Here is a 144,179-nt window from a genome sequence, read left to right as displayed (position 1 = left end):
TTGAAGATCATTATATGGGTTGAGGGGTCAGGTCTTCTTGTGGACATTGTTTCTTCATCTTTTTCTTCCTCCAAGTTCAAGTATGCAGGAAGTTCTTTCGTCTGAATGCCTTCTGGACACGAGAGCACGTCTTGCAAATAAAACTGACCGGTCTGAGTTCACAGTACAACCTTGCAACGCCAGGAAATGTAATAAATCAAGTACCAGGCTGAAATTACAACATGCAAAAGTTCAGGTTAAAGGACCTGTATCATACTAATGAGAAATACCCAGTTTGAGAGGATTTGTAAACCCCTCTGCTGAAAAATCCAGCTAAGACCAGCATAAAATTGTGACCTAGCTTGGTTTTAGCTGGTTTTGTAGGTGTAGCAAGCTGGTCTAGCTGTGTTTTGGTCACTTTTTAAGCCAGCTGACCCACCACCTTGACCAGCTTTGCCAGGTTGGGAGGACCAGCTTAAACCAGCTATTGCCACCTTAAACCAGCTAAAACCAGCTATCAGCTAATGCTGGTCTTAGCTGGACTTTTCAGAAGGGCCCAAGCAATTTTTAAATTTGAAGTATTTTTTGTCTTTAAACATGAAACTTTCAGCATTAGGGATTTGAATATTCAATGTAATCCTTACAGGATTAAAAACAAAACATAAATTGTTGTATTTTAATGAATTTTCTTCCATTTAAGGCTATGTGTATGACAAAAATGTAAAACGAAAATACAAAAATCTTTTGCAATTTTAAAAAATGTCACATATACACGACTACGCTGTAAAAATATCCACATGTACATAAATATGCTGTATTACACGTGCCAGGCCAGTAGATGGCGATGTTACTTTGTAAAGAAACAGATCGATAAATAAAAAAAACCTTGAAAGCATCAAGCAGATTTGTTTAGATAAACGACGATGTAGGTTTATTAGGGCCAAAATATTAAGGTGTAGTTTTTCAAAATCTTGCACTTTGTATCTCAAAAGTTTGCATTTGCAACCCTAAAACATTCTTGTCGTGTAAACGAACAGCCAAACCGCAAAAACTTTGACATGTATACGGCCCTTTAATTTATATCAAACAAGTTTTGTATTGGTCATTGCATCGTACCCGGCCAGTGACCACCAGGAGACATGAAACCAGCCCATAGGCATTTCGCAAATACTCATGTTGTTCCTTTAACAGATGGTTTGTCTACTTGGATATTAAATGTAGCTACAAAACAATCTCATGACAATATGTAGGTGGATAATTCCTGACTAAATTTGTACTTGAATCTGCTTTTGCACTATTGACGTTGGTGCCTGAATCACATGAAATCATATGTAAAATAGGCACATATTAGCTCACGTTGGTATGGACTAAAAAAACAATTAAATAATACATTGAACAAATAAATAGTAAAAAATTAATAAATAGTAAATTGTACAAATAAATAGTAAAAAAAATGTACATTGTACAAATAGATAATAAAAAATAAATAAATAGAAAAAATTGTACAATAGTACAATAAATACATAAATAATTAAATTGTAAATTGTACAAATAAATAATAAATTGTGCAAATAAATAGTAAAAAATAAATAAATACTAAATTGTACAAATAAAGAGTAAAAACTAAATAAATAGTACATTTTACAAATAAATAGTAAAAAATAATACATAGGAAAACAAAGAAATAGTGAAAAATAAATAAATAGGGAAACAAACAAATAGTACAGTGTGCAAATAAATAGTAAAATAAATAAATAAATAAATAAATAAATTACTATTTTATTAGCCACAATTACATAAATATGGTACAGTACATGTTTGTTTGAAATGCTTAACATTGATCTGGTTTAAACTGGTTAAATTAAAAAGTCTCCCATATCCTATAAGCACATTGTGTGCGTGACAAGCAGAAAAGCACAAGTTCAGCACCGATCTGTCCTGTGAGTCATGCTGTGTTTGTATTTTGATATGAAATCATCGTCTGTACTGTTGATTGTTGATAATAAAGCTGTTTTTCTGACCCACTGTTCAATTCTTCACATTCCAGAAGTGTTGAGGAAAAACTGACTTCTCTTAAACGGATCACATTACAGTAATTTCCTTTTGTTCCTAACATTTCCAGGTCAAACACATTCACAATAAAGACAGACTGGCGTTTCTGCCAGGTAGAGCAGAATTTATCTATGAACTCAAGGAAAAAACAGGATATAGATGCCAAACCACTTTACTGAGACACAGAAAAAAACACACACGTGACAAATGAACTCAGAGTTAACTTCATTTGACCAGCACACACACACACACACACATAGGAAGTGTCCTTATGTCATTCTACACATTGCTCATACAACACAGTCTCACTTCCATTTAATTATCATTTGAGATTAGGTTTAATAATCAAATAAAACATAACTATCATTGTTCCCTGGACATATGAAACATTCCTCTACACCACCTTTTTTAATGTCCAGGCATAGAAATGCTCAAACATCTTTATTGTACCCCTGCAGCCAATCCTGGACGAGCTAAAAAAAGTGCATTATACAGAAGCCAATTGGACCGCAGCAGTGTTTGACAGCACAATGTACAACGGTATCCTGGAATAAAATAACAAAATAGCACAATAACAAAACAGAGCGATAACCAGCAGGGAACTTTGACTCCCAGACGAACTGATTAAATTCCTCATGTGTGACTCTATTGTATCATCTCGCTCCGCTTCCGCAGCTCTGCTGTTAAAGTAATGAGCATTGTGCTCGCTTAAAAGGTCCTCAGAGGTCCAAGCATCCAAATGGGCTTGAAGCTTCAACACAGGATACTTTATTGTGGGCCGTTTGTTGTTGAGGTTCATTCTGAGGGCTTTGATGTGCCCATAGGCGAATGAGGGCCGGGCAGTGACTAGGCTGATTTAAACAAAATGACTCAATTGTTGGTGCTTTTGCTGAACTTTTTCTCTGTGTTAAAGGAATGTGTCTGGGAATGACTCCAATTGTTAAGCTTCATCAGTTAGCCTTAAAAACTCCTCATTGGTCAGTTGCACTGTTCCCAGTACATTATAAGTTCATAAGGGCTGTACCAGAGAGACCGCAAAATTTTGCCTTCTACAAAGAGACCTAGTTTTGCCTGATATATAATTGCAGGTACATTTGGTGTCAAAAGTCATTGTGAATCACGTTACCAAGGTAGATTAACAGTGTTGACAGTCATGTGTATGTGTGAGTGTACCTGGTAATTATCATGTTTTGGGAACCAAATGTCCCCACAAAGATAGGAATACCAGGAAATTTTTGACCGTGTGGGACATTTTGAGGTTTGAAGTCCCCTAGAGGAAACAAGTATATAAATCAAACTGAATGATGTTTCTTGAAAATCTAAGGTGGTAGTAAATTCTTCCTCTATGTATGACTGCCAGTGCCAGTAACTGAGCGGACACTGACTATTTGGATAACAGGAAAACATGATTTTCAGTTACTGTATATAAGACACTTTTTACAAAATTGACATTATTGTTATTTTAATTAGTGAAATTTAAGTAGTTTTTACAATCAAATCTTACAAAAACAAATCTAGGGTGCATCTTGAGACAAAAGATTGTCATTAATATATGTTAAGAAATGACCGTACAATGCGTTTTTAAATTAAGGCATTTAATCATGCTTTATTTTGGGACTAAGCCCTGTCCGGAAAACCGCCCAATTAAGTACCAAATTTACAATGATTTGGAAAAAATAATGACTTTGGACACCAAACATACCTGCAATTATATCTGTAATCACACCCATGTTTGTGGAAAAGCAATCCCAGAATGCATTGAGAATACTGATGCTGAATAAATGAATAATAAACAATGTATTAATAAATGTTAAAGGGGACATTTCACAGGACTTTTTTAAGATGTAAAATAAATCTTTGGTGTCCCCAGAGTACGTATGTGAAATTTTAGCTCAAAATACTATATAGATAATTTATTATAACATGTTAAAATTGCCACTTTGTAAGTGTGAGCAAAAATGTGTTTTGGGTGTGTACTTTAAAATGCAAATGAGCTGATCTTTGCACTAAATGGCAGTGCCGTGGTTGGATAGTGCAGATTAAGGGGCGGTATTATCCCCTTCTGACATCACAAGGGGAGACACATTTCAATGAGCTATTTTTTCACATGCTTGCAGAGAATGGTTTACCAAAACTAAGATACTGGGTTGAACGTTTTTCACATTTTCTAGGTTGATAGAAACACTAGGGACCCAATTATAGCACTTAAACATGGAAAAAGTCAAATTTTCATGATGTGTCCCCTTTAATGTTAATAATATATAATAATGAATACATTTGCACTAATGTTAGAAACACTTAAAGATATGTTTCTCATGATCTTATAAATCTTTTAATTTGAATGCGTATGCTAAATGTTTGGTAAATTACTTGTTTAGACAAAAATAAAATTGTGCCAAAATTATTTAAAAACTAAAATTCTAGTTTAAAAATATTTTGAAGTGGATGAGAAAGCAGTCAAGAATAGATGTGAACTCATTCAATACTGTTTACAAAGCCTTTATATAAAAAGCATTTATATTTAAAAAAAAGTTTATGGCTTTGTGTACTGTGTTACGTAACTAGGACTAGTTTTTGGAGCACGTATGCATTGCTGTTCTATTTTTTTAGAATTGAAGCAAGATTTAACTTGCTTTCTTTCATTGTTACCTCAATCACCTTGGATTAAAGCATCTAATGATTAAATGTAAATGTAATCCAGGGTAAAACCTCAAGAAGCTTCTTGATAAAAAACAAGAGGACATCTCTATAAACTCTACACAAAAAAGTAAATACACCGCAGCTGACTAAATACATAGATTTGATTTATTTTGGATGCTATAATATTTATAGTTAAATTTGTGATATCCCACAGTTTTTTATTAAATGTAATGGGAATAAAAATGTGTGTGTTTGTGGAGGGGCACAAAACAATTGCATACTAGGAACTAAACTAGTACATGCTTCAACGTTTAATCTTTTAATTTAAATCCTAAAATACTTACTGTATCCAACATTTGTGCTGTGTGCTTAAATGCTAGTTAAAAAATCATATTATAGCAAACCTTCGCTATTTCCTTTGCAAAAAATTGGGCTGTATTTTACAACCAAACGTCCCATTTTAAATTATTTTTACCATATTTAGTGCTAAGAACAGTGGCTCCAAAAATAATCCCCTGTCCCCCTCTGAGTGGCTCCAGGAGGGTGGCACCCTGTTTGCAGGTAGTACGAATGCTTTGGTTCTGCACGTCCACTCTTGTGTGGAGTGGGGAGGGAACACGTACCGGAAATGAGATGGTAGTCTCTGTCGAGACTAAATGAGCCATACAGCAATGAGTCTGCTTCTAGTAACTTATAAAAAGAAACAAGTCTGACCTTAATTGTGATTTCAATGTGGCTATACAATTCAAGACATTGTACCATTTGACATGAACTGGGTAGACAAAACCGTCAGTTAAGATCATATTAAAATTAGACGCCCTTACAAAGTCAAAATTGAAAGAAAGACATTATTTTGGGGGGATGCCAATTGTCTTTAAATAGTTAATGTTTTAACATTTATGCTTAAGGGAGTAAACGGCCTACAGTTTATTGTAGATACTAAGCAATATTACTTTTGTACAAAGTAAAAAGTTTTATAAGAGATGATAAAGTATAGCCTTTTGGAGCTGGATTGTCAAAATGAATTAGTATAATATAATTATATAAGTATGGAATAATAACGTATCATTTTTGTATCCATTATCTATCATGTTGCTGTTACTTGGCGGTGTGCTGGTCTTGCATTTAAAATACAGTATGCATTTGCCAGATCATTTAATCCAAAGTGACTTACTGTACATGCACATCATTGTAATATCTTAACAAAGATTACACTGAAAGCTTTTTATGTATTTATTCATCAAGAACAACATTTTAATATAAATGACAAAAGACCACAAGGCAACTTTAATTGTAAAACATTTTTATTTCAACTCACTGCAGGTGTTTGTCTTTACAAATGAAAATTTGTACAGAACTAGACACTTGGCAATATTTTTATAAAATAACATATTATACAATATTTACACACAAGTAGCGGTTAAGAAGGATTGTCAGAAATCCGTTCACAAAAACATTAAAGTCCAAGAGGAGTTGCATTATTGCATGCAAGCGCTGGGGTACAGACGCGCAGGTGTAATGCTCCGATGACGAAAGAGTATGCTTTATAAAATCATTTTATGTTAACAGAGAAAATATCAGATATCATGTCTCGCTCTGTATTGCAATATTTTCCATCTTGAGTTTTGCCAGCATCTCTAAAGATCTGAAACCATATCACCATATAATGATGTTGTCATATAGTATAGTAATATACAAATCACACCAGTTGCTAAACTCTATTTATGGCCTTTAAAAACTGTGCAAACCAACAAAAAGCAACATAAGAAAAACAAATGTTAAAAAAGACAAAGACAATCCACAAGTATTACAAGAGCTTAAAAACTTTCTTTTAAAGTTTCGAAATTAAAGGGGTTTTAAACTGAGTCCAACTTATCAAAAAATACAAATGTGATTAAATCAAATCATTTCTTTGAAAGGTGAAAACTTGCTGAGATTCAAAGCAGTAAAAGTGTTAATGCACTCAAACACAACACTGACAGCATGCTTAAACACCATTCAAACACAAACAGTATACATACAACTTCATTCATGTACACAAATACTATATTTATGACAAACTTAAACCTAAACAATCCACTTCTGCATCATTCAAACACAAAAATGTATATACCATAGGTATAAGGGCTATTTTAATAAATTAATTTAAAGTTTGTGCATTTGATTAGGAACTCATGTTCTTGGTGAAGGTCAAGGTTAAGTAAAAAGTCTACAGAAAACTTCATTAATAAATAAAGTGCTAAGAGAAAGCAAAAAAAATGCAAACAAACAACAACTGTTAAAGAGAGAAACTCTACATAAATAAAAGCACCATTCATTTTCTCTCTTTAACAGTGTTCATATTTTGTTTGTACCTTGGCAATAGTAACATATTAAAAGAAACATATTAAAGAAAAAAATCTTTAAACATTCAACCAAAGTTCAAATACTTAGATACCAGGAGGTTTTGCTGAAAGAGGGTTGAAAGTGTGTGACTATGTTGAGAATTGAATATCATCGTATTATGTACTGCACGTGATTCAATATATATTGTCAATAATCTTTTTAAGTGATATATGAAACAAGAAGCAGTATTAAAAGATAAATATTTCATACATGACAACACTATATAGTGGTGATCAGTCATTATCTTGAAAATAAATGTGATTATTTTGTACTGTTTATACAAATGTGTTTAAAAATGCATTCATTTTTTTACCATTATGCTGATTTTATTAAATATGAATCTTTCCTTCAAGAAAGATCACGTTATGACTGTAGGATGCAAGTGCACACTAGACTGTATACTGCACATTTGAAATCTAGATCATTTGGGTTTAAAATACATACACAAAACTCACATGCTGTCCACAATACATACTAGTGTAAATACTGCAAAATAATACGAGTAGCATTGTTTGAATGTAAGTTGGAAAAATGAAAAAGAGCTAAAAATGATTTTTAAAAATAAAAAAATTAAAGTGACTTTTTTAAAAGTGAGTATTGTAAGTCTTCATAAATAACACAACATATCTGCAGAAGTGTGCAGAGCAAAGCTACAATCATTTCTACATGAAAGACTCATTCACAGTACACTGGCGCCCTCTGCTGGGCTCCTCTTATACTGCCAGAAAACCTATTAGTTAGTTGCATAAGAATGAAATGATCATCCAGTGTTCTCATAAATATCGTAACATCATTACCTAATATCAGAAAATCTTTCACAGTATCAACAAAATGATAAAAAAACCTATTTTATACAGTAGGTTTTAAACAGAATCAGTGCTAAGAGAAGTGTGACAAACAAAAACACATAATATAAAAAGCTAAGTGTTAAAAAATTATATTTAATTTAAAAAGTACTGAACACGAAGAGATAAGGTTTACTTTGGCTTAAAGAAACAGAGAAATCTGATTCCTTTGTGCGTATCAGAGACTGAAATCCCTTACTAATGTGTTAAAATGACCTGCAGATGTTACTGGCATTTACACAACAGTCACACATGGAGCATCTGTAAACAGACATACTGTATGCATATAAAAGAAGCTGTTTTGTAATACTTAACAAGGAAAAAAATTACCTTGGGGTAAGATTGAAGACATTTAAAACATGGTTCAGACGGCACACATGCAATTAAATTGCAAGTAATACTTGCGTAAAATAAAGCATCTGAATTTGAAACAAAGTTTGTTTTAAACATGATTGTTTATCGGTTTCACATGAATGCCTAAAAGTAGATACTTTTTGCCTTTTACTTGTAAAGTATTTTATGCCGAGCGTACGAACTGTATTTTTATCAAGTTTGTGTTTTTATCTTCCCCTTTTAAATGCCAGGTATCTGGCTTCATCATTAGCTGTTTTTAAACAATTCACAGATGTCTGATAGTGGCAAAAATGCTTGAATCTGCCAATACTGATAATAGGCCAAAATATTGGTGCATCCTCCATGTACAGTTTATGTATATAAACTTTATAGATATTAAAAAAATAAATACTGTAAATAAAAACTTTAAAAGCTGAAGTTTGAAAAAAAATCTAATGGTCTTTAACTATCAGCCCATTGAAAGTGATGGTAGTTCAAAACAAGGAAAATAAGCAAACTAAAGCATCATTTGTTGCAAATATTGGCAGCCGTATAAGTAAAACACACTGTTTATGCTGTCATATTTCACACTGTTTAACCAATAAAACATCTCTATAACAGCACAACACTCACAGATCTGATGCTGATACTGTTTTTGGTAAAGTCTATAAGGATCATGGATTGGGAATCTTATGAAAGGCAAATTATTGCGAGTGCAATCTTCAGTTTTCACACATTTAAACTGTTGGCAAAGACACATTATTTTCTTATGGCCTCAGTGTAAACTTCTGCATTAGAAAGTTCAAGTACAATGCATTTTTTTTCCGGATATCCTAACATGTGTTTATGAGGCGTGACGCAACACCACTGCGGCTTTGAGGCCCATAGAGACGCAGAGAAGTGTGCAGCAGAATCAGTTCAGGATGTATTGACAAATACTTGACTCACGAGAGTTGCGTGTCTCGTCTTTTAAGGCCTGTGGTTTAAAGTCCCCATATATGAGCAGTAATAGTATTGCCACAGTAATGTGGATTATACATAAAGACTTGAATACCTGTGTAGAGCGATCATTTACATGGACAACAGATTTATGCCATGATATAATGATATAAAACTACATTAACTAGGTTTAAAGAGACCAGATTAGTCTTTGAATAAAGGTCTGTGTTGTTAAGCAGTGCCCCAGCACTCAGATCCATTAAAGCATATTAAACATCTTCCTCCATGTAAAAAAATGTGCAAAGTAGAAAAAAATCACGATGTGATAACACTGTTAGACCAAAGTCAAAATCCATCCATACAAACAGGAATGTTTTAGGCCGCCCAGCTTGTATCGTAAATGGTTAGGATAGATAGATAGATGCATCCATGTGATTATGGTTGCAGTATTTTTCCACTGTACTGCATTGCTACGACTCCAACATCAAGTGATGGACATAAAGCTGCAGCGTTTCATGTGCAAAAACAAAACAAAAACGTCTAAAGAGTCATTGTAATTCTCCATCAAGGCAATTGGCACGTTGATTGAGTTTCTGACAAAGGCTTATAAACAGCTTCATGCTGTTTTTGCATCTGATTTGAACCGATGTCATTCCAAAGGGTTTACCAGGTACTCCTAAAGCTAATCTGTTTGCACCACAGGACACACCCTTAATGCCACTCACCTCGACCCAACCCACTTTATCCTCATCCCGCCTCTTCTGTGAGCCGGTTGGCTGCGTCAGTGAGTGACTCTGTCCATTCAGAGCGTGGCTAGTATCCGTGAAAATGAAATTATGACGGTAAAAGTGGTCTGGCCGACCCCGAAAACCAGAGCTTCTAATGGTGTCATGTCCTTCCCCGCCACACGATACACACCTGCTACTGCCGCACCTGAGAAATGACATCACAAACAATGACATCACACACCTGCGACTGCCGCACCTGAGAAATGACATCTTCAATTGCTGGAGTAAAACAGCGTGACTGCTGAAAAAGAAAACCTCATATAATCTCCTTAATATCTTATTTGACTTCAAATCAATCAGATTTTGTCCTCAGTTAAATGAAATGGGAATCTCTGCACACTTAAAGGATTACTCCTCTTTCATAAAAAAAAAATCCTGATTATTTACTCACCCCTATGTCATCCAAGATGTTTATGTCTTTTGTATATATTAAATATTATAAAAACTACATACTTTGTATACAATGTAATGTAAATGTAAATAAAAATGAGAAACTGACTGGTGATAACTCCTCCTGTGAGTGATGCCAGAAAGCCCACACTGATCAGGACCACCGTGATCAATCGTCCTCTCTTATGACGCTGAAGCGTAACGCACATGAGCAGACCCACGGCGCTGTGGACGAACAGAGATGAGAAGAGACACCAGAGAAACACCCAGTACCACATCTCTGCAAAGAAACAAAGAAATCAAAACCGTCAGAGAGTTAGATTAAATCAAAAGACTGTGATACAACCTGAGATATGTTTCATCTTTTTGTCAGTATATGAACACAAGAATGAGATTGTAGTACTTTTTGGTAAGTAAATGCTGTCCTAAGTCTGTCCTGACTAATAATGAAATCGATGTTTCTGTGTTCTTCTTAAGGAGTTCTGCTTTCTTTATCAAAGAGGAACTGCTTTGTGAGGAATGTTTGTTCAACATCTTCACACTTTATTTCACAGCACACACTGAATAAAGGATTTTGCATTTGGCAGATGCTTTAAATACAAGGTATACATTTTCTTATCAATATGTGTGTTCCCTGTTTGAAACCATGGCCTTTTTGCGCTGCTAATGCAATGCTCTACCACTGACCTACTGTATATGGGGTGTTATATTAACTATATGCATATTTTTACATTGATTATGTCAAAATTAAGTGTACCTAGTTACCAAGTACTAGTAAAGAACTGGATATGATATGTGACCAAATCAGTGTTGTAGTCCTTGAGACCGGTCTTGGTCTTAAGACACATCTCAAGACAATTTTTTGCAGGTCTTGGTCTTGTCACAGTCTCGACTGTCTTAAGTCTCTGTCTCGTCTCGGACTTAGTGGTCTCGTGATTTTATTTTAAGATTTTTATTTAAATTGCTGGTGCATGGTCTGAAACAATAACACAAATAAAAAATAATAATACAATTTGAAAGATGAGAAAAGAAACATAACTTTTGTAATGCATGTCCACTTCCGACAGCGTTAGCAAACATTGAAAATGACTTTAAAATGTTAAATGACTGACAGTGTAAATGTATTAGAAGAAGTTTATTTTCTAAAAGTGCTAAAACCCACAAGCTCTTTAAAACAGCTGAACACGGCAACAGTCAATATTTAAAACAATGAACTTCCCTCACTGTTTGCTGTCTCAATAACATACAAACTGTCTATTTACTTCCATTTATCTTTCACGATCTGTATAACGCAGTCATTTTGGACATGACTGAAGTGTCACATACTTCTGAGAGAAGAAAATGAAGAGTTTGGGTCTGCCGATCCACCCTGTTAGGAATCAGTCTGCTCTTGAAGATTCCTAAACATTGCAAATCCCTTTAGCTAACAGTTATTTAACCGCTGATGTCATGAGCTTTGTGAAATGCATTTACACGCAAATGAAAAAAGATTAAGAAATCATGAGCTCAGGCAGGCAAATCTGCTGACAACAGCAATTCAGCAAGGTAAAAATGCATGGATCAAATAACCAACTGCATACGTGCACATTCTGCATAGGGCTGATTAAAGCACTTCCCCTTAAAATGTGTGAAAAGACATATATATTGTAAACATGCAAGCGTGTGATACTGTTGCATGTACCAAACAGAACATTCAAGTGTAATACATGTAATGCAAGGTCCGGTCAATTAATTTATGTCGCTTATTTTAGTGTAAACCAGTCTAAGGAAGTAGACACATACACACAATGTATTGATTAAGCCATAAGCTCACATTCTAACTAAGACATAATGTCCAGACACAAAAGCTTTTGTGCTTGAAGTTTGTAAACAACACACACTAACACACACACACAGACATGCGCGCGCGCGCACACACACGCACAAGTATGTACGGGCAAACAGCAAAGAAAGAGAGGTCCATCAAACCATGTTATCAGTACACTGAGCCTGACAGCACAAAAGCATCTGACAGCAGAGCCATGCTGTGCCAGGAACACTGCTGCAGTTCTTGAGATGGCACGGCCTACTGCATCAGCCAAAGCAGGCAACACTTAACACAAAGATACTGTAGCACAGAATACCGTAGCATAGTGATGCTGAACCACATAAATACTGTACCACAGAGATACTGTACCGCATAGATAACGTAGAGACACTTCGCCACAGAGACACTCTGCCACAGAGACAATTCAGAACAGAGAATATTGTAACACAATGTAACACAGATATACGGTAGCACAGAGACACATCAGAACAGAGATACTGTAGCACCACAGGGACACATGAGCACAGAGATACTGCATCACAGGGACACGTCAGCACATAGATACTGTAGCACAGAGATACTGTATCACAGGGACACATCGGCACAGTGATACTGTATCACAGGGACACATCAGCACAGAGATACTGTATCACAAATATACTGTATCACAGGGACACATCAGCACAAAAATACTGTAGCACAGAGATACTGCATCACAGGGACACATCAGCAGAAAGTGGGATTTTCGTCCCCGTAAGCGCCTGTAGGCTCCCGAAAATCTCCCGAATTTTCGGCAGCTTTCCTCAATTTACCAGCAGCGAGCTTCGCGTTTGTCTGTGTCACAAATCGTCATAAACGAACCATGACGTAGGTGGAGAGCCCCGCGCGGGTGCGATGCCTCTAATTAGCATATGAATAGCAGCGAAATCTCTGCCGGCCAGTTAGAGCGTCTCTGGCCTAATTAGCATGTGAATAGCAGCAAAACTAGAGTAACGGCCCACTTGAATGTAATCACTCAGTATTGGCTGAAGCCACAACTTTTAAACAAGTAAAATCCCCCGTGAATGGTTGGCAGATGACTTCAAGCCAATCACAAGGGATTTTTCTTGTTTAAAAGTAGTGGCTTCAGCCAATACCGAGTGAGTAAATTCAAGTCGGGCCGTTACTCTAAAGAGGGGGGTTATTGGGCACCCTGGCTCATTATAAATGTAAACCCCAATAAATAATAATAATAATAAATAATTTATGTTATCATTTTTTATATATTAATGTCATTGTGCTATGTACTACATTATTCACAACATCAAGGAATATAAGAGAAAACAAAGAGGTTTATTTATAAACACACAGCTGTTTATTCAAAGAAAGAGCTTTATTTATAAACACACAACTATGTACAAAGCAGCATAATGTCTCTTATATTGTACTCCAAACACGTCAAAAAGTGCCTAAGATGTTCGGGAAAGATCCCTAAAAATCTTTTTCAAAGTGTTGAAAAAAAACCTCAAAAACGTTGTAAAAAAGTCACTTTTTCACGCGTATATGGTGAGTTGCCCGGTACTTTGGTATCGCCTCTAATCTGGATTGCAGCGTGGCACAGAGCTCGGAGAGTTCCAGGCTGCGAGAGGGCGGTGGCCGCACAATCCATCCAGACACCCCGCCAACAATGCCGTATTCCTCATCAGATATGAGATCTATGGTGGCGCACTTCCAAATGTCCATCTCATCCTCAGCCAACACACTTCGTCTCGCTTCCAGCAACTGTAATACAATCAATAAGGACAATAAGTGACCTGAAAAATACTCACATTGACAAAAAACTGATCTAATATAATAAATCTTACCATTTTTCTTCTGGATCGACTCCGAGCTAAACTTTTCGCATTTTCCGCCTGCGATGCGAGTTCAGGTTGTTTGTATCTGAAACTCCGGCGTACCGACTCATAACACGTCTTACGGGCAGCTGGAAAACAATTAAATGAGACTGGTATTAATAAAAAGAGTCACGGTACAATTAAACAAGAAATGAGAAAAAACATTAGAAGTTATACTTACAAACAATGTCGTCATTCTCAGCAGTAAATCTGGACTTGCTGAAATAGCCCCAAGCAAATCGGAGGTCACGGCTTTGTTATGAGGCGACGTTAGTCTGTGAAAACAAAATGTGTGGGTTTAAGCTCGGATCTATTAACGTATCTATTTCCTTATACAAGAATAAAAACATATTCTTTAAATCGTAACGTTACCTTTGCTCTGGTTCATAGCGCCTGCAGTGTGCCTCAGAGACGCCGTACTGCCTCCTGTAAATTACAAGACAAAAAACACCTCTTAGTTATAAAACACACAGCTTGGGCTACTTCAAAAAATATGCTTATACATAAAATTATTCTTACCGCAATCTTGGGATTGTGCACCCGTCTGCTCTTCTTGGAGAGTTACAAACACCAAACCAAACGTCTGTTACGCTTGTCGACACTGCTGTGTGAGCCGTGACCATGACCTCGCACATGATTGGACGAAGGCGAGAAGCCTGTCGGGCTCCTCCAATCACATGCGAGGTTATTGATATAAGGAAAATCTTGTGAGACGTGTGCGCATGCGTATGATATAAACAACAAACGCGATGTGCCGGAAGCTCTGTGTGAAATCAACACAGTGTGCTGTCAGTTGAAAGATGTAAGTCCCAAGACTGAAGAAACGACCTCGGCGCTTCTGTAAACATTGCAACACTGAAGTGTGTCATACACAGTATTTTGACCACAGAAAGCGCTATTTAAAAAATGGAGTTTGGGAGAAAAAAATCCAAAAGGGCTACGTCAGATAACGTACAGAGCCTGCTGCTACCCAGTCATGAATCCGCTGTGAGTGATGTCCCGTCAGGTGTAAAGACCCGGAAGATAACTTTACTGGAGTTAGAGAGATTGGTGAAAGTGAAATGCACTCCGAGGACCCAGAAAAAGAAGTGATTGAAGAATTTGAAGAAACGCACCCAGCGAATTTCAGTTCAGACAACGGTGAGCATAAATACATATTTTTTATATAAGCTTGGCTTGCTTTACGTATGTTATCATTTTAAACAATACTAAAACATATCAACAAGTAAAGTAAAATAAAATCAACAAGTTAAACAAAAACGTTGGAGTTAAATGTGGTTGATTATCACTGTTGTTGTTATTTTAATAGTAAATTATAATTGAATAGGAATATCGCGTTATAATGCATAACGTTATCTTCTGTTTGTTGTTTTTCAGACGAAACAGCAGATGACCAAAGCATTCGTCTTTTCCTGGACATCTCCTGTTGTGTGGTAAGCATGAAATTACATTTGGATATACTAGTATAAAGTTCAATACATGCTAATCCAGAGCTGAAATGGGAAAACCTAACAATTTTCACCCACATGATTGTTTTCCACTCTTAAATTTCTGTTAGTTAACTAATGAAAGCAACTAAAGTATAAACACACTTTATAAAGTATTAAAAAATCCTAAAATGAAGTTGAAGTGGATGAAGTTCCCACAAAGTACTTAACTGGTTCATTGCACTAAAGCTAGCTGTTTGAGATGCACATGATCTTTTTCAACTACAGTTTTCAAATCTTTTCATACTCAAATGGCCCTATTGATGAGAAATGAACATATTAATTATGTTCTTTTTAAATCTCAAATGACCATATTAACAATGGGCTTTTCAATCTCAAATGGCCACATTTATGATGGACTTTTCAATCTCAAATGGCCACATTCATGATGGACTTTTCAATCTCAAATGGCCATATTAACGATGGGCTTTTCCATCTCTAATGGTCTAATGGTGGTGCTGAGTATGTGCATTGCATGTGTTTTAAATATGTCCTTTAAAATTTCATAGGATGACTATGTGGATGAAGAGGGGGAAATCCTTGCTGAGGAGCAGAGTGAACCCTATCCTCACATACAAGATGGGGAGGAGCATGGAAGTGATCAGGCCAGAAGTGAAAAACCAGAACACTTGTTAATGAAACTTTTGGGCATGATGAAATTGACTGGTATCCTCCGTGACGACTTCTTACAGTATGTGGGTTGTCCAAAATGTATGACAGTGTACATGCTTACTGAAACCTATGAGCTCAGACGGGATGGTACAAAGGTTTGCAGGACTTGTGGTCACATCCCATTTTATAATCACCCACAGCAGAGGTCTGCATTAAGGAAGAAATGTGGCTCTGCCTTGCTAAGCAAGACTACATATTTGAGCAGTGAAGAGTATGTCCATCCAATACGTTCTTACTGATACAAGAGTGTTGTGCAGTCTCTGGGAGGACTTGTTAAAAGACTTGGATTTGAAGAGAAATTAGATGAAAGGCGAAAGCGGGAAATGCCAAAGGGTGTGTTAGGAGATGTATATGATGGACAAGTATGGCAGGATTACCAGTATGTGAATTCAATAACTGTAGTCATGCCACTATGCACAGTATTTGAGCTGTGATGTAATTGCACAAGTTTCCTTGCTTCATTCCCTTCCAGACAGACATTTTGTTGTTTGACATGTTGTTTGCATAGAATGCACAAATTGAGCCTGATTAAAACTCTGTTAAAACAATTAAAATTGTTGAAATAAATTGTTTTGTGTATCTTTTTTTTTACCTAACATTGGTTATTGCTAATGACATACAGAGATATTCATATATACTGTTGGCCTGGACAAACTGAATCTACTTAAAGGGATAGTTTAAAAAAAAATTAGGGAAAAATATTTTGATAGTATTGTGATAAATGATGAAGAAAATATTTTGATAAATGATTGTCATTAAACTTAAAGATGATTTTGAATTACTCTGTCCAACATCTCCGCTTAGTTAACTGAGTTGAAAGATTTTCTATTTTTAATTCATTTATAATTATAATTCTCTTAGTGTTATAAATGGTATTATAACACAAAACTCATGAATAAGTCAGTCATTGAATAAACTTGATTCTCCACTGAAACACACACAAAACTGCGAAAAATACAGTACAATGTGCTGTTTATGTCAATAAACACTGATCACCTGAACGGTGACTTTCATTAACAAAAATGGTAATTTATCATTTAAAACTAAACAACATGAATAATATTAGAGCAAAAAACCTCTATGACATTTTAACAAATATTTAAGTAGTTAAAGTTCTTATTAGTTCTTAATTCTGTAAAAAAGCTTAAATAATCATAATATTCAGGGACAAAGGATTATGGGTATAATATATTTTTAAGTATATGTCCAAAACTCAAAATATTAAGTAATGTTTATATCATTAAGACAATATCCGGGTTAACAGTGTAGCATACTTTGAAAATAAATCAATTCAAGCTACAATTTAAGAGTTTGTAATTTGGCTATACTGATACCAGAGATTTTATTAAAATCAAAGTTTAAAACCTCTCAGAATGTCACCTGAGTAACACTCCCCCAGCTGCTACCCTCATTTGCATTTGTATAGCTCACAGCATGTTCATTTACATGTTAAAGCCTCCCCTAGAATTAGGGGAAGGGGGGACAACTTCAGAGCAAGACCCACGTCAACTTCTGACAACTTATGGCAGTTTTCGGTGTTGGCTGCAAATTGTCATGCGCAGTCGTATACTTGGAGTTTCACAACAATCTACAGTGCCACATTCTGGCGAAAATTCCACTTTTCATGCAGTGAGAGATACTGTATCACAAATATACTGTATCACAGGGAAACATCAGCACAGAGATACTGTATCACAGGGACACATCAGCACAGAGATACTGTATCACAAATATACTGTATCACAGGGAAACATCAGCACAGAGATACTGTATCACAGGGACACATCAGCACAGAGATACTGTAGCACAGATATACTGTATCACAGGGACACATCAGCGCAGAGATACTGTATCACATGGACACATCAGCAGAGAGATACTGTAGCACAGAGATACTGTAGCACAGGGAAACATCAGCACAGAGATACTGTAGCACAGAGATACTGTATCACAGGGACACATCAGCCCAGAGATACTGTATAACAGGGACACATCAGCACAGAGATACTGTAGCACAGAGATACTGTATCACAGGGACACATATTATTCACACAAAAATCACATATTTTATCTACCAAAAGATGATAAAGATGACCACATATAGTATGAAATACACATAAACTTACTAAACCATTTACCATTGAGAAGCGATAAGATAGGTAGATATCTACCAAAAGATGATAAAGATGATCACATACTGTATAGTATGAAATACACATAAAATGAACCATTTACTAAGGAGAAGTGATCAGATAGGTAGATATCCAGGTCTCGCAAAATGCTGTGTATTCATATAACCTTATGGAAAAATAAATTTTGTGTAAAATAAAACGGGAGGGGGTCAAAATAAAAAGTGAAAGGCCTGCATGTGCACGTGAAAGGCCTCTTCAAACATCATATGTCAACAATAACACAGACAAGAGAGGTTACAAAAAGCCCTTTTGTTTGCCTGTTAACACAATGTAGCATTCACAAAGACAAATGCTGTTCTTTAACATGAGCATGAGATGACACACAGAGCATTCATGAACCAAACTTATCTCGTTCTAATTAAACCAACGTACAAATTACTAAGTGCTTTATGACCTTGTGATAACCACAAAATGATAAAAAAGAGAAGCAAAAGAGATAGCGATCAGCAAACAAACATAGAAGTTTTGTTTATGTGGTCTAGAGAGCCATCATAGTTAAACGCTGTCACAGCGTGGTTTTCTTTCCCCACACAGGAAACATATAAAGATAACTGCAACTTCATCCATCAGAGCTGTAATGGGCGTTTCCCAAACACTAATATTTTGTTTGTATAGCACTTTTCATACAAAGAAAGCAGCTCAAAGTTCTTCACAAGTATTGCTTTCAAACAAATCAAAAACAACATGGCAAAACAATTCACATAAATTCAATAAAACAATTACTCAAAAACAACTACAACAATGTAAAAGCATAAATCAAACATTCATACAATAGTTTCACACAATATCAACTGTGCATAAGCAACTTTGAATGATATCAAGCCACCTTATAATCGTTAAAATCATACCTATGATTTTCACCTGGTCAAATAGGTTATTACATGCATTTGAATTTGTTTAGACCCTACAGTACATAGATGTCAAAGTATTTCAGTAACATTGAAGTTTCTTACACAATGCAGCATCAAACTACTAAGCTGGCAGAAGTCGGTCTTTGACAACAGAAGGAAAGGAAATGACTAGATGAGTTCATTTCACTGACCAAAACCGGAAACAACATTACAAACTCTCATGTGAGAGTTTGTCATCATCTCATGTGTGTTCTCTGTGCACCTATTCAGCTTTATTTCAGCACAGATGAAGAGATGCCTGCTCTCTGAACACAGGTTTATTACAGGCTAAGGCTTTTAAAGCGGATGTAGGGAGCGGCTATTTCCTTCGACTGCGAGGAAGTGACACCTTACACCATCTTCTACTTCAGTTGTTAAAAGAAAATGAGCATTTTGTCATTTAAAGCCTCTACGCTGTTATTTTATTTGTAATAAATGGTCCAAGTCTTGTAAAGCCATACAACAGCTTAGTGTGCAAACATGTACACATTGTAAAAAGTTGGATCAACTTAAAAAACTACTTCAATTGGAAAAGTTTTAACACTTCAGTTTAATTTAACTTAAGATTGAAGTAACTTTTTAAGTTGAACTAGTATCAGAATATTGTCATGCCAGGATTGTCACAACAAAATGGGCGTAACGTGGCAATACTTCCTTTTCAGTAAACAATGTCTGAAATTTCATTCTGTACAGTTTTTCTACTGTGACACAATTTGTATAAAAACTAGTTCTCACATGCTATCATGATTCTCGAAAATGCTTTCCATGCTGCTTTTTGTGTGCATTATGCCAGATGTCCATGAGAATAGATAAGTTATAATCTCTGAAGGGAAAGATGAATGTGACACGTTTTAAAACCTGTCTGTTCCCTTGAAACATAACATTTTATTCAGTCTACTACTTACATCCGTTAACTTACTGTGGCTGAGCCAGTAGTTAATCAAATCAACCATGATTTAAATCCATGAACTAGCAGTGGCCACCGGTGACTTCTATTCCGAAAGGTGCAATTTGTGTTCATGTTATGTGTGTTGCTCATCGTGTCAAAATATGTGTTTGTTGCATCATGTGCATCATGCCACATGCGTCAGAAAGGGTTTATTATAAAAGAAACGCTTGCGCTCATAACTAGACTTTTGAAGACATTGGACACCGTTTCCAAAGTTGTTAATAACCTTGACACTGAACAGATGCTTTACACCAATAATGTTGACACCGAGCTTGTGTTAAGGTTTTAACTCGAGCATGACAATACTGTATGTCACTTAAATTGTGTTGTTATAAGAGCAGTCCAAGTGTAAAATGCTCTAGATATCAGGCCCACAAGTACAGCATCATGTGGTGAGCAATATGCTGCTGAAATTTACTACGGTTTACTACGCTGCATGAGTCGGATGCAGAGACTCAAGATTAACCAAAGATAAATAATTACACGCTGCTTATGAAGGGTTCACACCAGGTGTAAACGCATTAGTGCACTGGAGCCAACAGTAAGCGAAGCTTTCATTTTTTAGTATGTTATTTAAACACTGAGACTTCTGTACATAATGTCAGGTAGCATTTGTACAACCACATCCAGAAACACCTGACACCGTAGATCAGCTTTTGAATATATTGTTTACATTATAATCAAGGTGCACACTGTCTGCTACTATTGTCCCATATTTACCATGGTTTTAAATAATTACTATAATAAAATGTAAACATTAACATGCCGACTCCTTATCGGAATACCATAATTTTAATTTAATCATGTCAATATCTCATAGTTTCTGGACATGATAATGCATTTTTACACAATCATGATAGTAATATCATTGCAGTTAAATACAATAATGATATACTATCACAGTACATGTTAAAGCATCATAGGATTACTGATTCCAGCAAAACTAGTAGTTCTGCTTTATTATAAGCAATGCATGCACTACTGTACATCATGCATTAATATGATGGTCTGTACTGTATAAGGTAAAAACGCTGTACAGTGTAATGTGACCTCCGGATACGCACAGCTCCGCGCGCGTCAGTGCGCGGACGCATCCATTCGGACCCCGGATTTGTCCTGGCGTGTGCACGTACCTGTGAAGTGCTGTAGGGTCGGTACCGTGCCCTGGACCCAGAGACTGAGCACTTGCTGCACCGACAGATTAATGGAGTAATCCTTATTCATGCTGCCGCCACGAGTCATCCTGCTCGGAGATCTCACTGAGGATGAGGAGGATGATGGAGGCATGAAGCCTCCTCACCGGTACCGGTGTCTGAAGGGCTGGGTCCGTCTCATCAGCTGCTGCTGCTCAGTGGCCATGATGGGTACGGCTGACACACACACACAGGAACACACACCGGCCACACCGGCGCTTCTGCATGGCTCTTAAAGGCGCAGTGCTCTCTTAAAGGGAGGTGAACGGGTGCGTTTTTATTTCGACCGATATGCACTTTATGAATGGAAATGAAGAAAATGAACGAGGATGTCGATGATGACAGGCTTATATTATTAATTTGCGTGAGTTACTTAATTACTTGAATATATATTTTATTTTAAATTCGTTTATTGTTTTATTTTTGTTATTTATGAATTAAAAGTATAAATTGATGATGGTAGGCTAATTACTGGCATAAGTTCACAGATATTCACTGTATTTATGTAACTTATACATTATAAATACTTTTTTCTATTTATATTATATTACTTAATTTATTTATTCTTTATTTGTACGTTTTTATTTTATTTATTTATTTATTTGTATTATTTTTTGTACTAATACTACTATCACTACTATTACGTAAATATTTTTCGAGTATGTACGAGTATCATACGACGTGAATCGTACAAAAGCGTTCGGTTATTAAAGTTCCAATGAAATCAAAAGTAACTATCTTTTTTATGTAATATTGCGGTAAACAATTTATCTGCATAAGTCGTTATTTTCTTATTTATTTGCCCTTATAAACTTAAAATCAAAATCTGAAAATTACTTCCGCCCTCTTGTGGCAAACATCCTCTGATGATGTCAGTTAAATGTCTTGGGCGGAGCATCTGTAAACTCCGCCCCCTCCAAGTGTCATGCCCTGTCCCAAATGACACACTCCGGACTTGTGGACTTCCTCAGAGTCCACACTTTGATGACATCATATAGTTCAGACCTAAAAGGGACCCTTGACATGAGTCCACAAAGGCGCACCAGAGTCGTATTTTGGGACAGACTCGAGCGTCACTCACGCCAAAAATAGGAAGAGAAGGAATGTTGTTGTTGTTTCAGACTCCTCCCATCTGTCGTCTGATTGCTCTTTCGCAAGGACTTATGGGTTGGTAAAATGTGTGGAGCCTGCAGCAGGGTGCAAAGGGGGCGCTGATGAGCACACTTCAGAGCGTAAAAATCACGAGACCGAAAGTCCACATGAAGTGAGCCATTTGGAACAGGACCTTTGTCCGCTGCCAGTTCCATTTCTATATGAAATGCCTACTTTTTCTTATCCAATCAAAGCACAGTGCAAAACAAAAACAAACGCCCACAATTTTCCTTGCATGATATTCTGTTTCACTCAGAAATACGTCACAACCCGAAAGTAAAGTCGTTGCGACATTCGGATCACAGGGACTTTAAAAGAACCACAATAAAACCCCGCCTCTAACCCCGCCTCTCAACCCCAACATTAGAGGGGTGAATGCAAATCCTACAGAAACATATGAATGTGGTTGTTCGATTTAATACAAATTAATCCAATCATAAAATACATACGAAATGAATTGCAATGAGATTGTGCTGACTATTACTTCTACTGCTACTACTAATCATCATCATTGGTTTCAAAGGACTAAAGTATTATTGAAATGTTTCACTGCAGAAATTCCAATAAAAGTTTTACTACTGTATCTGCTTTTATTGCCCAGCTGAGACTGGACATTGCTGTTCTGGAAATTTTCTGTAAAGTATTGTACTGGCAGATCAATTTTAGGAGACATCTGTTAATGTATTAAATGGATTATCCAGGAATTGATATGATGCATTTATGAACTAATATCAATATCTAAACATTTCCTGGCAGTCTACAAGGTTTATATGTTTTCCTATTCAAATTAAAGTGAATGTGCCAAAACATTAACATATAAGATACCCAATCAGAAAAGATCCAGCATCATATCAGGTTTATATATTATACCAAACATAGCCATGAATATCTCACTGTTAGTGCAGCCTTTTGATTGTGAAGTTCCTGAATCCCAGAACAGGTCTACTGGATGTAAACTCATGGGAATTTCAATAGATCAGTGACACACACCCTTATCATTTTACACTATTTACCCGTCTGATATTTGAGCCTACGCTTGTTGTATTCGCTTTCAAACCCAGGTTCCAAGCTTTTCATTGTTAACAGTCTATTGTTCAGATATATCAAATAATCCCCAAATCACAGGTCACGTGAGGAGGACGTCACACTAAAGAAATAAAGGATGAAATGGTTTAAAGAAAACCCTAATCGGAGATAGCAAAGGTCCTTTTGAGTGACATTTAACTCTTTTGTGAAGAAATCCCCAGCTCATCTAAAAGGGCAAAGGGTTTGTTTCCTAAAAACAGAAGGGTAACATTTAGTTCCCATGGCATTGGAGACCTTAAACATGACAAATAGGGCGATGCTACTTTAAACAATAACTTAAAAGAGCAAAAAGTAAAAGATGGAGATAGCAAATATAGTTTTTATGAAGATTTGGAATAAATTTAGACAATTTGAACATCAAAATAAAGTGCAGAGCAGAAAGAAAGTAATAGTTACTGACATAATGTGTTCATTAATAACACAGACTGTAATTTGGTTTAGGCATTGTTCGAATTATGTTAAAGATCATGGGGGTCCCCTAAGCCCCCGTAGTATTTTAATTTAATAAAAACCAAGAGACCCCCTCCCCAAATTATATTTTCATGCTTTATGGGGGTCCCTCAATGCTTATAGGAGGTCCTGGGCCCCCCCAGCCCCCCTCAATTCGAACACTAGGTTTAGGTTAAGTTAGGGCTCAAATTATGAAAACAAACAACCGTATGATTTGCATATCACAAACACATCTCCTTGTGATTGCTTTTGCCTTGAATTTAATGAGGTTTGTTGAAAAACAGAATAATAATTTTTGGTAAATTACAAGGTCTGAAAATAAATTTTCAGACCTTAGGACAACAAATAATTTGCACATTGACCACAAGGTGGTGCTGTAAGCATGCTGTACTAAATGAGCTAGTATTTCCCACTTCTTTTTTTTCTTTCTGAGATGTAGTTAGGTTGCATTTACTGTATTTGCATAGATTTCCCATAAGAAATCTGAGAACTGTTCTGTAAAAGGAAGGTAGTTTTTGTGCAACGTGAGAGCTCATAGTCTATCTGATAAGCGTATCAGATCCTGTCATCAGAATCGCTCCAGGTGTGTGAATATGAATCTGAAAGACTTCTTGCAGGCCTTCTTGAATCGGTATGCGTGCGTCACTTGTTTATGTGTAACCGAATCTGAAGGGAGTTCTCGTTCTATTCTTGTTTCTGGATTCATTGTCCTTTTCTCTCATTCATCCCTTCAGGTGACTCATCCGAATATCCCAGTTGTCAATGTGACCCGACTCTATGGCCTGATCGTGCCCCAGCCTGAGTCAGAACCACAAAACGCAACACTACACCACGGCCCTATTCATCACTCCAAACCTCCCCTTTCATTTTTCTGTGGGTCGATGGTTTGTTGTCACACAGCCGAGTTAAACCTAATGAAGTGAAGACCAGTAGCCATGCACGTGAGACTTCAAAGTCAATGCTTTTTATACACAGCGGTGGTCTGACAAAGACAACGATAGAAAAGATTGACTGTGGATAAAGTTCAAAGGGAAAAGCTGATTTCACCTAAGGTTGTTTTTAACAAATAACAGGTAGTTCAAGCTACTGATGTGGGACTTAACCTTGTTTCACCCAAGTGCTAATCGGTTGCCTCAAAATAAAATAGGTCTTAGTTCATACAGCTGCAGGGAGTTACTTGTCTGTACCTGCATGGACCAAAACATATCCTAGGGCGATGGAAAGCACACCCTGGGATTTCTAGCCTCATTTTTCATGGATTAGTCCTGTGCATACAAACCTTAATACAAGAACTTAAATACAACTCATACAATTACATGCTAAATACACACAGTTTACAGCATTAACCAAACACAACCCTGTGTTAAATATACTTCACTGTTATAGACACTTGCAATTATGCACCTCATAATGACAACTGACTAATGAGTGAAATTATAGTCTAGCAATGATCTTATTGTTTAAGAGAGGGTCTATGACATCAAACAGATCCTCATGTCAATCAGCAGTCAGACTTCACAGGAACCAGGAATCTACAGACTTCCTAGATTAAAAAAAAAAAAGGTGGGATGGCGAGATTTTTTGTGAAGTTCTGGGAATGCCTCATTCATTACTATGACACATATGTGTTAGTTTAAGTAATGCCTATCATGTTCGTGTTTTGACATGAATGTGTAGGACCTCTTAACGTTGACCCAAATGTCCAGAGGGTATGGATTTTTTAAACGCAGAAATCCCCTCGATGACTAAGGCGTGCACGCTGTACACGTTTTACATTGGAAGATGTGATACAGACATCCTCTTTTCCTTTAAATCACAATGTTTGATCTTACGTTATCTCAACCTTTATGTAGTTGACGTAATTGCTGAGGGTAAGAAACATCACATATCTAAGTTAAACATCAAAGCTTTCTTTATGTTAATCTATGTGTTGGTTTTAAATGCTCAACTCAGAGTATTTATCACAATTAAAACTTTCAACAAACATACAATTAAAACACAACTTTTATTCTAAAAATGAATGGCACTGCTATGATGTACACTTTTAAAAATAAAGGTCCCTTGGTGGGCTGTATGGTTTCTGATCTTCAACATCCACAGAGCCTTTCTGTTCTTCAAACTATAAAAAAATGTGAAAAAGAAATTATTCAACCAAAAGGTTCTTCAGGGAACCATTTTTTTCCATGGCATTGTTGCATATTTGTTTTTAAAAGCGTAGAGGAACCTGACCACACAGGTCACGCCTGACTGAAATATCGTCAGCTTTGGTTCCTCTCATCTCTGCTGGGATTAAAGGCAGGTTTCAAAGACATTTGTGCAAACAAAAGTGCATCTTATTCTGCCGACCGGAGGGTGAAATTGGGCCGTATCATTTCAAATAACCTGTTATTTATCTGATGAAACGCTTTCATTCAGAATAAGGAAGGATGTCGTGATAGTGGCCACATGTATTGGGTTCACACGATCACGCCATGTGAATATCCCACAGAAAGTATACCATCAGTTATCATATACTAGCTAAATAGTTAAAACATAACGCAGAAGGGGTTTTACATGCTGTGTCCGTGGTAACTCATCTAGAAGATGTCTTGCCTTGTTAGGGTCATGAGGCTTAGCGGTCGTCTGGTGGTTCATTGGGACGCTGTCATGAATGTTGTGGCTGTGATCCCAGATCACACATCCCACTTCCTACATGTGCCTGCAGGCTAAATAGCATAACCACAGACATTGACTGTTATCTTAAGATCACGTAAAGTCTCATGACAGAATCATCTGCTTATTTTGAGTCATGAATTATTTTATACCATCACACTTTCATTGTTTTGTTGAACTATGGCTGTCTGATGAGACTGATGTAACGTCTCCAGAGAAATAATATAAAGAAACAAATTGGCATTTGAAATGTATTTTGCTAATGTTAAGCCCACTGGTCGGGGCCATGACTGGTTCTTGTAAGGGATTTAATGTGCTGGCCAGAGACTTATCCTCGTTCTCCCTAAACCAAACTGTGAAGAGTCTCATCATTAGATTATGAGACTTTCACCTGAATTTCACATTCCTATTAAAAAATATCCAGTGTACATTATTTTTTACAATATTTTTATAGTTGTATTGCTAATGCATTTTGCAATAATATTTATTTATAATAATATTGCTTCTTCATATATGTCTAAACTGCTTGTACTAATATCTATTTATACTGTAAAGCTGCTTTGCAACAATGCAAAACTGTAAAGGGCACTACAGTAATACATTTGCATATGCATTTTATGTAAATAAAAAGGATTAAATATCATTCCCTTAAACAATGCAGCAAAGATGCATAAGATGTCTTCCGTTTTTACATGAAATGCGATCATTTGTCTGTAAAAAACTATTTCAGACAGTGTGATGCATCTCTTATCAGTCTCTGTCTTTCAGCCCCGCTGTTCTTATGGTTTGATGGCTTCCTCGCAGTCACAACTCTTTCCTAGACGAGTAAATGAGCACTCAAGTGTTTATATCTGATAGATTCTTATCACGGCTGGTCACTTCCCCTAACAGTCCAACTGCTGAGAAAATCCCTCCGTCTGCAGTCCATCTGTGTACTTCAGTATTTGTAGCACCGTGACAGTGTTTTCTGACTCATTATCTTGTTTTAGTCATATGTTTGTCTTACTAAATGCATGATGTCACAAACAGTAAACATTACAGATGTGTGGCTGTTTCTCAACAAATAAGCAAATAAACAAACACAATAACAGACGACCAGAGGGATGACAGCACTCAATGAACTCTCTCACATCATTTATTTTTAGACCACACAACAAATTAACTATGATAACTCAATTAAGGGTCACTTATTATTTTTTCCCACATTTTAGATTTTTAATAGTTTTGTTATTTTAATAGTAAATTCACCGGTCAGAAAAAAAATGGACCCAAGCTGTCACCGGGGTAGTACCCTATAAAAAGACCCCATAGTACATATAGGTACCTATGGATACATTTGGTGCCTCCGAGGAACTAATATGCACATGATATATTTTTTCAAGCTGCTTTTTGGTGTCTCATCCTGACATTTTTAAACAAGATTGAATGAGTTCACATCTTAATGTATAAATATAAATATTTGAAAAGTATATAAGCCTGTACAGTTATACCCACAGTAACCTTGCATGTTTATTGAATCGGTAAATGATAGATAACAGGTAATCTGCTTCAAGCTATAATTTTCCAGATCTGTTTGTGTATTAAACAAAGAAAACAAATAGCACATAACAACCGGGATACACAATACAGATCTTCATGTTTGATGAATAAAGATCTGCCTGTAATAATTCACGTGTTTTAGTAATGAAATGCAATCATGTTGTGTGTGTGTGTGCGCGCGCGTGTGTGTGTGTATGGCGGCCTCCCTTTTGTAAACATCTTTGAAGAAAAAACGTAGGCCATTTGGTTATTCAACATCTCGGCTAATGTAACAATCCATCTGTGCCACAAGGTTAATGTTCTGGTAAACATAATTATTCCACGTCAGTGAAAACAAAGCTCGGTCGAGGCTCACCATGACGTCACCAGTTAAAAAAAAACGAGTTTCAATATCTGCATGTCTGAAAATTACAGACCACTGCAAGCAGCAGACAGAACTGGAAGCTTCAAGAGTTTTCTAAATGAAGCTGTTTTGTGGCAGTGGTTGGCATGATGGATGCGAGTTAGATTTCACTTTCCATTGTGCTCCAAATGTGTAGCCAGCAATAAAAAAAATTGCAAATCTTTCAACATGAACGTGTACAAAAGTCTTGATTTATCTGTCTTGGAAGGTAGCTCAAAAAACCAGATGTGTTCCTGTAACTCTTTGCATTAGCAGTGCAAAGGTTGTGGGTTCGATTCCCAGGGAACACACTGATAAAATGTATAGTTTGAATGCACTTTAAGACACTTTGGATAATGTGAAGGTATGTTGACAAGTCCTTATTAAACATAACACGCTGTCAGAAAAAAGGTACAAAACTGTACCTTTGCTGTCGCTGGGGTGGTACCCTGTTTTGTACCTTTACATGTATACAAAACATAATACAATGTTGTAGCTTTTTGGGTACATTACTGTACCTTAAGGATCTATTATTGTACAGTTAACTGCTTTGTACCCCTAACATTAAACTGGTTCAAAATCGTTCCTTAAGGTACACAATAGGTCTACTATTGTACCCCAAAAAGTGTCTGTCTGTTTACAGAGCTCTGTGTCCAAGCACATTAATAGAGAGGTGAAGGGAAGGAAAAGATGTGGTAGAAAAAAAACCTGGAGAGGATTGTAAAACAAAACCCATTCAAAAATGTGGGGAGATTAAAAATTCCAATTCGTCAATATTTGACGACACTTGACCATTCGTCATATGTTGACGTGAAGGGTATACCTTTCGTGTCATTTTTTGACGAACTGGGGACTTCAATACTATTACGTCCGTTGCATTCTCTTTCCTATTTTATTACCATTTGCGCGTCGGTTTAGGGTTAGATTTACATAATGACATCCCTACCCAAACCTAACTCTAACCCCAACGCCAGGTGACAACTGTTTCTAACCCCAACGCCAGGTGACAACTGTTTAATTTCGCGTACACTGTTTAATTTCGCGTACACTGTTTAATTTTGCGTAATCTAACCCTAAACCGACGCGCAAATGGTAATAAAATAGGAAAGAGAATGCAACGGACGTAATAGTATTGAAGTCCCCAGTTCGTCAAAAAATGACGCAAAAGGTATACCCTTCACGTCAACATATGACGAATGGTCAAGTGTCGTCAAATATTGACGAAATGGGGTGAGACTGTGTTAACCTATAAAGGTACAAAAATGAACATTTGAAGGGGTACCACCCCATGTGACAGAAAATGTAGTTTTGTACCTTTTTGTCTGCAGGGCACAATAGCAAAAATGCCATGTTTTGTGTTAAAGGTTAGATATAGAGGGTGAAATATTTTCGGTCAGTGGATCTCTAGCAGTTACATGAACTGCACTGCAAAAAAATGTCTTTTAGTATTTTTGTCTTGTTTTCAGTACAAATATCTAAAAATTCTTAATTTAATATTTATTTTCTTGATGAGAAAAATGACCTATGAAAATAAAGTAACACTTTATAATAAGGGTCAATAAATCATGATTAACTACCTTAATTAATTCTTACTTAAATATGAACTAATGATGAGTCAAAGCATGCACTAAAAATAAACACATGAAGAGTCATCATTAACTACAACATGACATACTTGATGATGACTCATTAGTTTATGCTTAGTACATGCCTTAACTCAGCATTATTTCATGTTGAAGTAAAAATACATTTATGTCTTCATTATGATTCATGGACCCTTATTATTAAGTGTTACTGAATAGGAGTAGTTTTTAGACAAAAAAATATACAATTTAATTGAATTTGTGCTGCAAGCAAAAAAATCTGCTATTGGAGTAAAAAAAAATCTTGAATTTTTCTTGAATTAAGTGTTAAAGTTCAAAATTCAGGTCTCCATTTCTGTGTTTTTAAATGAAACTCCCCTCACCTGAAAATCTCAGTTGACCTTGTCTCTGTACTTCGGAGAAGCTCTTTGTGTCCAACCTGCGGCTAAAAATAACCATGGACTCTCACATCATCAGCAGGAAGCATCCCAGGGGTCCAGAGTCATGGTTCTGTCGAATCAATCTTCTCTCTCTCACTCCCTCCATCTCTTTTTGTTTCTTTGTCCTTTTGCATTTCTTTGTTTAATTTTGTTACACCCTAAAGAGCATGATACACAAAACATGGGCCGGTTGACACAAAATGATTATCATATTATCTTCATTATTAGATCAACATATACTTAAACTACATTTATTTATTTACACATGTTCATTTGGGAGAGCAGGGCACAAAGTGATACTTTTTGGCTTTATCATTCAAAAAATATTTACATGACATTAATCTTTTTTTAACACAATCTAAACACATCTTTGCTACAAATGAGCACTTAAAGTTTGTTTGTAGGATACCGTTATTGTACAATTACACCGAAAGTGACAGGAGTGCAAACGTTACAACTTACCCCATAGGTGGGATTCATTGTAACAAACAGAGGGTTTGTTGTTACATCTGCTAGAATTAGTTTAAACACAAATCATTCAATAAAATTCTGTCTATATATTAAATGTGCTTTTATGTTACAAGACAGTGATTAAAATAATGTTTGGATTTGGTGACTTACACACCCAACTCAGAAGAAATTTACTTCCATGCCTCCAAAAAAACTCTTTGTTCAATATTTTAATGAAAACACATCAAAACTTTTCACAAATTTACAGGAGATCATCTTCTGACAGTAAGAGAAAAAAAAAACAAATTGCTCGGCCCTGTATAAATACTGTATATAAAGTAGTCGTGTTACTGCGTTAGTTTGTACTTGTTTGCCTACAAAAAGACAAGTGCTGTGTATGTGTGCTTTGAAACAGTAGCTAAACCCAGTATTAAAGTTCCCCTCCTTTTCTCTCATTCAGTGCTGATTGATTTAACAGCGGTCCTCTGTTCCAAACTGCTGTGTATGGTGTGTGTGTGTATATATATAAAACGAAGACTACAGAGACAGATTAAAAGTAGAACAGCTGACCCAAAAACTGAAATGTTGGCACAGTTGTTGTCTTTATACATGCAAACACAAATGAGACTATTAAAAATATTGGCAATTCAGCAGACCTGAAATAAAACAGATGATTCATATTTTAATGAAACTTTTACAGCATCACTGGAGCCTGACAACATCCATAGCACTCATATTCATCGGATGGAAAAAAGCAGAATTTTGGGGTCAACTAATCATTTCAGATGTGTTGGCATTAACCTGGAGATATTTTATAAATCTGTCAGTGAACGAACATGTGGCTTCTGCTTACTGGCAGCCGTGTGACACAATTGGTGAAATATGAAAAACTTTTTAGAGTCACCACAGAAGGATCCATTTACGCTGAACCATGTCACAATTTTCTTGTTAAAAGTGGGTTTTTGTTGTATATTTAGTTAAAGTTGGAAAGTAGTGAAATGTCATAGGATGGATTTTTCTCCAAATTCTCATTGGTTGAATGGTTAGTTATTTTCCATTCTTTCAATTCCAAGACTTTGAAATGTCCAAATGAGCTATATTTCGTAAAGTAACTGTGTATTTATACAGTTCAACATTTTTGAAAGAAAACATAATTGTGCTCGACCGTGCAAAACTCGACCCTACAATGCCAAATTGTTTGCCAAAGCTTTGCGTGGTTTCTGAGTGATTTTTAACCTCCATCGTATTCTGTTTTTTAGGTCTCTGTGTTGTACGGCCATGGGATTTTTTTCCACGAAAAAGAACATAAATACTTATTTGTGGCCTTTTACAAGCCATCTTCGGATTTAGTTGTTCCGGAACAATCCGTGTGGTGAGGAATAGGCGAGCCGTGAATCGTGCTCAAAGCAGAATCTGGATGTTGGGATCAAACCGAACCTTTTCAAGTGGAGTTACTCTGTATCCAGAGGTTGGCCAGAGGGCCAAATGTGCGTCTTTCAAGCGGCTGGGGAAAATAAACGCTCGAATCCCCGCCCACTGCCGACAACCACAGACAGGTTAAGATTTAATTCTGATACTAAATCTAAATCTATCTGTGGCTGTCGGCGCTGATTTGAGCTCAGCTGCAGATGTTCAGAAGAATCTAATCTGATGATCTGTTTTATGTTTTGAAGACTTGATAGATGATCTGAGGAGGCTGAATTGTGTAGAGAGGAGAATGAGGAAACAAAGGAACAGTAAAAAAAACTCCAGCTGATCACACAGATGCTCAATAAATTCATGTAATTTATATAAATATAGATGCTCAAAGGGCAAACACACCGCCTTTCACATTTTAATAAAACAAACCACATGCACACACAAACAAATTTCGGCCACAGCAGATGTTCATTTGAAGTAAACTTTAAAAAAGAAAAATATTCTTGTAAAGTTTAAATCACACACTTGTGATTGTTTGCCTTATGACTGAACCACTGACACAAAGTGAAACGCACATAAACAACAAACAAAAACACATGTCTGTAAAATCCAGACTAAAGTCTTATAATTGATGGAATTTGGAGCATCAAAGGTTTCACATTATTTTTTTAATCTTTACAATGACCTTACTCAAAGTTAAATTTTACAGAATGTTGTTTACATCATGTAGGATGAGTTTCTGGTTCATGTAATCAGACCCCCCCAGAGAGAGAGGGAGAGAGAGAGAGAGAGAGAGAGAGAGAGAGAGAGAGAGAGAGAGAGAGAGAGAGAGAGAGAGAGAGAGAGAGAGAGAGACCGAGAGAGAGAATCTTCAATAGATTAGTCATCAGGTGGTCTTTGTAATTTGCATAATGTTAATTAGATGCATTTGTTCATAGGCTTTAGTTGTTGGTAATTCTTCTAGTTAAAGCTTTACATTGTCTTCAAGTACAATTCAACTAAAGTAAATAATTTACAACTACGTTAAGACAGCTTAAACACTAGAGGAAACACACACAGAGCATCAGATGGATTGAATTGTGGGAGATCTATTGTTAGGACGTGAAAGGCTTTCTATCAGTTTGGATGTCTTCTGGTCTTTTGGTCACATGATGGAGTATAACTTCTGCAAACCCTTGTGTTTGTGTGGGACAACCTTGAGCGATCATGTGTTTAAAGCGTCTAACATATCACGCTGTACAGCATAGCAAAAATTCCCGTCCAATATAAGGATTTATCCAGGATATATTTGCAGGTTGTTTGGCTGTCTTTCGTCTGATCTATACCAGATGCATGTCATCAAATTCATATTATTATAGTATTACTGTCTTACACACTCGTGAAAAACAATGGTTGTATTTCACATTACATTTTGGAAGCAGCGGGATAAGATAAACCACAGTGTAATGGTGTAATGGAAAACTGAAAATTGTAGAACATCTGCAGGAGTTATTATCTTTTCTCTATTTTTACAGATGAATGAAAATCACAACCTGACACTTGCATTTATCACAGTTGTATCGCACCTGCACCTGCAGCGACAGAACTTCAGAGGCGGACAGTATGAAGCATTTTTACTTTCAACATTTTAATCAGTGATTTTCTTTGGAAAACATACTTCACAAACATAACATTATACTTTTTACTCCACTACATTTCATAAATACAAGTTGTTATACTTATATAATTTTAGTACTTTTCTTTACTTAAAGGCAGGTTATAGCTGATTTCAGAATTTTTTTTGTTATGCTGGTTAAAAATCTCCTCACATCCTGGTAGCAATCATTATGTTAAGTTGTCTATATGTATTTGTATGAATATATGTCATCTGTGAAAGGCGTAGGACCAAAACCTGTTCTGTGAAAGTGTTTTGCATGCCCTGTTCACTCAGACATCATACGTCATCAGCGCGATTACAAACGCCCTGTACAAACTTTCCTGCTAAATTGACAACTTGCACATGAGCCACAAATGAAAGACATTTTTTGAAACAACAACGACAAAAAACATCTGGTTCAGCAAAGTGCAAAACCAGAATTTATATCGATAACTTTACTGCTTTCCACCAGATGGAAACAGCTGCGGGAGGCAAAGAGTCTAAAAGCGTTGTTGCAGTGTTTCTTTTGTAAAGTTTCTTAGTACACGATGTAACTACAGAAGAGTCACATTTTTAAATAGTAAAAATACAGAAACTCTGGTTATTTTTTAGCGCAATGCTAATGGTCTAATCAGATTCAATGGATTGTGCTAAGCTATGCTAAAAGTGGAACCGCCAGACCCGGAGATCAGCTGAATGGATTCCAAAACAGTAAAAATCAAATGTTTAACTCTGGAAAAGCTGGAAATTTTTTTTTTTAAAAGTGGAGTGTCCCTTTAACTTAGTTTAACACAAAACATGTTGTGTAATTAGGTATTAAATAAAATGTAATGAAATGTAGTGGAATAACAAGTATAATTTTATGCTTAAGTAAAGATTTCCAAAGAAAAACACTCTGGCCAAGTATAGATCCTTGAAAAATATACCTCCGCAGAACGTCATAGCATCATAAATCATCCACAGCCACCTTTCACGCCTGGCACAACATAAACACATATAGATTACACAAACATTTCCTTCATGTCACTCTGGAGAGAAGCTTCGTTCAGGCTGATGTAGAAGAAGATTGAAGCAGAAGAAAGATGTCTTGTGTGTGTGTTTGCACAGCGGGGCACGACGGAGGATGGCATTCGGCAATGCGGTGTGAATTTCACAGAGTAGCATCGCAAAAGTGTCTAGACTGAGTTTACAAACACAAAACCTGCTCTTCACATACTCACATGCACATATTCACCCAACCAACCATATGTTAACTTTAGAGGTTAAAAACTCTTTCTAAAGCATAAATCATTTATGCAAAAAAGTGTCCTAACCAACCACAGACCCAAAGACAAATAAAAACACCAAGTAGAAACATTATCACCTGCTAAAGACAAGCTGCCTCAAACAAATATTCCCAATTAATTGAACAAACATGCAAATATATTGTTTTTTTTAATGCAATGCAACTTAACCTAAATGCACTGAATAAGCACAAGTCTAGATACTTTATTCAGTCAAAGCACTGATATGTAAAGATCCAGTATTTAGAAGTGACCTGCAAGATCGGGTTTCCGAAATTCAGCATTACAGAAGCAAAACTAGACATGACAAGACAAGATGAAGGCCTATCATGACCAGTAAAGAGTGACAACATTCAACAGGTTGTGTAGCATCATCACCATTATGTTCTCAACATGTTGGCTTACTTCAGGCTCAAATGCATCATCACGTCAGCCAGACATCTTTGTGTAACACATGCATGGCAACGATGACCACATCATCACCCCATGTTTAAACAGAGCCCTGTTTTAATAGTGCCCTTATTTACACTTTCAGGGAAATCGACATGACTTTCTCATATTTATATTCATTTAAAGCTGGGTAGTAGAAATATTTTAACACAACAATATATGTAAATTACCATCGGTTGGGTGGCAACTTTCTGATCCCCAGATTTTTTATAATGGTTATGTTTATAGTGCCTTATGCATACTGTACTGTTTAAAAGATAATGAGAAAACATTCTGCATTATAAAATGGCAAAATAGCTGTGTCTGTGTGTGTGAAAGAAAAAGAGTTTTTAAGATGATTTAATGGGAGAAGCAGAAATCTTGAATGGGTTATGATATTACAGCACATTGTGACTCTCACCTCAGATACAGCGCCAATAAATCATCTCTGTGTTATTTATGAGATCTGAAAAAGTTTCTGAATTACTGTGGATAAATTACATGTGGTGCTCCACTGCACATCCCACATGTTAGTCATAATATATCACAATAATAAATCATTTCATAGGAAATATTCATGAACATTTAAATTGTTATTTATTATTATAACAGATTAAGAAATGATAAATTAGTAAAGCTGTTTTTTATTCAACCAAATACATCAGTCAACGTCCGGGTGCCAGGAAAGAGTTGCTTTTATAAAGAAAATAACTTAAACATCTTATTGCATGGTTCTTCAATGGCATTGCTGTGAAAAACCTTTTGAGGCACCTTTGTGTGTATGGTATCTGTAGGCAAAACTTATAATGGTTTGTATAAAACAGACAAACAGCTGGCATGAGCCCACTTGATTATCAGCAGGAAGTCTTGTAAAGCACAATAGGTTTTGTTATTCTGTTTAGAATGTAAAGAGGAAAAGGAGGAAGAAGAGTTAACAAAACAAAATTTGAATCTGGCTGTTTTTGGGTATTCAGTGATTCACCACCTGTGTTTGTGCATAGATGCAGGTCACTATTTAAAAGCTTAAACATACATTTGGGCAGCTATACGTCAGCATCTATACGTTTCACAGAGTGGTTCAACATGCTGTTGGGGTGAGTTAAACACACATGAATGTGAAATTTCACCTGTCCATCGGTTTGGGGTCAAATGAACATCCTGCTGAGCTCAGTGTCTGCTTTTAAGATATAAAAATGAATTAATTTTCCAAGAGGTCTGTGGACTTGTCTGTAAAAGAGCTAAGGTGGAAGTCTATATTAATTCAATGCAAAGATTATAAATGTTGTAGTGTGTACAGGGCTTTAGAGCCTTAAAAATAATCTCATCTCAACATAGAAGTTTTATACCAAGAAGTGTTGCCTTACAGATCCTCAAATACAATGACATCAGATGACACCCTTAACCTCAGCCTGTTTTAGCTTTTCTCAAACACAATATCACAGAATATTCAACACCAAATGAAAATAAATTTACTTCCTCTTCTAAAAAAAGATACAACAGGACTATTAAAAGCTATTAAATGCATGTGGGCGGCATAGCTCAGATCAACTGGGTTTGAAAGAATTTGATGAGAAATATTTGCTAGCAAGATCTCTGATGCATGCAGAAACATTAAAGGGGACATTTCACCAAATTTTTTATAGACACGTCAAATAAATCTTTGGTGTCCCAGAGTACACATGTGAAGATTTAGCTCAAAATATCATATATATAATTTATTATAGCAAGTTAAAATTGTCACTTTGTAGGTGTGAGCAAAAATGTGCCGTTTTTGGGTGTGTCCTTTAACATGCAAATGAGCTGATCTCTAAACTAAATGGCAGTGGCGTGGTTGGATAGTGCAGATTAAGGAACGGTATTATCCCCTTCTGACATCACAAGGGGAGCCAAATTTCAATGACCTATATTTTCACATGCTTGTCGAGAATGGTTTACCAAAACTAAGTTACTGGGTTGATCTTATTCACATTTTCTAGGTTGATAAAAGCACTGGGGACTAGGGTTGGGAATCGTTAAAAATTTTCCGGTTCCGATTCCGGTTCCAGTTCTGCCTAACGATTCCGGTTCTGATTCCGGTTCCATATAATAAAAAATAATGCACAATACTTAAACAATTCAATTTGTGTTTATTAATTACTGATAAAATATTTTAATTGTAAAATGATTAATATTTTCACTTTTTCAGTCACTAGGCCTATATCATTTATTCCTGTTGTAGTCCTCGTAAGATCCTACCTGTTGAAGTGAACATGATAGCAGCAGCAGTAGTTCTCAAACATATGATTTGAGATTTATATGCTGGAGCAAGTGTTTTGTCATATATCCTGAAAAGGCTGCTGTACAAGTAATAATTTTTGTATGTGCATGCGTATAGGCTTATATATAATGCATACATATATTTTGAAATATAAAAATCAGCAATCAGATATACGTTTCTTAACAAACATGCGTGTTCATATGCGCGGACTTCTTTTCGCCGGAGGCTGCTCGTCACAACATCAAGCAATGCTTAGGTTACTTAGCAACGGCTTTGGAGCGTCCACGCGCTTTGGAGAAAAGTGGAGCGATCACGTTTTCCGCGTGGGTTTAGATGCGAAATGTGAAGCAATTGAGCATAATGTGCATGGCCATTTCGGTCGGTGATGCTCGAGCCCCGGAGCGACCACGGGATCTGCGCGGCTATGTGCGTGTTTATTTTATCACTTTCATCCGTGAAACAACACACGGTTTAGGTACGTGACAAAATGACGTAACGCGCACGATTGCTTTGTTCCCACGGATGTGTTCCCAGCAGGTATTCAGCGCAAGATGCGTCGGTGACTTAAAATATCTGTTGTATCTTTGCTTTGATAATACCCCTAAAGCACATATACTAGTGACATAAATTACTTCCTCACGTTGATTCTCACGTTCGAATTTCCAAGATTGCTGTCGTAAGAAGAAAGTTATAAGCGAAGCAAAATTTGTCTCGTGTTTGGCATTTAAATCCTTTATGAAGGCGAGTATTTTTTTGTTTCAAACCAAATACTTTTTATAGAATATACATTTAACTTGAATTAGGTGAAGTTTGGGATTGATTGTAACATTCGCATGTGCTTTTTTAAGATCCGCAAGTGACGTTGTTCAAAAGCAGAATCGCCCATTCAATCATATTGGCTTCCAAAACTTCTCCGTTTTCATCAATCCGTGCAGTATTTTTCAAAGTAATCATACAGAACGAAGGATTAGAATCTATACATTACATTATTGGCATGATTTTGTCAAACATATAAATAAATACATGCATGCAACATGCATGCATTTATTGATTTATTAATGATAAATAACATAATCATCAATTAATGTATTAATAACATCTGACCATTTAAATTGCTCGCCAGCATTATTAGTCAATTAAGAAATGTTAAAGAAACAATGAAATGTTTCTTTAATATATAAAAATATAGCTTTTATTTGAGAGGGCTTTGATTTCATATGGAAAGATATGCGTGGATTGATGCTCTCGGTTTCATTAATTAGTGGTTAATCATAAATAATACAATTCTTATATATACCTTTTAAAAAGATGTCATCTTAACTTTGTTGGGCTGTTAATTACCTACAATTTGGTGTTTGAATTATGCAAATAGGCCAAGATATGAGGAAGTTATGATATTTTGAAGTGTTTGGTCAAGCGGAAGAGGTCACAGTTTTTCATAGTTTTCCTGTGTTAATTGGGTACAAAAATGACCCCCAATTTTCGAGTTTAAACATGCCATAACTTTCTTAATAATTATCAGATTTTAATCATTTAAAAAAAAAATTAAAGTTTGTTTCATTATCTATCATATGGTTATAATTATATATGAATTTTCTAGAATTTTTTTTTTTTGTCACATACCTACACGGTTCAAGTGAGGAACCTTTTTGGGGTTATAATGTCTGCACAGTGCTGAAAACGCATGTTGCTATACTGGTAGTGCAGATTGATACTTTTTCGCAACCTTGACCAAGAATATCTTACCTCATTGTTCCGCCCCCAAGCCAGCGGGTCATCACTGATATCGGTTTATAGCGCATTAACTCTTGAGTCTTATGTCCGTTTGCGTTCACGCAAACTTGAAGACATCTCGCTGGGTGAGACTGTACTTTATATTTTTCGTAGTTTTTGAAGTGCACGGCATCGCGGGTCGCACTGTACCGTCAACAGCCCTAGAATCCACACTTTTGACTTTTAGACATGTTTAACACGAAGTATACAAAGCTTACCTCAGCAGCCCGAGTGTTTTCTGTGGTAAGCTGCGTTAATTTGGTTGCGCGAGTGACTATAAACAGTGGCTCAACGTAATTAATATTCATGAGGTAAGAGACATAAGCGCTTTGCACGTGCCTCGCATCAGAACCGCTTTTAGAACCAAAACTTAAGAATTACGTGCGGTTCCGGTTCCTTTTAAAAAACGAATAAGAACCGGTTATCAGTTCCCAACCCTACTGGGGACCCAATTATAGCACTTTAACTGGAAAAAGTCAGAATTTTCATGGTATTTCCCCTTTAAAGGGACACTTCACCCATTTGCATTATGCTTTGTGTAGTTAGAACCCCAGTCATGTTTTTGAATGGTCATGCATAATTTCCTCAGTTGCCGCTGAGACAGGAGAAATACAGATTTCAGTGTTGCACTTCCTTCTTTCAATGATGTAAAAATCATCATTTTGCATCATTGAAAGAAGGAAGTCCAATATCTTTGTTGAGGTGGTGAGACTACAAACACCCATTTTCTCGGTCAAATAGGCACCAAATTCGAAATGTATGTTACATTTCGACTACAAATATGATGCACTTTCAATAAAGATTAATGTTTCTACGGGTGAAATGCTCCTTTAAGTCTTCTGGTGTCTCAGATGTTTCTCTCAAGAAAAAGACCCAAAGATCTTACAAAAGTCTCCAGTGTTTCAGAAGAAATCTTAAAATAATGTCACAAACTGAACTCAGATTGGCCAAGATACTAAAGCCTGCAATCAGAGAGACATCATTAAAAATATTCAATATGAACTTTCCATAGACTGTAAAAAACATGGACGTATGGTCAGTGATGTCACTTGTAGGTTTCTGAAGAGCATTTTTAAAGCCCGGCACTATCTTGGCAGCATTTCATTCCATATAACCAAAAATGCGGAATGTGGGAGGAGCTACAGTGCCTAATTGAAACCACGCCCATCTAGCTCAACTGTAGGAACAGCAATTCACCTGTCACTTAAGTGGCCACGCCCCTTAATTATGCAGAACTTAACAAAATTAACAAAAATTAACCCCCCTTACAGTTGTCGTGAAGTGCTAAATTAGCTATATTGACCCAAAACAGGCTGTAAACATTTTTTTTTCTACTGTAAAGTTGGGCATTTTAACATGGGGGGTCTATGGGATTGACTGTGTCTCATTTCTGTGTTGAATTCACGAGAGACCTTAAGGTTGACCCTTGGATACTTCCCTTTGGCTTCCTACACAGCTCTTATAAAAACAAACTATAAAATTTATACGACCCCCATACCAGTTACCCCATCTTCTCTTCTGTTCGGCCACATTTGAAACCATTGAAAGTGAAAACACAGTTGTGAAATTCCTAAGCAGTTTGGTCTTTTCTCCTCAACACAAAATATGTTTGACCAACAGCAATCCATATATGATTCACATGGTTTGTGGAGGGTAAAATATTCCTAAACTCAAGGTCCCGGGGTTTGGCGAGGCATATATCCTGCTGAGATGAACTAAGAGGCCAAACATCACAAGACAGCGGTCATGAAATAGGAAATCGGTGACATGTGATACATTAAGTGGCGAGTGGTCTTTACCAAAGATCGCCTGCGTTTGTAGCAGGAAAGGGATTCGATTTAAAGAGTTTTTCCGAAGAGACCCACGCCAGACGGAACAGACTCAAAGACCGATGAGTGTCGGTCACCAGGGAGACGGCAGATCCGATCGAACTCATGCTGAGGGTTGAAGGCAGTCTGACCCAGTTTTAACCGTCCTTACAGACAGTCAGTCAGTTTTTGCTTTGATACATTCAATGAGCGGAGCAGAACCAGACGCATGACAGCTTGACACACATGTTTTATCCATGTTGAAACCTCTGCGGGCTTACAGAAATATCTCAACAGCCATCTATGGGGTTATAAACCACACATACACAATTCTGTCAAGATCTCTCAGTAGATCTCTCAGTTTCCTGTGTAATATAGGAAGTTAAGAAGCAGCCTTTGTTCCTGTTGTGTGCTCATTTCGGGGTGTTTTTGTGTGTTCATTCAGGTCAAGGGTCAGACTAATAATGCAAAGCTACTTTATGATGTTGCATGTCAGAGGAATGAACAGCGATGCAAAAAGGACACCAAAAATTACTTAAAGGCTCAGGATCAGGTTCATTCAGGATTATGAGCACTAAATATGTGACCCTGTCTGTGATATATAAAACTGCATATATAAGCACTATCCTTTACAGCAGTAGATGGGAGAAGCATATTACCGGTGAGAATGTGATAGTGTCTGCGGTCTTGTTGATGCATTGCTGGTTTTATTTGCATAATAATCTGCACATTCTGCATAACAATGGAATTAGTTCTGCTCTGTCTCTTTAAATCTGCATGAATGTTAATAGAAATTGAGTTATTCAGACACTTTTCCTCTTGATACATTTTAAGTGGCAAACTTGCTTGCTTTGACAAATCCAGGTGCTGGTGTGCGTGCGTGCGTGCGTGTGTGCGTGTGTTTGTGCGTGCGTGTGACCTGATTTTGTGAACTCAAGAGAGGTAACATTCATTACAATTTCATCACAAAGAAAAATAGAGTACATCATTTATCATCTCAGTAACTTTATATCTGTAGCACTGAGTCAATTTAATATAAATAGTTTACATCATGTTTCACACAACAAATGTTTTAATTATTATAATAGTAAATTATTATAAAATAGAAATAAAATTAGAGAAGACAGACAGAAAGATAGATAGATAGACAGACAGACAGACAGAAAGATAGATAAATAAATAGACAGACAGAAAGATAGACAGCCAGATAGATATTCAGACAGATAAATGACAAGACAGGCAGAAAGATAGCCAGACAGGCAGTAAGATAGACAGACGACAGATAAATAGCCAGAAATACAGACAGAAAGATGGACAACCAGCCAGAAAGTGACAGAAAGAAAGACAGACAGACAGACAGACAGACAGAAATACAGACAGAAAGCCAGACAGATAAACAGACAGACAGAAATACAGACAACCCAATAGACAAAAAGACAGACAGAAAGATAGACAGCCCGATAGATATACAGACAGATAAACGACGAGACAGACAGAGAGACAGGCAGGCAGACAGATAGATAAACAGACAGAAACACAGACAGAGAGACAGACAGACAGATATACAGACAGACAGTTAAACAGACAGACAAATAAATAGACATCCAGATATACAGATAACCTATTAGACAAAAAGACAGACAGAAAGATAGACAGACAGATAGATATACAAACAGATAAACGACGAGACAGATAGATACATAGACAGACAGACAGACAGACAGGCAGGGAGACAGGCAGAAAGACAAGTAGAAAGATAGGCAGCCAGCCAGACGGAAAGACAGACAGACAGAAAGATAGACAGCCAGCCAGACAGAGAGAGAAAGAGACAGACAGACAGACAGACAGAAAGACAAACAGACAGACAGACAGACAGAGAGACAGGCAGTAAGATAGACAGACAGACAGACAGGTATAGAGAGAGAGACAGAAAGATAGACAGCCAGATAGATATACAGACAGACATACAGACAGAGAGACGGACATGGAGACAGGCAGATAGATAGACAGCCAGATAAACAAAGACAGATAAACAACGAGACAGACAGACAGGGAGAAAAAAAGACAGACAGATAAATAGACAGAAAGACCGACAGAGACAGACAGAAAGATAGACTGCCAGCCAGCCAGATAGACAGACAGGTAGAGAGACAGACAGACAGATAAACAGACATAGACAGACAGACAGACAGACAGACACCAACTGACCGTTAGATGACCCCTCAGTCTGAAGCGTTATATAATGATTTAACCCCTCAAAACTCTTTTGTTTTGCTCTTCCCTGCAAATAATGTCCAAACTGAAACACGGAGGAAAACACTATAAACAAACAGGCCTGAAATTGTTTATCAGCAAACACTACACAAGGTCCCTCTAGAATGAATATAGATGAGCGTCGAGTTCTCGCCCTCGGCAGACATAAACAATGAAAAACGGTTTAGAAGTCTGCAGTGTTCCTCAGAGAGCCTCCATCTGCTGCAGGCGAGCAACCACAGCATCACCACTGGTTTGAGAGTTACAGTGTAATACACAAATGACTTAATGCATCAACATACCGAATGGCAAAGCGGGCATCCTCGAAGGCAGGTGAAAAGGGCACCGGAGCACAGAAGAGGTGAACAAAGAGGATTCTGGGAGTTTGCATTTGTGGGACCTCTGGAGCAAATACGGGTCAGATCAGCTACGGTGCGTATGAAAAACAAAATATTTTAAATCTTAATTAATTATATTAAATGTTGTTGAACACCAGGTGCTGTTTCAGTTCAGGCTTGCTACCTAAACATATTTGGTGTAATACGGCAAGATTACGCATCAATGAGGGTGGGGCTACACATGATAAACCATCTCATTACAGGTCGCTTTATCAAGTTACACCAGATTATTTATCTGGTCAGGATGTGGTTAAAGTGGGTATACCCAAATCATAAACACACAGTATACATATTAATGTGATTGAAGCTGTATTGTTAAAACAGGCATGGAAATCACTGCGGAATATCAGAATTTGGCACAATACTCTAATGTGGTGACAATGGCACAAATGTTACTAAAAAACAAACAGATGGGAAACATACTGCTGCCAAACCAAAAACCTCATATTCATACTTCATGTTTTCTTATGATCCAGATACATTCTCAATAAAATGCTGGATTTGGATGAAAAAGCACAGATCTGAATTCCAGAGATGATGATTTTTTCATCTGCGGAAACTTGTCTGCTCTCCTTTCGGAAATGCTCAGTTATGTTTTAGACAGGATCCTGTCTGGGAATGTGTTATTGTACTTATTTTTAATGTGGATCTCTATAAATGAAGTGATGAATGCAGGGGTGGAAAGGGGAACAAGGTTTGGGTTTTATGGGCTTGTGAGAAGGTTGGATAAGATCTGTTTGTTCAGATGGTTTGAGACGTCGCTCTGAGGAGGAAAAGAATTGATCAGCAGGTGTGATTTGTCAGGTGGACAGACTCAACTATTCGTGTACCCATATTGTGCTTAACTTTAATGTCATTCCAAACCAATGTGACATTTACATTTGGCAGACACTTTCATCCAGTGACTTACAATGCATTAAAGTATACATTTATCAGCATGTGTGTTCCCTGGGTTCAAACCCATGACCTTTTGAAAATCATCCAAGCCACTGTAGCCCACAAATACTGGTTCATTTGCATCCTTATATTGTATCCCACATTCAATTATGGCACATTAGGTTTGATAAATGATAACAAAATTACATTTTTAATAAACATTTTGAAGCAGTGCTGCTTTCAATCATTTGAATTGACAGACATAATACTTTTGAAAAAAAAATATGCAAATATTTTAATTTATGTCTTAACTTCTAGATGTATGAAGTAAAGGTTATTATATTAAAAATGCATTGCCAAATTTTGTTTTGGGAAACGGTTTCATTAGGACAAGATGTTCTTTGCAAAGAAGACAAAATAGATTGAGTGCTATCATCTGTCCTTCAGACTTACAAAACACACAAGGGCAGATAACACGTTCGACGTCTTTTCCTCCAGAGTTTGTGTAACCCTGATCTATCTGTGCGTGTTTTCTAGGAGTTCAACAGTGAGTGGAAATGCTGAAGTCACCTGTTTGTTTCCCAAATGTTGATCAAGCATTGTGTAAGTGTTTCCAGGCAGCAGGGAGGGTCATCATTGTGTCCCACCCGGCACTAATTTCTAATGAAAAAAAGGTTTGAACTTTTACCTGAGTACTAATCTCTACATTAATGCTCAACTTATGTCTCCCACCATCAAACCAATAGGAAACCAATTATCTTATTAGGTTTCCTTTTCGGTGTTAATGTTTTTCTTACTCAAACAGGAACAATACAAAAGTTAAAGATATTTTGACCAATAAGCACTCTTCTAGAGAACATTTAAAGGGACAGTTCGTCCAAAACAAAAACTTTGTCATTATTTACTCATCCTCATGTTGTTTGAACCCCCAATGTCTTTGTTTTTCAGAACCCAAATGCATTTTTCATGTGTTTTAATGGTTTTTGGGTACTATAGGTGTGTGAGGCAATCACCCAAGTGTTAAAAATATAATGCACTAGACTCGTTTCATATATTTGTCTCGTGTCAGGAAAACATACACCGCTTTACCTTCTTCTTGTGGATAGAGCTTGTTTTAGTTGTTACACATTAATTTAAAAATAAACATCTTAAAACTGCCTAAACAACAGTTCAGACACAGAAAATGTGCACTGAAAGAGAGGCACACGTCAGGACTCTCAGCAAATAATGGATAATGTTTTAGTTTGTTTTTCACCAAACCTTGTGCACACATTCAGGACACTTAAAATACGTATATATGGCACGAGTCAAGTGGAGTTATTTGTTTAACACTTTTGAGTCCCTTTGAAGCTTGAAGAGGTGGTCACCATCTCCTAGTAACCAGAAAACCCAAAACAACACTTTAAAAAAATCTATGTTTGGGTTGTGAAAAACATAAAGCAAACATTGGGGATCAAACAACATGAGGATGAGGAAATAATGACAGCGTTTGTGATTTTGGGTGAAATATGAATTTAAGACAATTAACTAAAAAAAAAAAAAAAATTATATATATATATATATATATATATATAGCAGCCACTATTAGCACCAACCTGGCAACCACACACAAGACTATGCATTTATGATTATGCATAAATGTAATTGTTTACTAAACATTGAAGATATTATGCCATTGCAACTATTGTTATAAGAAACCAGCCAATAGGCTTTATGCCCAGCTGCACTTCTTCCTGAACTTCAGCCAGCTCCTTGTTTCCTGTCTGCCATTATTGGACAAACTGATTAATCCAGGTGTGTCTGATTATTGTTGTTGTGACTACTGAGGTCAGGCACGCCTGGATTAATCAGTTTGTCCAATAATGGCCGACAGGAAACAAGGAGCTGGCTGAAGTTCAGGAAGTAGTGCAGCTGGGCATAAAGCCTACTAGGCCACGACTGCTGTGAACAAAGACAGCTAACAGTATGAAGGATTTTTATTTCCACGTCTTGTAAAGTCTGCTCAGCCCTGCAGGACATTTTTTAAGAGACACCGTGCTTCTGTTTTCTATGGGGGATTGGTAGTTTTGTTGAGTACACACCGTATTGAATATCTAGTACCCCTCAAAAATGGGGTAATAACCATGTACACAGCTCGTGCCAAAGAGCCAAAAGTAGGTCAATGAACAAGCCACGGCACAACACGGTAATTATTGTGTGTTTGTCTTCAAAAAAATGTAGGAGAAAAGAGATTTTTACGGCACAAATCCACCTTTTCCCTACTATACACGTATGGAACGAGGATTGGTTTATGACCTCTAGCGTCAAACCATCCAGCGTCAATGCGGTCTATCTTTACATAGCCTGAATGCCCTGCGATCATGATGTGTACCACCGCCAGACGACTCAAGAGCTGGATGGATCATTTCCATAAATAACTAGCAGGAGACCAGACCAAAACCACACATTCACTTCCCCAGACTCGACCTCAGGATCTAGCCCATTCTAAACATCTCCCAGCAGAGGTTCTCCGCACGGACGGATCAAATGAGGAAAGCAGAAAGGAATGGGAAATCTATGTGTTTGATTTCTATTAAAGGGATCAAATCAAAAAGAACAAAATTTGTCTTTGATCTTTTAAGATGAAACAGCTTGAAGATAAATCTATAACTGTCAGAAATCAAAACGTTCCCTCTAGTTCAAAAAGACACCATGTTGATTTAGTGAAAAAAATGTGTACTGTAAAATGTATAAAACACGGTTTATAAGTGTAAATTATATTACAACATTTCAGGATCTTTTGCAATGGGGCAAAGGAACAAAAAAGCAGAAACGAAATAACCAGGAACAAATAAAAACAGGAAGAACTACCAGTAAAGCCGTTAAAAAAAGAATGAAATAGAAAGTGAAGAAAATTGTCATATTGTATGAGAGAAAAGAGATGAAAGACCAAAAGGAAGAAAAAGATGGGGAAGATGTATGTGTACTTCCAGACATAGAGGTGTCTCACACTGGAAATTGAACTGTCAACACCCCACCGGGCATCATCACTCACATCACACAAACTTACACACACAAACACAACTCTCTCAGTGCAATGCAATTAAACTTCTAAAGAGGAAACCAGTGAGATGAAGAGAGAGAGAGAGCTTTATGGTGCAATGGTGTCTAAACTAAGTAATTATTTAATTATACTCTTCAATCATCTATTGTTTTATTTTGTTTGAGGACTCGGAGAACATTTACTCTAATCTCAAAATGATATGGTTATCTCAGTCACCACAAAAAGCCCTCACAATCCTTTATAATTTGAGCTGTGACGTAACAAATTATATTAAAAAAAATAATGTTACATACACCATGAATCTGATGAATTTGAGTTCCTGTAGCTCCACTGGTAGCATCACAACCACTTTGGGTTTGATTCCCAGGGAATACACGTAAAAAAATCCATAAATCTGTTTGGATAAAAGCTGCATAAACATAAATAAATTGTAAGCAATGCTTCCTGAGAAAGTAAACAGGGTCTCTGGTAAACAAATATTACAGCATTTCACAAGTCTTCAATTCAAGAACTGCTTCTTGTTATGATGATACCATCTTTCAACTTTCTCATGTACTCGCAGAAAAAAAAGCACAAAAGCGGTCACTGTGGTATATTATGCACATTTCTGTGTACTATTTGAATACTTTTGTAAAGATATACAAGATGAATTTCAATTTCTCATGTTTTGCACGTATCCTTTATATATACAGTATGTCAATCTGACATATCTTCACGATTCCTCTTTCACATCTACAACATCCAAAACCCTGTGGTCAGCAAATGAAAGACGCTTTGTTGTACCTTTGCAAAATCGTAAAAAGATAATCTCCCAAACTTTGTCTGGCCAGCCACATCTCTCACAACATTCAAAACACAACATTCGTGAACACATAAGAGGAACATGTTGAAAGCATTGCATATTAAAAAATAAAAAAATATAATCTTCTGTCCCTCCCTAAACTCTAATGATCAGTGAAAAGGGAGTGTGTATGGCACTTCTCATGTTATTGCATTACTGTATGACAAATTGCTTATAAAAATCATAAAAATGCTAAATGCCTAAATATAGAGTAAATCAAATGTCCACATACAGTATAAACTAGAAATTTACATGCATGCATGTTTAAATATGCATGGTTTCATAATATTTTGTATGAATGGTCTTAAATCATATATTGTATGGAGATCTTCAAACAAGCATCCTGATCTGAGGTGATGTAACTCACCAAATAAAACCCCTCCATCACCAGACAGACACAGTTGACGCAGTTCTTTCTTTCTTCGCCTTGGCTTTCAAACGCACGGGATTCCAGCGCATTTCTACGTAGCTACAGGGTCAGAAGAGGTCAGTGTGATTATAAAGGAGCCGGAGAGACACACAGAGATGAATGAGAGAGGCTGTCAGGAGTTGCTGATTCCACAGGAAACTCTTCTGATTAGATCTGTTGATGGATTGGATGGGCGGTTCACTCACTCACTCACAGTATCTGAAGGACCTGAGCTGCTAACACAATGGTCTCAGGTTCAATCTCAAGAAGAAGAGATCCCCTTCCAATCAACACTGTGCCCTTGACCAAGCAGTTTGTCTTGGATGTTTCTCCTGATATGTCTTGAGAAATAAAGAAACGTTTCAAGTTACTTTGAGTTAATTGTTTTGGTGAGACATGTTAAAGGGACACTCCACGTTTTTTGAAAATATTCTCATTTTCCAGCTCGCCTAAACATTTGATTCTTATAGTTTTGGAATCCATTCAGCGGATCTCCGGGTCTGGTGCTACCACTTTTAGCATAGCTTAGCACAATCCATTGAATCTGATTAGACCATTAAGCATTGCGCTGAAAAATAACCAAAGAGTTTTGATATTTTGTGCATTGATATTACGCAGCAGCTGAAAATAGTCCCCATAGTATCTTTCAATGGCAGGGGACTATTTTCGGGCACTGCGTAATATCATTGCGCCTGCTGCAGCCATGTTACGGCAGTAAAGTGCTTGATTATTACGCCAGAATGAGAGTATAGTTTCTAGCCATATCGGCCTAGAAAATACCAACTTTTAATTTTCTGTAGGTCTTAGTACACAATGTAACTACAGAAGAGTCAAGTTTAAAAAAAGAAAAATATTGAAACTCTTTGGTCATTTTTAAGCACAATGCTAATGGTCTAATCAGATTCAATGGATTGTGCTAAGCTATGCTAAAAGTGGTAGCGCCAAATCCGGAGATTAGCTGAATGGATTCCTAAATGGTAAAAATTAAATGTTTAACTCTAGGGGAGCTGAAAATTGAGAATATTTCTCCCTTCAGATATCTCAGACTTTTGAATTCTCTGGGTTCAAACCCATACTCTTTTGTGGTACTAATGTGATGCACTGAGCTATAGTGTTTAGTTTTTAGTAATTTTTCAGTAGTATGTGTGTTTATCCTGGGGATCAAACTCATGGCATGTGTGTTAGCACAGCTAGCACAATGCAGCACCAATTACCAACAGGAACTCAAGTTCTCTTTTGAAACTCAGGAAACGCATGTAAAATTATTTGGATCTATTTTTCACTCCGAAATGCTCCAATTGTTCTTCATTTCCATCTCATTGGTGTCTTGGAAAAATCAATGAGATATTGAAAAGCTCTTTTTGATTTTTCTTTCCTTTGGGTTCCTTAGAGTTTCTGCACCAAGACATTTTAAACTAGGCATCGTAAACCCGACTGCATTTCATCCTAACTTCCTGCATGGAATGGTGCATTTCTATGCACACAACCTGTCACAGAGGAGCACGCTTTTACGCTGTGCTGCACACACTGCAGCTCTTTTCTGATTGTTTCCTCAGATTTTTCCACGACTGTCCAAAATCTCCCAAAACACAAATTCGATTCAACATAAAACCACACGCACTCTCGTTGAGCATTGAACTGAGCACTAGTGGTGCTCACAGAGTCAAAACAGCATGCGTTCATTGTGCTGAAGCCCGCGCATCGAGTTTCTATTGGCTAGCTCAGCTCTAAAACAAAAACAGTTCAAGCGTCACACACTAACAACCTTAAACCTCCAGTACTACCACAAATCTCCTGCCATTGGAAACCATCGTTATGGCAACGGCTGGGAACAGAAAATAGTGCGGCGAACTAAAACTAAAAACACTCTTCCCTCATTATTTCATGTTCCGACATCGCAAACAAAATGTTTTCGGTTATACAATCCTATATTGAAATAGCTCTCAGAGAAAATTTATTCAGTCTCTTAAATTTTATTAACAGATAAAGAGGTTTTAACAGCAATGTCATTACTCAACAATAGTATTAAAACTGCAATTTGTCAAACTGACATTTCCATTGAAATTGGTTCAAATGAAAAAAAAAAATCCTAATAATAAGATTAACCCAAATAAAGTAAGGAGACTTGTAATGCTTGCAAGCTTTACTAATTAACCATTTTATCCTAAAGAGACAAACAATTAAAAACTTGTAAAGAAACATTCATGTTTAACCTTGTCACTGTGAGAGAAATGAGGAAGCCATTTGTAGGATGTTTGTGAAGGAAACAGGTGCACAAAAACACAATATCATACCGCACTCTCCATCGTACAAGTTCCAGTTGTCTCTAACGCACAACAAATGCTTGTTTTGAGATGCATGATTGGAGATACGATTGTAGGCCTGAAACAAAGAGTCTACAGGAACTAAGAGACGAATGAGACCTGAGAAAGCTAAAAAAGCACAAGGACTATATTAGAGCTCACTGTGCACTGTAACCCACAATCTAATGCACTCGACTTGACCTTGCAGTATGATGATGAATGAACTGAAAGCATCAGCCGCAATTTTAACAATGTTTTTCTTGATTCTTTTCTTGACTTTTTATTTTTGTTTGACAGAGCTAGCTTAGAAGAATTACAGCAACATTTATATTTATAACATAATTGTATTAAAAACATTGACGATTTTTTTTCTAGAGCACTTTCAAAACCACCATGACACATGCGCTTTTTAAAAATAACTACTGTAAAGTATTTAGTAAGCAGTACTTTATTTTTGGTATTTAGCTACAGTGTATCTGTATTTCTTATTAGCATAATAAAAATGGACACTTCATATTAATACATGACTGGTTTTGTGGTCCAGGGTCACACGAGTCGCACGGGTATATTTGTAACAATAGCCAGCAATGCATTCTATGGGTTAAAATAATCTTAAAGGGGACAGAGAATGAAAAAACATTTTTACCTTGTCTTTGTTGAATAATGGTAGTCTACCCGCATTCACTAATATACAAAAAGTTCTAGACATGCTAAACATCCCAGTCTCATAGAAATTCCTCTTTTAGAAATGTCAGCCAGAAAACGGCCCAATCTGAAAAACTGATGCTTATGACATCACACGCATCTTACTGCCCCTCCACTTTAAAATAATTGGCTACATTTTTTGAGTGGCAGCAAAGTCAGCCAATCAGTAATGAGATTGCAAGTTAAGCCAGTAGGGGGAGCTAAATAGGTGCAAAACCACTTGTTTAAAATCCCCCACCCTAATAGAGCTATCTGAGAGAGGTTTTTAGGAAGCTTTTAAAGCATTACATACCCAAACTAATTTTTTTTGTCTACATGTCACATCACAGAACAAGAATAAATACCCCGTTCAATCATTCTATGTCACCTTTAATATTAAGATATTAAGTAAAAATCATGTTCGATGAAGATATTTTGTAAATTTCCCACTATAAATATCAAAAATGTATTTATGACTAGCAATATTGTTAAGGACCTCATTTGGACAACTTAAAGGGCGATTTTATCCATATTTAGATTTTTTTGCACTCCAAGATTCCAGATTTTCAAATAAATGTATATCGTCCAAATTTCATACTATCATAACAAACCATACATCAACGGAAAGCTTATTTATTCAGCTAAATCTCAATTTACCCTTATGACTAATTATACAATAAAAAATCATTGCTAAAATGAATTTGCATGAAGACAAAAGCTTATTTCTAAAGCTGTAAACAAAAAAGTAATTTACAAAGTGAATGAGTTGAACTAATTTTACATTAAATTAAAATCTAAACAACTTTTAAAACTGAAACTGAAACCAAATGACAAAATTGAAGTTAAAATCTATTTTATTTGTAGTTTAGTAATTCATTTGTAGTCTGAACCTGATGATAGCATGCTGTACAGTGTCTTGTGGTCTGCATGTTTTTAAGTCAGCTGCATTGCCTATATGTGTGAATGCAGACATCAACAGGCAGTCACACCTCAGTCTTCTGTTGATATGAGCATCGCAGGGCGTTTCCTCTCACCTCTTTAACTTCAGTGTAAAAACATTTTTCTACATTCTGATACTGCACTACTGGTGAGTACAACTCCACTAAATTATTGCTTTTATATAGAGATTACTCGTATGAGAAAGGTTGACTAACATTAAGATCTTTTGTTCAGATGTGCATTTATCAAAAAGCAGCATATTTCTTTAGGACTAAAACAGAATTTGAATTCAGGAATAAAGACTCGCTTTCATAAAGCTTTCTGGGTGTATAACATAAAAAAATTATTTTTTTAAACGCAAGGGTTCTCTTGTTCAAAACAAGAACCATAATTACATAAAAACAACCTTAAACAAACACAGTGTACCATTTCTGCATTTAGGGTATACGGGTTGATATGATTCTGAATTGAGCTACAGTAATAATTATTATATTAGGCCCAATAATTTTTCACTTTCTTTCATAGACGTTTGCAATAACGCAATGTTTGACTCGGTCTAAAAGACAAAGCATGCGGACCTAAATGTTAAGAAATAAGTTAATATAAGTTGTCATATGTCAATAAAATATATTGATGGCATGACAGTGGCAGATGAGCAAGCAAACAAGCAGCAATGTTCATAGATCAACCTCAAGTGCATTTCATGACAGGAAACCACATCCAATGATAAACATGTTAATAGTCCAATGCTTAACCCGAGTGGTAAATTGGTTACAAGAAAACAAAATGTTCATCCAGTGTGAATTTAAACAGAAAATAAACAAAAAAGCAGATACAATCTACCGTGACCATAATTTAAACTACCAAACTGAAGCTCATGTAAAACTAGTCTCATTATTATAGTGCCTGTGGTCATAACAAGCAAACAGGTTCAAGCTGTTTGTCATCACGGAATGTAAGATCTTGTTCAAAATCCAACTTTAAGTAACCTCAGGCAAGCAGTTTTCATCCACAGTGCTGGACAATTGTGCTGTTTCTGTTGTCATTGCAACAGACTTTTATAAGTCAAGTGTCGTAATTTGTATACAGTTTAGCCAATACGTTTACAGAATGCACAAAATGTTAATAATAAAGAAAAAAAAAATAAGAGGAAACTTACAAATTGCTGTTTGTTTTTTATTCAGTAGTGCCCTGATCAATCTTTTTCACATATCAGACTTTACATCCCCCTGATTCTTAATACTGTATAATGTTGTACAATCAACGTCTGTTTTAGTTGTTCATTCATTATGTTTCATCTTGATCTAAGATGTTAAACTGCACACTGATCTTCATAAAGATCCTCCAGGTCCTGAACATTCTTTTCTTTTCTGGTAGCGTTTGCATATTTGACTCCTTTTAACAGTGATGATGTTGAGATTAACACTGAAAACATCAGAAAAACTCATTTTAAATTATACAAACATCACTGAAGCAACACAATACAAGAGCCCAGGGGCGTGTAAACTTTTGAACAGGATAATGTCAGATATTATTGTGTTTGCTGGGAAACATGTAAACATCTTAAAGCAGGGACTTTTTGTGAACAAGGGCTACCACAATGGAGTGTGTCTGCTGCATTTTGTTAATGACACAGGTGTAAATAAAGTTTTTTGACATTAAGGTACACGGTTAACGTTGTTTCTCTACTAACTTGTAAAGTAAAGAAAACTTATATTCTATTGCTTTTTATAAGCACAGCGGCATCGAAGTTAGGTGTTGTTTTTATATTGCTGAATCAAAAGTAAGTTTAACCACAATTTAAAATGTTATCGTAACCATTTCAAAATACATGCTATTAACATTGTTAATGCATTTTACTGTACGAACAATACTGTATAAACATAACATAATTACAAAACCAGCAAACTATTGCATGCACATACGGCACAAAACATGATTATTTATTTAGATTTCAGAATGAGCACGTTTGTCATAAATAATAAATATGCTGCGGTCTGTCCGCTGATCTGATACTGTAATGAAGATGAATATATAATAACTGTTCAAAAAGCAAAATGTATAACTTTCAATAAATATATACATGCTTAGGACGTTTGCGTTGTACTAATGTACAAGGAGACTTCAGATATAAAAGTGGAGACTGGTAAAGTAGTGTTTTATTAAAATCTGATAATGTCCAATTCATGTTATAGAATGTTTGGGTACACCAACATGGCGGCGCAGTGGCTTCACAATTGTAACATCATCATGTGCAATCCAGTCATTTATATAGATTAGCGCTACTGCGACAATGCACGTGCTTCCAATGAAACACAGTTTCTGAAGGGCAGTACTAAATAAAAAATAAGATCTTTAAGCAAAAAATATAATAATCAAATCTCAACATCAAATGTACAATAGTCATTGTAACTTAGAGAGGAAAGGGGGACGTTTAGGCTGGTTATCGAATGGTACTCAAAAGACTGCAGATGAGGTTAAAGGGATAGTTCACTCAAAACCAAACCGTTCATGGACCTCATTCACTTCTACAGAAGGAAAAATAAAACTATGAAAGAAACATGTGGTCTATGAACATGTTGGTAACAAACATTTCTCAAAATATCTTCCTTTGTGGTCATCCAAACAAAGACATTTATGTAGGTTTGTAACAACGTGAGACTGAGTAAATGATGACAGAATTTTTATTTTTGGGTGAACTATCCCTTTAAGTCCTCTATGCTTAAGTACTGTGATTTTATGAGTATTAAATAGAGCCTTTAAAATGATGTTTGAGAAGGCTTATCACAGTCATGGAGTACCTGGATGCATGCTAATAGGCTATGAAGAAGTGAGCTCATACTACAATTTTAAAGTTACTATCATTGACATGATGACTAACTGAGAGCAGCGCTGCGTAATTTCCTAGAAATGCCGCCGTCGCCATGTACGTCTTCACTAAAACTTCTACCCCCTGGCGCTCCTCTGCTGTAACGTCACAGCAGGATTTGGCCCCCAGAGCGCTACCCAATGAGCGCTCGGTATGTAAATGAGATCTTGCAGGTTCGTCAGCGTCGCGCGTGGAACTCCTCCCATTAGCGCTCAGTGTAACCACGGATTCTCGAACCCGTCGCACGCATACCGTTATCCCTCCGATCCCGCGACGCGAAGTAACTGCGGTCAAAATGCCCGTTTAGTGTCTACGAAAGTTTCTTCTGACTTTATTACGGATTCTCTTTCCTTACTGGAGTTACTGGACTGCTGAGGACGATCATCATGAAGTACAAAGTAAGTGACGCTTCATTCACGAGCGCGTTATTTCCGTAAACTCCATCAGTGCGCGTTCAGTTTATGAGAGTAAAAAACGTAAAGTAGAAAATAACATGTTTATCATAACTTTCTTTGTTATTGTACGTGAACGTGGTTTATCGGTGCAGAAAATATTACAAAATATAATGGTTTTCATTACAAACACCATTATGAACCATACGCTGTTTACCATCAAAACCATTACAAAAGTCTTAATACTTTATGATTTGGGTATGTTTAATGGTGCCTTATTGGTTTCTATCCACCAGACAGCATCCCAACAATATATTACCAGTAAAGGTTCATTTGTGTGATGGTTTCTGTTGTTTTTCAGCAGTGATATCATAGATAAATGGATAGATAGATGTTACTGATAATGTTATATTATATAATATAAATAGCAAACTATTTCCATAAAAAATGCGTAAAATGAGTGTCTTTTACAAACAGTATGCATCACTTCATCATTAGCATGATTAAAGTGTTTGTGTAGCTCTATATGATTTAAACTATACAAACAGAAGAGAAATAATATACCTGGAGAGATTTGGAGAACTTGGTGTTGTTTCTCTGGTTAAATACTCTTTAACTTAACAACCAACTGGCTCCAGTCTGGCACAACAACATTTGTATGTGAAACCAACCATGCATTTATTGGATGACTGGTATGATCCAACAGTAAAGCGTAAATCACATCATTTATTGAAACCTCCATACAAAAGCGCTCCTTAAGAGCTTTTGTGGCGAGTCTTGTAATAAATGATGTGATTTACACTCTGCATTTTTAACTCGAGTTACTTAAAGCCACTTGAGGATATACGAGGCCATTCATTACCCGAGTGTCCAACCCCTTTTCCAATTTGAGTCTGGCTGTGATTGTGTAACTTGATGTTTTAAAGCAAACAGCATGGATTTTGTTGAGAGTAACAGAGTTTGTGTTATACTCAGCGTTTCTAGTGGAGAAGGAAAATAAAAACACTCCAGGACTGGATGTGCATGACAGCGTTTGATTTGTGCATGGATCGCCCTTTAAACGGCAAGGTTTTCTGAGGGGCTTTTCTAAAGACGTCACATAGAAAATGATGAATAGACTTAATAATGACTTGTGTATCTTTGATCCAGTCTGACTTGGTCGCAGTGATTTTCAGCCAGGGGTCTGTATAAGAGACGAGTTACGAATGATCCAAGACTGAGTTTGGTTGGTAAATAGAAAAGTAAGAGATTTAAATGGCTCATATTCGAGTTAATCTTTATCAGTTTTTAAGGAAATGCATTGCAAAATGTATGTTGATCAGTCTTTTTTTATATTATAGCGCAAGAGGTCACGGGTTCGAACCCTATGAACACATAAAAATGTATACCTTGTAATGATGTACTATAAATCGCTTTGGATATAAAGTGTGCCCCAAATGCATAAATGTAAATTCTTATTTGTTGTAGAAGGGGTAATTGAGCCATCCTGAAGGGGCTGCGATTTGGGGAAACGCCAGTTTATTCTGTATAGGTTACCATTTAATATTATTTGTAACATTAACCAAAAAGCAAATCCTCTAAAGAAACAAACTTTAGATGTGAGTGATGTGAGATGCTTAAAATGTCTGAACTTTAGCCAAGTCTGTACATCCAATCCAAGTACACACAGCGTGGGGGCAGCTTTTTCATTTAGGGGAAACTTGGCTCTTGTGTGAGATTCCTCCTCATTTGCATAGTCTTTGAGGCTCTCGGCCCTTTGGGAAGATTTGCTTCCTACTTTGGTAGGAGATTGGATCTGTTCTTCCTGAATGGAATGCTTTTGTCCGTTTCACACTATCTGGGGAATGTGGAGCACTTGGCAAGACACGGACTGTTGGTGTGTATCAGACTGTTTGGATTCCTCTTCTGTATGGCAATGATTGTTTGGGATCAGTGAATGAAATGTGTTACAAATCAAAGATACTTCCTTTCGTTCCCTTCATTTCTATTTTTATCTGGATGCATTCAGCATCCATGAGATCATCTCCACAACATAACTGTTAAATCTGACTTCACATTTTAAGACTTGAGTAATAAACAAAACCACTCAAAACAGTAAAACCAGTATTTAAAGCAAATAGAGACCGTATACAGTCTGTCACTGGGGGTGGTACTTTTTCAATCAGTACACCTTTTCTCTAAAGTAGTTCACACTGGTACCTAAGAGGTACATAATGGTACCAAATGTATACATTCTGTACCTAAATGGTACATATTAGGAACCATTTAAAGGGTACTGTCCTAGTGATGGCTAGGGACCTTTTGACCAATGTTTATTCTGATTGGATGAGCCACATTTGTATTTACTCGTGTAAATAAAGTGTAAAGCAGCCAACTTATGGCCACACAAACTGACTTACTGTGGCAAAGCAAGTCTAATGGTATTTAGTTATCTGCCACCCAACCTTAACTTCAGCTTTATTTTTAGAAATACAGGCATCTCATTGTTTAGCTGGCTTTTATAAAGCTTGGCTTTTTGTCTCATTGTTAACTGTACAACAGGGATCTTATGTCAGTGTTTTTCGGGTCAAGGCCACGTTGTTTCTGATTCAGGATAACTGATGTACAAGCTGTTCTGAGCTCATGATGATAACTGCTAAACCTTTTTAGCCATTTGATCTAGCAGACAAATATTATGGCTAAAACAGCATACTTCCATACTATATAGTAGGCGAAAAGTAGTAGGCGAGGGCGAGTAGTATGTCCGAATTCATAGTATTCCAAAAACAGTAGGCGAAAAGTACCTGGATGATCTACTACTACCGGCAAGATCCCGAAGTGTTCATTCGATAGACCCTTTACTATCCCGTGAGCCTCCGGAATAGGAGTTATCCAACCAAGAAGAAGAAGAGACACCTTTTTAAAAAATGTGGCTCTTTTCAAATGCAAATACATGTATTAAACAGCTGTCCGTTGTGGTTAAATTGCGCTAGTTTAACGCCATTCCAGTTTACGACTAACTTGTTATGCTGCGTTCAGACCAGCTGCGGTAGAGACGTCAAGCACGAATTTTTTCAATGTTAAGTCTATGTAAAGACGCGTTTCATCGGACGCACGTGCGCTGACGTGATTACGCGTCTGGACAGAACTTTACTTCCGGTTTCTATTTGTATAATGGTCTGACTAGTTAAACTGAACTCTTAAACAAATACCTCTCAATAATAACAAATGTGTGTTGTTTTCCTAGGTAATCTAGGTGTTGTTTATTTTGCTTGTTATATAAATTAAATACTTTAAAAAGTTATTTATTCTTAGCGGAGGTTACCGGAAGTTATACGTTTTCCATGAAAGCCGTTTGTTTATGTTGTTACTGCCGAAACCGGCTCTAAGAGGCTGTTTACACTTGGCATTAACATGCTTTTTCATCGATCGGATCACAAGTGGACGACGTTAATGCCAGGTGTAAACGGTGTTCAAAACGTTTTGAACGCGTCCACTTTCGACCACTTTCAACCACATTCAGAGGTAGTCGAAACCACTTTCGATCGGATCGCTTTGGAGCTGCGGAACGCAATGTGGTTGAATGTGTTCGAACAGCCACACGCGACCGCCTTCTCTCCGCCCATTTATCTAATCTGAGGTATTAAACACAAGTTTAACATCTTTTTCTGACTTCTGGCATGAACATACGGTGAACAGCGCTATTTTTAGCCTTTCATTGATAAAACTACTGCGGGTGTTCTCAGTAGTTTCGTTTTGAAAGCGTGAAAGTTATTCGATCCTATTTCATCAATTGCGCTGAAAATTCAGAGAAAGCTCCAACAAATAAACGTACAAAACACTGTGCAGCATGTATACTTGCTAAACAAGCAGCGGGCTCCGACATAATATAAGTTTGCGTCCATATAAACTCATAATTACTCCCGCTCGTGTTTGAATGACAGCAGAGAGACTCGCCCACCGTCTCACAGACCACCCCCTCACAGTATTCAGGACAGAAGCAGTCGAAAGTGGACAAAAGAGACGGATTTAAATACCAGGTGTAAACGTAATGTGTCTCTCTCGTCCACTTGTGATCCGATCGATGAAAACACATCTTAAAACCAAGTGTAAACAGCCCCTAGGTCTGATCATTTAGAAAAGTATTAGCGCACATGTCTTGATCTATTTTCATGATTGAAATGTCTTGCATTAGCTGTATATTAAATGGTCAAAACTAGAAAGACCAAAGCATGATCCTCCTCTTAATGACCTTTTGGCTTTTTATTGAAAACAACATTTGGCAATGGACACAAAACTGCTGATATGTGCGTTTTTCCATGATAATCCCACTAGTGTGAGACTCAGGAACGTCACTCGCAGGGTCACAAGGTGAAGCAGTTTTGCTAGTTAAATATTAAATTCTTGCCAGAGCTGTTTTCCACCTTTGGAGCAATGAAGACACAAACAGACGTCAGCTCTCATTTTGAAAGGTGACATGGGCTTAGTCTTGACGTCACGTCATAAAGGTCAGTCAGAACATCTGTCAACATCACGTATGTTTTACAACCGGTAAGCAGGTGTGAGAAGATACACAGGACACCAATTATTCTGTAACACGCAAGAGGGTTCAGTTTCAGAGTTTCTTTTGTCTGTGTTTAACACTGAGAGTAGTTTGAAGCTTTTTCAAATCGAGACAAAACCCACTTTCCACACACTGAATGGTTCGAACTTTTACCAGACACTTTTTCAGACTTGTGTAACACACATAAGTCGCAAATATTGGCACAAATATTTTGACAGACTTATGAGATGTGATTACAAGAAGTAAACGTTTTTGATTTTTTTAGCATCTCTCTCTCCAGGCTCCAATCCAAGATTTGGGTTTGTACTCTGTGTGTATTTGAGAGAGAGACGCTGTTTACACGACAATGGGAAAACGGGAAAGTTTTTACGCGGTTTGGCTGTTCGTTTACTTGCAAAGATTTAAAGACGGGTTTCAAAGTGCAAGTTTGAAAACGATGCTTGCTATCGCCATGGAAACTATAAAATTGTGTATCTATGATTCCGGTGACATCATGCGCAAACGTTCAGTCTACAAGCATGCAAACAACAATGGCAGCCTAAAGAACTGTGTTTGTGCTACTCAAGATACGGAGTTTATTAACGCTTCTCCACAAACAAGTTTACAAAATTTTGTTGCTTTATAGTCCATGGTCACTTGTAGTAATAAACATACTTCATCATTGGTGTAAACAAAACTGCTCGATGCATTCTTTGTTGCATTTATCACTTTGTAAAAGAATGTGTATGTGTTTCTTTACAAAGCATCAACGCCATCTACTGGCCTGACAGGCATAATACAGCATTTTAGTCATTTTCCGCCGATCCGTCTAAACGCGTAGCGTAAATGTAGGCTGAGATAAGATTTATTTTAACACTTAAAGTGCTTAGGTGTTTCAACCTCCATAAAAAATATACAAATTACAAACTCATCGATTGCTTTATATTAACTAAGAAAATGTCCATATTTGACCCAACTATAGGTTGAAACAGCATAGTTTAATCCAACCATAGATGCCTTAACCATCAATAAGGATGCCAGTAAGAAAAAAAACAATTCAGCAATAAATAAGCATTTTCTCTATGGGTGGGAAATTAATAAATGTCTAAGCATGGACGCGCTCTTGGAGTTCCTTCTATTATTGGAAAACTGGAGTATGAATACATGTGTACGATTGAATGTGTGCGTCTATACGTGTTGTTTTGTATGTGTGTGTATGTGTGTGTGTGTGTGTATAGTAGTGGTATTTGTGAATAAAGACCAGTTCCCAGCAGGCATTCCACATTCTCCAGGGTAGGAACAAGGGCTATTCAAAGAGCAGGTCTCAACCAGAGCTTCACAACACACTTCGACCCTGTTTAAAAGAGATAGACAAAGAAAGAAGACGATTCTGAAGGAGCCCGGAGCTCTCCTGCATATTTGAACATATAGGGGGTTGCAAAGATGCATCAAATAGGAAACTGTGAACCTTTCACAAAAACGATCACCCCCAATATTCACATTAGTGCCTGTGTTTTTCAATACTTGATTCTTTGAGGGAATAGTTGCCCTCACATATTTTCAAATGTAATGCAATGAATGTAGGTAGCTTTAGTTTGGCTTCAGAAGACATGCAATACTACTATTATGATACTTTCATTTGTGGGTAGCCAAAATTGTCAATTTCATTCGCTCTTCTTAATTGTGATTATTGAGTTACCAGAATGCTTTATCATACGGTCTTCAAATATTAGATCTGTCTCAATGACTCAAAGACAAAATCTATACACCGTTTCCTTTTGGTTTAAGGCAGAAATGAACTTTACACAACACATTTCCAGCAAAGTCACACGTTGGAATCATGCTTATTGACCGCAAAATTGAAGAGATGACAAGTGTTTGATTGCACCCATTGAACAGTAAAGAGTAGATTGAGACGTCTCAATAAAGACGGAGAAAGGAGAAAGAAGTAAGAAAAGTAAGAAGGAGAAAGTTTGATCAAAGTTATCTGGAGTTTGGGATGGTACACTGTCATATAAGAGGAACTTTGACAGATGTGAATGAGCGAAGGAAATAAAGACAGATTGATAGCGTGTGACTCTTTCCCTTGAACTTTGTGACTCACTTCTCGTGTAGTCATCACTATTTAAAGCTTGACCTCATCTATTTGTCATCCATATAAATTTTTTGATGGTCCCTTTCAGTTTTTGTTTCATTTTGTCAACTACCAACATTCATGCAAATTTCTATATAAAAATTAACACGCGCACACACACGCGCACGTTCCAAAATGCAATAAATCCATTTTAACTAATTTGGGTAAAAATGTGTTTTCTATATCAAGAAAGTGACAAAATGAAAACCACTATTTTCTGTTACAAACTTTCACAAAGCATCTTCAGGTTATAATAACATTAAAATTCAAATCCATAATTTCATTTTCAAAGATTTATGATAAAAACTTTTTCTGCAAAATGCAATAAATAGATGACATTTTTTTTCAAAATGCTATAAATCTATTGAATCAATATTTAAATGTGCATTAATCTTTGTCATGTTATGTTCATTTCGTTGTCTAGTGGTATACACTGATTAAAAAATAAACATTAATGGCATTAATCAAAAGAGAACAAGCAACAGCCGGCATTTTTCTGTCTCCCGAGTGCCTTTCATGTAAATTATTCGATTTTGATGGTTTACGTTTCTTCCCCGCCACAGGAAACCACCACATGTTTATCAATTCCATAAAAAGTATTAATTTTGTTTTTGTTTGTTTGTTGATCACGAAGCACAAAATAGATGAGGAAAACTAGGATTCCGTGTGTATTCCACACCGCCATCGTTGTTTACAATGCGTGGAATGGTGCGCTGTGATTGGTTCAGCAGATTTATTGCATTCTGCAAAGAAAGAGGACTGGCGTTTATGGGTGGATATCGGATTTTGCGTAAAATGAAGAATTTACTTTTTAATACTGAACAGTTACAATACTGATTTTATTTGACTGTGCGAGTGTTTTTGAAGACATGTTTTTCTCCTCCATTTAGACTTGTCAGAGAGAAACATGGTTGCCCTATTGACCCAGAATCCTTTAGAAAGCACTTTAAAGCAAGCTCATGTAGTGCTTATCAGCAGTGTTGCACTACAGACTTTCTGAAGCGGTGTGAAATTGAGATGACATTAGGGGATGATTTTCTCGCTCTTGAAGGCCCACCCCTGCTGTGACATCATAAATCTATCACACATCCAAGCCGCTCGCTGGTTTTGGGGGGATTAGGTCTGAAACTATCTCCCACAGGAAGAGTGAACCCAGTTACCCCTCACTCCATATAAACCATCCACAAAAACCTCCCTTAGTATGTGCAGGCCCGAGTGAAAAACAAACATGACTTATAAATACACCATTATGTGATTCTTAGTGCCGACAGCAACGGTTAGGTAACATTTCGACAAGATACCTGATCGAGGCACAGTCAAGTCAACATTCATCAAATCTGTCTTATGTTTCCTCATTTAGTATTGTTGAGAGGTGAAGATGTAAGATGAAGATTAGCTTCAGGGTAAAGGGTGGTACGGCTTTCAAAACATGTTTACGACAAAACTTAAAAAATAAAGAGAAGTAATGACAAAAAAGTCTGTGGTTGTATAAGTGAGCAGTTAAACTGATTTGTTATGAGAGTGAAATGACATCCAAACACCTACAAGTTAAACAATCTGGGCGTTAGTTTAAGTAATGATGTTGCCGTTTTTGGGCATCATAAGTACTGTTTTCTACAGTATGTCTACCGTGAACTCACAACCAAACTAACTGTAGGCTATTACAAAATGTGCAGTGGTTTAAAGAAATGCTCTTGTGGTTTAAAGGTGTTGAAAGAAACCTCTGCCTGGTAAAAGTCTTTGAGGTCGTCATGTTGGCTGGGCTCTGTTTAGGGTGTTTGTTATTCGGTTGATGGGTGGGGGTTTTTCCCTGATGGTGTCTGAAATGTGGGCGATCACAGAGGAAACGGGAGGGATAGCAAATCTGACATCATACAGGCACCGAAATGAGACAACTCCTTTAGTCATTTTCTTGTCAGGATGCAAGATAGTACCAGAGAAATGCAATAAAACATGCGTGTGAGTGAGTTTGGACCCTTTAATTTGGTTGGGAGTTTCCAAAAAGTCAGATTTTATCCTCATGCGCGTGTTATTTCTGTCAGGCAGCTGTCTGCCTGTCATCCTTTCTTTGAATGATAATCCTGTGATGACACAAAGAATGAATTTGTTGTGGTTGTTTTACACTGCAGAAGTTCCTCTATGATTCTTCTTTACTTTATAAGGTAATGTTGTGTTTAATTTTTTGTCTATGGTTGAGTAAACCATTGATGAGATTGGGAGAATGGTTGAATTGAAAGCGTTTAACTCTCCTACAGATTTTTTATGAACCCTGTTTACTCCAGAGAGCCCTGAACTGACTTTCACTCCACACAACAGGCCGGTTGAGTCATCAGGTCTTCATTAGACTCATTATTGTAATTATCTTCTATATTTACTCGAGTGAAATGAGGGTAAGAGAAGGTGCTGGTTCACCGGTCTTACCCACGTCAGCTTTCCCCCTGGGGACGTTAAAGTGAGCTGGCCTTAATTTCCACACCGCTACAGGAACAGACCACTTTTTGCAAGGCAGGGGTTTTGCCAGTTAATGAGGTTTGCTTGAGCTTTTTTGTGCCCTCAGGGTTTAAATTTCTGCAGTGCGTTGGTGACTGGCAGCGGCGTTGGGGGAATTCTTCACTATACTTTGTTTGGGTCTACTCGGGCATTGACTAACTCAATCTTTCACTTTGCTTTTACTGGGGCAAAGCCAAAACCACCCAATGAGATTGCACTTGAAAGGTGGGGTCGATTCGGTTGAGCAAGGTCACGTATTTGACTTACAAACTGAAGGATTGAATAAACGAAAACAAACTGAATACAGCCACAAATAACTGCTTTATTTATAAGTGCTTGAGTCATGAGTTTCCCAAAAGTGTCTGAGCAAATAGGTGATGTAAAGACATTCCTGCAGGTGTTGATATGGAAAGCAAAACTAAAGCCAAGCTCTTAAAACAGAAGCAATTCAGCTCACATTGTAAATCTGTAGACGTTTTGTATCGCATCCAGCTGGCACCATCTAGACGACTAAATCGAGCTCCATTTGTTGAGCAATCGTAGTCACATCTGGTTTTGTCCACGTGCGCCGATGCTGGGGTTTTGAAAGCGAAAACGTGGATGCATTTTAAATAATGGCCAAGATGTTCGTGAGAGCCGAAGGAATTTTGTACACCGGCAATCTTAACAGCTCATTAAAAGATCAGGAAGTCATTCCCATTAATGTCTCAGAAGTGTTGGGGCTTCAAAGGTCATCGGCTAATGTTAAGCACTTGTGCTTACTGAGGCAGGAATACATTGCCGATTAAATAATTTTATAAGGATTAACATCTGTACGTAACATTATCATCGGTATTATCATTGAGATAATGATGCACCTGATCTGTGTGTACTGAACTATTCCTCAATGTCTTTTAAGGACTTGACTTGTAGTTTAAACTACCTGTACTGTGATAGTTTATCTCTTTGTTTATGTCTGTTGCGATACTGCAAGATTAGACATTGCGTTATGACAGTCATCATAAGTGACTGGAGTGTCATTTCTCTGCAGGCAAAAACATGTTGATCTGTGGTTTGTTGTGTTATTTTTTCAAAGCTAAATTTTAGCATTGTAGTGCATTTCTTCTTTTTGAATGGAAACATTTGCACAAAACGGAAATGCAGTGTGAGAATTGCAATGCAGATAAGCTGTCAGTTCTGAATATAGATGTCGAAAGTATGCTTTTAATAAAATAGGTGATAAAACGCGTGTACTGCATGAAAATATCATGCATACTTGCATGTGTGGTAGCTTAGTGGTATTGTATTAGCAGCACAAAAGGTCATGGGTTCGAACCCAGGGAATAATGATAATAATAATGTATAGCATGCATGTAATGCACTTTTATTTCCAAAAATGTAAAATACGTTTTTACTGGGCCAATAGGTAACTGCCTAGCACCCAATTTACTTAGCAATGCCCTAGCAACCACACAGAAATATGCTAACAACCTAGCATAACTCTTTAGCAAAAGAAATACAAGGACTTTATTGTGTACGCACATATTTGGTAACGTTTCTCATTTGAATTTCTTCTTTAATGAGATTTGGGTGGGTTTTTGAGCAAATAAGCCTGGCTGAATGAAGAAAATGGGTACAAGCGTTTCTATCAGACAATAGTGACCCTAGAGGTCAAGGTTTAAAGCAAACTGTATTAGCGTAGTGTGGTTCTCTCGGCGGGGGTTGTTGTCATGCACTAATGCGGGTGACAGAGGCCATGAATGTGAGACAATAGCCATGCGACCAGACGCCCAATCAGAGATAATAATGCCGCTAGAACAGGAAGGTTCACGTGGGAACCGGACTACTTAGCATTGTGGGAAAGCAAATGAAGGCACACACACTAAGCAAAGACAGAACCTGAGGAAAAGCCAATAGACGCCCTGTTTAGAGTAAAGGAGGTGGGTTTGGCCAAGAGGAGAGATAGTATATATTTATGTTTGTCATGGAGTTATGTTTATGTTTCTGTGTAGCTCAATGGTAGAGCATTGCATTAGCAGTAGGGCTGGGACGGTAAATCATGCAATATTGTTGCAATGTTTCTCAACGAGTTACGGTAAAATGCCACTACATCCAAAAGCCAGATGGCGCTCTCGTGCAGTATGCACAGCAGAATATGCGCCAGAGAAGAAGTAACATTTACACATCGGGTGTGCCTCATACATCTTGAAGTGAAGTCGCTGGCTCTTTGATCGCCCCCTGGTGGCTGGCTGCAGTACAAGTCATTACCCCGCCCTCGCCATGCAAACAAACGGGACTTTGCGGGGAAAATATTTATACTTCCAATTAAATTTTCCGAAGATGGTTTTGGTCCTTTAAGTTGTTATCATGCCGATATATTTTCAATTGTTAATTTTTGTGATATGTTTCGTGTCGATAGTAAAAGAAAACTAATTATGGTTTCTTTTTCTATACAGAACTTGATGGCCAAAGCGTTGTACGACAACGTCCCCGAATCCCCAGAAGAGCTGGCTTTTCGGAAGGGTGACATTCTGACGGTCATCGAGCAGAACACAGGCGGCCTTGAGGGATGGTGGTTGTGTTCTCTCCACGGTCGGCAGGGCATCGCTCCCGGCAACCGTCTCAAGCTGCTTATTGGGCCGATGTTTGATGGACAGTCACCGGCCTCGCCCTCTCCTCCTCAGGGTCACGCCCTACAGCAGAGACCCCTCACCCCTCAGGGTGTGTACCAGGTGCCACCCTCTCACCAGAGCCCACAGGGACAGGGTATCTATCAGATCCCACCGTCAAAAGATGTGTACCAGGTCCCACAAAGGAGTGCGATGGCTGTGGATGGAACGCCACGCAAGGTAGAAAACTTCAACTTCAGGAAAACTATAATCCATTTCTCTCTTGATTTAATTCTTGGTAACGCTATAGCAAATATTGATATTCAAGCATAAATATTTGGATCAAAATATTTTTGAAATCATAAAAACAAATTTAGTTAAGTGTGTCTACATTTTCAACTGGTATTGTTTATTTATAGGAAGAAATAACTGCAATAAGCTGCAATGACTAATCGATTAATCCGATGATTATCATAAAAATCATTATCAAGTTATGATTATCAGTTGGTTTTGTTGGTCTATGCATGTCATATGGAGCATTTATCTTATTACATACATGTTTTGTCCCAATTTCATAAAGTGAAGTTTATATATACACACACAAACACACACAATTAAATACTTCTTGTGTTTATTTATATTTTGCGTATTTAAAGGAGTTTTAAAAGTTTAAAAACTGGACAAACGTTTGCGTTTTGTTTAAAGATGTCAAAAAAAGTCTAAATTACCGATTATATTAGTAAAACTCAGTATGTGGCTTTTGCACTTTTTGAAGTACACTTTTACACCAAATATTTTAGGGTTTTATTTAGTTATAAGCAAAAATATGTTATAAGTTATAAGCAATATAGTTTTAAAATGGTTTAGCTTTTTATCCTATTATCGATTAATCAAGAAATAATCACCCGATTAATCGGTTATTAAAATGATTTAGTTGAAGCCCTACTTGGCATTTTTATGCTCTGTATAGTAACGCAATTTCACCCAGGATATACTCCATTTACACTGGTTTGTTGACTCATAAATCTGATACGATCCCAGCAGCCTATTGGTTTATAGTCCAGATTAAAAGAGTCCCTATGTTCAGCCAAGAGTCGTTCTGGATGCGAGTACGCCCTGCCCTGCCCTCCACCACAGCGATGAGGCTTTGTTTAGCTGTTTTAAATGCCCTGTCCATGTGCTGGACTTTATTGGTGCTCTCTGAACAGAAAGCCACAGCAGGGATGGAAAAATAAATAGAAGTGATTGGGCCACCGAACACGCTGAGATAGTTTGCATTGCGGCGTAGAGTACGTGTGTGAGAGATGGGGGATTTTTTCGTGTCATTCTTAAAAACGGTGTCACCTAAATTTCCTGAAACAGTCGTAGGTGCTAAATAGAGGTTTTTACCAATGTTCTCTCACCCACATATGCAAACATGTACCAACCACATACATAGTAGCTCTTGAACCACTTATAAATACAATGTTATAATGCATGTATATGATGTCTTGCATAATGTTGCCAAAGCACCTACTGTCCACATAAAAAAACCTGTAAAATATTCACTACAGAATGTTAGGACTGGGTATTGTGACCAATTTGTCCATCCGGTTCTTTATTTTCCTATTTAGTCCAATATAGATTATTTATACATATTTCACTTTTTTTTAGTTTTGCATACATTACATTTATTGGGTGCTGTCACTTTAAAACCTACATAATGCACAGATCCAATATACTACTACACATGCGATTTCTTTCAGAATTATTCACAATCACCCAACTACATTTACAAAGATAATCGCGACATTTAGAAAAAAATTGTGTAATTCAAGTGCAAGGAAATGTAAACCCAGTATTTGCATGCTTGCCGGGCCCAAGCTTCGAATACGCATTACACAAAACTTCTCAAACAACGCTTGAGCAGCCCAATGAAATCTGTTTTGCGTCGTCTTTGCTTAAATATTTAAAATGGCAAGGCCTAAAACACATTCAAATGATAAACTTTTTCTGACAATGTAGCACTGGCCAATGCGGAGAAGGGACCCGCATCCCAAGCATCATTCATGTTTGCCCCGGGCCATCGGGCTATCCTTACAAGCCCTGCCTGAAGTAAAGCACATACAATAAGAATCAATTAAGGGATTTTTTAATCAATATTGTTTTGTATAATTAAAGATGGTTTAAAAATCGGTGAATCAATATATTTTTACCCAGCCATACTATATGTCATGCTGTATATACTTATAAAACTGTTTTCGGAAGTCATGTCTGTGATCAGTCATACGTTTGATCCAAGAAGTTTTTAGCCCCAGAAACTGATGGTCAAGATTACGGCCTCATGTTGGACAGGAAGCAGTTTACAATGCATTGCAACAGGTTGTTGTTGGCTTAAGTGAGGACTGTCTGGTGGTGTTATTGGTTGGTTTCAGAGTAATGGCAACCCTTGTTTGTTGTTTTCACATCAGTTGGCACAACAGTCGGACATCTCGAAGCATGAGGTCAGTGGGTGTGTTCACATCTATAAACGTAATGTTCACCTCACGGCCCTCAAACACGAGTGAATCTACAGTGCTTACTAAAGGTGTGGCACAGCGAATGTGTAACAAAAACAATTTCCTTCCTGATCTCACTTCCTGTACTGAAAAATCACAACAATCTATATTTTGCCATACACTGTAGTCAATAACCTGGCATGGTTTCTTTCTTTCTTTAGTATTTTTCAAGCGAATACAGAAGTGCAGAAAGTATCTAGTAGTGTTGTACTGTTAATCTGGGCCATGTAGATGATGTGTTTGATGCTGGCACAGTGCAGGATTTGGTCACATAATAACACACTAAGGTTTTGGTTGGGCAGGGCGGTCCTGTCCCTGCCTGACCTGAAGAGTACAGTGATCTAACACTGTCCAGCTGTCCTATTCATGCCACCCGGAGACTAACCCGAGACTTACACAACCACACAGTGTCCCTCACAGAACCGGGCCTTATGGGTAGAGATGAGATCTTTTTCTCCTCATTAGTGGTTAACACAAGAGGTGCTGTATGTAAAAAGTAAAGTTAAGCAGTACTATTTTGATGACCTGTGTGCGGTTTCATCTTTAAATCATAAAAATTGCTAGTTGGTGGTCATTTACTCACTTTGCATAGCAAATAATATTGCCAATGACGTGATCCAATTTTTAGATCTCAACAGCCCCAGTCCCCATTTATGACAAAAAATATCTTGTGTGGTCCATAGGACAAAGTAAACCATGCATGTAAGAAATTATTTTTTGGTGAAAAATATTCTTAAATGGGACATTTCTCAAGTAGTCATAAGTCATATTTTCATGATATGTCCCATTTAAGTCACATGTTGGTCCACTTTTGGTTTTGAGTGTTTGTTTGGATCAAGTAAGATCAAAAATCATAACTTTCTGCTCACTCCATGGGTTGTGGTTGTAAGTTATAAAACTGACCAGCTTTTGTTCTCCTTGCATCCAGTCTTACACAACTAAGCCAGATTTTTATGTTTATACACTTACGTCTCCAGGAGATAAAGATTTGTTTGAGGCGTAGGCAGGTCACTCCTTTCTGAAGAAAAAGGTTGCCCCAGAAGTTAAATATTAGTTCAATGACTAATATTATGACTACCAATATTATAACTTACTAATGAATTTAGTAAGTTTCCTTTACCTTATTTGTCAATGAAAATCTTTTGTTTGTGCGTTTTCTAAACAGAACTGTTTTTAAACATGTTCCCTAAAATCCTCTAATCATATAAGCACTGGTTGCATATATGAATATATATGTGCAAAACATCTTCTTGACATTTACCAGTTCTGTTAATATTGTTCCCAGCATAAATGTGTTATAAGCTCACACTAGCCCTTAAACAGATTCACGGCTATGTTTACCTACAAATATATCTGGAAATGACCGGTAGACAAAACACACATCATTGGAGTCCCAAAATCTTTATCTCATCTTTCTAAATTCTTTGCTTTTTGTAGGTCAGATACTGGTTAATATTAATCAAAGGCGAATCGTTCATATCAGGGTCAATGCATTATTGATGTGTCTTGTAATGAATCGACTTCTCTCGCATCATCTCGATACAGATGTATAAATTACACGCTGAGCTTTAATGCTTTCATTTGATGTTAAATTGCGGTTTCATGCATTAGGGTTAATGGTCTCGTATAAGCAGTGATTCTCGTATTAGCAGGCTCTTCCGTTTCATGTTTCGTACGTGGAAGATCCCCAAGGGTTTGACATTTAATTGCCTTCGTTGATGAGTTTGACTTATTAATAGGACAAAGCTTTTTCGGTCGTTGGTAGAACAGAACAGATTTAAAGAGACAACAGATCGAGACAGAATGTTCCTGAAGCTTCAACATCTACGCATTTGTTTTATTGGTAAAGCTGCAATCCGTAACACTTTTGGTACTAAATAAACAAAAATCATTTGTTGAGCAAGTACAAATCAGTGTTCCCTTACCACGATTCACAACAATATGCATTTAATAATAATTCATAAGTTGAGCTGTCAGGTCAGATTTCATGGGAACTGTACACAACAAATGTAAAAATAAGTACGTAAAGGACCCTGCAATTTTATGCTGCGTTCACACCAGCTGCGAAAAAAGCATCAAGCGCAATTTTTCACCTCATTTGTGCGTTTAGTTGCCGCGGGAAACATGCGAGTTGAAAAATGTGAACTTTGGCGGAAAAAATGTTGCAGAAGCCCCTCACATGACGCGAATATCCCGGTGAATGTCTCGATGACTAGAATTTCATGTGCGGCTTTCACGCGTGAATGAAGCGAGTAAACTCAAAATGGTTAAGCGGCAAACTAAGCGCGGTAGACGTGAATTTGACGCCTTAAACGCGGCTGGTGTGAAACTACAGTTATGTTTCAAACAAAGATGGAGATAGAAAACAAATGTTACAGATTTCAGCTCTAATGTTTTTTGTTAATAAATATAGACTTGAATAGGTTGTGTCTTGTTAGTTACTGCCGTCCGAAACCTTTCACATTAACCGGTTGCAAATTGGTCAATTTGATTTTTAGTGCGTTACTAGTTTAAAGGTTTTTATGTTATAGAACTGGGCAATATTGACCAAAATATCTTGGTAATTTTGGAATAAATGTTGATGTACGATAAATATCTGAGTGTTTTCTAAAAAGTGGAATAAATGTTTACATGTATGTCTAAGCCTAAAGCCTGGTATACACTGCACGATTTTTGGCTGTCCCAGACGAATGATTGCCATCATGAAACAATTTTCGCAATTTCTGTGATTGTGGCTTTTTATCGTTAGTCCTATGTCGGACAGTGAGGAAGGTTCAAAGATGGCAGTTTTTCCGGTCTTGCGACCAAAGTTACCCTACAATAGTTTTCAGACAGGGTCAGAAATTCAGCATGATCACCGCACAGCGTGTTTGCTGCTACGACCTGCATACTGGTATTTTTTTACCAGTAGCGCATGCTAATAACGTTGCGCTAATGTGAGTCGCAGCCTACGATTCAATAGGTGTCATCATCATTCAGTCTTCATGCTTGTCGTACCCAAGTTTAAACGCTCCATGTCGCACAGTGTGATAGTGTAATAAACTTATACAATGGCAAAAATCGTGCAATGTATTCCGAGCTTTAGTCAGATGTCACAATCATTTTAACCAAAACGGCGTATTAAATTCAAAAACAGGGTTTTCCTCCCTGTTTAAAAATGTACAGCTGTACAACATGTGAGCTGGTTACGTCTGACCTCATACATTTCTGACAGAGCTTCTGTTGCAAAGAAAGAGGGTGATATCAAACCATACCAATATAGACAGTATTATCTCATCCCATATCCCGCTGGGAAAAAATACAGATATATTACCAAAACCCGATATACCGCCCAACCCTAATTGGTTACATACAAACCCACACACAGTATGACGTTTAGTGAAATGTTTGATATAAATATGTGGTTGTTATGGTGCTCAGAAAAGTCGATTAGGCATCACATCACTCGTTTAAAGTAACAGCCTCACAATTTGAGGTTCATCTATAGCATGTGTCACTGTTTCAATAGGAGTCAACAGGTCGAGCACAAAGATTATTCTGACAGACACCGACTGCTGTGAGGAACTGCTGGATCGATCAACATCACTGTCATCAGCTCATTTATAAAGGAGATGAATGAGTTTGTAATGGACACACGTCCAGTCGAGTTTTAGGTTCAGACGGTTAACTATTAAAAGGTGTGAAATGATCATTTCCTCTGCTGCAAACCTCCTGCTGACTGCTTTTATATCACCTCAACCAAACTAGTGTAGACTGATTGAGATCTTTAAAGTGTGCTAGATAAACAAAGTAACTATATTTAGTGAGTTTATAAGTTTACCTTAAAATATTAGAGTCACTATTTACATTATATGCTCTCAGAGTTAGTCAACTGATGTTTGTGTTACTCTATTATTGAGATGTTTTGTCACACAGTCGGTTTACTTCAGGGCTCTTTTGTGAAGTCATTGTTCGTTCAGATAGCTTTAGTCTAAACATTGTTCACTGAAAACTGAAGCGGGTGAGAGGATCGCTCGTGTGTCATGTTGCTTTTTCAATACAGTTATTCTTCACAGACAAAAAATTAGGTTTCAGATCTGATCCGGCCATAGTCACGCACACCCATTATGTAAGCGAATCCATAAGTGTTTGCCTAAAGGTTAAACTTTACACCTGTACTATAACACACCTGTATTTACTTGCATCAGTAGTGAAGGGAAACGTGGATAAGAAGTCACTTCATTTTTTTAATTGGTCAGGCAAATTAAATGGATGATATTCAGTCAGTTCAGATAATCTGTATCAATAACCATGTCAACTTTTACTAACAATACATTTTATAAAAATATTTGCTAACACTTTACAATACGGCTTTGTTTGTTAACATAATCCATTAGCTAACATACTAAAAATGAACAATACTTCTACATAATTTATTAATAAATTATTAAAAATGTATTCATGCATTTTTATTTTTTACAATGTACCATTAATCATATGTCGTTATTTTTAGCATTTACTAATGCATTTTTTAAATAAAAACTTTTTACTGTTAATGCACGGCGAACTAACCTGAGCAATAGACCCCTTCACGGTTCACGTCACAGGCGGTTCCCACTGCGCATGTCGGGGTCAGAAAAGTAATTACAGCAGATTGGGTTGCGTGTTATTCGGTATCGTATAAATGCCTACTTACGTCGTGGGCTCTGAAAATCGCGCCAAGTCTTCCGTTAAGTTTTCGCGATTCATGCAGAATCTCAAAAACAAAAAAAATACAACATCTGCGGCTGCAAGCTATTAAGATGCAGACTGGAACAATACAAATATCAAAGAGGCTTGTGATTGTAGTGCTCACTTCATTTGAGGTAAGTCATCATTTTTCAGCCCTGTTAGATTAAATTTTAAAGCCTCGCTTGTATGAACAGTTTGACCCCATGCTGCGCGCGCACCCGATAGTCATTCAATGTTTACAAACCTTGAAGGGGTCTATTGTATTGACATTAACAAAGTTAATAAATGCTGAAAAACTACATTGCTAATTGTTAGTTAATATTAGCTTTTTCATCTATCAATGTTAGCAAATAAAACCTTATTGTAAAGTGTTATAAAAAGTTTATGTAGGAATTTTATAATATGTAAGACGCAGATAAACACAGATTAGACCACGTGTCTCGTTCATATATTCCTCATATCCTTTTCCCAGGATTTCTGGGAATCAAAGGTGATTTAGGACTGATGGGAAGAAACTGGGAGCTCTGGGTGATTGGTGTAGACTCAGTTAACCCTGGAGCTCCAGATTGCTGATTTATGAACGGGAATGTCACTGATGTGCACCTAAACTCACGGAGTAAAAATATAAGTGTGACGGTCGTGCTTATGAAAACCATCTGGGCATTTCCATCTCCAGAGCTCGAGGGGATGAAATGTGCGTGAGTCTGAGAAATAAGTTTTTCCAGTTGAACACAGTTGTTAAATTACTCAAATCCAGAGTGGATTTAAGAGTCTTATAGTTTGAGTCATCAAGATACGATAATGTACAGCACAGTTATTGTGGGATATGAGGAAGAGAGACAGGCATTGTTCGGGTGACATTAGCAGCATTTTAAGGTTTCCCAACCCAATCGACTGTTTTAAAAAGGTAAAAAAATTATCTTGATTATTATAAGAGTAATGCATTAACTGGGTAAAACTAATAAATCACTGAAGTCATGTCTAAAGTGTGATTCACCTGAGAGTCTTTATTTAGAGTTTTAATTCGCTCACTATTGAGTTTTCTTCCACTTAGAATGTCGCCTTAAAAGGCAGCTGTCTACATAGTCACCTCACTAGGTTTAAACAGAGTTTGTCTATTTTAGACAGGATGTCGTGCGTATGGTTTCAATTTTCAAGAACTGTCAGTGAACCATGAATGTTCCCGTGTGGTGACAGCAGTGTTAGCCAGGAATTTGGGATGGGGCTGATTTTTGGGAAGGGGGAATGAGCACCAAAAACATTCCTGAGATTCTTTTGTCTATCTGACACAGAAAGAAAAAGAAAGAGAACCGATGATTGAGCTTACACGAGGCCTAAAAGATTATTATCTACAGCAAAGATCACTCCATCATTCTCTCTCTCTTTCTACATGAACGTTGCAACACATACAACACAATGCAACACGACACAACATCTGTTCTGCATGTTGCTGGAGTATGTTGCGACTTTCCAGCAAACATTGAAGAACTAAATATAGAGTGTTGAGAGAAAAGAACATTATTTTATTAAAGAAATTACTATTAATTATGAATGAAGCTTGTCAAGACAAGGGTTTCCATAACCCGGATTTTATGTGCATTTTGAAGTATTGCATCAGTAACGATTGATGGAAACGCCAAATTTGAAGTTTTTATGCTCACTTGAGTTGGTTTTTGACTTATGGAAAAAGAGTAAATGCAAATAATAGGAGATGGAAATGCATTTGCCATCCTGGGATTGGTGATGTAGTAAAGACCGACATTATCATTATTCCTCTGCTTGGACTCACAGCCTGTAAGTTAACTCCTGTTAGCAACCGAATCTTTCAAACATGGTAAGGAGCGTCACATTTCTGGCTGATGTCAGAGGTATTCAGGCCAATCACAACGTACAGATTAGCTGGCCAATCAGGGACACAGAGCCCTCAAATCCGTGCGTTTCAGGAAGAAATCACATGGCCCCAGACCAAAGCCACAAACCGGTCCAGAAAGCTCATGTTTGACTGAACTGCTGGTATTGAGTCACATGAAGACTGGACATCAGTCACAAAGTGATAAATGAAGTTCAAATCATACTGAAACCATCAAATTTTTGGGCCTGTTTTTATTATTTCAAAAGGTTTGATGTGTAAAGGCCGAAGTATAGTTCAGAAGATTTTCGAAACCCCACTTACATTGTATGTAATATGGAGTTCAAGAGATGCATTGCATTTTGTCACAATGTGCATGCGTTGAATGTCTGTGTTACAAATATTAGTTTAATCGACTATACTTTCCAAAGCTGTGCGTGCGACAGTGCACATACATTCACGTAAAATAAAACCGACTACTCCGGGTTTAATGGTTTGTTGTTCACATATAAAACAGTCTATGATGTTGCATTATGAATTCCTGACATGTTTAGAAACGCACCTTAACATGGACCACAATTGGTTTCTAATAGTAATGTCTTCTAATTCTACTCTTCTCACTTTATAGGTGGTGACCCCAGTACGTGTTGGACAAACGTATGCTTACAGTCCTGTTTCAGACTCATCTCATGATCTCTATGATGTTCCTCCTGTTCGTCAAGAGGGGGTGAGTGCGTCTCCTTCAGACCGGATATAAACTGTACAAACAGTCATTGATGTGCATAGATTTACAAATCATTATGATATTTTTACAGCTCTACGATATTCCACCGAGCAAACAGACAGGACAGCACAACACTTCCAGATCCCAGTGTCTTTACGACACACCACCTTCCCAAGATTTTCGATCAAGAGATCTGTATGATATACCGCCAACATCACAAGGGGTACTTAGATTTTTACATTTTTTATAATTATTATTAGGTATTTATTTTGTAGTGCACTAACACTTTACAGTGAGTAAATACACCCTGTATTTTTAAAGGAATATTCCACTTTCATAAAGAAAAAAAATGTCGATGTCATCCAAGATGTCTTTCTTTGTTTAGTCGAGAAGAAATTAAGTTTAATGAAATTAAGGACTTTAGTCTCAATTAAGCTTCAAAGGGCTGTAAACGATTCTAACCGAGGCATAAAGGTCTTGTCTAAGGAAACGATCGTCATTTCGCCAAAAAAGTACTTTTAAACCACAACTTCTCATCTTGCACTAGCCTTGTGATGCACCATCGTGACCTTACGTATTTAGTAATCATGTCAAAAGGTCACGCATGACGTATGTGAAACTACCGCTCCAGTATGTATGAAATGACACTAATGAATTTCCTTGTGTCAGTTTATTGTTTAAAATGCTCTGCAAGTGTCCATTTAACATATTTAACGTGTGACCTTTCGACGCGATTGGGTAATACGTAAGGTCGCGCTGGGGCCTCACACGGCTAGTGCAAGACGAGAAGTTATTGATCTATCAATCAACAATACTTCTGCAGCATTTATTAATCTTAGTTCATGTTAATTTCAGCAATTACAAGTACATTGTAAAATCAGAAGGTGTAACTATTAACATAAATAATTATATTGGAATTAACTAACATTAATAAAAAGGTGAATAAATGCTGAAAAACACCAATGTTTTCTTACTGGTAACAGAATGCTACTATTTTTCAAAAATCTTTGGGTTACACGTATAAAGAAATAAATGCTCCGATTTTTATTACGCTCCCTTGGTTTGTAAATGAAAGCTTAGCTTGCCAGCAGTGTTGGAGTCAAACTAAGAGCACTGCTCCTAACTTCGCAAGGAGGTCAGAAATGAAATAAATGCCCTGAAGCCCCTCTTATATTTCACCACGGTTCTTGACGCAATACGAGGTTTGTTTAAAATAAACCGTATGCACTTGGAAACCTGTTATTAGTGTCATATTTAATTAAAGCTTGTGGACGACCAGGCTTACTCTAAAAGTTAAATTTTAACCTCGAGTGAAATCACTTACAGGCCACTGTGTTTATTTATTGACCGATGTGCTTTTGGCACGACCCGTGTGCTGCATTACACCGCCCAGTCCATCTGTTATCCGACTTTTGAAGATGATGGAAATACCAGAGATAGAAGATATCCAGCAACCGAGTTGGAAAAGCAAAATGAGAAATATAGAATTGTATGAAGTACATTTTCCTAACCTGTGTGTGTGTTTTCGCAGGCATATTCCACACCTCCTTGTCGGAACAACATCGCACAAGATGAAGGGAATTACGACTTTCCACAGCCTTCCAAGCACAAGCAAGAGGGCGTATATGATGTTCCACCAACGTCTCTTTCCAAAACTTCTTCGTGCTCCAACTACGACTTCCCGCCCAAGTCTGAGCCCATCTCCCGACTGGCCGCGAATGACAGCAGCGGTATCTACGACGTTCCCGCTAGTCAACACGCCACAGGTGGATCTCAGGACTTGTACGACATTCCACGTGGATTGCCTTCATCTCAGCACAGACAGAACAGGAATAAGGGCGTCTACGATGTTCCACCAACAGATTCCCGATCGGTCGCCGACGTGACCGATGGCGTCAACCGTTTGTCGTTTTCCAGCACGGGAAGCACTCGGAGCAGCATGTCCACGTCCTCCTCTTCAGCCAGCTCTCCCGCTGAGGGTCGCCTGGCGTTGGATTTGGACTCTGCGTTACAACGATTGGGTCGCCTCCAACAAAGTCTGGAATCTTCTGTTGGTGCGTTGCAAACTTTAGCAGCTTCACCCCACTGGAGAACATTCGGATTTGTGGAACGTCACGCCAACGAAGTCCGTGTCTCAGTGGAGCGCATCAAAGGTGCGCTCACCGAATTCCTCGTATTCGGTCGCGGGGCAGCTGCAAACGCCACCGCGCTGTCAGATTCGGGACTGCATTCCAAGTTGCGACGCCAGCTACAGCGTCTAGAAGATTCCCAGCAGATTCTTCAACAAACACACCAGACTCTAGACAACAGTAGTTGGGCACTTAATATCCTGGCTATGGGCGCTAAGCAACAAAGCAAGAGCGATGAACTGGAACGTTTCGTAATGGTGTCACGAACGGTGCCCGATGATGCCAAACAGTTGGCGTCAACGATAGGGAGCAACGCTGAGCTCCTCTTCAGGAGAGCGCCGATCGAAGGAATCGTTCACCCGTTCACCTGCACTCCCACAGATGATGACGGCTACGGAGGACAGACCAAACCGTTTCCAGTGTCACAGGACAAAGAGCACATGAACAGCGAGAAGTGTGTGAAAAGCTGGATGGAAGATTACGACTACGTCCATCTGCAGGTGAGAATCATGCAAAAAGAGAGATTGTTCTTGATACCAAAAAACTTATGAGCAGTGCTTATTGCTATTCAATCTCAAAAAATACTTTAGCAACATCCTAACGTTCATGTAGCAAAAACATTTAGGACACTACCAACCGCATATTAACTTGATGTTTTAGCAACCAGCCATAATATTTATCATGGTTGCAACTTCTGTACAGACAAAATATGCTCACATTTGTTCATGTTACTCAAAATGTCCGTATCAAGTTTAATATGGCCTGTAGCATAATTAAATCAGGTCTGTTTCTTATGAAACACTGTAGAGTTTACCAAAGAGGTCACCAGGAAACCCACTGATGAAACTTTTGTAATTGCGATGCGTTGTGTTGTAAAGATGCTTGCAAAATCACCTGTGCAAGTGTATAACGGAGAAATGTACACAACATGAACTTTACAACAAGCTTTACAACATAAGCTGCGTTTTTATTACCTTTCAAATAAAAAAAAAAACGAAAATGCGTCCATTTTTGCATAAACTCCCATATATCACAAAAAAGTTTTAACACTTCGTGAAGGTTGTTTAAAAAAAATTCAACAATTTTAAATAATAGGAAAACTGCCTTGGAAACATTTATTTCACATTTTAAGGTCACCTGACGTGTGTAAAAGTCACATGATCATTCTTTAAATATAGAGCAGTATGTTTGATTGGAGGACAAGATAGAAGAGGTGTGGTCAACTTCATGTGACGTGACAAGAACAAAATACCACAAGCCATTCGGGACTCGATTGTTCTGTATGCTTTCATATGTACATAAATGTACATAAAGTTTTTAGCTTTTTTTGTGCTCCACCTTGTGGCCGTTTAAAAGGCTGTAAAGTGCGGTCGACGTCACTAATAACCACGGTAGATGCTTCAAGCGCGAGTTATTTCAATGTTAAGTCAATGTGAAGACGCATTGCAGCGGGAAACGCACAAGTTGAAAAATTTTAACTTTGTTGGAAACGCGCCGTGTTAACCAATCAGGAGCTTGCTCTAGTAGTGACGTGATTACAAGCGGGATCGCAGGAGCTCCTCCCATGATGCGAATTTCTGCGTGAATGTCTTGATGACTAGAATTTCACGCGCGGCTTTCAGGCGTGAATGAAGCGAGTAAACTCAAAAGGTAAACTAGCAAACTAGACGTGGTAGATGCGAATTTGACGCCTCAAACGCGGCTGGTGTGAACCCACAGTTAAAAATGCGAAACCGCCCTATAGTATAATCCCACACTGTAACACAGCTACACTGCATAAAAAAAGGCTAGTTTCTAGACCAAAAATATCTCAATAAAGTGGTTTTGTGAATAAAACAAGCAAAAAAAATCTGCCAATGGGACAAGCACATTATTCTTGAATTAAGTGTTTAAGAAAAATGTTCAAGATTTGTTGCTTACCCCATTGGCATTTATTTTTTGCTTGTTTTATGCACAAAATCACTTAAATTTGATATTTTTGGTCTAAAAACTAGACTTTTTTCTTGGGTCGTTTTGCTCATCAAGAAAAAACTTCTTTATTAAAGAATTGTTAGATATTAAGATTTTTTTTCTTGAAAACCATTTTTTAGCAGTGTAGTCTTGAATTCTTCAAACTATTTAGTATGTCTGTTAATCCTAGAAGCAAGAATATGGACTGAAATTTTAAATGGTGCAAGAAAGTTTCATTAACTATTAAAAAGGGGTTTTGTTGAATAATTAAAAGTACTGATTTATCTTTTTGTATTATTGCAGGGAAAAGATGAATTTGAACGGCAACAGAAGGAACTTTTGGAGAAGGAAAACATTGTAAAACAGAACAAAGTCAAACTTGCTCAAGATCAGGTAGGAATAAATAAATTCTGCCAAAACATTGATCAGGATCTTCATGAGAAAGTGTTATAGTCTGTTTACTACAGTAAAATATGCTTTAAAACCCTTTAGCACAGATGAGGACATAAATGTCCAAAGATGATGACTTTAAAAACACACAAGTAAATGCAGATAATTGCCAAACTCCATTAAATCTTTGTTTGGTTTCCATATATTATCTACACTCATTAAGTGTACTTAATTCAAAGGAAATATCCTGGGGCGTCCATGTGTTCACCATATAGGCCTATCAATTTAGATATAACAACCTCACAGCTGCAGATCTCAAAGATCTGTAACTTTTTAGCACAACTTGCACAACAGATGGTTTCTTTTGCATGTAGAAGTAAACAAAAAGAGAAAAGCCGGAAAAACTGACATCTTAGGATGTTTATGCATTCTTGGATTGTTTAAAACATTACATGCATTAACAAAACATACACTGTTTGGATGGTGTCCAACACCAAATCTTAATGTTTCTTAATTTTTTTCTAACTTTGACTTTCTTGTTTTATCTTATAGCTGAACCAATTCAAACAACTGGAACAGGAAGTGATCAAACCGGTCGAGAGTGACATCAACAAATGGATTACCCACCAACATTCAACAGGCTCCTCCTCCTCAGACTCCTCCTCCAGTTTTTCCGCAGGAAGCGGAGCGCCGGTGTGTTTGCGGGATCGACAGCTATTGGGCTTCTACGCCGACCAATGCGAACAGCACTTTGTGACATTGCTAAACGCAGTGGACGCTTTTTTCGGCTGCGTAAAAGCAGGACAGCCTCCGCGAATCTTCGTGGCACACGGCAAATTCGTCATTCTTAGCGCCCACAAGCTGGTGTTTATCGGAGACACGCTCTCGAGACAGGTGACGACGGCAGAAGTGTCGAATCGGGTGATGAACTTAAGCAACATGCTGTGCGAGATGCTGAAGACGGTCGTGAGCGCCACCAAGACGGCTGCCCTTCATTATCCGAACACGGCCGCCGTGCAAGAAATGGTCGATCGTGTGACGGACCTCTCGCATTTGGCACAACAATTCAAAGTGCAGCTTTCGCAGATGGCTGCGTTGTGATGTCATCGTGACCCAGCGTTCGAACAAAGACTTGACATGCGTACATATTTATATACATTGCATGCTATACTGAAATTACGATCTTTGTATATAGTCCTGCTTTCTTTATTTCTGTAAATATTTGGCTCTATTTTTGTGTAGATTTGTTTTATATAATATTAATAATAATAATAATAATATTAATAACTTGTATGGCTATAAATGACGTGTTTGTAGACTGAAATGTTAACATTCCTGATATTTGCGTATTAGACACCTTAAGTCTTTAACTGCTTATTATTGTGTATCGATTATTGCCAACACCTTCAAAAAGAAAACCGTTTGAAAGCGTATTTTGTACATTTGATGTTTTTTGTGATGTTCGCTCTATTAAAGAGCACAGACTGAACAAAGTAAAGATTTTTGTCTTTGCTGTATGAATTGGGTTACGTTTGTTTTTATCGTTGTGTGATTGTCTTATGGGGCGTACACACCAAACATGAATTTAAAGATTTGCGTGAGTAGATTTCATACAAAAGTCAATTCAAAGGTGCCAATAGAGGCGAACGTGGTGTGAATGCATATTTGCGCAAGTTGAAAATATTCAATGCCGCAAGTAATCTAAAGTGAGAAATGCGTTGCTTCGCGTTTGTTGTGTACACAAAATAAGAAGGTAACCTCACAAAACTGTCAAATACACATCAAAATAAGGTAATATTGTACAAATAAGGATGTTTTCCTTTTCGAAGCCTAAAGTCGTCATGAAATTAAAATTAAAAAATTTTTGGGGTTGTTTTTTATAAATGACTTATTATTATGAGCTTTCTTATAATTTTATTCATGTTCCCTCAAATCTTTATTTGATAATATTAATGGGCCGGCAAAAAAAAAAGCAAAAGATTAGCAATTAGCAACATAACCCAATTAACAACGATCCAATCAGTTCTCGCTGGACGAAATCAAATCCCACCATACCTTTTTTCTAATTTCAAAATCCAATTCATAATATGAATACATCTCACGGCAGGGAAAATGAGATGATCGCTACTTTTTTTCATGACGACTTTAAATATGACCCTACTATGTTTAATTATAAAATACTAAGTTTGAAAATTAAAACAAATATAGCTACAACACAGCAAACCAAATGTGAAATCTGACGGCAACAAGAAAGACAGTTTCCCAGGAGATTTCCCCCACGGAATGTCCCAGCCAATCCATAATTCCCAAAGTATTATCAGATGATCCAATTGGACAGAGATAATCTGATAAAAAGCCATTAGAAAGATGTGATGTCCAAACCACCTTGGCTTTGGTGACTGATATTTTCCATTGCACACCACCACCATCATGAAATGATCATTTATCATGTCGATGATGAGAGGCCACGCTAAAGGGATTGAATCTTAAGAAGCCTTGCCACACCAGATTAACATTAGCATTAACCTCCTGAGACCGCAGTAAGGGCGTCATATTTCTGGGATTTTAATCTACTTTTGTGAGTTTTTTTTATTGGATGGTCTTATTTAAAGGCATTGGATGGTAATTTACTGTTCTGGCGATGTTTTCTACAGATGTGTAAAGTGAGCACATGTTGATCCGATGGCAGTAGCGTCTGTGGCCTGTGGTTGCATGAGATGAAGGCCATTAGCTCATGTAGCAGGTGCTCTCGGCAGCTGTGATCCCACTTCAACAGACATTACTAACAGAAAATGGGCAAATGCTTGACGTTAAGACATTTATTCAATACTGGCAAATTATATTATCCGTTTTATAATATTATGGGAAAAGAAGAAGCATTCGCCTGCATCTGAAATTAACTAAACTATCAATCAAAAAATGATTTAAGGTGAGCATTTGGGAATTAAAAAAATTAATCACTTCCTTGACACGATAAAACAAGTGAGGTTAAAATAAATACAATTCAGATGGCCACTTTGAGGTCTTCATTCGTGTTTTTATATGTAGATATCACAGCATGTTGCATTTGGGTAATGGATGTCAAACATTTAAAGGAAAACACCACAGTTTTTCAATATTTTACTATGTTCTTACCTCATTTTAGACAAATGAATACATACCTTTTTTTCGATGCATGGACTTTTAATCTTTGCACAGTGCGTCGTGAATGTGTTAGCATTTAGCCTAGCCCCATTCATTCCTTAGGATCCAAACAGGGATGAATTTAGAAGCCACCAAACACTTCCATGTTTTCCCTATTTAAAGTTACATGAGTAGTTACACGAGTAAGTATGGTGGCACAAAATAAAACTTTTGTTTGGTGCCATAGGAATGAATGGGGCTAGGCTAAATGTTAACACGTTTAAGAAGCGCTGCACAAAGATTAAAAGTGCACACATTGAAAAAAAGATATGTATGTATTAATTAATCTAAGTTGAGGTAAGAACGTAGTAAAATATTGAAAAGTGGAGTTTTTCTTTAATAGGGCACAGCAACCGCCTCAAACCTGCTTTGAAAGCTTCGGTATCTACTGACAGCCAATGACACCTAACTAATGACTTTTCTGCATTCACGACTAAGTTATCTTCAGGGTAACAAAGAGAAAGAGAGAGAAACTTTCATTAAACTTTGAGGGAGGGAGAGAGCGAGCAGTAAATTTTTCCCATCGCTCTTTCCTGGTGATTTATCTTTCTCTTATAATGGCATCAGGGGCTCTGTGGTATTTGACTCGCCTTGTGTTGGATCTGCGCTAAATTCAAGAGCTCAGAGAGGGACGGGTGAGTTACCCAATCAATGTTTTAATGGCTCACACTAAATTAGCATTCCTGAACGACCAACCAAAATCTCCATTACAGACATTCCTGTATGTAAAGTTCATGGAAACAACACAATTCACTTTAATTGTGTAGAATATAAAAGACACATTAAATCTTGTCTGGGTGTCTGTGCACCCTGCAGTAGCAAGCAGGGTTGCCAGGTCTGGTTGACAAAATTTGCCAAAACTCAGAATATGCCACTCTTCCCATACCCAAAATACAGATCTTACAATCACTGTTATATGCATTTCACACACATTAAAATTATACTAAATAATGTAAAGAATGCTAATATAATCTAACCTTGATATTTTTAACATTGACTGAGTTAAGATCATGTCAAAGATTAAAATGAGTAAAATCAAGCTTTGAAAAATCTGCCAATGGGGAAAACTAATTTTTCTCGAATTAAGTGTTTAAGAAAAAAGTTCAAGATTTTTTGCTTACACTACAAAAATGTCTTAGTATTTTTGTCTTGTTTTCAGTAGAAATATCTAAAAATTCTTAAATTAAAGATGCTTTTTCTTGATGAGCAAAACGGCCCAAGAAAATAAGTCTAGACCTTAAGTGATTTTGTGCATAAAACAAGCAAAACATCTGCCAATGGGGCAAGCAAAAAAATCTTGAAAATTTTTCTTAAACACTAAATTAAAGAAAAATTCAAAAAAAAATTGCTTACCCCATTGGCAGATTTTTTTTGCTTGTTTTATGCACAAAATCACTTAAATTTGATATTTTTGGTCTAAAAACTAGACTTATGACACTGCAAAAAATGATTTTCAAGAAAAATAATTCTTAGTATTTTTGTCTTGTTTTCAGTAAAAATATCTAAACATTCTTAAATTAAGATGCTTTTTCTTGATGAGCAAAACGACCCAAGAAAATAAGTCTAGTTTTTAGACCAAAAATATAAAATTTAAATGATTTTGTGCATAAAACAAGAAAAAATCTGCCAATGGGGTTAGCAAATTTTTTCTGAATTTAGTGTTTAAGAAGAATGTTCAAGATTTTTTTGCTTACCCCATTGGCAGATTTTTTGTTTTATGCACAAAATCACTTAAATTTGAAATTTTTGGTCTAAAAACTAGATATATTTTTCTGCATCCTTATGTAAGAATTTTTAGATATTTGTACTAAAAACAAGAAAAAAATACTAAGTAAGAAAGTCATTTTTGGAGTGTGTTTACATTGTGTATAGGCGTGAGGTGTGGTTTTTGTTGTCGTTTTAGACTGGACAGCCTTGTATTGGTCTATTGTAGACTGGGCAGCTTTCTTTGAGTAATACAGACATCACTTGTCAGTCAGATTGCTCAGAAAAAATAAAATATTTAAATTACATGTCTGAATATTAAACTGGGAAATAGTTTGGAAAAATATTTCACTTAACCTCCAAAAAATCATGCATTGAATAGGAACACAAACATCTGCAAGGCATACATTGAATATTTAAATAAAGCATTTGTCATGCATCGATGTAAATGAAGCTGTTATGCAACAGCAGAAAGATGAGATGTTGGCACTTGGCACATGTTTAGAAAGATTTGTGGTGACCTGTCTTTGCTGAGTCAAAGTAAATGAGGGCAGAGGTGTAGGTGTGAGGTGCTGATGCTGCAAACGTGCAGGAAAGTAAGAGTAGAAACAGATAAAGTAAAGTCTGACCTGTGAATACAGCAGCGAGCATTGCAGATCTTGAGTCTTTTCTGTGGCTCACCACAAGCATTTCCTTTAAAGTATTCTAAGGCCTCAAAATTACAGCTTCTGTTCACGACAGCCACTCTCGCCTCTTTCATTGCTTTAAAGTTGCATGAATTTCCATACTGTGTGTCTTAAAATTCTGCAGACAAATAGAGGGGTAGCTGCCTCTGTTTAAAAATATTTACTGACACTTTATGCATATGTGCATGAAGTTTTTGCGTGTCTGGTCAAACTTTTCTAACCTCTTCATTTTGGTTTAACCAGCATATAGTTTGTTTTAGCGTGTTATTAAAAGATGTATGGAAAAAGTGGCATGCAGTTTTGCTAAAAACGCCGAAGCACCTAAATCAAAGCAGCTGTGGGCAATTATTTGTCTGCTGCATTGACTAACAGCTTTTCTATGATACTTACACCTGCTTTCCGCTAGGGGGCGCATGACGACTCAGAAAAACATCCACTGAGCAGCATTCAAACATGTTTTATGACATTTGTACATTAATTTGATTCATTTCGGTGTTATGCATTTTATAATATCAAATCATGTCTTGTCCATTTGTGCTTTTTGCCATTTTAACTGACATCCAGAGAGGCCTTTTCTGAAAACTGGATACTTAAGATTCTGCAGCAATTTTTTAAAATAAAATTGTTTACTCTTAATGTTTAAATAAGGTATGTGAATTCCGATATCTAATCAAGAAGCTATTTTATATTTTTGATCGTCTAAAAGCAAAGCTTTCTGACGCACGGGTGCGATCATTTTATTGCAATACTGCCACCCTGTGGGTATTTTTAGTACTGCAATAAAATTCCATTTGAATTTCCCACCCCTTTATGTAATATAATCACTTCACTGATCAAAATAAATGTTCATGTCGAGCCAATGAGTATTTCAGTGCAAACAAAATGTTTTTTTTTTTTTTTACTAAAACATAACATGATAACGTTTGAAATACAGTCACAGGTTTTGCACAGGATTTCAAGCATTTTAATTATTTTCGGTGTTTTGCATTTTCTAATATCAATTTACGTCCAGTAAAAAAAATTTCCATTTTAACTGACATTCAGAGAGGCCTTTTCTGAAAACGGCAAACCTAACAATTAAGCATCAATTTATTGATTTTATTAATAAAATCTTTTTTTTCTAAAAGATTAAAAAAGACTGACAATTCCAATATATATTCCAGAAGCTATTTGTTATTTTTGAGCGTCTAAAAGCAAAAAGTTTTGAAAAAGTTTTATTGCAATACTGCCACCCTGTGGGTATTTTTAGTACTGCAGCAAAATTCCATTTGAACTTTTTGGGGCCGTTTTCCACCCCTTTGTGTAATATGGTCACTTCACTGATCAAAATAAATGTTGATGTAAAGACAAGGAGTAATTCAGTGCAAACAAAATGATTTGTTTTAACAAAAACATGACATGATAACATTTAATACACTTACAGGTTGTGTGCAAATACGCACAGTGTTTTAATTATTTGAGGTGTTTTACATTTTTAATATAATTTAATGTCCAGTCAATTTTTAATGTTTGTTTTCTAAAAGAATAGACCATGCCTGTAAATTCCGATATCTAATCCAGAAGCTATTTGATATTTTTATCGTCTAAAAAAGCTTTCTGCTGCACGGGTGCGATTTTAATTCAATACTGCCACCTCGTGGGAATTTTTTATTACTGCAGCAAAATCCCATATTCAACTTTTTGTGGCAGTTTCCTAACCCTTTATGTAATATGGTCACTTCACCGATCAAAATACAAGTTCATGTCAAGACAAGGGGTATTTAAGTGCAAATATTTTTTTTACAAAAACATGACACGATTTTTACTGCCTCCTTGTGGGTGTTTTTAGTACTGCAGCAAAATTCCATTTGAAAATTTTCCACAAAAACATACAGCCACACAGGTTTTGTGTAAACACACACAGTAAGATTTCAAGCGTTTTAAATATTTTAGGCGTTTTGCATTTTCTAATATCAATTCATGTCGTCAATTTTATTTTTTTTGCCATTTTTAACTCATATCCATAGAGGGCTTTTATGAAAACTGCAAACCTAAAATTCATCAGCAATTGTATCATTTTATTATAAAATATTTTTTTCTAATAGATTAAATAAAGCCAGCCAATTCCAATATCTAATCCAGAAGCTATTTGATATCTTTCATCGTCTGAGCAAAGCTTTCTGACGCACGCGTGCGATTTTTACTGCCACCTTGTGGGTGTTTTTAGTACTGCAGCAAAATTCCATTTGGACTTTTTTTTTTAACAAAAACATGACATGAAGTAAGTACACATCGTAAGATTTCAAGCGTTTTAATTATTTTCGGTGTTTTTGCATTTTCTAATATCAATTCATGTTAAGTAAATGTTTTGCCATTATTAACTGACATCCAGCTTGTTTGCATTTTCTAATATCAGCAGCAAAAAATAAGCAGTAATTTGAATTTGAAAGTTCATTATAATACAGTTTTTTATTCTCTAAAAATGTATTAATGCCTGTCAATTCTAATAACTAATCTAGATGCTTTTTTATATTTTAAAGCAAAGATTTCTGGCGCACGCGTGTGATTTTAATTTCAATACTGCCACCTTGTGGGAATTTGTAGTACTGCAGCAAAATTCCATTTGAACTGCTTATGTAATATGCCCACCAGACTGATCGAAACTATTTAATTGTCATGTCAAGACAGGGATTGTTTAAGTACAAAATAATACCTAATGGAAGAAATTGACTTCTGAAATGTACAAAAAGCCAATAGTCCACCCACAAAGTTTCAAATGGCAACAGAAATATAAATAAATACATTTAAAATGTGGTCCGATGGTTATCAAGCAACTTTAATGTTAAGACAAACAATTTTATTAGAATTTTACTGCTTATAAAATCTCAGATCGTCTGCATGTAATATATAACTGTTACATACACATTTGATCAAAAGTATTTAACTTAAATTTATGCATTGGCAGACATTTTAATTCAAACCGAGACTCGGCAGTCTGACCAGTGAGGATGCATTTATTGTAGATGTAATAAAAGCAAAAACGTCAAGAATTTCTGAGTTGTTTTATTAAATATGTTTTAAGCATTTCAATTATCTAATATTAATTTATGTCAAATCAATTGCCTTATTGACTAACATCCAGACATAGGCCTTTGCCGAATACTGTATAAATAATGTTCAGAAGTAACGTATGAAACGTTCATTAAATATATTTATTTTTCTAAAAGATTAATTAACAACTCTTAATTCTAATAACTAATTTAGAAACTATCTTATATTTGTGACGTGCGATTTTTATTTCAATACCGCTACCCGGTGGACATTATCAGTACTGCAGGAAAATATGACCACCAGACTGAATCAAACATAGTTTTCATGTCAAGATAAAAATAATTTAAGTGAAAAATAATACCTTAAGAAGAAAATTATTTGTGAAACAGGTAGAGTTAAAACAAGCAAAGAATTTTAGAGTTGTTTTAGGAAATATATTTTAAGCATTTAAATTATTTTTGCATTTTCTAATATTAATTCATGTCAAATCAAATTTGCCTTATTGACTAACATCCAGACATGGCCCTTTTCTGAATACTGCATACCTAAAGTTCAGCAGTAACGTTTGAAACGTTTATTAAATATATTTATTTTTCTAAAAGATCAACTAACAACTCTTAATTCTAATTTATCTAATAAAACTAATTTAGAAACTATCTTATATTTTTATTTCAATACCGCCACCCGGTGGACATTTTCAGCACTGCAGCAAAATATGACCACCAGGCTGAATCAAAAAAAAGTTTTTATGTCAAGACAAAAATAATTTAGGTTCAAAATAATACCCGAAGAAAAAAAAATGACTTGTGAAACAAATAGAGGTAAAACAAGCAAAAAGTCAAGCGTTGTTTTATGAAATATATTTATTATGAAAGGGAAAAACTACTGCCAAAAAAAAATCACATCGACCGTTAAAAGCTCCATTGACTGCATTTCCATTAGAATACATTTTGTAACAAAAACCTGACATGATAACCTTTGAATACAGTTACAGGTTTTGTGCGAGTACGCACAGTAAGATTTCAAGCAGGGTTGGGCTGATCTGGGGTCAGTGTAGCGCTAAGCTTCCAGAAAAATGGGAATGGCATGGAATAAACATCCCCTAAAATTGAACCCAACAAGAAGCACAAACCCTGCGACAGTTGTCTTAAAGCACATATGCCCGAAGAAACCAAAACTGCACAAGAAACACAGCATCATCACCTTACTAATAGGGTGAAACTTAACATTGTTGTGATGTGCAATCCTAGCAAATGTTTTGTAACCTTTCCGCTTAAAATAAAAATAAAGACGCTTCATTGCACTTACTGGATAAATGTCAGTATAGTGATGCTGTTAGCACACAGAAATGTTGGATGTTTGGTTGTCAGCTGTAATTCAGTTTGTTTGATCAGATTTCAACAGATCTGTTACAGTGAAACTGATACGTAACAATACACTCTTCACGTGAACATATTTACACTTTCACGCGGTTTTCCGGGCCAGGTCGACAATAGCAGCGTGTTAGTTGGGATGTGAATGCGTGGCCGAGCTGACAACAAAACCTGAAGTGACTTCAGATCGAGCTGTTTTAAAGTGTGGTGAGTTATCAGAGATGAGGAGAACCGGTGTAACCATGACAACTAAGTGGATGCCAAGAAGAGCACAGTGACTGATGGACGCCTGTTACAGGTGTCACACGCATGAGTCCACTTTCAGCTTATAAAAGAACAACGGTTATTAAACGATGTTGGTTTAGGCTCTATGTAGTGCTGTCAAGAGTGGCGATCCTTTGGCGGGCCGTCTTGGGTCGGTGGCGGGGCGTCGGGGGCGAGCTACGCTCACTCTCGGACTCTGAGGGCTCGGTTTCTGTCTGCGGAGAACCGGTGTCACCCACCAACTCCCGCAGGAACTTAAACTTCGACAGGAAGAGCTGCCACACCACATACCACCCTGCAGACAAAATAGAAAAAATATTAACATTTAATATAACAAGTCTGGCTTTCAGGGTTCACAAGGTTTGCCTTTGATTTGCATTTTTTGCAATCATGAATGAATTTGATTCCAGCTCACACAAAATCATTTGCATCCACAACATGATAAAGCACAGATTTAGATGGCATTTGCAAAATTGTACATAATGAAGTTCAGGAATCTGACGAATCTGATATTGGTTTAATACGGCCACAGGAGATTTGCACCCACATGTATATATGGGATGCATGGATTAAGGATGTACGATACAAAATTGGTGTGCCTACATCTATTGCACCCATAAATACTAGTAGGTATTCTAACTGATTTTTAGGAAAGCCGCAGCCTGTAATCATTATTATTGTGAATAAATAAAACTATTAATAAGCAAAAGAGTATTTAGTACAGTCAATACTGTGACCCACAGGGATCTGGGCCAAGTTTGTTTGACATTGTGACAGTCCAGTTTGACTTCTCAAATAATATACTGGACCCTACATACTTATGTAACAGCTAATAGTTGTCCACAGTACAGTACAGTATATAATGCTACCGTTCCCTAAACACATTCAGAACGACTTTTCATGTGCAGACTTCCATGTTGAAATCAAACCTGCTGACAGTGATCAAACTCGCTCTATTTTTGCAATGCTTGACTGTACAGATCATGTTCATACAGATGGGTCCAAAATTCAAGGCTGTGAACCCACTGTAGAGAAAATCCTGTAACTACAGGTGTGACTGTAAAAATGTGACAAAGTTCATGATCACCAGACTGTCTCAAGCAAGCAGTATTCTGAACTTCAAATAATTATTCCCGTCCTTGTATGTGTACATAACGCATTTGACCTTTATACAGTTGCTGTTTAGACATTTAAGGCATGCTTAAAATGTCTAAATATCATTGCATTGGATTGCAAACTACATAAAACCAACTTCCTCCTCAAGTTTTCACAGGTGTCTTGCAGAATAACCACAGGTGCATCACCTTTATTTTTATTACATATTTACCTCCATCACAAGCACTTAACTTAAGATACAATCATGATAATCTATAAATAAATGCTTATATATAAAATTACTCTTCGTTTACTTCTGCACTGCACTAGTTTACTTGGCATTGCAGTACCGTTAGTATTATTGTCTGTATGATGAATTGCTTGTGATGTTGCTCATTTATAAGACACATTGGATAAAAGCATGCGTTAAATAACTAATAGGGGTTTTGTGGGACATTTACCAAACAGCATGAAGAGAAGGACGCATATCAGCGTGGCCACGATTACAAGCACTGTCAGACCAACACTCTGCCACATCTTTCTTCTTCCCTAGAAACCAAATCAGATAAAAAACATGAATATCTGTAAGATTAAGATATTCAGCACACAACCAATATAATCTGTCAGATCTGATATCAAGAAATATGCCATAAATTTATCATAAATATTATAATATCATGTATCATTATCAGACACAGATCAAATCATCAGAGTTCACTTTGCATTTCTGTTATCAAGATCAAGCAAACTATGATAAACAAAGACATTCTTGGATTCTTGGTAGTGTCTTAGTATTCTGATCTGACAGCAGTAAGAGAGATATATAACAGATCAAACAGGTTTCTTCACTATATCGTATATACAGAACATTATTAAGCATAACAATATAATAAATAAATAATAAAAAAAAACAATTAAATATGAACATATATCAAATGTATTAAAGTGCAATACTTTATTGTGAGGGGAAACACATATCATTCAAATTATATTGACACATGTTTATTTAGATCATATTATATTATCTATATTATATTCAGCGTGTCTGATATTAAGAAAGCGACTCTACTGTATTAAGCTATATTTTATTACAGATAACATACATAGAGAATAAAAGTGTTTTTGTTTGTTTATTGTTATTATTATTATTATGTATCAGACCTTTAGTCGATCACGTGCACACAATCTTCACGCGGAATCCCGCACGGACGGACGCCGGTCACGCGTGTCATGGACGGTTTAAAACAATTCTCCTGATCTACATCATTGCGACATTTACAGAGAACAAACAACTACGAGAAAACAGCGATGTGGAGTCAACAACACGCTCAATCTGACGCTAACCCGGAACTGATTCGTAATCGTCATCGCAGTACGCCACGTAGCATTGTGGGATTTGTAGTTCGCCTAGCGTTTAAGGTTTCGTTCATATTTTTAGTAGATACCATAATAATAACTTGGACACAGTACTGTTCTTTAAATATATATATATAGTATAGTATGAAAAAATAATTTTGTATTTCAGTTTGAATTTCAAAATCTATTTCAGCACACATTTATGGCCATTTTTGGCCATCATTTAAAATTATATTTGAAAAGATTTTTTGCCATATTTGTGGTATAAGCTGTGGCTGGGAAAATGTGAAAATAAGAAATCTGTGTATTAACAGTGTAAATGCAGCTTAATAGACAAAACAAAAAGACCACTGCTCTTAAATGAGGTTTAGAAACTTTAATAAAGATATACACACACAGACAAAACACATTACAATTGAAAACAATATAGGCCTAAGCCCGTATTACTTCATATTAGCAAAGTCCCATTAGGCCTACTGCAATTTCTCTGTATTCTAACATAATATTCTGATAACATGTAGGAAAATTATTGAATAACAGCTGCAGATTAAAGAGGTGTGGTAAGTTTGAGATCTGTACTGTAGTATTTAAAATGTTATTTATTGGTATTGATGGGTGTGATGATCAATGGGGCTGAGTTTGTACCCTCATAAGCTGTACCTGGGTTAAACACTGGATAAAGTTTTTCACTGAAAGATTGAGCAGTGAAAGAGTAGATATGAGATGTGGACTCCACATCATAAAATGAGACCGAACCCTTCACACAATCCACAAACACACCCACCTTCTGTGGACTCACTTTCACTGACAGAGAGATATAAGGACCAACTTTATATTCATTTTCATTCCTCAGCCACAAAGTCCAGAATCCATTTAATGGTGTAAGTATGGTCTCTTTATTTCTAATAACAGATTCTCTGACCACACCTAAAATCCATTCAGTCTTTCCCTTCACCTGAACCTCAAAATAAAATCTCCCTGATGAGAATCCCTCTTTTCCCAGGACATTTGAATATCTATAAAACCTCTTTGGGTTGTCTGGGAGATCACGAGAAATGTTTCCATATCTCACTTGTTTCTTATCATCAGACAGGATGAGATTTGGATGAGCTGTATTAGGATTTAGAGTCACGTCCACTGAGAGAGATCAGAGAATATGAATCACAACTTCACAATACAAACACATTGTGATGATGATTGTGATATTTAATACAGTGTTTAATCAAACTGTAACACATCAATAATCTGTCAGTATTTAAATGTAAACTATTGTATGAGTAAACAGATCAGATGTCACACTGTACCTGCATACTGCTGCATCCTTGTCAACTCTATACAGACAAATGACAATAAAACATCATCACATCTTTCATGGATTTTTATATGCTAAGATAAACAAACTGTAACACATCAATAATCAGTCAGAATATAAATGTAAACTTTTCTATTATATTAGTGTATAGTGGTTGCTCGGCACAATGTCACACAATGCTTAGGTTGCTTAGCAACAGCAGATGCTACGGGAGCACCCAAGTAGGAAAGTGGTGCCATGTTTTCTGCGGGGGTTTAGATGCAACATGTGATGCGCACCTTATGCAGTTTATTTATCAAAGCATTGTAGATATTTCAACTCCCAAGATCCACCAATCATTGGTTTATTTTATGATGTAGAATAAAATGGTAGAAAATATATTGGGGTTGTTTTTGCCTTAAGATCTTATTTAATGCGTTTAACTAAATCAAAAAACCCATTGACTTGAAGACGATAGAACCAGAAAAGCTACAATGCTAAGTGGCTTAAATTTTTTGCCTATAAAAAGGTCATCCCTGCGAACATACATATACAAAACTTCAGAACATATCCCAATAATGTTGTTCTTCACGATACTAATTTAAAAATTCTTGAAAATCAATGTAAAATTTTTAATTGTCTTAAAATAAACTCTGTACTGTATTTGACCTTCACCTACCAGCTTCACTTTGTTTCTTAGCGTTGTAATCCACAATATAAGAAGCAACCAAAATGAACAGGACAGCTACCACACCAACAACAATCCAGTAATATTCCTTAAACAACTCTTCTGGAGACTTCTGCTGATGTCTCAAGCTGTTTGGATGTTTCACCTAAGATAAAGACACCAGTCTCACATGTATCTCCTATCTGAACTTTACATTCATTTAACAGCTTTAAACTCTTAGTGTCAACAATTGCCTTATTTGAAATTTTTGAATTATCAATCAATCATCAATGTAAATATATGAATTTATCCATGAGATAAAAAAGCTGTTGTACTTTAAAATTATCTACTGACCCATAGATGATTTTCACTGTTTCTCCTCTTCATCTCAGTGATCTTCTGCTCCAGATCTTTAATGAAATGTATTCCTTTTCTCTGCTGCCTATATAAAATTAAAGCCTGATAAAAAATCAGTTCAAAGCAGCAATTCGAAAAAAATGTTCATGTCATTTCAAATGACTTTCAAACTCAATGAAAAATATAAAGAAGCATTCTGTTTCATCCATTGGATTCATGCACTTTATTCAAAGTGTCATAAAGTCATACTATAATCTGATTTACAATAAGTTTTTATTCACTTATTCACTCTACACAGAATAAGTGTAAAAAATGTAAATACAGACACCATATGTGCCAGTCATTCATTTATGGCCTACAGGTACCACACACTTATCATGTATATACAATTTGTAAGTACCGTAGTGTTTGATATTAGTTATCATATATTTACACTATAAATACCTGTCATTTACCCTAACTTGCCTGTAAATACTAAATACTTTTATTATACATTTATTTGTAAGTACAGTAATGTTTCTCAGTATACCTACACTATAAGTATGTATCTGATATAACCTTGATATCTTTCTAATATTGATTGCGTAAATGAATGCCAAAGATAGAAATCATAAAGAAATGAATTAGTGAAATCATATTTTGAAGCTTATTATCTCAGAATTAGATATTTGGGCTTTAGCTTGGTTTTCACAGCACGGTCAGATTTATTCAAACTTGCTTAAAGAAAATGTATTGAATTCACTGAATCACTGAAGGATGACATCACTACATATCTCTTTAGTGCTTGACATTCATTCATAGACATTATTAATTAAAGCTACTGTAACAATTAAACTAGAGTTGCTTTATATAAAATGCAAAAGATTTAAACATTTAACATTAAAAATTTGGCCTTCAAATAATTAATATCAGTTATCAGGTTTTTATGTTGTGGTCTACAGGCCATAAACTTCATTGTTCTTGTGACAAAATTAAACTTGGATTAATAATCAAATGACAAACTTTTAATAAAATTCAGATATTTTTATCAGAGTGGTAAACAAACACTTAAGTATTTCACGTGCTTTAACCGCTTCTGTCCAACTTACTCCAGTTTGACATACAGTATAACCTACTTAACCAGATCACTAACAATATAAATCTGTTCAGTTCAATCTTATATTTCTATCACTTACCTGTAAGTGAATATCAGCTGTGTTCACTTCACTCTTACAATGACTGAAGAAATATTTTGTTGTTTAAAGACTTCAGAAATTCAAAGTGTGAACTGTTGAGTATCATTTTCTCAGGTTACTACAGTGATGTTACCGGTATTTCCACATTTTGTAAACCAGAAGTTTTAGTCTGTTTTAGGCAGTGAGACTCCTCCTTTATTTATGTTAACACAACATTTTGCTAGAACCTTTACAAATATCCATTACATTATAATATCCAAACATTTATTTTTATTATATTTCACCTGTGAATTAATGGAGACTTTCTTAATGTGAAGATGAGTCACAATTCTGTCTTAATTTCATTTGTGATGGTTTATAGTGATTGACATCTCATTTAACCTGTTGTTGACAGAAACATTTATTTTGATGTTTGATTACACAAAATACAACACTTGATTTGGTGTTGATTAGTTTTCTGTAAAAGCACACCTGACTTGTCAAATGTCTTAAAATAACCACCAGAGCAATGTTTGTGATAACCGTGGTATAAGTGTAATAATTGAATTATTTGGAAATATTGCACACCCGAATTTGTTTCGAATAAGTCAACGGCCCAACGTCAATTATTTCTCATACAAAACATAGTGGCCCTGTATGTGTTCTGGTATGTGGTACGAGGAAATGTATGGCATGTATAACAACAAAACAAAGGCGTAAAACATACTATATTTTTATCAATTTAAAAATGTCAAAAGTTTTCTGTGATGGTTAGGTTTATAGAGGAAAGGGATAGAAATAGAGTTTGTTCAATATAAAAGTCATTATGTCTATGTCCTTGTAAACATATATGTATGTGTGTGTTAAGAGAGTAAGATATGAAAATTTCAACTGTCCACCTGGAAAGAAAACATGGTTTTACGGTACATGTTAGTCAGGTGGTCTCTTTGGCGGTCTTTGACCAATGAAGTCTGCTATCTGGTATCAGTCTGATACTCTGGCTTTGATCATGAGATCATAGGCAGATCCTTAACTTTTCATCCTCTGCAACTCACTGTCATTCACGGACCATCATTCAATAGTTACTTATTTTTTCATTTAATGTATAGTGGACTAATATTAGACCAATACTTAATAGCTCGTCATTTCATAAACACAGAAATGTGCAGTTATTAAATGACTCATGAGTCCAGATGAGGTAAAACTAAAGGAAAGAGTAACTCACTGTTTAATCGCACTGCTACAGTTATATTGGATAGATGTCACAAGGTGACGATTTTTTTGGGCGGAACCAAAAGTTGGGAAAGTTTGGTTCCGCCCGGATGTTTCCACCCAGACCGGGAAGAGGAAACACCGGACATCCGGTAGCATCGCGAGGGCTGTAATCAGCGAAATCAAGCACAGCTGTGCGTTGTTAAGAGGAGCGCCGGGTGATTGGAAGACAGAAGCACACAGAGGAATATTTAAGAGCAGTTTAAATCACAGTTTGGGTGCTCAGTGTGAATGGTGCGACGGACACGAGAGGCGATCGACACGGGGAAAGCTCCTCTGCCAAAGGCAGAAAGGAACACGCACCTTTTGAAGAGTCCGCAGGCTCTGTTGATCCGGGCTGCGCTGGGAAGCGCGCGGAGAGAGGACAGGAGCCGCAAGGGCGAAAGAAAGGCAGGACGTGGATGGAGTACAAGAGCACCCCGATGAGAGCAGTGTGTTGTCGTCGGTCGTTGACGTTGTACTGAAGTGCTTAGTTCTACAGTGGAAGTGCTGGAATGATAAGAAACCCTACGGGTGGAAGAAAGATCGGTCTAGAGACATTATTAGAGGAACAAAGGAGTAAGGAAACGGATCGTGTTTTGCAACGTAAACAAGGGCGGACCGCTGTGAGTATTAACTCCTGTACTAAAACGAAGTGGAAACTAACTTGTGAACTTATTGAATACCTCCAGGAGAAGGAGGGCGGCCCTACCCCTGACTCAGCGTGGTAGGTGAGCCAAAGGGACTTTTCATTTAAACAGCCACAGCAGCGAAACAAATATTCAGGCCGATTTATCATCGCCCCCATCCAACCCAAGCGAAGTGGAGGACGACGGGGTCTTTTTGCGTACACCTGTAGAGTGGTGGGTGAGTCCTTGAATCTTGAAAACCTTTCACGTTGAAGTGGTGCTGTGTATTTGCTGTGGGTTGCTGTGCAAGTGCTGTGTGTCTTGTCAGACGTAACCCCGCATCATCCATTTCGTCAAGGGGGAAAGACGGAGAGGCTAACGGTCTAAGAAGGAGCTATCTATCATACGCTGTGTGCGGTTTTGAATGTGTAAAGTGACGGCGTGGGCCTCTGGAAGTTGCCCCCGTCTGTATATTGGCAGATTTAGGAGAACGGCGGTGAAGATCTGGAAGTTGGCGGTGTGTGTGAGTACAAATACGGGCCATTTGCATTGATACCTTACCTGTGTGTATTCCCTCGTTGCAGAGTTAGAGGCGAAGGAGTGCCGCCGCCCCGTGGTCTCTACAAAAGGGCGCCCCTGTCCGGTGTTCGATCGCCCTACGGGTAGCGAGGATAGGGCAGCGCTCGACCCGGTGAGACGGTGTGACATTTCGCCCCTCTGCTGACCAGCGAATTCGCCGAGTGGGTTTTGCCCCCGGCCCCATCTAGAAAGTTACTGTCCATCCATCCCTGCCCTTTAGAAAGCATTATAGCGAGCTGTGGAAAAGCTGCACTTACCAAGAGCTGTAAACAGCGGAGAGGTGAGAAACAACCAAGTCAGAAATAACCGTGTCTTTGTGTCCCAGCTGTCGCCTGTGGAGAAAGAGAGAGAACGAGAGTAAATGTCAGGAGAACGAACTGTGAAAAAACTGCACTTACCAAGAGCTGTAAACAGCGGAGAGGTGAGAAACAACCAAGTCAGAAATAACCGTGTCTTTGTGTCCCAGCTGTCGCCTGTGGAGAAAGAGAGAGAACGAGAGTAAACGTCAGGAGAACGAACTGTGGAAAAACTGCACTTACCAAGAGCTGTAAACAGCGGAGAGGTGAGAAACAACCAAGTCAGAAATAACCGTGTCTTTGTGTCCCAGCTGTCGCCTGTGGAGAAAGAGAGAGAACGAGAGTAAACGTCAGGAGAACGAACTGTGGAAAAACTGCACTTACCAAGAGCTGTAAACAGCGGAGAGGTGAGAAACAACCAAGTCAGAAATAACCGTGTCTTTGTGTCCCAGCTGCTGCTTGTGGAGAAAAAGAGAACGAGAGTAAACGTCAGGAGAACGAACTGTGGAAAAACTGCACTTACCAAGAGCTGTAAACAGCGGAGAGGTGAGAAACAACCAAGTCAGAAATAACCGTGTCTTTGTGTCCCAGCTGCTGCCTGTGGAGAAAAAGAGAACGAGAGTGAGCACCAAGAGAATGAGCTGTGCGAACAACCCGTAATTACCAAAAGCTGTACCCAGCGAAGAGCTGCTGCCAGTGGAGATAACGAGAGCCTGAAGAGGCCGTTATATTAAGTTCCCTTTCCTCCCTCCCCTATTTATCATTTTAAGTATTTAATAAAGTGCATTTTAATATTATGTTTACCTTGTGTGTCTGGTCATTGGGGTGGCTTTGGGAACCTCCTCGAGGTGGAAAAGGGGCGTGACCTTATTAACATCTGGGTCCACCCCTACCTGTGACATAAACACAAACAATAATGTCTAATAAAGTCTTTGAATTTGCCCATTTGTGTCACAAAACAAAAGGTTTACATCAGTGTTTCCCATACTGGGGTTCGCGAGGGTATGGGGGTTCGTTAATTGATGAAAAACAATGAATTCCTTAAACTTAAATAATAACATGTAAATAAATCATTTTAAATATAAACAAATCCAAATAAAACACTTAGTAAAAATATATACATTTTATTACTTTGTTTAGAAATACAGGTGACCATTTTACAAAACTACAATAATCAATAAACGGTGAACTAGCAAAATAGAGAGATACATTTAAAGCTGCGGTCTGCAACTTTTTTGATCATATTTTTTGATCATATTCACTGAAACCAACACCATGCTCCGATAGAACAACATAAATTAGATTTTTTAATTATATAAAAAATCTGCGCTTCTTGCTCCATCTAGAGCCTGTTATTTGTTTTGCAAAAATCCACCGCTCCCGGTTCATTTGGTCCAATCAGCACAAGCCGGTTCATTTGGTCTTCATTCATTTGAACATTCAGTAACAAACTTCAGATTCCTCGGTTAACAACCAGAGCTAGGAAAACAACCATGAAAAGATGGAAACAATGATAGAAAGCGATCGTGCCCGTAATAAAACTCGGATCAATATCGCGGAGGAATCTATGAAATTTTAAAGAGTTCAAGCTGGATGCAGAGCTTGCCACATTTCTTCTCGACAGGTAATTGTGCTTTATCAACCATTGATTGTAGCAGCTCAAGCACTATGGGACACAGGCTCTCAGGTATGTGTCATTGATGAACTGTGGAAAGAGAAATACTTACCAGAAGTCCCGTTGAGAGATGTTTCCAATATCCTGGAGAATCCAAATACGTTGAACCTTGTGGCTGCCAATGGCATTGAGCTGCCCTATATCGGGTATGTTGAAGTGAAATTCAGATTATCATCACAGACATCACACCAAACTGAACTTGTCATTCCTATGCTTGTAGCTAGGGGTCAGAACCTCTCACACACTATAATAGGTTTCAATGTGATAGAGCAAATTGTGGACTCCATTGAGCAAAAACAACCAAACACTGTCAACAAAACGTTGGAGAAAACTGTGAAAGCTGCATTCCCCAGCTTAAAAAGGAGCAAAGTTCAGACATTCCTCCAACTGGTGAGTGCAGAGAATTCATGTGAATACATAGTGAAAACTACAAAAGTGCATGTTAACATTCCCAAACAGTACTGTGCAGGTCTCATGTTGAGTGTACATGCAGCCAGTTAAAGAGGATAGCACACTCATTTTTGAACCTGATGTAAACCCCCAGTGGCCAGAGGGGCTTGAATTCACAGACAGTTTAGTGAGGCTGAGAAAAGGAGCTCGGTAACACTTTATTTCGATAGTCCACTTTAGACATTTTACTAATTATAAGTAACTTTGCAACTACTTATCAACTACCAATCTTTAGAGAATTAGTAGATTGTCTGCTTAATATCTACTAACACTTTATTGTGATGATATCTCAACAGACTTTCAACTGACTATAAGTATCTTTGCAGGTGCATGTCAACTTATTCCACTAACCCAAACCTCTTCCCTAACCCCAACCATTAGAGTCTACTAATACTCTAATGACAGTTAGTTGACGTATAGTTGCAAATTATTGAAAGTTAGTTGACATGTAGTTGCAAAGTTGTTTATAGTTAGTAGAATGTCTAAAGTGGACTATCAAAATAAAGTGTAACCAGGAGCTCCAACAAATATCGTGATTGAGGTGTACAATGACACAGATCATGATGTAACTCTCATGGGACAGACCCCGATGGGTACAGTACAGCTCGTCAAGAATGTATTCCCTGCTAGTATGTTTGATGTGCCCACAAACCCTACCTCTGTTGAGGTATGTAATATCCAGACTGCAAATACTTGTCCCGATAACATCAGTCCCGATGAATGGGTCCCACCCGTCGATGTCAGCCACCTGAGTAAACACCAGAGACAGGTAGTACAGCAAATGTTGAAGGAAGAGTGCCATTCATTCTCTAAGTCACACAATGACATTGGGTGCATCCGGAACTTGCAACTGAGTATCTCCCTTAAAGATGATGAACCAGTCAGTCGTACTTACATGTCAGTACCAAAGCCTCTTTATCATGAGATGAAAGAGTATTTACATGACCTTATAGTCCAAGGCTGGATTGAAAAATCCAACTCTTCATACTCCTCTCCAATCGTGTGTGTGAGGAAGAAAGATGGAAGTCTCCGTTTATGTATCGATTATCGGGACCTGAACCGAAAGACTCACCCAGATAGGCAGCCAATTCCAAGGGTACAAGATATTATGGACAGCCTCGGTGGTAATTCTTGGTTTTCGTCATTAGATCAGGGGAAGGCCTACCACCAGGGGTTCATGTCAAAGGAGAGTAAACATCTAACAGCATTTGTTACTCCTTGGGGCCTATATGAATGGGTCCGCGTACCTTTTGGCTTGATGAATGGGCCCGCAGCCTTCCAGAGATGTATGGAAGAGTGTTTAGAAGGCTTGCGAGATGAGATTTGCATCCCCTACCTGGATGACACCTTGGTGTTTAGTAAGACCTTTGAGAACCATGTCCAGGATGTAAGAAAAGTACTGCAACGACTTAGGCAACACGGCATCAAACTTAAGCCAAGTAAGTGTGAGCTTTTCAAACCTGAAGTACGTTACCTGGGTAGAATAGTCTCAGCAGAGGGAAGTAAAGTTGATCCTGCTGACACAGAAGCTGTCCGATCCTTGAAAGACAAACAACCAAAAAATGTTGGTGAGCTGAGAAGAATGCTTGGTCTACTTAGCTATTACAGACAGTACATTAAAGATTTCTCTCGCATTGCTAGTCCTTTATATGACCTGTTAAAGAGTACTCCAGAAAATGCTGCTCACCTGAAAGAAAGCAAGAAACGATTAAAGACAAAGTGCATGAAAACTGCCGTTCCCTCGAGTAAGCCCATTACTTGGACTGAACAACATCAAAGCACTCTTGACCAACTGATTGACTGTTTGCTTCAGCCTCCTGTATTAGCTTTCCCAGACTTTTCACAGCCTTTTATACTGCATACCGACGCATCAGCTCAAGGTCTAGGTGCAGTATTATACCAGAAACAAAGTGAGAAACTTCGTGTGATTGCCTATGGATCCCGGACTTTATCAGCGGCTGAGAAAAACTAGCACTTGCACTCAGGCAAGCTGGTATTCCTTGCTTTAAAGTGGTCAGTCACCGAAAAAATTCCGTGATTATTTGTATTATGCCCCAACTTTCACCGTATATAGTGATAACAACCCCCTTACATATGTCCTGTCAACTGCCAAATTGAATGCCACAGGTTGCAGGTGGGTCGCTGAATTGGCAGATTTCCACTTTACAATCAAATATCGGCCCGGCCGTGAAAATATTGATGCTGATACACTGTCCCGATTACCTCTTGACATCAGCACAATGATGAAAGAGTGTTCTGAGGAGTTGTCGTCTGATGTAATAGGTGAACAATTCAAGCTGTAGAAGCTCAAGAAGGTCCCAGCATCCCATGGTCAGTGTCAACCAACTGTTCATCTCTTGAAGCCCGTCCAGCAGCCCCAACAATAACTCCATTGTCAGTGAAGGAGATCAAAGAGGCGCAAACTAATGACCAGAGTATTAGTCCTGTGTATGATTGCAAACTATCCAACACCAAACCGCAAGTGAAACATCTCAAATCACACAGCCTAAAAACAAAATGCCTGTTTCGGGAATGGGGAAAGCTTACTATTAACAAGGATGGAATCCTCTGCCGAATCACTTCCACAGGCACACAAGTGGTCCTCCCTGAAAAATTTAAAGGAACAGTCTTGCGAGAGCTTCATGATGAAATGGGCCACCAAGGGACAGATCGCACTCTTTCACTCATCCGTGAACGTTTCTTCTGGCCATATATGCAAGCAGACATTGAGCATTGTCTCACCAAAACATGCAGATGCCTGAAGCAGAAAAAGCCCTGTCATGAGACAAGAGCCCCATTAACAAGTATTGTTACGACCCAGCCCCTTGAACTGATCTCAATTGACTTTCTCCACTTAGACCGCTGCAAAGGAGGTTTTGAGTATATACTTGTGGTCGTAGATTATTTCACCCGATTCGCCCAAGCATACGCCACTACTTCCAAGTCAGGGAAAACAGCTGCAGATCGGATTTTTAATGACTTTGCCTTAAAATTTGGTTTCCCTTCTCGCATCCATCATGATCAAGGTGGAGAGTTTGAGAATCAGTTGTTTGAACAGCTCCAAAAGTACTGTGGAATAATCGGCTCCAGAACGACCCCATACCATCCGCAAGGCAATGGCCAAGCCGAGCGTTTTAACAGAACATTGTTACAAATGCTAAGAACGCTCACAGAAAGTCAAAAGTCGAACTGGAAAGACTCCTTGAATAAGCTACTGTATGCTTATAATTGTACCCGCTCAGAAGTAACAGGATTTTCTCCTTTCTACCTGTTATATGGAAGGTCTCCAAGACTGCCGGTCGACATGTTGTTTGGCTTGAATTCAGAAATGTCTACCTGCAATCAGAAAGAACATGTGGAGAAATGGAAACGCGGAATGGAAGAGGCATATGAAATTGCCAGAGAGTGTGCTAAAAAATCTGCTGACAGGAGCAAAAAGAATTTTAATGGTAAGGTAAGAAGTACCATACTGCAGCCAGGTGATCGTGTTCTGGTAAAGAACTTAACACCACGAGGGGGCCCTGGAAAACTTCGAAATTTCTGGGAAGATAACATTCATGTAGTTGTGAGACAGATGGGTGGTGAGCTCCCAGTTTATGAAGTAAAGCCAGAGAAGGGAAAGGGACAATCCAGAGTCCTCCATCGTAACTTACTAATGCCTTGTGATCACCTACCTCTTGAAAATGCTCCACCTGCAAAAGTCAGACCCAAATGTGCATTGGAAAAGCCTCAAAGCAGCCATGTGGAATCTGATGATGAGAGTGACGATGAATTCAATTTCCATTATGTACAACCACAAGTACCTCAACCAGATTGTGTTGTTGAACCTGAAAGTCTCAAATCACTACCTACCACAGAGCCTGATGAGCAGCAAAATTGGGTCCTGGAACAAGTTCCTGATTCAATGTCGTCTGAGGAGAGTGACCAAGAGGTTCAAGAACCACCTGCAGGGACAGACCAAGAGACAGAACAAGAGTTAAACTTACCTGTTGATGAACAAGTCTCTGCTCCCATGTCATCCCCTGAAAGTGACCAAGAGAGTCAAAGAGAGGAAACTAACCAGCTACCTAGAAGGCAAAGATACCCACCAAGATTACTTACCTATGATGAACTGGGTACACCGATTTATAATGTCAGGCAACTAAGTGGGATCTTACAAACACCACAACCAAACTTACCGTATGTGTCTGCTTATGGACTGTCGACATGGTTGCCACCTGTTCAGCAATACTGTGTCCAGATGCCTTTTGTGTATGGAGTCCATTAAATGAGAACCATGAACTGTTAAATTTGCTAGTTGCATTATAGACTGTTACAGTCTGGCACTTTGAACTGATGGACTGTTTTAAGAACATTGCCATGAACATTCTTTGACCTGTTAAAGTTTGAAAAGTATGGACTGTTTTGTCTAAGGACGATTGCCTTTAACAGTTTTGTGACTTTGAAATTTTGAGAAAACAATGTACTGTGTGCCTTATGAACCAGTCTTGAGAGACTGTTGAACATTGAAACTCAAAGAAACTATGGACTGTTGTTCTTTACCTCTTTCAAGTTTTGCACTTTAAAATACTTAGGCACTATTTACTTGCTTCAGAAAGTGAACAAGTTTGGGACAATCTATGGACTGTTAAAACGGAAAACCGTTAAAAGAACTCTTGAAAACCGTTTGTGAGTAAAAGACTTTTGTTGAAAAAGAGAACTATAATGTCGAGACGACATTTATTCTGTCGGGGAGTGTGTGGTAGATTGAAATATGTATTTACAAAGAAATGGTTATAAATCATATGTATTTACAGAGAAATATAAAATAATTGAAATGTGTATTTACATAGAAATATGAAAGAATTTAGAAATATAAAAGAATTGAAATCTGTATTTACATAGAAATATTAATTCACCTAAGGTTTAATTAATCTGTGAAACAGTGAAAATACATTCCATTACATATGGTGTGAATATGTTTATAACTCATATATACCGTTATCTTTTGAAAGATGTGTTACATTGAAATTATTAAGTCTTTATTCTGTGAAGTATCTGTTTACAAGTCATCATTCTGTGAAGCGTAACTATTTAAGTTTATAACAGTTTATAAAATCTAACGATGTAATTTGTTTGTTATTTTAGTTCATCTATGTCTTATTAGATTTATGAGTTGGGTACAATAAGGCGTTCGATTGATTACTTTTGCCTACTCGATCGCAGGGGGCGGTCGATTGCTTTTGCCTGATTCACTTCACTTGGAGAGAACTCGCAGGGTTTCTTCATTACACATAAAGTTCGCAGTGGGGAAACTTCAACATCTTTATGAGTTTTCTTCTCCCTCTTTTCAGGTATTAACCAAAGTAATAAAATGTTACAATCGAGTAATATGATGTTAAAACAAGGTTTAAAAGTATATAAATGTTAAGATGATACTGATTGTGTTTTGGGGAAAATGTTTAAATGTGTACTAGTTTAGAGATGCACGAGGCCAGGCGTGAAATGGCGTAAGGCCCAGATAACAACACGAGGCCATATATTGAGAGTCTAATGTATTTTCACGTATTACATTTAATGTTTACTTCTGTTGATTTAGTATTGACTGGTTAATTTACTGAGAAAAATGTAAATATATTGAAGAATGTGAAAAGTGCATTTAGATGAGAGTTTATTTGAAGAGTACATGTTATTTTGAATTGTCTGTATCAGATATTTCTAAAAAGCTGTATTAATTCATGCATCATTGATTATAAATAACTAAAACTATATTTGATTGACAGTTTATGTAAAAATGTGTAAAAGAAAAAAACAATTGATGCTGTTATGTAAAGTTTATTGTCAATTGCTATGAAAATGATTACACATAAAGTTTGCAGTGGGGAAACTTCAGCATCTTTATGAGTTTTCTTCTCCCTCTTTTCAGAGGTATAACACATACATGTCTGATCATCTCTACAGAAGAGCTCCAGAGGTCTCTCATGTTTCAGACATATATAATCCTGCAGATTATTCACAGGATCAACCAGTTTGTGTTTCTGTAAACCTGTCACTGTCATATGAGACTCCAGATGAGTTTCACAGTAAGAGCTCTGACACACCAGACAGGACTTCACAGCCTTCAGTTTTACTTCCTCACAGATGTCACAGAGGACTTCAGGTTTCTCTGCAGTTTTCTTCTTATGTTCATCCACAAGATCTCTAAGTGTTGTATTAATCTTGAGTTCAGATCTTTGCTTGAATGTTTCTTTACAGTTTGGACACCTGCAGTCTTGACTGTTGTTCCAGTATGTATCCAAGCAGATCTCGCAGAAGTTGTGTCCACATGGAGTGGTGACTGGATCACTGAACACATCCAGACAGATCGAACACTGAAGCTCCTCGGTCATTAGTATACTGGAGGATGACATCACTGCAAAGACAAAATGATGAAAACATTTCACATACTGTACATGCATGGCTTTAATTAATGCTTTAATGTTTGAAATGAATATGCAGACATATAAAGTGTTCCTCATCACAGTTCATACTAAATTGTGTATAATTGTGTGTTTAACTATACAGAAAGTTGGTGATAGTTTAAGCTTTTTGTTTTTATTAATACTAAACTATTAACTATAGTTTACAGCGAGAAATCCAAAAGATATTTACCTTAATGCACTGTTGGATGAGGATCTGCCTAATGTAAATGTAGTGTAATACACCGCCTGCCACCAATGTTCAGTAAAAAGTGATATCTGGTTGCTCCACTTAAAATGAGTCACCAAATCTCTCTCAATAACATTCAGCTGTCGATTATTCCATTGAACTTACTCCACTTACTTACTCCAGTTTATATTACCGAACTAACTGTGAGCCAACAAGCTGACTCACTAGCTTAGGACTTAAAAGTTCTTTTGTACTCAACACAAAACGTTAGTAAATAAAAGTCTTGAATCCAAAGTTTTGACTGTTTAATTATGAATCTTAAAACATAAAAACTTAGGATATTTACTTTTCTTACAAATTAACTGTGCAGTTCCATATAGGTCAAAAGATTGATGCTCCAAAGTCCAGTGGCTTCTGATTGTTTCGCAGTCTATTTCTTTCATACTAAATCTATCAGCCAATTAAATTACATTATGCTACATTACTGGCTAACTGTTTACATTCCAATTTCTATGTTTCGTTTGCAACACAGGTTTTTCTCATATTTAAAAAAAACTTAAATATTATTACTTAGAAATGGCTTCAACACTAAAATTATAAACAGTCAGTGTGTGTTATATTTCTGTCACTTACCTGTATATCAGCCGTATTCACTTCACTCTTACAATGACTGAGAAATATTTTGTTGTTTCATTAAAGACAGATAATTGATTAAAGTCTCTGTGGCTGTTCATCAAGTAGTTTCACTTTCTTGCAAGGCTACAGTGACATCATAACTCCACCCATACGGTATATTTTATACCTGAGTGTGAAACGGCTCAGATTTATAAACTCTTCTTATAATCTCTCTATTAGATATGTGTGTGTGTGTGTGTATTTGTCACAAGGTGACGATCTTTTCAGGGGCGGAACCAAAGTTAGGGAAGTTTGGTTCCGCCCGGAAGTTTCCACCCGGACCGGGAAAGATAGACACCGGACTTTCGGTAGCGCCGCGAGGGAAGAAATCAACAAATCGAGCGCAGCTGTGTGCAGTTAGGAGGAGCGGCTGGCGATTGGAGGACACGCTATACAGGGCAGTATTTAAGAGCAGCTAAAATCACAGGTAGAGGTCGATTTCGGGCGGGTGAACTTCCGCCTAGGGCAACACAGCAAACACCCGCCTCCGAAGAGTTCGCAGGCCCCGCTGATCCGGCAACCGCTAGAAGACGGGCGGAGAGAGTGCGGGGCTGGTCCGGGTGAAAGGACGGCGCGGTCGTGTGAAGGAAGTTCAGGAGTTCAGTTTTTGGCTGAAGTTGCATGTTGGTGAGGACATCGTGAACCTTAAAGGTTGAGGAACGATCGGAACACGTTGTACACTGAAACAAATCAAAGGAGAAGAAAACGGCGTCGACGTGAGTGCATACCTGTGGAAAGATTGTGAGTTACCGGAAGTTGCAGTATAACCCGGTCGGGGAAAGAGTCGCCCTGTCAGTGTGGTTGGCGTGTTTACAGCGTGAACTGAAGCAGAGAATAGTGGGACGAAGAAATTGAAATCAGTCGTGAGTATCAATATTCTATTGAAAACGTATTGTATACTAACTTGCATTTATACCGGATACCTCCAGGAGAGGGAGGGCGGCCCTACCCCTAAGATAGTGTGGTGGGTGAGCCGAAGGAGCATTTACTGAAGCAGTCACGGCGACGAAACGATCAACTAGGCCGTATTATTCATCGCCAGATCAGATCCGAGCGAAGTGGAGGAAGACGGGCGTCCTTTGTGTACACCTGAGTGTGGTGGGTGAGTCCTTGTGCTGTAGTAACTTTCACTTTGACGTGGTGCTGTGTATTGCTGTGGATTGCTGTGCATTGTTGTGTGTCTTGTCAGACGAACCCCCGCCTTCATTCACTTCGTCGAGGAAGGACGAAGATGCTATCGGTCCTTGAGAAACCAGTACATATATGTTGTGAACGTGCTTCAGGCCCTTAAGTAATGGTGTGGTGCCCCGGAACGACTTCCCGTCGGAACATTGGGTGGATTGGAGAGTGGCGGTGAAGAACAGGAAAATTGGCAGTTGTGTGAGTACGCCCCGGAACGACTTCCCGTCGGAACATTGGGTGGATTGGAGAGTGGCGGTGAAGAACAGGAAAATTGGCAGTTGTGTGAGTACGATCAGGGGCCACTATTGTTGAGGCTTTATCTGTGTCGTATTTACTGTTGCAGAGAGAGAGGCGTGGGAACTCCGCCGTCCCGAGGTCTCTACAAAGGGGCGCCCCTGTCCAGTGTTCGATCACCCAACGGGTAGCGAGGAGAGGGCAGCGCTCGACCCGGTGAGACGGTGTGACGTCCGCCCCTCTGCAACCATCGAGCTCGTCGAGAGGGTTCGCCCCAGCGCCACATAGGAACTGCTGCCCCATCTGACACATCGTAAAGACCAATTGTTGTAAGTCTGCCACCTTGAAAATTCGTATACTAACCCCTTTAAGCCGTTGATTGACAGAGACGGAGAACGCGCTGTACACGACTGGCACGTGAGGAGCACCACGAGAGGAACCACTATTGCTAATCCCGTACTTACTGTACGTTGCACCTAGCGAAGAGGTGAGAGCCATCCAAGTCAGATTAACTGTGTCTTTGTGTCCCAGCCGCTGCCGTGGAGAAAGAGAAAGAGAGTAAGCACCAAGAGAACGAGCTGTGTGAAACCTGTACTTACCGGGAGCTGTAGCCAGCGAAGAGGTGAGAACCATCCAAGTCAGATTAACTGTGTCTTTGTGTCCCAGCCGCTGCCTGTGGAGAAAGAGAAAGAGACCGCTGCCTGTGGAGAAAGAGAAAGAGAGTAAGCACCAAGAGAACGAGCTGTGTGAAACCTGTACTTACCGGGAGCTGTAGCCAGCGAAGAGGTGAGAGCCATCCCAGTCAGATAACTGTGTCTTTGTGTCCCAGCCACTGCCTGTGGAGAAAGAGAAAAGAAGAGTGAACGACACGATAGGGAACTGTAAAGGCGCGTGCGGTGAAGTCCCCGCGAGGAGAAATCCAGGTACGCAGACAGGAAAATAACTTCGACACTCATACTGCTTTTAACTCTGCCTCCAGGAAAGAAAATAGGGCGCCACGGATAGAAGGGACAGGCAGGAGCCTGATTTCTACCCCCCCCCCCCCTGGTCTAAAGTGTCCTGGACCCCCGTTGCCCCCCCCTCTTTCTGTCACTCCCTTGGCCGCAGCCTACCTGGAGGGCAGAGCCGGAGATTTTAGTTTTAATTACCCTTTCCCTATTTCCCCAAGTCATTTTAAATATTTAAATAAATAAAGAATATTTTTATACTTACCTATCCTCGTTGTTGTCTGGTCATTGGGTTGGCTTTGGGGACCTCCTCGAGGTGGAAGTTGAAAAGGGGCGTGGCTCTAGCCATACCATAGCCAGCCCCTGGGTGTGACATATTTACAGTGTTTTATCAGAAAAGACATCATTAGACTTACAGCAAGTTAATTTTTGTGCATATTTCCAGGAAATTGCACAGGAAGTTGCACAAAATACAAATATTTTATTAAGGCAAATAGAAATGTTTGATATAGTTCAGGTGTGTACAACCTAACATAAACTAAGCAGATGCAAACATACAATCAGTTTGTATTGTACAACAATGAGTTATATAATACTACATAAAAGTACATTTTCAATTATTCATATTTTATAGGTGTTACATACATTCCAAAACATATAATCATAATTTTTTACTCCACTACATTTCATAATTTCAAGTTTTTGGTTTATATTTAATATTTAATAACATTAAACATCTAGTATTTTTTGTACTTTTACTTAAGTTAAAATTATTTTCGTACTTTTACTCAAGAAAATAAAAGTACACAATTTTTATGTAATTAGGCATTAAATCAATTTTAATATGCAATATATAATGAATACACAGTATGATTCTATGCTTTGGAATGTAGTGAAATTTTTTTAGTAAAGAAAGTAAATTTTTTCCCAAGACAAACACTCTGATAAAGCACAGATGCTTGGAAAATGTAACTAAAATATTTATAAAATATCTGCATACAATAACCGACCAAGAGAGCAAAAAATGCCTGAGACTGCGCCCGAAACCGCATACTTCCATACTATTTATTAGGCAAAACTGTAGGCGAGACGAGTAGTATGTTTGAATTCATAGTATTTCAAAAAACAGTAGACGAAACGTCCCCGGATGACCTACTACTTTCGACAAGATCCCAAAGTGTTTGATGGACCCTTTGCTATCCCATGAGCCCCAGGGAGAGTTCCACACATCGTAACATCCAATGAAGAAGAAAAGATGCCTTGTTTTATTAAAAAATGTCCAAAAGCGGGTTTGCGGCTCTATTCAACAGGTGCAGTCAATAATCAATGATTTGATGACGGGGTGCAAAGGGTGATGGGAGTTGTTGTCTGGTTAGTGAGAGCAGATGATGACGGATTGTGACATATTAGACTAAACAGTCCTTTAAATCAGCAGTTTTTAATGGAAGTTCATACAGAACGTGTTTGGCACTCACACATGCTTAAACACACACCGTTATGACCCATTAACTGAAATACCAAAACAAATAGTTGTTAAAAAATACCTCACTATTTCCTTCCCAGAGGTCTCTTCTGTCACCTACATATTCTTACAATTAGAGAAAATCTGTAATTCCAGCAATTGACATCAAATGACAAAATAATTGTTATACTAATTGATAAGTAGGGGGTTTTCTCTCGTTTGGTGGGTGTGTCAGAAATGTCGGCCCAATCAGCGGCAAGATGTATAAAACCACGCGGTAGTAAAGAGACAGCTCGCTCAATGGCTTCAAGTTGGAATTTTGTCTTTCATTCTGGACGGCAAGGTCAGTGACTGTAACATTGAGAGTATTTTACAGTATTAAACACACATTTAGAACGATTTCATCAGGCTTCAGAAACATAAAAAAAAATAGTTATTGAACAAACCATAAAAACATATAAAATGACTATAACATGTATTCAGTATTGTTTTTGTTTTATGAAAATATTATGCAGTAGATAAGACATGAAATTATGAAATTATTAGCTTATTTAAAAAAAAATGTTTATATTTAAACCTAACAAAAGTACGCACAAACACATTAAGCAATATTATAAACATTAACTAGTGACATAACTGTAAAAGAAAATATATAATCTACGTTATGTATGTATGATTTAGATTGTACTACTTAACGCACAGTGTCAGGCATGTTGCTTAAAAAAAGCAATTATTTAAAGTTAATAGTTACTTCTCACAAATAGTAACTGAGTTAGTACCTGCGTTACATCATCATAATTACCAGATCAGGTAACTATTGTGTTATTTTAAAAAAATCTGATATGTCAATTAACTTTGATTAATTGGATTTAATTAATTTAAAATAATGCATGGACTCTAAAGAGAAACCACTAATTTTGTGGCGGCATGTTACGATGTGTGGAACTTCATTCGATTAGCGTTAGGTGCATCAATGCGAAGAGACTCTTTATTCCTGGGCGTAAGTTGCATGTTACATAAACATGCTCAATTAGGGAAAAGCAGTGCTTATTATCAGTGCAGAACTAGATTTTTTTAAATAGGTTTGCCAGGTGGTGTCTAAGGCTAGTTTAGGAGGTCCATAGTAGATGAAAGAAAAACAATGTGTAACCATGTATCAAAAAAGCATGAATGAATCTCATGATCTCAACATATGAAAATCTCTCCAGTGAGATCAATTACTGTAACACGCAGCACTTGATTGTCAGTAATGGTAACGGCGTTGTAACGGGGAAACAGCAGTTCATTTAAGTATTTGTTACTGAAAAAAGCAACGCGGTTAGTAAAGCTGTTTATTTATTACTCCATTATTCCCATCACTGTTAATGCATGTACTAAACGTCTACTGGAAAAGCTTCATCCCACAAATTAAGTTAAATCCCAGCAAATCCAGAAGTATATCTTTGGCCAGAAGGAAACTTGTAGAGCAGCAATTCCACATCAGGCCTCAAGGTTGATAAGTTAAGGGAGGAAACCATCCAAGGGCTTGATAGCATTAACAATACCCAGCTTCCTGGACAGCTCTGGTGCCTGCCATTTGAACTCTTTCCCCATCTGATGTGGCTTCTTACTGTATACCATGTCCCTATTACCAGAAGCTGGAGAGAACATTAGGCTCTTACATTAAGAAATGGCTTGGGCTTCCATGTTGCCTTAGCAATATGGGACTTTATAGGAAAAGTGTGTTGGAACTTTCTGTCTCTAGTGTAACTAAAAAGTACAAATGCACCAAGTTAGATATCAGCCTGACTGAGGTGTTTTAATACAAGCGGCTAGGAAGAAGCGGACCCCAACCGACGCCATCCAGCAAAGCAAATCTGCTCTTATGCATAGAGACATTGTAGGACAGGTGCAGCAGGGAAGAAGTGTTTTTTGGCTTAAGACAAGCCGACCCATATGGTACAAGGCAACATCGGCCCAGAAAAGAAAGTTGGTTGTAGCCAAGGTCCGGCAGCAAGAGGCAGCAAGGTAAATGTTCAAACAGTCCAGACAGGAGAGGTACAGTTGACTACTTGGGAAAAGTTTGAGAAACGTAAGCTCACGTGGAAGGATATGTGGGAGATAGAAGGTAGCATCAAGTTTCTTCATCAGAGCCACCATGATGCTCTTCCCACGCCCAAGAACCTATACCAATGTATTGGAGAAGATTCATCACGTCCCCTCTGCCAAACCCCAGCAACGCTAATACCGGTTTCACACCGCAAGCATGAGCTGTAAGCTGCGCATGTTTGCCCACCTGATGACCCCAATGAAGTGTTTACTTTACTTCCTATCTAAATTTTAAGAAAGAAAGTTAATTTAAGGAATTGTACTAAATATTATAAAAAAATTAGTTTAGTCTTAAAATGTAAATGGAGGTAGGCTACATCAAGAGAATCAGACTAGAGCCCTGCGCGGGACTGTTTTTTTAAACCCGCTCCCGCCCGCACCCGCTGAATTTATGACCAGTCCCGCCCGCTCCCGCAACCTGCGTGTTCCACTCCCGCCCGCGCCCGCAATATTTGTGTCCACTCCCGTCCGCTCCCGCGGATTTTCTCAGAGCTTGTGAAAACTGTACACAAATGCATGCTCATACAAAACATTGGTTCAGATTAACATCCAGAATAACAGACTTTCAACACTATTGTGTTTAAAATTAGAGATGTGCACGAATGGTCGAATATTTGATCTGCAATAATAATTTTAATGGAAAAGATGCTATAGGAATATTAGTTTGTTTTTAACATGCACTGACCGCATTTAATGTTTTCACTTCATGTATTGTCTTTTACAGTCTTTAATGTAAATATACATCAAATATAAATTACATATACATGAAAATTTATTTGTTTGTATGTCTGATTGTTTTGGCAATTCGGATCGCAGACTTATTTAAGTATTTAGAGTTTTAACACCGGGTTGTCTGTTTTTGTCCACCGGCTCAGGTTTAATTTAGACGTGCTTCTCCGCCGCATCAGCGCGCATCATGAGAGATTTGTTAGCTTTTTGTTATGTCTTATTTTATTTTGTTATTACAGCTTAACGAGACAGACATGGAAAACTAAACGGTGAACATTTATTTTATTCGGTGCTCTATATGGAAAATGAAGCGGAACTGCAAATGCCTGTTTAAGCAGAGTTTTCTCCGCTGGCATTAAGAACAGGCTTCACCGGAGCAAGTAGGCTAAATATGGTTGTCTTTCTTCATAAAAACATGTCAAACCAAATAAAGAAGATATTCAAATGCCGACCGTGCAGTCTGTTATAGCCTATGTTTTTTCGTTCGCTCCGGGCTCTTACTTGGTGTTTCGAGTCTGTTTGATAGTGTACTTTGTCATGTCCTCAAACTTTCAACTTTGCTTGCGTTTGGGGTTAGAGTATAATATTTGCAAAACCTCAGTTTCAAATGTATACTGCATGATACACACGCACTAAATGATTAATTAAACAAACAAACAGTTTAACTGTTAACAACCTGATTTGTCACTAGTGCTTACCAGTTCTTCCAGACGCGAGGCACATATTGTATAACAGCATTGGGCATTTGCTCCCCGAAGTTGCCACGGTATGTCCCACATAATGTTAAGCTTCATTTTCTTTTCAACTTCATGTGTTGACCCCATTTCTATTACATGCAAAATCCCACCGGGACCCGTGGGTCTCCCGCAAAAAAATTCTGACCGCCCACTCCCGCCCGCAGCAAAGGTGAACCCACCCGCTCCCGCGAGATTTGCGTTGGGTCCCGCGGGAGTCCCGTCCCAATGCAGCCCTCTAAATCAGACCTTGCCTGTGTGAGCATGCTACATGACTCATAACAAGATTTGACTACTGCAATGCTCATGCAAGCCCATGCAGATAATTCAAAATGCAGCAGCACATTGTCTTCAGTCAGCCAAACAAAGTTCATGTTACACCTCTCCATTAACTGCCTTTACCTGTCTGCATCAAATGTATCTATCTCTCTCTCTAGCTTCAGATCTGTGTACTTTGTGTTGTTTCCTAAGACAAAATGTTTAATGTTGCCTCTGTTGTATATCAGATGTTAAAGACAAATGTGAAACATTTGTAGTTTATCAGGTTTTTGGTTGGTCTACAGATGATAAACGTCCTGTTTCCTTAGTCTTAAAGTTGTTTGACAAAATTATACCAAATTTGGGTTTACAATTAAAATCAAATGACAAACAATGAATACAATTCTGATACCATTTCAGTGCAAACTCAAGTATTTGATTTGACATGCCTAAAACGCTTCTGACTGCTTCTTGATATTTAACCTACTTAACCAGATCATTCATATTATAAACCTTTTCAAGTCAATCTGTGTTAAATTTCTATCACTTACCTGAGAGTGAATATCAGCTGCGTTCACTTCCCTCTTACAATGACTGAGGTTTGCTTAAAACAAATTTCAGTTTAGTTTCAGTTTTAGTTTAGACAGTGATGTGTTTAACGTGTAAACAAGGTCACTGTGACATTTTTCATATAAGACATAGCATATTAGATTTTAAAAAAAATTATTAAAGGGATAGTTTACCCAAAAAAAGAACATTCTGTCATTATTTACTCTCATGTTGTTACAAACCCATATAAATTTCTTTGTTCTGATGAACACAAAGGAAGATATTTTGGGAAATGTTTGTAACCAAACTGTTCTTGGACCCCATTTACTTCCATAGTAGGAAAAATGAATACTCAAAATATCTTTCTTTGTGTTCATCAGAACAAAGAAATGCATAAAGTTTTATAACAACATGAGAATGAGTAAATGATGACAGAATATTCATTTTTGGGTGAACTATCCCTTTAAGGTATAAACCTTGACCACAACTTACCTCTTAAATCAAAGGGATATATAATAAATTGAATGCTAAACATGACCCCAACCAAGTCCTGACATAAACATAATACTGATTTATCCTACATTCTGACTGTATCAAATGTCAAGTGCAGACACCTCTTCAACACAAGTCATGAATAAATAACGACAAAAAAACAAAGACAATAATTCAAATAATATTCAAACCAAGGCAGGACAAGGCACGCACACACAAGACGGCATCTAAAGATACAGTACACAACAATCCAGCACAAGTCATCAAACACAAGGGCATTAAAGGAACTTAACTAGATAACGAGAACAGACAGGTAGAGGGCAGGAACTAATAATTGGAAAATTAACAAGGAAACAAGACAGAAGAGAACAAACACGCAAGAACTCTTGCTAGTTTTCATCTAAGGCCTAGTCCACATGGACATGGGTATTTTTATAAGTTTTTCCTCCCAAAAAAATCCCGTACAAACTGATCGATTATTGCTAATTGAATACATTTAATATATCTCAGAGTAACTGTTACAGTAGGTGAAAACCACATTATACATCTGCAGATTGTGTTAAGACCTCTATGTAAGTTTACGTAAGCAGTAATTGTCAATGTTGTCTATCAGAAGAGGAAATTTTATTCAAAATGCACGTCATAAGGCATCTACGGATGCGTCTGAAAACTTAGGCAGCTGACTTGTTGCCTCGCTGCCTCATGAGGAAATGACTTCGGAGGCATGAAGGCAGCTAAGAGAAACACTTTTGGACACACTTTAAATGCAGCGTGTTTGAAATTAAGAAAGAGAGCGCCTTTGTGATAACTAATCACATATTTCAAAACAACAATACTAATTTCTCACTATAAATGCAATTAAAAGGTGTAAAAAGTAAAAAAAAAAAAAAAATTTATTTACACTAAATTTGTGCTCCAGCCACTTTCTTGGCTGCCATTTGATTCGGATATGTCTTGATGCCTTCCTGCCTTGGAATGTTGCCGCAGAAGGCAGCAATTTAGAGTTTTTGGACACAGCCTACGTATATGTCTATTGATGCGGGTGAGCCACATGAGTCCTGAAAAGTGAAGCTGCTGGCTCTTTGATCGCCCCCTGGTGGCTGGATGCAGTACAAGTCGTAAACCCCACTCTCTCTATGCAAATGAATGGTAATAAAAAAACGGGAAAAAAATTAATTACACTTCCAATAAAATTTTCTGAAGGTTTTTGTTATCACGCTGATATATGTTCAATATTTCATTTTTGTGATAAGTTTCATTTTAGCTATTAATTTGATGCTATAGAAACGGCGCGTGTTGTTATGACATTTGTGATTGATAGATTTATAAGCGAACTGTCTGAGCTTCGAGGAAAGATTGAAGATACACTGTCAGAAAAAGGTACAAAGTTGTTCCTTTTTCTGTCGCTGGGGTGGTACCCTAAAAGGTACCTTTTTGTACCTTTATGGGTATACAACACATTGAAATGTTGTACCTTATGGGGTACAATATTATACCCTGAGGACCAGTTGTGTACCTTAAGGAACAATTTTGTACCGGTTCAATTTTAGGGGTACAAAACAGTTAACTGTACCTTTAAAGGTAAACAATAGATCCTTAAGGAACAGTAACCTCAAAAGGTACAACATTGTATTATGTTTATATGCCTGTAAAGGTACAAAACGTACCTTTTCTATTTTACCATGACTGTGCACAAAACAAGGTCCATAAAGACATGGTTTGATAAGTTCTGTGTGGAAGAACTTGACTGGTCCACCTCAACCCCATCAAACACCTTTGGGATGAACTGAAATGAAGACTGTGAACCAGGCCTTCCTGTTCAACATCTGTGTTTGACCTCATAAATGACCTACAAAGTGAATGGGCACAAATTCCCATAGAAACACTACAAAGTCTTGTAGTTAGCCTTCTAAGAAGATTGGAAGCTGTAATACTAATCTTAAAGTCTACTTGAATACAATGTCATTGTTGGTTTTATAGTCAGGTGTAACAAAACGTTTGTCCATATGTATTTTAGAAAGGGCGGTACAATTATAACAAAAACATCATATTTGTCAATTAATTCCCCTGCTATTGTAGTTGGAATTCACATGTTTTCATTTCATTATCATTGTACACTTGATGGGTTAGTTGTAACAATGGGCCCTATTTTAATGATCTGAAACGCAAGTGCAAAGCGCAAAGCGAAAGTGACTTTGTGGGCGGATCTAATTATGAGTTAACTATTGACTACAATCCGTGTGTTTGTTGTATTCCAAGAAAAGAGATTTACGTGGGATTTGTACCTTTTGCATATCGTTACTAACACACACTTACACACCAAAGGAAATGAAAAATCAGAATCTGATAATTGGCGCTCTTTAATTATAATAAATCACACAGCGACATCATGTGGACAACAAAGAACTTTACAACAAATGACTCCTACACACCTATGTGCTAAATTTTCGATATGATCTCTTTTATTATACTGTTTTTTTAGACACATGGCATTGTTTAAAGAATCTTTTAAATAACTGATAAATGGATGTGTTAAATAGCAGCATTGTATAGCACCTTATAAAACGGTTAGTTCCAATCCTTGATTCTGATTGGTCAATAGGTGTGCTTTATTCACAATAAAACACTGCTATGACCGCTTCACCCAACGGTTCTGTTTATCACTGCGCCCTTAGCAACACCCTTATGGCCGATTCACACGGTACGCGGCAACCGCGAGTGTTTAGTTCTTTTTCAATAGGAGACGTGCGGAAAGCGGCAAAACGGGGGCGGTTACAGAGGTGAAGCGGAGTTGGTCCACACGCCTTGCTCGTGCACCCAAAATCCTATTCCTTCTCCGGACATGGTACTTCATGACAGGCGCCGTTGAAGATAAACATATTTGCACTAAATGCTGCACAAAACGCTTCCAATACAAGAGAAAAGCTGAAGCCGCGCGGCGATTTTGCCGCTTACCGCGTACCGTGTGAAACGGCCATTAGCAACCACACATATCGGTTTGATGTTTTTATTTGAGCATTCATGCATATCACACATTGGAACACATTTTTGTTCATGGTCAGGGACTATTTTTTCTAGTGGAAGGAATGCTTTTTATTGACTTAACTTCATGAAAGTTGCACTGCTATATTTTTTTCCTTTAATATTGTGTGGTAACCGTTTTATAAAAGCAATAAGGTACTTGAGGCAAGTGCTGTATCGTGAATAAGTAAGGCTGAAGGGGTTGCAGGCACTCCACTTCGTTTTGTGCCTTACAACGCCCTTCAGCCGTTACTTATTCACGATACAGCACAGCCTCTCGTACCTTATTTCTTACATAGACAACAGGGTATTATTTTTTAATAATAATAATTACTCTCTTACACATTACAAGAGTATCAATTATAACTTATTATTTCATGATACACTCCCAAACACCACATCACACTGATATTATAAGTCAAAATCTAACAACAATGACATATTGACAAAAATGTATTGTCATATCTTCAAAATCTGCATCTAGGCATACAATGTTTTTTTAAATTGTTATTGCAAAAAGTATTATGTTTATATAGTATTTTATTTTTGGTTAGTACATTTCTTGATTGTTATTGACAGATGTGATGATCAGTGGGGCTGAGTTTTTGCCTTTATCATTTAAACCTGGGTTAAAATATGGATAGAGTTTCTCATTGAAAGATTGATTAGTGAAAGAGTAGATATGAGATCTGGACTCCACATCATAAAAGGAGACCAAACCCTCCTCATAATCCACAAACACACCCACCTTCTGTGGACTCACTTTCAGAGACAATGAGACAGATGGACCAGCTTTAGCTCTATATTCATTCTCCTTTCTCAGAGTCACAGTCCAGAATCCATTCGCTGGTGTCAGTGTGATCTCTCCCTTCCTGTTAACAGATTCTCTGGCCACACCTAAAGTCCATTTTGTCTTTCCCTTCACCTGAACCTCATAATAAAATCTACCTGATGAGAATCCCTGCATTCCCAGGACATTAATACATCTATCAAATCTCTCTGGGTTGTCTGGGGGACTCCATAAGATAAATCCACCATATCTCACTTGTTTGTTATCAACAGACAGGATGAGATATGGATGAGCTGTATCAGGATCCAGAGTCACATCCACTGAGAGAGATCAGAGAATATGAATCACAACTTTACAATACAAATACATTGTGATGATGATGATTGTGATATTTAATACAGTGTTTAATCAAACTGTAACATATGAATAATCTGTCAGTGTATAAATGTAAACTATTGTAGTATATGAGTGAACAGATCAGATGTCAGACTGTACCTGCATACTGCTGCATCTTCTTCAACACTGTACAGACAAATGACAACAAAACATCATCACATCTTTCATATGAATTGTATAAAAATGCTTCACATTATGTTTCTCTGTGATTAATGTATGTGTGTTTGATGATATTTAAAGGATCAAGTATCAAATTTTTTGAAAGATTTGTCTAGGGGGTAACACTTTATTTTACGACCCGCAAAGTACCGCGTAATTAAACCGAATTTACAGCGTACCTATTCGTAACAACAGGGTACCTCTACAGTACGTACTTGTAGTTATAAGGGAACAATATTTTAAGTTTGGGGTAATAAGGGGGTAAGAATATATGGAAAATTATTCTCTAAGTATTTCATAACTACAGGGTACCTGTTGTAATATTACGTGGTATGTATGACTTACGTCTATGGGTAATATGGTCTATGTGTTTAATTTGTTTTTTTTCTTCATATTTGCTACTTACCTGATGAAGTGTTTTGTATAGCCTACAGTTGATGTCTACAAGCCACGTCGGCAAATAAAATATAACACACAATAAAAATAATAGCAACTTGTACCTCTTTGATCTGTAGATGTATACATGAGTTACGAGGTAACTCTTATATTTGCGGGCTGTAAATTAAAGTGGGGCTTATTCCCCGCTTGTTCTGTGTATGTACCAAGTAACTCTTATATTTGTGGGCTGTAAATTAAAGTGGGGCTTATTCCTCGCTTGTTCTGTGCATGTACCAAGTAACTCTTATATTTGCGGGCTGTAAATTAAAGTGGGGATTATTCCCCGCTTGTTCTGTGTATGTACCAAGTAACTCTTATATTTGCGGGCTGTAAATTAAAGTGGGGCTTATTCCCCGATTGTTCTGTGTATGTACCAGGTAACTCTCATATTTGCGGGCTGTAAATTAAAGTGGGGCTTATTCCCCGATTGTTCTGTGTATGTACCAGGTAACTCTCATATTTGCGGGCTGTAAATTAAAGTGGGGCTTATTCCCCGCTTGTTCTGTGTATGTACCAATTAACTCTTATATTTGCGGGCTGTAAATTAAAGTGGGGCTTATTCCCCGATTGTTCTGTGTATGTACCAGGTAACTCTCATATTTGCGGGCTGTAAATTAAAGTGGGGCTTATTCCCCGATTGTTCTGTGTATGTACCAGGTAACTCTCATATTTGCGGGCTGTAAATTAAAGTGGGGCTTATTCCCCGCTTGTTCTGTGTATGTACCAAGTAACTCTTATATTTGCGGGCTGTAAATTAAAGTGGGGCTTATTCCCCGCTTGTTCTGTGTATGTACCAAGTAACTCTTATATTTGCGGGCTGTAAATTAAAGTGGGGATTATTCCCCGCTTGTTCTGTGTATGTACCAAGTAACTCTTATATTTGCGGGCTGTAAATTAAAGTGGGGCTTATTCCCCGATTGTTCTGTGTATGTACCAGGTAACTCTCATATTTGCGGGCTGTAAACTAAAGTGGTGCTTTGTTCACCTCTTGTTATAAATGTTATAGGGTAAATACCATAAACATACAGAATATTGTTATTTTTATTTCAAAACATCTTTAAAACACTATAATTAAGCCAACACTTAATGTTTATTATCACATAACTTTTATTTAAAATAAAAAGTCATGACAATTTTTCATTGTTTTTGCGGCTTGGCTTCCTCTGTTGGTGTTCTTGTCCACTCGGATGATGAGTTGATGTCGTCTCACAAATGCTGTTCTGCATTACATATAAAAAACATAAATGAAAGCCTTCAGTAAATGTTTCTTCACTGTGCCTTGACAGAAACAGAGTTTTCTGAGCCAGTTACGTTAATAACTTTAGGCTAACTTATGTGCTAGCTAACCTGCTACACAGCAAAATCACCAGTGTTAAATCTACACTGCTGGTGTTTATATGGGTACCACCAGGTCTGGTGGTACCCATATAAACACCAGCAGTGTAGATTTACGCATGTAGCCTACGCATGTAGTCGTCTTTTGCTTTAGTGGGAGCTGATATCTGCTGTTGTTTCATTCTGGTTTGCCATTGCATTAATTCTATTTGGCTAAAATTCTTGTGTTTAAATCAATTGCAAAGCACCACTTCAAATATGTCCGCAAATGTAGGAGTTTCCTGGTAAATAGGGAATAAGTTGCTATTTTTATTGTACTTACCTTAAAAAAAAGATAACCACATTAAATCAGCTGGACTTTTGTTATTAAAAGCAAGTAATATAGGCTACTAAAATAAAAGTGATGTGCTGTTATATTTATTTGCCGATGTGTCTCGTAGACATTGACTGTATACAACATTCAGTAGTCAATATGAAAAATTCACAATAAAAAAAAAATAAAACATAAATTCCCCATAGACTTGACTAAGTCATACATACCACGTAATATTACAATAGGTACCCTGTTGTTATAAAATACTTAGAGTATAAATAATTTATAATTCTTCATATTCTTACCCCCTTATTACCCCAAACTTAAAATATTATTCCCTTATACCTACAAGTACTTACTGCATAGGTACCCTGTTGTTACAAATAGGTACGCTGTAAATTCGGTTTAATTACGCGGTACTTTGCGGGTCGTAAAATAAAGTGTTACCGGTCTTTTCTTCACCTACCAACTTCACTCAGTTTCTCAATGTTGGGAGTCTGAACATCAGTGGAAGAAGTGAGGTAGATCATCAGCAGGGAGATTCCCACAGGAACAACAAGAAACCATAAATGAGATCTGATTCTCCCAACCAGCGGTGAGTAATGGAGTCTTAAATGTTTTAAATTGTGAGGGGATGGACATTTTTGTTGATGTCTCCAGCCTTTCAGATGTTTCTCCTGAAAAAAAAGATTACATTTGCTGAAATTTGCCAAGATAACAAAATCGGATCAGTTGATATAGTATTTAAATTAAAATATCTGTTCCTGTACTGTACCTTAACAAAAATAATATAGTAAGAGCTAAAGAGCAAAACCAAAATCATGTGCTTAAAGTAACATTGGATAAAACCATCTACCAAAACTGTAAATCTGAATAGAACTAAAACTCCATGAAGTCTTCTCAGATATAAAAGCCTGACTAATAAGAGAGAGATCTACTGACCTGTATGATGTGTAGATGATCTTCAGTGTTTGTGATTTTCTCCAGCTCAGTGTTTCTTCTCTTCAGCTCAGTGATCTCCTGCTCCAGATCTTTAATGTGATCTTCATCCTGTTTCTCTGCTGCTTTCTGCGTCTCCTCCATCTCCAGCAGCTCAAACTGATATCATTACAAATCAAATCAAAAAATGATGAAATATTAAACATTAAACTTCTTCAGTCTTCTGAGTTCTGCTGAATGTTTGATATCTTGAATCTTCTTGATTCTGTCCTGGATCTTCTGCTGCACATCTGTCTGTGTCTTCGACAGCTCAATCTATAGAAAGAACAACACAGATACATTTGATCATAATTTAGAGATTTATTATTTTAAGTCTTGCAATAGGCATACAATAATCTTTGTTGATTAATAACACTGTATTATATGTATGGGTTCAGAAGACTTAAATACAGCACAGGCATCTCAATAATCTCCACCTTTAAAAACTCTCACCTTCTTCTCTTCACTCTCCTCTTCTAAAGTCACAGTGTTGTGATTCTTGTGATCTTTGACAGTACAGATGAGACACACACATGTCTGATCATCTCTACAGAAAAGCTCCAGAGGTCTCTCATGTTTCTGACAAATATAATCCTGCAGATTATTCACAGGATCAATCAGTTTGTGTTTCTGTAAACCTGTCACTCTCATATGAGGAACCAGATGAGTTTCACAGTAAGAGCTCTGACACACCAGACAGGACTTCACAGCCTTCAGCTTTACTTCCTCACAGATGTCACAGAGGACTTCAGGTTTCTCTTCAGTTTTCTTCTTATGTTCATCCACAAGATCTCTGAGTGTTGTATTAATCTTGAGTTCAGGTCTCTTCTCGAATGTTTCTTTACAGTTTGGACAGCTGATGTCTTGACTGTTGTCCCAGTATGTATCCAAGCAGATCTCGCAGAAGTTGTGTCCACATGGAGTGCTGACTGGATCACTGAACACATCCAGACAGATCGAACACTGAAGCTCCTCAGCCATTAGAATACTGAAGGATGACATTGCTGCAAAGATAAAATGATGAAAACATTTCACATACTGTACATGCATGGCTTTTATTAATGCTTTAATGTTTGAAATGAATATGCAGACATATAAAATGTTCCTCATCACAGTTCATACTAAATTGTGTATAATTTTAACTACAGAACGTTGGTGATAGTTTAAGCTTTTTGTTTTTATTAATACTACTGAAACTATCAACTGTTGTTTACAGCAAGAAATCCAAAAGATGTTTACCTTAATGCACTGTTGGATGAGGATCTGCCTAATGTAAATGTAGTGTAATACACCGCCTGCCACCAATGTTCAGTAAAAAGTGATATCTGGTTGCTCCACTTAAAATGAGTCACTTGAGCTCTCTCAATAACATTCAGCTGTCGATTATTCCATCGAACTTGAAATTACAAATTAAATAACAAACATTAAATCCACTTCTGATATCATTTCAGTGTAGTAAACAAATCAAAGTAGTTACTGTAAGTATTTGATGTGGGTTACTCTGACTTACTCCAGTTTATATAACTGAACACTAACTGTGAGCCAACAAACTGACTCACTAGCTAGCTTAGGACTTAAAAGTTCTTTTGTACTCAACACAAAACATCAGTGAATAAAAGTCTTGAATCCAGAGTTTTGACTGTTTAATTATGAATGTTAAAACAAAAAAACTTCTTTACTTTTTTTACAAATTATCTGTGCAGTTCCATATAGGTCAAAAGATTGATGCTCCAAAGTCCAGTGGCTTCTGATTGTTTCGCAGTCTATTTCTTTCATACTAAATCTAACAGCAAATTAAATTACATTATGCTACATCACTGGCTAACTGTTTACATTCCAATTTCTGTGTTTCATTTGCAACACAGGTTTTTCTCAGATTTCACAAAATAAACTCAAAATATTATTACTTAGAAATGGCTTCAACACTAACATTATAAACAGTCAGTGTGTGTTATATTTCTGTCACTTACCTGTATGTCAGCGTATTTACTTCCCTCTTAAAATGACTGAATAATTGTTTCATTAAAGACAGATAATTTAGTTAAAGTCTCTGTGGCTGTTCATCAAATAGTTTCACTTTCTTGCAAGGCTACAGTGACATCATAACTCCACCCATACGGTATATACCTGGGTCAGATTTATAAACTCTTCTTATAATCTCTCTATTAGATGTGTGTGTGTGTGTGTGTGTGTGTGTGTGTGCGTGCGTGCGTGCGTGCGTGTGTGTGTGCGTGTATTTACAGTGTTTTATCAAAAAAGACAGTATTAGACTTGCAGCAAGTACATTTTTGTGTATTTTCCAGGAAATTTGCAAAGGAAGTTGCACAAAATACAAATATTTTATTAAGGCAAATAGAAATGTTTGATATAGTTCAGGTGTGTACAACCTAACATAAAGCAGATGCAAACATACAATCAGAGTTGTATAGTTCTTAAGTATTTTTACTTTCTACATAAAAGTAAAATTTCAATTATTCGTATTTTATTAGTATTTGTCTTTGGAAATTTTTACTCCACTACATTTCATAATTTCAAGTTTTTGGTTTATATTTAATATTTAAGTACATTAAACATCTAGTCTTTTTTTGTACTTTTACTTAAGTAAAAATTATTTTTGTACTTTTACTCAAGAAAGTACTTAAATATACACCTCTGCACACAATTACTGACCAAGAGAGCAAAAAATGACTGAGACTGCGCCCGAAACCGCATACTTCCATACTGTAAAGAACCATATTTATCATATTTGTTATGTGTGTATTTTAAGACATTATTTTGTTTATTTACATTTATATGATTTAATTGTTCAATAATTTTGGGTGTGTATGAGGACTTTTATTTTGGTTGCGCCTCCGCTTGGTGTAATGGATTTAATGATGTACACCTGTTATGGTGACAGACAAACACTAATGCAATGTGAAGCACGGTAAACCAAGGCTGGATCCTGTGAATCTTAAGTTTAGATCCTGGTTTAAGGGGGAACAAGGTTATTGTCCAAATCACACTTTTGCTGTATGTGCAAGTTTGTTTGTTTATTTTGTTGATTTGTTTAATTTAATTCTATTTGTGTGTTGAGTTTTTAAGTAAATGTTTTTCTTTATTTTTTAGCTTTTACGGTGGTTCATATGTGTTATTGAATGGCCACAATAAAATGCTGTGAATCATCAGTAAAAGAGTCGACCACTTTATTAACCAGATTAGCCAGACTCCTTTAAACATCCTGCCATTATTCCAAATTGAGGGCAAAAGGTTTGTGAGATGTCTTACCTTATTTGTCTAAAATATCATGATATATCTGAGAATTTTGAGATACGATTTTTTTGGATGTCATTAGTGTTACTCTTTTTATAGCTGGGAGTGTTAAGATCTTTACATAAAAATACATTATACTGAATAACTATGTGATTGTTACATCTCTGATGAAATAGCACATTGCTAATGGCAGCCATTTTTTAAAAATATTAGTTTTTTTCTGTAAATTGTCATTGGTGTTACTTCTCTAATGAGTACTTCCTAAGCACTATTCCTTTAACTGACCAACATAAAGCATAAAAACAAAAAAGATGGAACATTTTTTAAGTTTTATCATATTCAATATCTATTATTATATTCTAATTTTGTCATTGGTGTTACATTGTGTCATTGGTGTTAAACCAAGTTTTGGTGTTATGAATGTTTTTTCTTGTACTTTCTAGTTATATATTGTTGTTGATATGGGATGTAAGACATTGTTGATATTTCAGTCTTTGCATCAAAGTCTTTTTGATTAAATATTTTTGTTGGTTTTAAAGAAAAAAGTCAAACTGAGAATCAAATAATTTCATACAATGCTGGGTAAAGATGAAGAATTTAATTAAACAAATATTAATAATCAATTATTTTTCTTGCTGTTATCATTCCTCTACTCAACCTTTAACTAAATACACAAGCTGTAATTGTAGTACCCTCACACCTGATGAGGGGAGATATTAATGTAAGAGAAAACTATAGACTGTAAAAAAAAGTTCTGAGCCTGTTCGCTCTCTTCCATTGGTAAAAAGTGAAGCAGCTGTGTCCCGATATGGCGCTGACATCTTGGGTCTTGAGTCTGCGCAGTAGCGTTTTCGGGACCAGTCATGCGCAGTTGGAAGGTCAACACTTCCAAGGAAAAGCAATCAAACGCTGCAATCATCAATCAAGGCAAAACAAGACAAGATAATAATGGTTTCCACAAAGTCATTAATTATTACCAATGTTCTTACTCTTAGACATTTTCCTTTCAATAATCAGACATTAGTTGCTTAAAATTTATAATTTTGATCTCCAAAATTGTAAAACACCACACATTTCAACATTTAGTTGTATAACACCACATATATTTCAACATTTTTGTAACCACCACATAATGAGAAAAAATGACAAATAAATGACTCTGACAAATGGATTCTTTATTAAAATGTATTAAAAAGTTAAAAATAGATTAAGCTCCCCGTTTTGCGGATTTATAGATTTGACAAGTTAATTAATACTATTAAAGAAGTTTTGGGTATGTTGAAAGAAGTTCATTGCCATCACCCAAATTCCACCTTTTCTGTAGAATGACCCATATATAACATGACAAGTATTAACAATACATCCACAGTAATCTGAACAAATGGAGAGAAGAGAGAAAGGGGAGAAAAAAAACAAAACTAATTATGGTACATGAAAGATCTCATCATATTTCTTTAAAAACAAATAATTTTTTCTTATTAGTCTTAGTGATTTAAACAAATGTTCTACTTCACATAAGAAATCTATAAAAGTAGGTATTTTCTTAAGAAATCTTTGTTTGTGAAAATAGAATTTTGCCATAAGGATAAGAAAGTTAACAGTTGATTTTAAAGATTGGTTTTGATAAAAAAAAACACATCCTTAATGTGTAAGTTACAATTCACATTCATTTTAGAAAAACAATAGGAACTCAAATCTTTCCAGAAGTTTAAAATCAAAACACCTCCCAAACATAACTGTGAAAGTTGTTTTTTGCATGACTCATGAGTAAGGGAAGCTTTCATTAGACATACCGGTATTAATCCATCAGAAATCGCCTTTATAACAGATTTAAATTCTTTAAACGGAACAAGACATTGATGGATATTCGTAAAGCATTCATAAGATAACAGATCACCATTAGGGTTGAATAGATCAGCAACAAAAATTATGTTTTTCTTAAACCATTTATGAAAAAAGATTGATCTATTTCTAATTTTGATATCCAAGTTATTCCATTATATGGTTTTGTGGGGGAAAAATTGTGGTTGTAAACCAGTTTCCAGGCTAACAAAGCTTGTTGATGGAGTATAGCCGGTTTACTAGGTAATTTTCCAGTGGAGTAATTCCATTTAAAAAAAAGCCACATACCCTCTTAAATATATTATTAGGAATAAAATACCATAAAGAATTTGACCCAAGTAAACATCTTTTTAACCAATTAATTTTAAATGTATTGTTAGTATTCTCAAAATTTAGGACTTCAAGACCCCCATCACTCCTATGGCTTAATTCAACAGGTGCAGGCAATAATCAATGATTGAATGACGGGGTGCAAAGGGTGATGGGAGATGTTGTCCGGTAAGTGAGGGCAGATGACGGAGGATCGTGACACATTAAACTTAACAGTCCTTTAAACCAACAGTTTTTAATGGAAGTTCATACAGAATACGTTTGGCACTCACACATGTTTTATAATTACGCACCGTTATGACCCAATAACTGAAGTAAAAGAACAATAGTTGTAGAAAAATACCTCACTATTCCCTTTCCAGAAGTCTCTTCTGTCAAATACATATTCTTACAATTAATGGGAAAATCTGTAATTTCAGCAATGACATCAAATGACAAAAGGACTGTTATTCTCTGAAAAGTAGCATGTACATATTTTAAGTTTTCATATTTGAAATGAAAATATTTTATACATTGTTGGCAAATTTACTGATTGTTGTTGACAGGTGTGATAATCAATGGTTTCGAGTTCTTTCCCCAATTATTAAAACCTGGGTTAAAATATGGATAGAGTTTCTCATTGAAAGATTGACCAGTATAAGAGTAGATATGAGATCTGGACTCCACATCATAAAAGGAGACCAAACCCTCCTCATAATCCACAAACACACCCACCTTCTTTGGATTCACTTTCAGACACAGATTGACATCAGGACCAGCAGCAGCTTTATATTCATTATCATTGCTCAGAGAAACTGTCCAGAATCCATCCGCTGGTGTCATTGTGATCTCTCCCTTTCTGTTAACAGATTCTCTGACCACACCTAAACTCCAGTTAGTATTTCCCTTCACCTGAACCTCATAATAAAATCTCCCTGATGAGAATCCCTCATTACCCAGGACAACACTATACAAATCAAACATATTTGGGTTTTCTGAAAGGTCAAGCAAAATGCCTTTATCTCTCACTTGTTTCTTATCATTAGAAAGGGTGAGTTTAGCATTTGCTGTATCAGGATCCAGAGTAACATCCACTGAAAGAGATCAGAGAATATGAATCACAACTTCACAATACAAACACTTTGTGATGATGATGATATGTGTGATATTTAGTTTTTCTTGATTGCTAAAACACTATAATCAGGCTTTTGAACTAAAATTTCAAAACCATAACGCCATTTTTCAAGAATCATTTTGCTGAACTATAAACACTATTCCCCTGCTTTAACACATGAGTCAGATTTGGTGAACTGTTACTTCAAAACTCTACACACAAATCCCTACATTTCTCAGTGCTTACACCATGTGGTCATATAAAGCAATAGCATTCAATACTGTTCACTCAAGTCAGCATAGCTTAGGCTCAATTAGCAAACAATTACCAAGGTGGAAACACTAAGAGTTAAAATTGGGCTATGTTTACACGTGGGTGGTTATTTTCATAAACGGACATTTCAACCTCTCCGGTTTCCAAAATAATATCGTGCACACATGTCAGTTTTCAGAAAAGTGTTTATTTACACGTACCCGTGCATACATGCCGTCAAGAGAAGCTCAAGCCCACGTAAGCCAATCACCGGCTGCACTGGTGGTGACGCGAACTGGTTCTTCATGTTGGAGGGAGGAGTTGTTGCAGTAGGTGATCGATGACGTCAAAGTACCGCGAGAGCGAGTTGAGGAATCATACGTAGAGGTCTAATTTCGAATCGCTCTCGCTGTACTTTGACTTCATCCGTTGCAGCGCCGCATGAAGTCAAACACGCGTAAAATTGCTGACCTCAGAGCACTCGTCTCTGCTCCTCGACATAATGGAGCAGCTGTATTTGCAAATACAAACACACGAAACGAGTTTGCACGAACAGAAATGTGATCTTGGAAGCGTTCAGAGTAGCAGTCACATGTAAACATGGGTCGCACTTTTGACGTAGGTGCGAGCTCTGGCACATACTCTGTGACGTTGCCTGCTTAAACATCCGTTTGTCTCACTTTACATGCAACCGTGCAACCGAAGATTTTCAAGATTTTCAAGAGTTCTTAGAAACAATCGGTTTCAGAGGCGAGTTCTCCGTTTGCGTGTAAATGAGGGGCACAAACGAAGGTAAATCTCTCAGTTTTTAAAAATAACCATGTGCGTGTAAACAGAGCCTTGAACACACATCAATCAGATCCTTCAGATAGATAAAAGGGCCTGAATCAGTTCACTGAGCTTTGGAAAAATGGATCCACAGAGAAATTAAGGAATAGGTTGAGGAGGAGGAGGAGGGAGAGGAAGAGGAGGAGGGAAAGAAGGAGGACATGGTGAAGGAGGAGGAAGAGGACTTGGTGAAGAAGTATGAAGAGGAGGAGGACATCGTGAAAAAGTAGGAGTGAGACAAAGGGCAATGAAATTCACGCCACTCTAGCTGACCATGTCCTTGTCCATGGTATGACTATGAGGGAGGCTGAGCAACGAGTGCAGCCTATTTTGAGTCGCTTCACTATTGCCTCCATCTTCAGAGCCCTTATGAAGGAAATCAGATAGATGTACTTACAGTAAGGGCCAATCTAATTTCTCTGTCTTACCCCTTCCCCTTTGTCTTAGTCTTCCCCTTGCCCCTCGAAACTGAGTGAAGGGGAAGGGGCAAGACAGATCGTTCGTCTAAAAAATGAGACACCACTCGATTACCGTTTGCGTCACCTTCCCTTGCCGCTAACTGGCTGCTACGCAAACAGACAAGCGGTATGAGCTGAGCTCACCAAATAGCGCATAACTTAGCTGCTAGCTAGCGCCTTAACTAGCGATTTAAATAAAAACATTACAATTAAAACCGCTTGAACATTTTATTAAAAGTATCATAAAACATGGGTGTCATAATATATTCTCAATTAAACTGCTGAAAATAACGTTACTTTCATTTGTGCGACCCCTTGACAGTTCGACGTTCATCCATAAAACATCTTATTGCCGGCTCTCCTGAGAAATTCCTACGTTAACGTTTACCCTTCTCTTTCAAGTGTGGTCCTTATCACACTTCGTTTCAAGGGCTATGTATCCCTACGTCTTGGCCCTAGCCCTTGATCAAACTGAGAATTGAGACGCCACTTCGCCTCACATGAACGTGCAAAACCAAGGGGTAGGGGTAAGGGGAAGGGGTAAGACAGAGAAATGAGACGCACCCTAAGACTGCTCTGTACAGTAACTTTAGTGTGCATACACCATTGGACTATGCTACTGGAATAAAGAAATGCATAAAATTTCCTTGCATACAGATCGACATATCAGTAGATGAATGCCAGGGGTGGATCATGCAAGAGGATTTTATCCTCGCTGTTTGGCTAGGACCAATATAGCATGTGATGTGGACGAGATTCTCTGGCCTGAACCAGAACAAGACATGATGTTGAGGCGGAATCATTTTTTTTTACAATGTGCTGTGTAGCACATAAATGCATAAAAATGTGCTAATGCATACATTGATTGTGTCTTTTTTGTTGGTCATGTGAAAAAGTTTTTGAGGGGGAGAACCACAAGCAACTTCCCAGTTTTGGATATATTGTTTTGAATTTATTGCACCAGTGTGTAATACTATGTTGTAGTGTGTGTGTTTTTGAAAGCTTGTGTGTGATGTCTGATGGAAAATGTTTTTTTTTTAGTCAAATGGTGAACAGTGAATGGTTTTGAGTGTAGAGCTTCATTTTGACCTGAAAATAGGATGTTTGGAGAATTGTGGGAGACGTTATGGAATTGTGTTTACTGTTTTTAGAATATGAGGCATAGTTTCAAGAAAAAGCAACCAAGAAAAACTGTAATACAGGGTTTAACTGTAACAATCGATTATCTGTCAGTATGTAAATGTAATTTTTTTTAGTATATGAGTGAACAGATCAGATGTCACACTGTACCTGCATACTGCTGCATCTTCTTCAACACTGTACAGACAAATGAAAATAAAACATCATCACATCTTTCATATTAATGTATATATGCAATTTTAAACAAACTAAGTTTATATACATTTTGGTTCATATTATGTCTCTGGTCAATTAATCTGTGTGTGCTGATAGAGGATCAAGCATCAAATAGGAAAGATCCCTCATCCTTTGTGTAGAGTGAATTGTGCACCCACAAGAAACATGTTTAACAGGAACTTTTCAGGATTAGGTTTAAGAAGTATAGCCAACCTGAACACACGCACGCACACTTTATTTTGATTAAAAGAGAAGCATATATCATGGCATAATCAAAATTTTGCACGCACGCACACCCTTTGAATTGCTAAATTATCCATGGATGCCCATTATGCACATACATTTATTTAGTTGCAAATACAACTTTTTTTGGAACCATCACAACAAGTTTGTTCTTTGTACTTCATGTCTGTGCTAAATTAAATCACACACATAAAGTCTCATTATCAACTGCTGATAAAAAAAATTATATTAAACTATCCAACTGTATTTGATCTTGACCTACCAACTTCACCGAGTTTTTCAATGTTGAGAGACTGAACATCAGTGGAAGAAGTGAGGTAGAGCATCAGCAGGGAGATTCCCACAGGAACAACAAGAAACCACAAATAAGATCTGATTCTCCCAACAAGCGGTGAGGACTGAAGTCTTAAATGTTTTAAATGGTGAGCAGATGAAAAATGTTGCTGCTTTCTCCAGCCTTTTAGATGTTTCTCCTGGAAAAAAAGCCAAGATAAAATCAGATCTCACAATATTTTCTGAAACACTTCTTAATTATCCGAGCTATGCTCTCACTGGCTATGTTTACATGCCTGAATTTAATCCGACTGAAGGTTACAGTTACATGCCCCCTAAACATTGCAATCTGATTAAAATGTTTGTTTACATGTACATTCTATAATCCGAACGTCAGACAGTGTGCCAGCTTTGTGTATAAAAACCAGCCCAAAAGCCTCCCAATGACTATTCACAGTCCAACTAGGGGTGTGCATTGGCACTGCCCTCACAATTTGATTCAATTACGATTCACCAGGTAACGATTCAATTCAATTCGATTCTACAATGCATTGCGATGCATCAGAATTCTACTGTACACAACAAGGCACATTTTTAATCAGTCAAGTAGTAAAGTCAAGTGCAACTATTCTCAACAAAAACGGAAGCTTAGCAGCTGTAAGACAATGACAATTATATACCTGAGATGAGATTTTTACACACAGCATAAGTCTTGTCTAGTTTCCCATTAACTTCTTAGAATCCGAAATGTGCCCATATGTCCACTTTCCATGGAAAAGGGTGCGTTTTTATTTTCCCGTCTATCACAGTCATCTCTCTCCACCTCAGCCATCTTGATTGTTGTTGTTATGCCCCCTGAAGTAATTCAAACTTCACAACTTTATTGTCCACTTGAGCCCAGAAAATAAACAGTGACATAATCGATTATGGGACTATGCTACATCGATGCTGAATTGTACATGCGCGCATTGCCGAATCGATTATTGTTGACATCCCTTAATTAAACTTTGAACTTCAGTAGTTTTTACATGAGAACTGGCCAACCCAATCCTGATTTGGGACTTTTACGACCTTTGTCTTATCTGTGTATATATTGTAAGGTGGTTCGGCAAAAGATTTAGGAAAGCACTCTTTTATCAGAGGTTTCCCACACAACTCTGTGTATTGCTATAAATTTATGGAAAAATCTGTATTCAGAACTTCCTGCACTGCTGTGTTTCTCTACATTGCCAGGTATGACTTCGACTCTTATTATTATTGTGACTTTAATTTTCTATGCTGATCTTTTTAGTTAATGTGTTGTTTTTGATATACTGTAAAATGCTTGATGGATTTAATTGATTAATTTCAATAAAATGATGATTGATTTAAGTGTAACCTGCATGGCAAAATAAATTGGTAATGTTTATTAAAACTTGTCAAGTGTTTTTTTATCATGTTTTCTGTGTTTAAGATAAAGATACTTGAAGGGGTGTAAATTAGGAGTAATGTCTAAAAACATAGATGGAGTAATGCCCCCCATTTTAGGTTGGATGAAGTATTTGCTTCAATCTAAAACTTAGATGGATCCTCAGTTTTTAGTGTGTTTGGATAAAACGCCTTACTTAGAAAGAGAGTGACTTAACACGCAGCTGTATGGACTATTAACTTAGCACCTCCAGAATTACATCTTATAATTTATGTGAATGTAACTTATTCAAAATAACTAAGAGAATGAAAATATTACAATGGTAAAATACATAAATTCTGATTAGCATCAGAATAATATTGATAGTTTAAAGGTGTAGCGGAGGATTTTCTCGAATTTTAGAACAGAATCGCCTTCTCCACTTTTTAAAAAAATGGAATTGCCAGTTCAAGTCACATGGCTGGCAGGTTGCTACTGTGGTGTCCTTGAGCAAGACACCTTAACCCTAATTGTTCCCTGGGTGCTGTAGGGATGGATAGCTGCTCAATGTGTGTGTACAACTTGCAGTGCCTGTGTTCACTACTCAGTGGGATGGGTTAAATGCAGATGTCACATTTCGAGTATGTGCTGCACACTTGACAAGCATGTCACACTTTCATCTACTGACCTGTATGAGGTGTAGATTTTCTTCAGTGTTTGTGATCTTCTCCAGCTCAGTGTTTCTTCTCTTCAGCTCAGTGATCTCCTGCTCCAGATCTTTAATGAGATCTTCATCCTGTTTTTCTGCTGCTTTCTGCTTTTCCTCCATCTCCAGCAGCTCAAACTGACATCATTACAAAGCCAATGAAAGCATGATACATTAAACATTAAACTGTTTCAGTAGAATTTAAACTCACTCTTCTGAGTTCTCCTGAATGTTTGATGTCTTGAATCTTCTTGATTCTGTCCTGGATCATCTGTTGCACATCTGTCTGTGTCTTCAACAGCTCAATCTATATAAATGACAACAGAGATGCATTAAATCAAAACTGAGATTTATTACTTTAAGTCTAGATAAAAAGTTTATACAATAATCTGATATATGATACATTCACTAATAACACTGTATTGTATGTATGGCTTCAGAAGATTTTAAATACAGCACAGGCATCTGAATGTTCTCCACCTTTAATTTTTCCTTTAATATTTCTCACCTTCTTCTTTTCTCTTTCTTCGTTTACAGTCACAGTGTTGTGATTCTTGTGATCTGTGACAGTACAGATGAGACACACACATGTCTGATCATCCCTACAGAAGAACTCCAGAGGTCTCTCATGTTTCAGACAAATATAATCCTGCAGATTATTCACAGGATCAATCAGTTTGTGTTTCTGTAAACCTGTCACTCTCATATGAGACTCCAGATGAGTTTCACAGTAAGAGCTCTGACACACCAGACAGGACTTCACAGCCTTCAGTTTTACTTCCTCACAGATGTCACAGTAAACCCCAGGTTGTTTCTCTGCAGTTTTCTTCTTATGTTCATCCACAAGATTTCTGAGTGTTGTATTAATCTTGAGTTTAGGTCTCTTCTCGAATGTTTCTTTACAGTTTGGACAGCTGATGTCTTGACAGTTGTTCCAGTATGTATTCAAGCAGATCTTGCAGAAGTTGTGTCCACATGGAATGCTGACTGGATCATTGAACACATCCAGACAAATTGAACACTGAAACTCCTCGGCCATTGGATCACTGGAGGATGACATGACTGCAAAGAGAAATTATGAAAACATTTAACATACATGCATAGCTTATATACATATAAAATCCTCATCACAGTTCATACTTAATTGTGTAACTTGGTGATAGTTTAAGCTTTTTATTAATACAAATGAAACTATAAACTTTAGTTTACAGTAGCCTATATGAAATCCAAAAGATGTTTACCTGCTATCCGCTTTCGGACAATGACCTGGCCAAAATGTGTAAATGTTGTGTATATACGTCACTTCCTGCCACCTATGTTCAGTAAATGAGCGATGCCTCAGTCAGTTTGGTTCTCTCTGGTTAAATCTGCTGAGACGATCACAACCTTTAAGATGCAACAAAAAAACCACACCTACTCCACATTCAATAAACTAATCCTTAACTTATTGTTAAAAAAATCTTCTCAAGTTGTTCATCTCTCCCTTATGCTTCTACTCTAATACTAAATGTTAACATATTTCTGTAAACTATGCTTTTTGCTTTCTCCTTAGACAAAATAAAATGCTTTCTCTTTTTTATTGCAAAAACATACAGAACATACATAAAGAAAAGTAGACATACATTATTGTCATAACCACGTATACAAGATACAACATACAAAATGTTTTCTCATTTGTAGATTATGAAAATAATAAATATAAAACATTTTTAGTTGGGTGTTAAAAGTGTAACACATGGCAACTTCCGGTTTATTAAAATAATAATAATAATAATAATAATAATAAGCAAAACATGGGTTTAGAGTTAAATGGCAGACATTAAATACACTTCAGATACCATTTTAGTTAAACAAATATAGTTGAGGATTTGACCATGGTTAACCACAATACTAGCACTAACATGTTATATCTCTATAACTTACCTGTAAGTGAATATCAGCGGTGTCCACTACACCGTTACAATAACGGAAATATTCTGTGGTTACGATAATCTGTTGTTCATCAATGTAGTTTCACTTTCGCGCAAGTGACGTCACCGATTAATTTCGAAATACTAGCCGTTTCTCAATGTCAAGGATACTTCCTTGGCAGGACTAGTCCTTACAAGTCACTTCCTTCAGAGGCGAGGCGAGGCTCCTTTTAAGCATTCGGAGAACACGTTAAATGGAACAGGCTAGCAAGTGCACGTCATTACGTCATTACGTGATTGAAAGGTGTGCTTTCGGTGCTGCGCGCAGAGGATTGTGGGTGATTTCAGCGCGTGAAGAGCGCGAAGGATACAAATTTGCATCCTTTCCTGTATATGGGATATTTGTCGAACGAAGGACTCAGTCCTTGGCTGAAATTTCGAGGATCCTCGACATTGGAACAGTCCTTCGACGGACGTCGATGACGTAGCATCCTCGAAATTCTAGCTTCCGAGGATCCTTCCTTGACATTGGGAAACGGCTACTGCTTCATGAAGCCTCGAACTTATGAATCTTTTGTTTCGAATCAGTGGTTCGGAGCTTTCAAACTGGCCAAGTCACGTGAGTTTAGCAAACGAGGATTCAGTTTATAAAACATTCATCCTTGAATGCTAACATTTATCCTACTTTTTGTTTATATACAGATTTAATGACAAACATAATAAAACTAAAAACATAGAATACACTTTAACTTAATGGCTTAAATATATATATATATATTTTAGAAAAACCTTTGGAATTCTGTTGTAAAAAGTGTTAAATGTTTGGACTGAGATCTTGCTACAACATTTTCACCAGCAGGTGGCGCCATATTTGGTATTTAAAGCGCTTCAAAACCGTGAATCTTTTTCAAAGCATTTGATTCAATTAAATCGATGCTTCGAAAAGTTTCGTTTCTCCCATCGCTACACATGAAACCAAACTGCAGGTGCTGCAGTTTGTAGGCGGGTATGTCTCGGAGGACCATATTAGTGGTCCGGTTTTGTAGTTCGTAGGCGTCGCTTATTCATCTGAGATCATGATTATGATTTGGCTATTTCAGTTCTTTGAACACTCCTGCTTTTGATGATTATTGAATCAACATGATCGCAATTCTTGATATATAGTCTCGGAAAATCTAATCACTTTGTCTGTGTTCATGTCACGGAATTCAGCTTTGTTTTCAGCGTTGGATGTCTTTTCCGTGCCACTCCCATGCATTTTTGTGACATTTGATTTATGTATTATGTTTTCTCATTGTTTTTTTCCCCTATTTTCAAATAATTGTCGGTTGGGGTAAGATTCAGGGTTTGGGTTAGGATGTCTAAAAATGTGATTCTAACCCCAACCACAAGTGACAATAGTAAGGAAATAGAAAAAAAATAAGAAAACAATACATAAAGTGATAACAGTGGGAGTGACACGGTAAGACACCCATGCTCCTGGCACGGAAAAAAAGCTGAATTCCTTGACATGGACACGGCTAAAGTGCAGCGTAAAAATGGAATACCTATCGATAACAGAAACATTGATCAACGCTATGATTGATCGGTTGTTATTATCACATAGGCCAATCGATGCTATGCATGAAAAATAAAATAGTATTAAAAACATATATATTAATGGTTACGATACACACCCAGTTTTTAACCCCTGCAGAGTAAGAGCTATTGATGATAGGAGGTTATAGTGAAGTGAACTTTAAAAATTAGGATTGTGCCTTTCTAAAACCACCTAAAATCTTTTTGGTGATTTACTGGGGTCTACATAAAATCACCTTTAATTAATATAACTTTAAAATTGACTAATTAAGGTCATGTCACATCTGCAGTAAATGGATTTTTAATGTTAATTTTACATCAAAAGTGCAACTGTATCAGATTTATGTTCACTGCACACTAGTAAAGGAATCCTCTAAGACGACATGTAAAAAATCTGGAGTTAAGTCACTAAAGGGCTTTTCACACTTGAAATAGTTAACCCTGGGTTATTCTAAACCCTGGGTAATGGAATCCTGGGTTATCTGTTTCACATTTCACACGGTTCATGCTTAACCAGGGGTTAAGAGATAACCCTGGGTATTCACAATCTGACGTTTCACACTGTGCATTCCTACTGTAAACCCTGAGTCAGGAGTCTCCAACCCTGCTCCTAAACTAATTATCAAACAACACTGAACACCTTGATTAGCTGCTTCAGCTGTGTGTAATTAGTGTCACAACATTCTAACCCGCTTCGTTTTATATTGCGTACGTTTGGCACCGCAAAAGCGTTTCTAACCCTGCTTCAGAGCAGGGTTTTAAAACCCTGGGTTAATTTCAGGGATAACCCTGCTTCTAAATTACAAGTGTGAAACGCTGCTTAACACAGGGTTAAAAGCAGGGTTTACAACAAAGATAACCAAGGGTTAAACGCAGTGTAAAAAGACAATCTGTCTTATTTCATAATCTTGTTTTATGAAACGACCCTCAGGACAGAAGCTGCACAAATAACATTGGTTTTATTGACGCAAAAAGAACAGTTTACTGTATATCAACTGCTGAGGGAAATAATTTGATATACTATTAGTTTAACCTCACAGTAATTGTTCAGGTGAGGTTCATATGTATGTCACATGACCAAATAACCAAAATAAACATCATAGGTGAAGGACACGAGAAACACAAACAGAAATTCATGTAATGTGAACATGAACAAAGTCTGATTTATACAACAACTCTCAAATCTTTTTGCTGTACTGACATGTTAACACGTATACATGAACGGTGGCTTCATTATGTTGTTATTTCATCTTCTCTCTTCAGGATTGGGCAATGCCAATACACAGAACACACAGTACCACCTAATAAACCAACAACCTCTAAAATATCTGAGTGAAAATAAATGAAAAAAAAACAAAAAACATTGGCTGATGTGTTTCTTAAAAGACAACAAATATATTATTGATATTTTCTCATGCCCACATGAACTACTATGGATGA

General features: G+C 37.2%; 6 protein-coding genes across 9 annotated transcripts; 1 reads left to right on the top strand and 5 right to left on the bottom strand.

The window, feature by feature from the left end:
* Window positions 1-5,991: 5,991 nt before the first annotated feature.
* tmem170b (transmembrane protein 170B) lies at window positions 5,992-21,616 on the bottom strand. Of its 2 annotated transcripts, XM_065285390.1 has the most exons (4): window positions 21,356-21,616; window positions 10,461-10,631; window positions 10,143-10,157; window positions 5,992-10,091 (listed from the first exon to the last, which is right to left on the bottom strand). In XM_065285390.1, exons 1-4 carry the CDS (start codon window positions 21,507-21,509, stop codon window positions 9,976-9,978), a joined length of 456 nt encoding a protein of 151 aa, XP_065141462.1. In that variant the 5' UTR covers window positions 21,510-21,616; the 3' UTR covers window positions 5,992-9,975. The 2 variants fall into 2 exon arrangements, with proteins under 2 accessions (XP_065141462.1, XP_065141454.1); XM_065285382.1 differs by lacking the exon at window positions 10,143-10,157 and having other exon boundaries at window positions 5,992-10,106.
* Window positions 21,617-53,526: 31,910 nt separating this feature from the next.
* Window positions 53,527-84,301, top strand: nedd9 (neural precursor cell expressed, developmentally down-regulated 9). Of its 2 annotated transcripts, none has more exons than XM_065284804.1 (7): window positions 53,527-53,648; window positions 68,343-68,735; window positions 78,220-78,318; window positions 78,407-78,538; window positions 79,847-80,944; window positions 82,698-82,787; window positions 83,337-84,301. In XM_065284804.1, exons 2-7 carry the CDS (start codon window positions 68,349-68,351, stop codon window positions 83,883-83,885), a joined length of 2,355 nt encoding a protein of 784 aa, XP_065140876.1. In that variant the 5' UTR covers window positions 53,527-53,648; window positions 68,343-68,348; the 3' UTR covers window positions 83,886-84,301. The 2 variants fall into 2 exon arrangements, with proteins under 2 accessions (XP_065140876.1, XP_065140868.1); XM_065284796.1 differs by lacking the exon at window positions 53,527-53,648 and adding an exon at window positions 56,568-56,767.
* A 7,930-nt stretch (window positions 84,302-92,231) lies between these two features.
* Window positions 92,232-95,473, bottom strand: smim13 (small integral membrane protein 13). Its single transcript, XM_065285467.1, has 3 exons — window positions 95,281-95,473; window positions 94,581-94,668; window positions 92,232-93,319 (listed from the first exon to the last, which is right to left on the bottom strand). Exons 2-3 carry the CDS (start codon window positions 94,654-94,656, stop codon window positions 93,129-93,131), a joined length of 267 nt encoding a protein of 88 aa, XP_065141539.1. The 5' UTR covers window positions 94,657-94,668; window positions 95,281-95,473; the 3' UTR covers window positions 92,232-93,128.
* A 373-nt stretch (window positions 95,474-95,846) lies between these two features.
* LOC135775179 (zinc finger protein RFP-like) lies at window positions 95,847-111,077 on the bottom strand. The gene is made up of 15 exons (XM_065285220.2): window positions 109,653-111,077; window positions 108,003-108,068; window positions 107,811-107,846; window positions 107,677-107,768; window positions 107,499-107,516; window positions 107,295-107,364; window positions 107,093-107,160; window positions 105,285-105,363; window positions 104,482-104,572; window positions 103,427-103,511; window positions 98,966-99,008; window positions 97,788-97,892; window positions 97,446-97,599; window positions 96,780-96,806; window positions 95,847-96,612 (listed from the first exon to the last, which is right to left on the bottom strand). Exons 1-15 carry the CDS (start codon window positions 110,319-110,321, stop codon window positions 96,071-96,073), a joined length of 2,145 nt encoding a protein of 714 aa, XP_065141292.2. The 5' UTR covers window positions 110,322-111,077; the 3' UTR covers window positions 95,847-96,070.
* Window positions 111,078-123,372: 12,295 nt separating this feature from the next.
* Window positions 123,373-128,236, bottom strand: LOC135773207 (E3 ubiquitin-protein ligase TRIM39-like). Its single transcript, XM_073812780.1, has 7 exons — window positions 127,685-128,236; window positions 127,397-127,507; window positions 127,173-127,345; window positions 127,029-127,053; window positions 126,720-126,930; window positions 124,108-124,134; window positions 123,373-123,932 (listed from the first exon to the last, which is right to left on the bottom strand). Exons 1-7 carry the CDS (start codon window positions 128,231-128,233, stop codon window positions 123,373-123,375), a joined length of 1,656 nt encoding a protein of 551 aa, XP_073668881.1. The 5' UTR covers window positions 128,234-128,236.
* A 4,638-nt stretch (window positions 128,237-132,874) lies between these two features.
* On the bottom strand, window positions 132,875-141,709 carry LOC135774993 (E3 ubiquitin-protein ligase TRIM39-like). Of its 2 annotated transcripts, none has more exons than XM_065285043.2 (8): window positions 141,175-141,709; window positions 140,493-140,621; window positions 139,760-140,313; window positions 139,463-139,558; window positions 139,234-139,389; window positions 137,148-137,358; window positions 136,577-136,603; window positions 132,875-133,728 (listed from the first exon to the last, which is right to left on the bottom strand). In XM_065285043.2, exons 3-8 carry the CDS (start codon window positions 140,309-140,311, stop codon window positions 133,181-133,183), a joined length of 1,590 nt encoding a protein of 529 aa, XP_065141115.1. In that variant the 5' UTR covers window positions 140,312-140,313; window positions 140,493-140,621; window positions 141,175-141,709; the 3' UTR covers window positions 132,875-133,180. The 2 variants fall into 2 exon arrangements, with proteins under 2 accessions (XP_065141115.1, XP_065141108.1); XM_065285036.2 differs by having other exon boundaries at window positions 140,493-140,618.
* Between the last annotated feature and the right edge of the window lie 2,470 nt (window positions 141,710-144,179).

Source organism: Paramisgurnus dabryanus, chromosome 19 (assembly GCF_030506205.2).
Source record: "Paramisgurnus dabryanus chromosome 19, PD_genome_1.1, whole genome shotgun sequence".
NCBI lineage: Eukaryota > Metazoa > Chordata > Actinopteri > Cypriniformes > Cobitidae > Paramisgurnus > Paramisgurnus dabryanus.
This window is presented reverse-complemented; position numbering and strand designations above follow the sequence as displayed.

What these genes read in the sequence shown, in the direction of transcription:
- tmem170b (XM_065285390.1), bottom strand. Translation starts at nt 21,509, where the DNA reads ATGCCTCCATCATCCTCCTCATCCTCAGTGAGATCTCCGAGCAGGATG. An exon ending in GACCCTACAGCACTTCACAG is followed by an intron (nt 10,632 to 21,355) that starts GTACGTGCACAC and finishes GTTTCTTTGCAG; the next exon opens with AGATGTGGTACTGGGTGTTT.
- nedd9 (XM_065284796.1), top strand. An exon ending in CTCCTGTTCGTCAAGAGGGG is followed by an intron (nt 78,319 to 78,406) that starts GTGAGTGCGTCT and finishes ATATTTTTACAG; the next exon opens with CTCTACGATATTCCACCGAG. An exon ending in TCAAACTTGCTCAAGATCAG is followed by an intron (nt 82,788 to 83,336) that starts GTAGGAATAAAT and finishes TTTATCTTATAG; the next exon opens with CTGAACCAATTCAAACAACT.
- smim13 (XM_065285467.1), bottom strand. Translation starts at nt 94,656, where the DNA reads ATGTGGCAGAGTGTTGGTCTGACAGTGCTTGTAATCGTGGCCACGCTG. An exon ending in CCTTCTCTTCATGCTGTTTG is followed by an intron (nt 93,320 to 94,580) that starts GTAAATGTCCCA and finishes TTTTGTCTGCAG; the next exon opens with GGTGGTATGTGGTGTGGCAG.
- LOC135775179 (XM_065285220.2), bottom strand. Translation starts at nt 110,321, where the DNA reads ATGAGGAACACTTTATATGTCTGCATATTCATTTCAAACATTAAAGCA. An exon ending in AACACGATCACCTGGCTGCA is followed by an intron (nt 107,161 to 107,294) that starts GTATGGTACTTC and finishes TTCTGATTGCAG; the next exon opens with GTAGACATTTCTGAATTCAA. An exon ending in CAGCTGATATTCACTTACAG is followed by an intron (nt 97,893 to 98,965) that starts GTAAGTGATAGA and finishes ATTTTTTATCAG; the next exon opens with GCTTTAATTTTATATAGGCA.
- LOC135773207 (XM_073812780.1), bottom strand. Translation starts at nt 128,233, where the DNA reads ATGTCATCCTTCAGTATTCTAATGGCTGAGGAGCTTCAGTGTTCGATC. An exon ending in GAAGACTGAAGAAGTTTAAT is followed by an intron (nt 127,346 to 127,396) that starts GTTTAATATTTC and finishes TATCAGTTTGAG; the next exon opens with CTGCTGGAGATGGAGGAGAC. An exon ending in AGTAGATCTCTCTCTTATTA is followed by an intron (nt 127,054 to 127,172) that starts GTCAGGCTTTTA and finishes TTTGCTCTTTAG; the next exon opens with CTCTTACTATATTATTTTTG.
- LOC135774993 (XM_065285043.2), bottom strand. Translation starts at nt 140,311, where the DNA reads ATGTCATCCTCCAGTGATCCAATGGCCGAGGAGTTTCAGTGTTCAATT. An exon ending in AAGAAAGAGAAAAGAAGAAG is followed by an intron (nt 139,559 to 139,759) that starts GTGAGAAATATT and finishes TCATTTATATAG; the next exon opens with ATTGAGCTGTTGAAGACACA. An exon ending in GAAGATGCAGCAGTATGCAG is followed by an intron (nt 133,729 to 136,576) that starts GTACAGTGTGAC and finishes GATCTCTTTCAG; the next exon opens with TGGATGTTACTCTGGATCCT.